The sequence below is a fragment of the Stenella coeruleoalba genome, assembly GCF_951394435.1.
Source record: "Stenella coeruleoalba genome assembly, chromosome: 4".
NCBI lineage: Eukaryota > Metazoa > Chordata > Mammalia > Artiodactyla > Delphinidae > Stenella > Stenella coeruleoalba.
The window spans coordinates 39990905-40135083 of record NC_137149.1 but is presented as its reverse complement, the minus strand read 5'-3'; positions in this window follow the sequence as shown (position 1 = coordinate 40135083).

Below are 144179 nucleotides of genomic sequence, written 5' to 3'. Positions count from 1 at the left end.
CCAGACATTGACAAATGGCTCCTATAGGCTTGAAATCCCTCCTGTTGAGAATCACTGATTTACATTTATATCAGGAATCAGACTAGCAAACATTTTTCTAAGGGCCATACAGTACATGTTTTAGGCTTTGAGAGTCATACGGCCTCTGTGACCACTACTCAACTCTCATTGTTGTCCAAAAGCAGATATAGACAATATGTAAATAAATGAGCATGGCTATGTTCCAATAAAACTTTATTTACAAAAACAGACCACCAGTTGTATTAGGACCATGGGCTGTGGTGTGTCTACCCCAGATTTATATCACTGTGAAATAACATGGCATAATAGGATACAATATGATGCTTAGTATTGAGTGAAAAAAGAACATTTCCATTCAAGAATACAAGGCATATCACTGATAGTACCACCCAGAGATATCTTCTGTCATCTTCTTAATACATGAATAGACACACATGTGCATACATATCATTTGTCAAGGACAAAATTTTGAAATCTTACTATGTGTATGTATAATTTTGTAAACTTATTTTTTCATATGACATTATTTATAACATAAGTAATTTTTTTGGTGTTGTATGCCCTTGAAAAACATAATTTTAATGGTTGTGTAATTATCCATTTTATTGAAGTATCAAAATTTATTCATTACTCCCTGCAATTGGATATTTTCATTTTTCCCATTTTTCCTATAATGTGAATAATGGTGCAATGAATATCTTTATACATGTATCTCTAATAACTTCTATAAGATAGATTTCTAACAGATTAGCTAATTTAAAGAATCAGAATACTTTTCGAGGTTCTTGGTCATGTGTACAAATTGGCCTTCAAAAATTTTCTGCTGGCTTCTATTCCTCTGAGAGACCTAGATATTTTTAATTGAATTGCTTGCTAGATAATAAGCTACCAGCAGGCAGGGTGCACAGCTTCTCCACTTTATTCATCCCCCAAAGTACCTTGCACGATGTCTGCTAGATAGACTCCCAGTTAACTGTCCTTACATAAAGTTGGACACAAAATTCTGAGACTCGGACACATGATATTGTAACATTTGAAATGTATATCCAAATCTTCGAAACATCTTTGACATGCAGTAATACATGGAATGACACCACAAGTTTAGGACAAGCAATAAAGGCAACATCTTCAGCCCCCAAATGCATAAGTTGACATGTCACAAGTTGTGTGTAAAAAAATGACATAGGACTCACATAGTTGAATTATTGGCATGAAAAGAAGACCAGAAGGGGTCCCGTTACTCTGCACAATTTTAGGGTTTGTGTCCTTTAAATGTGTGGAATATTACAATTAGGAAAATATCATTTATGTGGATCATTGGATTTCCTGTTTTTAATCTCTGTAAGCATTCTGGCAATCTTCAGAGCTAGCAGAAACCACAATCGTGCTGTACAGAAACCCCAGCTTGCACAGGCCACCCAACCCTAAAGGGAAATTTCTTATAATCGTTTTTTTTTCTCACAACTCCTCCAAGTCCAGGTGAGACATCTAAGCAGACTGCAGAGCTGGGTTCTGCCGAAGGAATGAAGAAACTGAAATCTATCATGTCTTGTGTTTTATTCTCCAGGGTTGAATCTAATATGGGATGGGAAGTTTAAGCCACACAAATTTTTCCAGAGAAAAACTGGAGAGAACTAGTGCTTATTTTCTGTGGCTCTTTGGCAGTGTACTCTGGGCGCATTTCACCAGAACAGATTGGCTATGTTAGAAAGGTCATCAAAAACCCTCTAGGTTCCCAATCTCAGCAAGTTTTATGCAGATGGGTTTGAAAACCCTAAGATTATGATGTTGTAAGGGATTAGCCTGATGTTTTCAACATTATCACTCTAATTGTGTGCTTTTAAGTACTTCAGGTACAGATCCTGCAGCCATGAAATGAATACAGTCTTCAAAGATTTTTATCACTAGTAGCTCTCAGTGATACTGGCCACTGGACGAACACAGAGCACAGGTTCTGAAAGGACCCTGACTGTTTTCTGGGTGCAAATGAATAGGTGTAACCTGGGCACTGTGAAGGGAACACCCCTCCTCCCCACGTCAGGATAGTTATGGCTCTAAACTCTTGGCAGCATCCTAAGGCACTTGCTGCTTGTCATAGCCTGTCACCAAGAAGGTAACATGCGACCAAAGACCTCACTTCCTTCATACATTTACATAAATGTCATTTTGCTGTTGAGGCACCTCTGGCTGCTTCAGTTAAAATTGCAACCCGTAATGCACACCCAGCACTCTGTTCACTTTCTTGTCTTTATCACCTTAGCTCTGATCACTATTAATATGTTATATATCACTTATTTACCCTGTGTATATCTGTCTTCCCCACTGAACTGTAAGCTTTGCAAAGGTAGACTGTGTGTATGTATGTGTGTGTGTGTTTATATTTTTATTTGCTTCTTGGACCCCATTTCCCAAAACAGTGGACACACCTTTGAAGACATCGCCCTGTACTTAAGCTTCCTCTTTGGCTAAGTTAACAGCTTCTGAGGACAGCCACTACCTATAGTACATAGTGAGTACTTAATATATATTTGGGAATTTAGTCATGTAGTCACCACTCTTGTATCTAGAAGAGATAATAATGATTAATAAATAACATCCTTAGCTTTTTGCTTAACAGTTCTTCTTTTAAATGGAGAGGGGGTGAAACATCCCAGTCTGCCATGTAAACCCCCCACTCAGTACCTGCCAGTTATTGTTTTATTCTCACAGTGGTCCTGTGAGGTGGATTTTAATAACATTTCCATCTTACCAATTTAGAAAATGGAAACTGAGGCTGAGAGATATAAAATAACACCTCAGAGTCACTTTAGTTGCCAAAACTGGCAAATAACTGATCTGGGATGTGGACCCAGAGCTCTTTAAGCACCAAACTCAAGACACTGTGTGAGGCGAGTCTATAGGATTCTTAAACATACTGGGGGAAACTGTGGGATAGGAGTTACTCTGCATTTGTGATCAAGTCCCAAAGGCATAAAAGTGCCTTCTAAAGGCACTTTTTAAAAATTGAATCAGGACATAGCAACAACATGAAATTTTTATGGGACTTTCATTTCAGAAATCTGTAGCACTTAAAACACATGAATTAATTCTTAAAACTCACAAAGTAGATAGTAAATTATTTTGATGAGAAATTAACTATAGCGAGAAAACAGCAACTCATACAGTGTCAGAGATTTGTCTTAAAAAAGGCGTAAGGACTCTCATACATTCTGTGAGAAGGAAGGATACTTATTAAAGCACAGTGGAGCAGGAACAAAATTTGAGAAGTTTTAGGATCACTTGCCATAGATGGATGATTTTAGGGTAGCAATGATTTTTATGCTGATTAGTGAGGTTGATTATTAATTCTCAACAAACATATTGTCGTGTCTCCAAAAATATTTTTTTCTGAAAATATAGCTCAAGAATTAGGTACGTTTTTCAGTTCAACATTTATTTTATATCAGCTTTGTAAAATATATAGAATGCAATTTAGCTATTCCTTAAAACATTATTTATTGTCTACTCTCATACAAGACATCTGAGTAGAAAACACCAAGACAAATCGTTCCTTCATTATGATTTTAGGACATCTCTTCTCTTCTGTAATAATAGTGATGTTCATTGAAATCCAAATTTGTCTTTTCACCTAACTCTGAATTGAAGTCTTGAGAATAACTCCAAATAGAGTTTCAAAGTTCTACACATCTGTGGAAAACTTACAATTTACATAAATCAGTAACAATGAAACCAGTCACTGGAGCTGAATGTTCAAGGTTTATTAACTTGGTTCAGGTTGTTAAGGATGGCCTGGTGTGGAAGATAGGTGAATTCACTGAGTAAAGTTGAAGCACATAAAGATAAATGACTATCAAAGTTCTCATAGCTAAATCCTGGTAAAGGTGGGGTTCACACGCTGACCCCTGACTCAAATTTGGCGATCTTTCTGATTCATCCCACTGATAGAGGAAATGGTTTGATTTTGCTTCCTCATGAAGGGGCTTATCCAACTAATTTCCAGAGTGCAATCATAGCTTCTGCTTGTTTGTATCCTCCTGAAACTTGGGACATTATTTACGCCACCTTTCAAAGGGATGAATCTCATGACCTGAGGTTTGGGACTTATTTTTGGCTGTTAACTCAAACTTGGGTGTATTAGTCTGCTAGGGCTGCCACGGACTGGGAGGTTTAAACTACATAAATTTATTGTCTCACAGTTCCGGAGGCTACAGGTCTGAGAAGGTGTTGGTAGGGTTGGTTTCTTCTGGGGGCTCTGTCCTTGGCTTGTAGATGGCCATCTTCTCTATGTGTCTTCACAGGGTCTTTCCTCTGTGTGCATCTGTTCTAATCTCTTCTAGCAAGAAAACCGGTCATACTGTATTAGGGTCGTGGTAATAACCTCATTTTAACTTAATTACTTCTTTAAAGATCCCCATCTCCAAATACAGTCACATTTTGAGGTACCAGGGGTTAGGACTTCAAAACATACATTTGGCGGGGGGTAGGGGATCATAACAGTCGATGTGCAGAAGATGTAAGCTTGGTAACCCAAGTAAGTAAAATGATGCTTATAAAATAAGAAATACTTTTAATTCAGTTTCCACCACATGCTTGGGAATTTACATGCTTTATTCTATGTTAGTGTCATAGCAGCCTAGCAAATTATGTCTTTAAGGGGCTTGTTTTCTAGGTCAAGTAGCTAAGAGAGGTCAAGTAATTTCCCTGTGGTGACCTAGCTAATAAGTGTCATAGGCTAGCATTCATCTTGACCTCCAAGCTCCTGCAGGCTGCTCCCCAGCTGGATGCAATACTGTAGGACACTCAAGGGGGCGCTTTTGTTGGAAGGTATCACAAAGCTGTTACTCAGAGTCTGACTGTTCTTAACCTACAAGGGTAGAAGACCCAGTGGTGACGAGAAACAGCTGAGACCAGAGCCACTGTGACTCCCATTGTGGCATCAGAAGTCCGTCATGAGGGGCCAGTTAGCCAGGCCCAAGAAGGCTGAAGGACATTTAAGTACTGCACATTCTAACATGCAGAAAGCAAGAAGTCTCCATCAGCCGGGCTTGAAATCAAAAGCCCAACCCCATTGCCTCTCTGAGGGGCAGCCTGTCTCCCAGGAATGTGGCCATGATAAACGAGAAATATGTATAAAGTGTGAGCCTTTGCCCCAAAGGGTGCTGAATAAATGCCGGGTATTATACTATTGTTTATTTGGGCTACCCAAGTGCACTGGACTGAACAAGAGTATTTCTTTCACTGACAACCGCGGTCATTGTGGTGAAAAGATTTATGTTACGACATATGAATGATGCCTCTGTGTACATGCGTGTGTTTATGTGTGTGTGTGTGTGTGTGTATGTGTGTATGTTAATATTTGGTGTGCTGTGTAGGGAGATGGGGGCTGCATTTATCCTGGAAAATGAGCTGGAAATTTCGGGAAAGTTTTGGTTACCCACAATTCCCCTTTGACAGACTTTCCTGAAGTTTCCAACTTAATCATGGAATTTTAATTTAAAAGGGAGCTCAGGGATTGTCCAATCCTAGTCTCTACTTGGTTTCAAGTGCTTCACGGTAACATTATGGAGATGTGGTTAACCAACTTCTGCTTGAACACTTCTGCTGATGGGGAACTCACCACCTATGGAGGGACATTTGTTCCTTTTATACACAGCTTAAGGAAAAGAAGGGAAATGGCTTTTATAGGGAACTTTAGATGTTTTAGGCACTATGCCCAAAACTTGATATGCATTGTTTTATGTTCACCTCATCATAACACTTGGAGGTGGGTTCTACTGCTGCTTTTGGTACCACTCTCAAGGCTTACAGTGGACCAGGCACTCTTTCAAGTGCTTTAAATATATTGTCATTTAATCTTTCCAAACACCATAAGAGATAGGTACTCTTATTTCTCCATTTCATAGATAATGAAAATGAGGTTCAGAGAGGTTGAACAACTCGCTCAAGTTCACACAGCTACAAAGTGGATTTGCATACAGGCAGTAGGATCCAGAATCCATACTTCTTACTGTTATGTTCTGCTGCCTCTAATCATCCTGAATTTAATGACAAGAAAATAAAGTCCTGGAGAGCTTTAGTGACTGGTTACAGGTTGCACCATGGTGATTTGAACCTGACTGTCTGACTCCAAACCCTTGCTATTTCCATAACTCTACATGTCCCCCGATTATGGCAAAGTGCTATCATTATCACCTGAGACAAAATTGACCTCCATTCAGTTGTCTGCTTGGAACCTGTCTCTGCTGTAGAGCCATTTGGCAATTACATTTTAGGTCTGTAAGCAGCTCTCCCTATCCTCATGCTCAAATATTAATATATGCAGTTCCTTTAGATAGTCTTTGCCCTTTGTAATTTCCACCTGTTCTACTCTTATTTAGATATTTTGTTCCCTTCCTTCTAAGGTATGTTAAAGTGGGATAGCCAAGCCTGAACTCCAATTATAAGGTCGGTCTAGATGAGCCACAATGAACAGAACTGTGATCATCCCATGTTAATTTATTCAGTTAGTCAGTCGGTTAATAAGTAAACAAAATTTGTTCAATGCTCTGTTAAATATCAATGATCAGCTGCTTGTTATTTGCCCAATTACACATACGCACATATACAACATAAGCACAAGCCTGTTACTGGACTGTGAAATATTGGTCTATTTAGCTATTTACTCTTACCTCATATTTTGACAGCTACATCTTTATAAAAATATTGATATCTAGTTGCTAAGTCTCCTTCCTTCTTTTTTAAAAAATCATCTTGGTTATCTTGACTATAAGTTTTCCTATTAATTTTAGGATTGATTTTTAAGTTTTGTGGAAGTTTCTGTTGATATTTTCATGTAATTACATTTAAAATAGCTTTATTTAAGGGGAGCTTACACATTCATTATATTTAATCTTTTAACCTTTGATCATGTTTTCGCTCTCCATTTAAGTTTTATTATTTTTATTTGCATAAAGTTAATAAATATTCTCTATAAGGATCTCAGGTATATATATATATATATATATATATATATATTTTTTTTTTTTTTGCGGTACACAGGCCTCTCACTGTTGTGGCCTCTCCCACTGCAGAGCACAGGCTACGGACGTACAGGCTCAGCGGCCATGGCTCACGGGCCCAGCCACTCCACAGCATGTGGGACCTTCCCGGACTGGGGCACGAACCCGTGTCCCCTGCATTGGCAGGCGGACTCTCAACCACTGCGCCACCAGGGAAGCCCTCAGGTACATTTTTAAAGGTTTATTCCAATGTATTTTACATTTTGATCTTGTGAATGTTATAGTATCATTCTTTACCATAATTTTTAGCATTTTAATAATTTTTACATTTTAGTTACATTTCGAAAAACAGGATTTTCACAGTACGTTCTGTGGAGTCTTGGGGATCTGGGAAGGTGCAGCAACTCTGGGCTCCTGGAGGTGGGATGGATACTGCTGCCAGGGGAACAGTCCTCTGGACCCTCTCCCTGACACTGCTCTCCTACACCTCTTGGACTTTGGAATTTGTGTTTTATCCTATGAAAATTAGGAAGCCTTTGAAATGTTTTAAGAAGGTTACATTGTCTGGCTGCTCAATGGAAAACATGGTGGCAGAGGAGTAAGAGTCAACACAGAGGGACCAGTTTGGAGTCTTTTTCAGTAACAAAGGAAAATTATTGTTTGAACCTCATGATTTTATGAAGTTTTAGTGGTTGTGGGAGATGAATCAATATGGGACATGTTTTGTAAATAAAACTGACAGGATTTACTGATAGATTAAATATTGGACATGAGTGGAAAAGAGGGATCTGAGATGATGCCTAGATTTTTGCTTAATCATCTTGGTGGATTGTGGTGACTTAGGCTGATTAGGGGAAGATTAGGAGAGAAATAGGTTTGTGTGTGTCTGTGTGTGTGTGTAGGAGAGAGAGAGAAAGTGAGAAAAAGAGCATAGGGTTAGCTGTTTGAGTGTAGGTAGATGTCAGAGGTAAAGGGAAAGTTCTGGGAGGTAGACACATACACACAGGCAAATATTTTAAAATTTCCTGAGTGCAAAGTCTTTGCATGGGCAATAGGTTGGAAGGTGTGGACTTGAAGAGGAGCATTTGATCTGTAGTAATAAGAGAAAAAAAACAAGATGTATCAACAAAGATTAGATGGACTTAGAGTCTTAGTGGTGAATTTTGTTGAGTAAATTAATTAACATATGTATGCAGTATTTACAAGGCTATGAACTAAATTATAGAACATAGTCATAATTGTCTCAGTATGAGTAGAAGCAAATAAAAAAGACATCAGAGAGGAATTAAAAATTGGGCAAAGAATTTAAGTGATAATAACTATAACAGTACTATTAATAATATAGGAGGAAGATGATGAATTAGAAGAAGAAGGAGGGAGAGTGGAAGAACTACATTTTGATGAGTATTTGTATTTATGTTCTCTATCTCATTTAATCCTTATGACAACACTAAGAGGTAAGTATTATCCACGTTTTACACATGAAGAAAGTAAGGCACAGAGAGCCAGGTAAGTTTCCCAAGGACACACATATTTTAAGTGGAGGAACTATAATTTGAACCCAAGACTGCCTAGCTTCAAAGACTACATTCTTAAATACTGTAATTACAGAGTATGCCTACAGGAATGGCGGAAAGTCTTCCTAGTTAGAGGAAACAGCATCAGCAAAGGCAAGGATACACAGGGACGCCTGAGCAATGGTGATTAGTACAGAATGACTGGCACATAGAAAATGTCTATGGCTTCCCTAAAAACAGAGTCTGAGATAAGTAATTGTGTTTAAGTGATTTTTCTTTAAAGGATAAACAAGACAAGGAAGGAAGGAAAGCCAAATAAAGATGGGATGTGATAAAATTCCCACTTACTGTGCTGATCCTGAAGTGGAATTCTGGACTAGAGCCTACACCTCAGATTTGCCCCAATATAAGACCATGGGATCTTGGCAGTCACCCTCTTGCACCCATTGGTTATCTGTTGGATGTGGAGTAAGTAGAAACACGGAAATGGATAAAAAAGACAACAAGATTTGGTTAGAGCATCAACATCATCAACCACCATGTGGTTGGGAAGGAGTGGGAAGAGTTGAGAATCAAGAGAAATGATGAGCAGTCTTCTGAGGGGGATCCAATGCCATACTAGAGAGTTTGGAATTTATCCTTGACTAATCAGTTACTACAGAAGGCACTATTATTATTATTTAAATGAGGGATCTCTGTGGTTATGGAAAAATAAATGTCAACACACTATAACATGTGGGCCATCATAAATGAGGGGTGCTTAGCATCCCTTTTCTGGGTCGAGCTAGACAAATTTAAGTTTGAGTCTTAGTTAAGGTTGGACAAATTAATAAAGGCACCATACTTTTTCTGTTAATCATTGTTATCTGTATAATTCTCCATAGACTAGTGCTTTAATTAGGATGTTTTGCTAGTAATAGGAAAGATGTAAGGCAGCTCCAATCTGGTAAAATTAAGCCATCAAACAACGTCATCAAGATCATCAATAACATAATTATCTTCTACATTTCCATTTTGACACTTTTAGTGTATTCTTTTAGCTCCTGTCATTAAGACTGGCTGCCCCATTTCTAAGCACCATATGCAGAAACAACAGTGTCTAGTGGAAGAAAGGGAATTGTTACATCTCAGTTGTCTCTTTTTAGTTCTAAAGAAAACTTTTTTCTGGAAGTCCCCCAGTTGACTACCTCTCACACTTATTGGCCAGAATTGCACACCCATCCCCTAAATAATTCAATCACTGGCAAAGGGAAGGGTCTACATTGTTTTGCTTAAATAAAATAAAATGTATCTTCTGGAGAGGGTGTGGAGAAAATGGAACATTCCTACACTGTTCGTGATAATGTAAATTGGTGCTGCCACATGGAAAATGGTATGAAGCTTCCTCAAAAAATTAAAAATAGAACTACCATATGATCCAGCACTCCCATTTTTGTGTATTTATCCAAAGGAAGTAAAAACAGGATCTCAAAGAGATCTCTGCACTCCCATGTTCATTGAGATATTATCCACAATAGCCAAGATAGAGAAACAACCTAAGTGTCTGTCAACTGATGAATGAATAAAGATGTGGTATATATATATACACAATGGACTATTACTCAGCCATAAAAAAGAATAATGTCACTTGCAGTGATGTGAATGGACATAGAGATTATGACATTAAGTGAAGTAAGTCAGACAAAGACAAATATCATATGATATCACTTATATGTGGAATAAAAAAAATGAACAATACAAATGAACTTATTTACAAAGCAGAAATAGACTCACAGACATAGAAAACAACCTTATTGTTACCAAAGGGGAAAAGTGGGAGAAGGATAAATTAGGAGTTTGAGATTAACAGATACACACTACTATATATAAAATAGATAACCAACAAGGACCTACTGTATAGAATAGGGAACTATATTCAATATCTTGTAATAACCTATATATATATATATATATATATATATATATATATATATATATATATATATATATATATATCACTTTGCTGTACACCTGAAAGTAACACAACATTGTAAATCAACTATACTTCAATAAAAAAATTATCCTCTGGGGCTGGTGATACTACTGATACTACTATGGGTCCCAAGAGTATCTAAGTTTAAGGATTTTTGTATGTATAGTTAGTTATTGGGAGCTGTAAATGGAAAGCATGTAAGAAATAGCCTCTCTCTTTCTCTCTCTCTCTCTATCTTCCTCTCTCTCCATCTCTCTCTGTCTTCTTTTTCTCTCTCTCATCATGGTCTCTCTCCCAAGATCCCAAAGCATCTTGTTTCTCTATGTGCATTCACTATCTCTTCCTTACAAACAAATTTCTTTTATTTGTATCAGGTAGGACAAAATCTTCTTGGCACCCTAGTCCCAACTGTATGTGGTCTTTTGGCTCCAGCTGGCTTCATTTTCTCCATTTTCTAATTTCAAAATTCCTGAAAGCTTATGATGATTGGCTTAGCTCATATTTTTCTTTCCAGCCATAGGATGTTAGTCAGCCTTTGGTTAAGCTGAATTTGAGCAAATGCCCACCCTGATCCAATTGTCTGTGACAGCATAGACTGTGGGTTAGGGCAATTCACCTTTAACAAGGTTTATGGATGGGAAGTGTGAAGGACAGTCACTTGCAAAGCATGTCTGATATAATCATGCTCTTTTAAGATTGTGCAGATTACAATAGAAAAAAATTTATAAAGTGAGCACTCAATAAATTTACATTCCTTTCTTTTTTTCTTCATTTATTCAACGACCTTTATGAAACATCATTTCCTTCCAGATACTGGAGATGCACAGATTTAACAAAAAACAACAGTCCTTAAAAGGAGTCACAGCTAGTTAGATAAGCATTCTTAAGCAGTCAGTACACAACACTGAGAGTGTAAACAGAAGATGAACACCTAACTCAACCTCAAGCCAACACTTGATCTGAATCTTTAAGTCTAAAGAGTTAACCAGACAAGCATGAATGAGGGAGGATGGGCATCAAAACCTGATGGAATTGTATGGCTTCTGTGTTTCACAATTTTAGGAAGTCCCATTAATGTTTTATTCTAAGTGTCTCTGGCTTTGTGCAATGTAGCAATAATGTAGGAAAAAGCAAGCTGTTTGATTTGATTGAAGTTTGGCAAAGATAAGAGCTGGAGAAGTAAGCAAAGGCTAGACATAGAAAGACATTCTGAAAGGCCTTAAAGGAAATACTTTTCTTAATTAAAAAAAAAAAACACAAACAAACAAACAAAAATGCAGGAATTTCAGATATGGGTAAGATGGAGTAAACATACCATACATACTCTTGGTATCACATGGAATGCAACTATAAACCGTGACAGAATGCATGGAGATGCTTTATTTTGCAGACTCTAAAAAATAAATAAAGTTTCAGGAGGGTTGAGGAAGAAAACTGGAATTCAAAGTACCACTGAACCATAATTGAGTTTTTCATCCTTTTCACTATAGTATCCCCCAGGCTGGATGTAACACAGCCCAGAACTTGGAAGTGGGGACTGATGTGGACAAAGAGAACTCAAGGAAAAGCACTCTACTTCTGGCTCAGGTAGTGGAAACTAACTTCTCAACGGCCAGAAAGAATGGAGTAAACACTATCAAAATATCAATTCTTTCATACTGCAGCAAACCTAAAATTCTGAAGAAATGGAATCTTCCTTTTTGATCAGAGAAGCTGTGCTTCTAAGATGGAGGAGAAACCCTCATTTTTATTGTCTCTTTCTGTCCTCCACATCTTGGCCCCAGACATGTGCGCTGCCACTAAGGACTGTAGGAGAGTGGAGTAAATAAAGCCTCAGCTTTCATGTTGAAGGACTGAAAGAGGAAGTTCTAGGAAATGAGGAAGTTCCGAGAAGATTTCAGAGAGGAGCACTTCCAGAAAATGACTCTGAAACTTGTTTGTGAATTCCTGGGCATGCCCCATGTTATGCATAGATATGCTAAAACAAAAATATTCAAAATTTCCATATGATTTAAATAAAGTCCAGCATCTCATAACATAATATTCAAAATATCCAGAATACAATCTAAAAATTACTCTGAATATGAAGAAGCAAGGTAATATGAACTCACAGGGGAACAGATGATCAACAGATGCTAAAGTAAACGTTGGAAGTATCTGACAGCTATTCTGAAAATGCTTCAATAAGTTAAGGTGAATACTGTTGGAACAAGTGGGAAGATGGAGAGTTTCAGCAAAGAAATAAAAGATATAAAGAAGAATCAAACAGAAATTTAAAACAGAAAAGCATAGTAACCAAAGTAAAAGTGTAGAATGGGCTCAAAGGCAGAATAGAGATGATAGAGGAGTCAATAAACTTGAAGTTGAATAGAAATTATTTAGTCTGAAGAACACAGAGAAGAAAGTTTTTTTTTTTTAATGTACAGTTTCTCAGGGACCTGTGGTACAATACCAAAATATCTAACATTTATGGGATAAAATCCTCAGAGGGAGATGAGAAAATTGTGCAGAAGAAATATTTGAAGAAACAATTGTAGAAAAACTGCTTGTATTTGGCAAAAACAATAAATGTACAGATTCAAAATTTAAGTAACTCCAAAATTAGAAATAAACTAACAACAACAAAAAAAAACACAAAAATCACACACCAGGCATATCATAATCAAACTGCTGGAAACTAAAAACAAGGAAAAAATCTTGGAGACAGAGGAAAATGATGCATTACTAAGGGAAATAACTATTTCAATAGCTATACATTTTTCATCAGAAAGCATGGAGGCCAGGAAGAAGTGAAATAACACTTTTAAAAGGCTGAAAGAAAAGAACAATTAATCCAGGATTCTCTATCTAGTGAAAAATTCCTGCAGAAATGTTGGTGAAATAAAGTCATCTTCAGATGAAGGAGAACCAAGAGAATTTATTGCCAACAGACCTACTCTAAAATAATCACTTAAAGTTTTTCAGACAACCCACAACAACTATATTCTGTTTATATAAAACTTACTTCAAATACAATGAAAATGGTAAGATAAAAGTGGAAAGAGGAGAAAAGATATATCATGCAAACATTAATCAAAAGTTAGAGTTAATATCTAGCTATATTAACATCAGACAAAATAGACTTCAGAGCAAAGAATATTGCCAGGGATTACATAATGGAAAGAAAGTCAATTCACCAAGAAGACATACAAATCTTGAATGTGTAAAAAAAAGGTCCTCACAATAGAACTTCAAATTTTAGGAAACAAGATTTGACAGCACTGAAAGAAGTGTACAAATCCACAATTATATTTGTATATATAAACTCTTCTCTCCATAATTCAACCTCTGCTTTCATTAATCAACAGAATTAGTGGACACAAAGTTAACAAGGATATAGAAGAACTGAATAAAAGCATCAATCTACTGTATTATTTATTTAGTTATTTTTACATTTATAGAACTCTCCATTCAATAAGAGAACACATATTCTTTTCAAGCGGACACAGCACATTCACTGAGATAGTGCATATCTTGGGTTACAAAACAGACTGAAAAATTTTAAATGCTTGAAATCATACAAAATTTGTTTCATAATAGATTAAACTAGAAATCAATATCAAAGATTATAAGAGAAAATCTAAACAGTTGAAAATTAAACAATGTGCTTCTAAATAATTCATGGTCAAAGAAGAAGTCTCAAAGAAATTAAGGCAATAGTTTGAACTGAGTAAAAATGAAAATACAATATGTAAAAATGAAAATACAATGTATAAAAATTTGTGGGATGTAGTTAAACTAGTTCATAGAGAAAAATACATAGCATTAGCTATTTAAAAATTAAGGAAGAAGGAAGACCTCAAATCAATAATCTAAGTTCCTACCTTAAGAAGCTAGAAAAGGAAAAGCAAAATGCAACCAAACAAGGAGAAGAGAGGACATAATAAAAATAAGGGAAGAAATCAATGAAATTTTAAACAGGAAAACAGTAGATAAAAATCAAACAAAAAGATGGGGTTTTTTTTGTTTTTTTTTTTTTTTTGCGGTACGCGGGCCTCTCACTGTTGTGGCCTTTCCCATTGCAGAGCACAGGCTCCGGACGTGCAGGCTCAGCGGCCATGGCTCACGGGCCTAGCTGCTCCACAGCATGTGGGATCTTCCCGGACCGGGGCACGAACCCGTGTCCCCTGCATCGGCAGGCGGACTCTCAAACCCTGTGCCACCAGGGAAGCCCAAGATGGGGTTTTTTTAAAGATCAATAAAGTTGATATATTTCTCTCAAGACCAGAAAAGGATAAATATAATTTACTAATCAAGAATAAAAATGAGATATAATTACAAAGCTCACAAATATTGCAATGGTAATAAAGGATTCTATTAACAATTCTATGAATATAAATTCTATAACCTAGGTGAAATTGACCAATTCCTCAGAAACCACAACTCTAAAACTGACCCAGGTGACATAGGTAACTCAAATTGTGTCATAATTATTAGTAAATTAAGTTTATAGTTTAAAACCTTACAAAAAAGAAATTTCCAGGTCCAGTTACATACACTGGAGAATTCTACTTAACATATAAGGAAGAAATAATACCAATTCTAGATAATCTCTTCTAGAAAATAGAGGAGTGAATATTTCTTATTTTATGAGGCAGGTATTACTCTGATACCAAAGGCAGACAAAAACGATAGAAAGAAAAAAGAAAAAATACTACAGAACAAATCCTTCATGTACATGGACACAAAAATCAACAAATATTAGCAAGTCAAATCTAACAATATATTAAAATAATACATGATGACCAAATGGGATTTTCTAGGGATTGCAAGCCTGATTCAACTTTTGGAAATCAATCAATGTCATCTACCATACTAAAACATAAAGAAGAAAAAATATATATGCTCATACCAATAGATGCAGAAAAAAATTTGATAAAGTATAGCATAATTCATGATAGAAATTCTCAGCCAACTAAGAATAGAAGGGAGTTTCCTTAAGCCTATAAAGAACATACACAAAAAATCTAGAGGTAGCATGATATTTAATGTTTCTAAAATTATTATAGAAAAACAAACTAGAATTGTCAAAATGGTAGAATAAAGTTGGAGTACTCATAATACCTGATTTTAAGACTTACTGTAAAGCTACACTGATCATGACCTTGTGGTATTGAAGGGGTTGACACATAAATCAATGGGACAGAAGAGAATCTATAAATAGACCCACACATAGTCAATTACATTTTGACAAAGATACAAAGGCAATTCAATAGAGAAAGGATAGTTTTCTTAATAATTTTTTTTTGGAAAAAATTGAAATCCACATGCTAAATAATAAACTTCAATCTAAATATCACACTTTATACAAATATTAACTCAAAAGAGATCATAGATCTAAATGTAAAACATTAAAAAATAAAACATTTTGAAAATCTCTGTGACCCAGGGTTAAGCAAGGAGTTATTAGACATTACCCCCAAAGCACAATCCATAAAATTTTTTAAAAAGATAAATTGAACTTTGTCAAAAGTATTTTTTAAATTAATTTTTGAAAGATACTGTTAAGAGAATGAAAAGACATGTCACATGTTAGGAGAAAATATTTAAAAATCACATGTCTGACAAATGACTTGTACAGAATATACATAATTTTTTTTTAAAACTCAACAACAAGAAAATAAAAACCTTTAAAAATGGGCAATATATTTGCATAGACACTTAGTCAAAGGGGGTATACAGAAGACAAGCACATTAAAAGATGCTCAATATCATAAGTCATGAGGGAAAAGTGAATTAACACCATCATGAGAAAACAGTACATAACTATTAGAATGCTTTAAAAAATACTGATAATACCAAGCTATGGAGAGGATGCAGAGCAACTGGAATTCTCATATATTGCTGATGAGAATGCAATATGATACAGCTACTCTGGAAAAAATTTTGGCAGTTTGTTATAAAGTTAAACATACACTTATCATATGATACAGCAATCCTATTCCTAGGCATTTATCCTCGAGTCATGAAACCTTATGTTCACACAAAAAACCTGCATATGAATTTTTATAGCTATGTTTATAGCTGTCCCAAACTGCAAACAAGTCAAATATGTTTCAATGGGTGAAAGGACAAATTGTGATACATCCAGACAATGGAATGTTTTTCAGTAATAAAAAAGAGAGTGAACAATAGATACACAAAACGATTTGAATGAATCTCAAAAACATTACACTGAGTGAAAGAAGCCAGTCTCAAAGTTTATGTGCTTTAGAATTACATTTATATGACTGTCTCAAAACAAAACAAATTATAGTGGTAGAGAACAAATCAAAGTTTGCCAGAGGTTAGGGAAGAGGAGAGGGTATGTCTATGAAGAAATAACAGCTTTGGGGGTGGTGGTGATGGAATTGTTCTACCTTGATTGTGGTGATGGTTACAAGAATCTATATGTGTGTTACAATTCACAGAACTGTATACCAAAATAAAGGCGATATTTAAAAAAATGTGGAAGATGGATTAAAGGGAGGCCAGACAGGGGTATTGCAACTGCCCAAACGTCTAGAATTGCATTGAATGACTTCAAATCTTCCAGCAGGGCGTTTGAAAATCTATAGGGATTCTTCATGGGACATGCTTTCATTCTGTGCAGAGAGACGTCCAATCCTTGGGGGGAAATTTCTCTAGCTGTAAACTCCATTAGGAAACCCATCTCTTTGAACGTGGTTTCCATCTTTGCGCAGGCGCTCCCCCTCCCTCAGTCCCAGTGTTCTGAGGAATGGTGAGCTAAACCAGCTTGAAGTTCTGTGAACAGGGAGGGTGAGGACTTGGCTGGCCCAGAGCAATAAATGATACAAACTCCAGGTGTTTTGTAAAGCGGTGACACATCAGCTCATGAAATGATACAATGCAGTGGGCTTAGGAGCCTGTCCATGTACACGGTGACATGATTGTGTTTTATGGACTGAAAAACGGTGTTACAAACTGGCAGGGATGTGGGGGGAGGGAATCAGGAAGAATTAGACATTTCGTTGGATCAACTCCACAGTCTTAAGAGAGACGAAGAGGACAATGATAGCTTTTGTGGAATTTTCTTAAACTCTGTGAATAATGAGATGTGATATGAATATGTTTTCTCCACAGCTGATTTGCTTGTGACATAATTAAGATTGTATTTATTCACTCATCTAACATTTAATGAACCAGTCCTCTGACATAGGCACTTTGGGAACAGAAGGAAATCAGACTCTGGAGCAGCTCTGCTTACCAGGCTAGAATCTTGAAGTATCTCTGGGGTCAATGGGACAAAACATCTCATCTAAGCAAAAAGTGAAGTGAGACCACTTCCCCAGAGAGAAAGAGGCAGCTTGTTCCATTTTAACCAATAAATGTGATGTCTTCCATGGATAGTCAGTAAACATTATGGTTATTATCATGAGCTCGCTGCTCTGCTAATTACTACCTCTGTGATTCTGGGCAGGTAACTTAACCTCTCTGTGCCTTAGTTTCCTCATCTAAAGAATGGGGATAATGATTGCTCCTACTTCACAGGATAAGAATGAAGGATAAAGAATCTAAAGTCACAACACATGGTAAGCATTCAACAGATAGTAATATTTATTATCATACCCCAGCTCAATAATCTTGCACTTAAAAAGCATTCTTTTGAGTTGCTCTCTTGTTTAATTCCAGATTTGCCCGTTTGTAGTAAAGGAAACTGGCTTTAGCACTGACTTTCTCACATCCTTATCCTATGATCTAAGAAAGCACCATTCATCTCTGGATCTCAGTTTCTTTAAGCGTAGAAAGGAAGAGGTCAGAAACTTGACCTAGATGGACACCAAGGGCCTCTCAAGCTCAGGTATTTTACACTCTTAAGAAGGGAAAAAATGACACAGGCTATGACTCTATAATAAGTATCCATTGCCTTAAGAAGCTGTTCCCCATTGGAGCGTATTTAGTAAAAAGACCAATATTTCCCTCTAGTGGTGAGCAGACAGCAGTGACTTGCCTTTCATGAGTGATTCTGTTGAAAGTGCTTTCAGTGTGGAGGGGACAGGTGGACAACTAAAATAGGCGATTCTAGGTGGTACATCGATGAACATTTCTTAATTTTATTATTGAGGATTTAAATTCAACATGTATTGGAAGAAACAGATGAAGCAGTGCATCAAACTTAGTGATTAGATGGATATTTTTGTTTGTTCTTGAAAAGAAAGGTGGCAATATACAAAAGGTAACTAATATATGACAGTTAATAGAGGTGGCAAAAATCTTGGAGAGGAAGTGAGAAAACAAATTTTAATATAATTTTTACTTTTATCCAAAGTAAATATGCATGTGTTTGGAAAGGATCAAATATTTATATGACTTATTAAGACAAATAGTGGTCCTGCCCCACCTTAGACACTATCTTCTTCTTAGAGGCAACCACTTATAATTTTTTTAGCTAATTATTTGCATCCACATTTTCAAACGGCATGATTATAATTTTAGGTCTTTCTGGTTTAGACATTATACATTGACTTCCCTGTATACGGAAATTTGCTTTCTTTTATCCACCACCCCATCACTATCCCCTTCTTTTTTTCTCTTCCTATTTTGCATATTTCCTATTGTTTACCTTCCCCACATACTTACCAAGCAACCTTGTTTAGTTCAACACTCAGGGTTACATTATTACTGTGTATATGCTATTTTTCGTTGACCCATATAATACAATGTGATTGTCTTTACTTTCCTAAAAAATATTTACCCATGAAGTTGATTTTTTGTTTTTGTTCCATTTGCTTATTTCTATGTACTTATGATTAATTCAGCTCTGGGCTCCTGCCAGTTGTGTAAATCTCCTTTGAATACACACAAATACTTTAAACATTTTAAAAAAATGTCATCTTGTTAGAGTATTCCCTTCTTGCCAGCCCCTCCCTAGCCTGCTCCCTTTCTGGTCTGCTGCACAGATAACCCTATTATCTCCTTTCACTCTGGGGATTGATTTTTCCTCTCTCTTGTGTTGGTGTCACTTACTTGGATCCTTGATCTCATGGTATCCTCTTTCATGGTTTATGTCCTTTTTCAGATAAAGCAAATCAAATCTGCCAGGTGATTTCTGGGAAAGAATACATGATTGGAAATTTTAAGACCTAGCCTGACTGAACATATCTTTGTTGTATCTTCATATGCATAAGAGTCTTAGGGGACAAACCATTTTCTCTTAGAATTTTTAATGTGTTTCTCCATTTTCTTCTAGTTTTCTGTGTTGCCGTTGAGAATTACAGTATTATATTAATTCTTGATGCTGTATCTAAAGTTTATCCCCTGCTCTGTAATATCTGGACCCTTGTCCGGAAGCTTGTGAAGCTTTTCTTTTTTTCTCCAATGTTCTGAAACTTCTTGGTGGTGTGTCTTGGTGTAGGTTTGTTTCTATGCACTACACCAAGCCCTTTGAAAGAGAAACTCATGGGCTTCAGATTTGTGAAGGTGTTTAATTATTTCTTTGGTTCATTCTTTATCTCCAAATTTTCTACTTTCCTTGACTGGAATTCCTAATATTTGCATTGAATAGCTTTGATTTGGAACAATTTTTTTTCATCCATTTTCTATTTATTATTCTGTTCTACTTTTTATGTGACATTGAATTTTATCTTCAAGGTCTTCTGTTTTTCTTCATTTCTCTCATATTTTCTCATATTTCTCTATATTCTTTCATATTTCTCATAATTGTAAGAACTTTTTGCTGCTCTTTGAGAGTTCCTGTTTCACAGCTTCCTGTTCTTGTTTTGTAGATTTCATATATTGTTTCATACCTTTGAAGATACCAATGATATTATTTTAAGTTTTTCATGTGTGATTTCTCTTTCTTCTAATTTCTTTTTTCTCTTTCTCTCTTTAGTCTCTGACTTTTATATTAGATACTTTTTCAATGTCAAGTGACCTTGGCTGATTTCCAATTTATAAGGATGTACACTAATATCTGATTAGAATTTCATGTGTGTCAGTAGGCTCTTTCACCATAGCAAGATTTAGCTGGCTGTTTTCATTGTCCAACCCCTGAAGCCAGTACTACTAGGTCTTTTCTCTTGAGCCTGTCCAATTGTCCAGAGAGGATTCTTTTGATCTCCAGAACATACATCCAGCTGCCAAGCACTCTGAAATCTTAGAACAAGGAGGAGGAAGGGAAGTCTCCATGTCTCAACACTGAGTATGCAAAGTTTTACTTGTTTTCCCTATTTTCACTATGGCACCCCGTCTTTGTACTCAGTGGTGCCTGGTGTTTGTCTTCTCAGAGACCCTTTGTTTAACCTTCTTTAGGGAGTAAGCCCCCCTTTTCTACCTGGATGAGTATAATTCTATTTGAACAAAGGAAAGAGATCTAGTAATCTGATGGCTTTTCAGTGGTGTTTCAATCATTCCTTTCACATTTTGTCTCACCTTCTCTCCCATCCTCAGAGATATATGATGCTGCCGGTTTCTGAGGCTTTGGGGAGTTCTGTAGTGTAAATCAAGTTGCTTCTTGGCTTCCTTCACTGCCAGGTTAAGAGTCTACTTTTGTGGGTCTGCTAAGTTAGTTACTACAACTCAGGCATCTGCTTTCCAGCTTCCAATATTCTCACTGTCCTTATGAACTTATACCTTTAAAAATAATTTACGTATGCTTTTAGTGTTTTGTTTCTTTTGAGGGGTAGGAGTGGTTTTGGAGAAGGGGATAAAAGTAAAAGTGTATGTACAGTGTGTGTTTGTGGGTATACATGTGTGTTCTATCTATTCCCTTTAGCTGGAAGTCTCATAATAATGATTTTTTAGAATTCATTTTTCATTTCCTGGCAAAGCGTTTTTAGCAGGAATCCTTCTACAATGTGACTGAAAAAAGAAATATTTGAAAAACAGCATTTGCATAAAATATCTCTGGGTGTTCTGTGAAAAACTCCTGAATATTGGGGATTGAGGTGTGATTATTATAACCTCAGTGGAGTCGTAGGAGGAGAAAAGGATTTTCCTAGAGTCCCCACTATTTGTCAGGCACTGTGCTCTACTTCTTAGGATATGTTAACACATTTCCTTTTAATGTAGCAACAATTCCATGAACTAGATATTATTACCCTTGCTGTACAAGGAAGGAAACAGAGGGAAACACATAAGCTAAAAGCAAACAAAAAAATCCCACACAGCTACTGAATAAAAAATAAAGGATTCAGCTAAGCTTTTCTTGAAAGTGAAGCCCATAATCTCTCCTCTCCAGCAAACTAAATTCGTTGTGTGGCTGAAGTACGGCAAGGTGACTGAATAGTGCTATTATTTACAATTATCGAAATTCTTCCTTGTCACAAACTCATACTTGACTTAAAAGAAGGAAAAGGATCTCTGAGAGTGGGGTCTCTGATTGGGAACAATACTAACTCATTCTGTGACCCTGAGCACATTACTTCACATTCAGGGCCCCAATTTCTACATCAGTAAAGCAAGGTCATCAGAATAAATGGTCTGTTACATTCTGATGATCTATCTTGCAGATGGTGAGCTGGAGGTGCTGAGAGCTTCAAGTCAGAGGGGAAGTCAAATACTCGGCCACCCTCTAACTCTCTGTTTATACTTTTTGCAAGAAACTTCCCAAATGATAGTTCGACGGTCTTCCAAATGCCAATGGGCATGAAATATGATTTTCTCCCAAGTCCCTCTTCAGAACTGAATCTCTCCACATTCCCTTCGGGGACTGCAAGGTCTTGTCTAAGCTCAAGGTAAATAAATACTACTCCAAAATGTGGAATAGAAATGGAAGTCAAAGGAGAGATTGGAGAAAGGAGGCAGCAAACCTTGGACCTTTTACCATATGGCCTCAACACTTTTGATTATTTTATGAATGCATGAGGTGACATGTTGGTTTCTTCAAAGCCATTCTTGTACATGCCTTTCAGGGTTATAATCCATGTGAATTTAGATAATGAGGTAATTGGGTTTAATGACTGAAGCAGTGATTCAGGAAGGAGTAGACCTCAAATTATTTATAATAATAATTGTTACTAGTACTTGTATGATATTACTATAGCAACATTAAAATGATAATAATTTCCATTTGAGAAATGGAAGCAACTATACATATAATTTTTCCCAAGCCACTTGTGTCCAAATGAGGAATCTAAGATTCAGAGAGACAATGTAACTTGAGTGAAAATTTGACCAAAATTATGCTAATTCTTAATTCAATGTTTTTCATGTAATCCTTCATTGCTCCATTGCTGGTGGCATCAACCTATCTCCCTCTTCAAATGTTCTAGGTACTGATTTATAACTATGATTGATGTCTATATGATTGGATATTTATAGGTTTACTGGTTACTTTGATTAATAATGATGTTCTAGGCAAAGTAAGTTTAGGTAATTAATAGGGAAAGTAGATCAAAGAAGGCAAGATGACATAATCATAATTTCAACATCAGAAGTCATCTACCACAATTATGATGGTATTAGTAAAATAAAATAAGAACATTTTATGTCATGGTATAAATATATTCTTTTTTTAAAAGTTTGTTTTCATTTAGTAATTTTATTCTCTCAGTTCATTCCAGGAATATTATACATCAGGTATTGTCTATGTTCTTTGGAAGGATTAGCTCATTAGATTGTCATACAGTAAATGAAGTAGGTATAATTATTAGCCCCATTCCCTGGAGCTCAGAGAGGCGGGTGAGTTTTTCAAAGTCTACACATGGTATTTGGCAGAGTTGGAATATAAACTTAGGTAGATCTTTTCTGTGATTTGGGGTCTTTACTGCTGAGCCACACTTTCAAAATGTTCCCTTAAACTGATAAACTTTACGTGAAGCACTCTGAAAAAAGATTTTACACATATTTAAGTGTGTCCTATTATTGCAATTTTTCCAATTTTATCACCACTATTTAATCCAAACCAAATGTTCCATTTATTTTGGTGGCTATTTGTTTAGCAGTATCTTCCTCAGCATCTTGATCTCTACTTTTATCTTTTTGTCAATGAGCAGTCTGTTGACACCACAGTGGTCTGTGATTTCTTAGGAGAGTCTTTTATAAATACTTTAAGAAACATCATTTTTTTGGTCCTGAACCAACTTATCTCAAATGGGGGTACATTGTAATATTTTACTGACACCTCATCCTCATCATATTAGTTTATATCTTAAAACCTGACTTCTCTCATCCTTCAATGTCTTTACATGAGAGAAAAGATCTAAACTCCATTTTTTGAGACTTGTGAAAATAAGTATGTTCTTCAACCTTTTTGTATTTCAGTTTCATTTGTTCAAAAATAGATAAGATCAAATAAGGTAACTCACTCATTCTTTTGTTCAAAGTTATTAACCATTAACATAGCTAATTACAATTAATTTTTCACTGAGTTAATAAATTAATTATTTAGAGTCAAAGAGACAGGGATTCGGGCTTCCCTGGTGGCGCAGTGGTTGGGAGTCCGCCTGCCGATGCAGGGGACGCGGGTTCGTGCCCCGGTCCGGGAGGATTCCACATGCCGCGGTAGCGGCTGGGCTCGTGAGCCATGGTCGCTGAGCCTGCACGTCCGGAGCCTGTGCTCCGCAGCGGGAGAGGCCACAACAGTGAGAGGCCCATATACCGCAAAAAAAAAAAAAAAGAGAGACAGGGATTCAAATGCTGACTTTGCACCTTATTAAATGATTTTGGGAGTATTTTCTCATCACAATTTATGGAAAGTAGCACCATTGTCACTTCCACCCAGGGTGGCTGGGAAAAATGGGATCACATGTGGGGAGGAATAAACCACAATGCCTTCTATGTAATTGGTGTTAAATAATTGTTTTTCATTCATTTATCCAAACCTATTCACCCCCAAGACTGCTTCTTTCCAGTATAAGACCTTGTTCGTGGAGCAAGCAGGTTGGTTATACAAGGTAAGCAGTTCCAACTGTATTGAAATCATTTGCCTGAAATGTTTTCTTTCCCATTCAACACTGCTTGTTTACATAGGGTTGGATCAAATGGAATAGAGAAGAACAAGGTGATTCATGATCTTCCTCCAAGGAGGCAGCTGCAACATAAACGATGTCTCAGGAAACAGAATAATCTGTTTGTGTGGCCACAACTCTGTGATCCCTGACCTGTCTTAATCTTCAGGGGTGGATATGTGTGGCACTTTTGTCCCTAGGTGGAACTGAATGTTGAAAAAAAATACCACTCATTTCTGTATTTTTCTTATATCATTGCAGATAGCTTGAAAACCCTTGGTATATGTTTCAAATTTTTCTTCATTGAGCTCGAGAGTTCATATCTCCTGCTTTGCAAAAGTAACAAGGATTTTCATGAAATCCCATCTCTCTTGAGGATTTGGGATGCTCTTGGGTATCTGCCACAGTAAGAAAACAAGCTGAAGGAATGTGGAAACATGAAGCCATCTGGCTGCTGGTCCACTTTCACACCGGCTCTAGGGGTCACTGAGAGCCCTCCAAGTGCTGTTGAGACCCAAATCCAACAGGAAACGTTTGATCTCATCTCAGCAGTGCCCGGACATGTGTACTCAGATAGGTGGATTGCCTCCAAACTGGGTGAAGTCTTAGAGAATATTTGAATTGGGAAACTTGAAGGAGGTGTTTGTAAACTGATTTCAGCCCCCTTAGAACTATCAAAATCCTAAGTCCTAAGCACTTTGAATAATATCACATTTTATTATATGCTAGTTTTCTTAATTGAAGTATAGTTGATTCACGATGTTGTGTTAGTTTCAGGTGTACTGCAAAGTTATTTATATATATATATATATATATATATATATATATATATATATATACATATATACATTCTTTTTTCAGATTCTTTGCCATTATAGGTTATTACAAGATACTGAATATAGCCAATTTTTTTTTTGAGTGTGTGCTATTGGAAATTGTGAGAATTCAGTGTGGGAGGGTCCTTGCTTAATGTTAGAGGCATGACAATGGGTGGATGACGTATAATCCTTGTCTTCCAGTATCCCTGTGGTAGGCAAACAACTGAGCAGGCATTGGCAATATAGGGTGATATGTTATGACAGGTTCCAGCAGAGACAGGTAAAGACAGATTCATTCTTAGAAGAGAAGGTGTTTTCATCATGAAATGGGAAGGTGTTTCTGTTTAGCTCAGAAAGATCCAAAATGACTAGACCTGTCATTCATTCAACAAGTAATGAACACATAACTATGTGTTTTACTCTGTGTATTAGTCCCAGGTGAGCTGCCTTAAAGGTTGTGTTAGTCTGTTAGGGCTGCATAACAAAATATCACAGACTAAGTGGCTTAAACAACAGAAATTTATTTTCTCACATTTCTGGAGGCTAGGAAGTTCAATAGCAAGGTGGTGACAAGGTAGGTTTCTTTCTGAGCCCTCTTCTTCTGGTTTCTTGGATTGTAGGCCATCTCTCTGTGTGTTTACATGACCACCATTCTGAGCGCAGGTGGAGAAACAAGGGGAAAGTGAACTTTCTGGAGTCTCTTCTTAAAAGGACACTATTGCTACCAGGGTAGGGCCCCACTCTTATGACCTTATTTAACCTTAATTACTTCCTTAGAGGCCTCACCTCTAAATACAGCCACCTTGGGTGTTAGGTCTTCAACATAAGAATTTAGGAGTGGGGTACAAACATTCATCCCATAATAAGAGGTGATGATAATTGGTCAATGCAAAGTGCATGGAAGTGATGTGTGAGAACCCTAAGCATAGTAGTATGTGTATATCAATGAGGAATTGGAGTAGCATTGCCAGATAAAATATAGGGCACTCAGTTAAGTTTGTATTTCAGATTAACAACAAATAATTTGTTTTAGTATGTCTCAAATATTGCATGTGACATAGTTATTCTAAAAAATCTATCTGAAATTCAAATGTAATTGGGTATAATGTATTTTGATTTGCTAAACTGTGCATGCCTTGATTGGAGAGCTGTTACATTCAGGACACTGTGTATGACATGGTAAAACTGGGCAGGAGATGTGAGGAGTTGAGAGGCAGCTGGAAGAGCCTTGTTACAGTTTAAGGAAACTTGGGCTCTGAGTCATCACAGCAACTAAGACCATTAACCTCTTCTATCAGAGGATATGGTGACATGGACCCATCTCTTTCAGCAGTTGCCTAGACAGTCACAAAGACCGTGCACAATCCAAAACAAAGTTGTATAGTCATTTTTATTGAATCCTACTGTTACAGGCTGAACCATGTCACCCCAAAAGTTCAGATGTGAAATCCTAACCCCCAGTACCACAGAATGAGACTGTATTTGGGGCTAAGGCCTTTAAAGAGGCACTTAAATGTGTTTATTAGTGTGGACCCTTGTCCAATATGACTGGTGCCCTTACAAGAAGAGGATATTGGGATACAGACAACAACAGAAGGAAAATGATGTAAAGACACAGAGAGGAGACAGCCATCTATTAGCCAATGAGAGAAGCCTAGAAGAGATCCTTCCCTCATGGCCCACAGAAGGATTCAATCCTGCTAACACCTTGATCTTGGACTTCTAGCCTCCAGAACTGTGAGAAAATAAATTTCTGTTGTTTAAGCCATCCAGGCTGTGGTATTTTGTTATGGCAGCCCTAACAACCTAATACACATACCTTTAAAAAAAAAAAAAGAAAGAAAAATTGAAGATCATTTAGTGTTTGTATAAAGTACTATGTGAACCCATAGTGGATCTAAAGTATCAGATCCCGGAGCTGAAAGGGCTTTTATAACCCATCCAGGCATGCCCTCTACTTGAGTTTCCATTTAATGACGAGAAATCTGAGGACCACAGTGTTAGAGATTAGCCTATGAGTGTGGTCTACATTCAAAAGAGAACCTGAAAAAAAGACACAATTATAGGTAGGGAATATTGGAATGAATGTGTAAATGATGGTGAAACTGTTTACTCATGGGTAGGGAAGTGAAGTAGATTAGACCTCTAAAGACAGGACTGAATTTGCATGTGTATAGACCAAGCAATTGCTATAGATTACCCATACTTTACAGAGTTGTAAAAGAGCTTAAACACTAGGACAAGCTAGAATCAAAGTCTGCGAAGGTATGCTGTAAGTAGACAATGCATTTTGGTTTTCCATTGAAATACCCATTTTTCTCTACACCAGAAGTCCTAGGTATCAAATAACGTTTGGAAGCCGAATCTCGTTACTTTGTGTTTCAGAGCTAAATATCAATGTGCATATTCAAGGGTTAGGAAACAGGCCATGCAGGAATCTAAAGAGACAAGGGTGTGCAGGAATCCAAAGGGACCAGGAAAGCCAGGGAGAAAGATATCTTCTCTCTGGCCAGTTTGTGTTGGAGAATTTACAGAATCAAACACTGTTAGGGCTGGCAGAGTCTGGAATATTATCCAACCCATTTGTTTTGTGGATTAGGAAACAAGAGGTGCCTATTGTTGAGGTGATGTGGTCCAGTCATGCAGCACTGGGCTGGGATACATGGGCTGCTGAAGCCAGTACAATGTTTCTACCATGACATTCTGCTGCTTTGGTGCCTTTGTTCTCTTCAAAGTGGTACTTTAACCTGGAAAGATCAAATGCAAAAATGGAGTGAAAGTTGAAATCAAGTGGCTTGGGTTCTGTTCACTGAACCCAGAAAGCTATTTCAGAAGCTCTACTCCCTGTGCTTATTGTTTTTTGGGCACTTTCTACTCTCCTGTACATTTGCTCATGCCCTTTTTCTACCTCGAATGTGGTGGTTTCCACTGTCCCAGCCATCTTCTTTCCAAACCTGCCATTCTGCCCCAAACTCCAGAGGCTGTTATCAGTAGTTTTATTTGTGCCCAAGCTTTCTCTTCCTCTGTTAGACTCAAGCAAATTCCTTAAGGGAAGGATCCATATCTGATTAATCTTTTCTTACTTTTTAAGCCTGAGGAAAACTGTCTCTTTATTTCATCTCTGTGTATGCTTTGGGGGACTGTGACTATGTCCTGAGCAGCTAACATGGAGCCTAGAATATCGGAGGTGCTTATTAAATGTTGCTAGAGTGAATGACACTGATGAGTATTTCACTACACATCTTTGTTTAAAATTTTTGAAGAATTTGGGATCCTGTTGGTGACTGGTGGTGGTCTTGAAGGTGGAGATGGGAGATAATAGTGAAAGAATTGGGACATAACTCAAGAGCTAGGTGAAACCTCTTCCTCCTCTGACAACCTCATCCTTTAGCTCTTCTTCTGTAGCAGGGCTCATCTAAGCATTTTAGTTTGTACTTAATATGAATCAGTTTACTTAAACCGAATCAGAAGCAGACTCACAGATATGGAGAGCAAACTAGTGGTTACTAGTGAGAAGAGGGAAGGGGAGAGGGACAATAGAAGGGTAGGGGAGTAAGTGGTACAAACTATTAGGTAAAAAAATAAGCTACAGGAATATATTGTATAACACAGGGAATATAGCCAATATTCTACAATAACTATAAATGGAGTATAACCTTTAAAATTGTGAATCACTATGTTGTATACCTGTAACTTGTATAATATTGTATAGCAGCTATACTTCAATAAAAACGAAAAAAAAAACTTATGCTGAATACTTAAATTTATACTCTACCTGAATGAAATCAGTATTTAACTTAGCACAGATCTCTACTTAAGCTGAATCAGTACTACAGTTCTAATATACTTAAATTATTATATATATATACACACATATATATATATACACATATATATATATGTATGTGTATATATATATATATATATATATATATATATATATATATATACACATTTCCTTTTTTCCAAATGGAAAAATCCAGGCCTAAAGCTCTTTAATACTGGGAAACTGTAGATTTGGTCTGACGCTCAGGATCTGGTAAATGAAACTGGATAGCTAACCATTCTCCTGTGTGCTTTGCAAATGTTACATTTAGGATGTGTCATGATAGCCCATGAGAATGGTGCCATCACTCTCATTTTAAAGATATTGGACCAGACTCTGAGGATGTGAGGGACATGCCCAAGGTCAGCCTGCTGATTGTAGGAGACAGACTGATTGTAGAAGTGAGGACCTTCAGATCCATGTGTCTGCTGCTTCTACTATCCCTCTTGTCTCCCCAGCTCTGAGAGATTGTCCGTATCTTTGTCCTGTGTGGAGAGGCTGTGGATGAGCCAAGTCAGCAAATGACCCAGAGCAAAAACAATCAGAAACAAAGCAGATACAGATCCTGGATGCTAGAACAATATTCCCATCCAACTTCTCTCTAAAAGTTACTTACGAGGTTCAGTGACTTCTTCTCCAAAATATCTACTGAAGCAGAAGGAGAGAAGGGCATGCTGTTGGATGATTTTGATTACATTAACTTATTTGTTCCCACCACACTCTGATGAGACCAATTTGATGTTCTTGTTTAACAGATGAGGGCACTGATTCTAATCTATAACAATAGTACTAGCTACTATTTGTTAACTATTTACTCTGGTCCAGGTACCGTTATAAAGATTTTACCTTTATCAGCATACTTAATCTTCTACAGAAATAAGATACCTTGCTGTTATCCTTGCTTTATAAGTGAGGAAACGGAAACACAGAATGGTTACATCAACTATCCAAGTTTTCACATATTGTGAAATGGAGCCAGCTCAGGTAGGTCAGCTCCCAAGCTCATACACATAACCACTATGCAAAGATGTTGAATGCTTGCTTGGGGTGGGGAGGTTGGTGCACAAGAAGTAGTAGATAGTGGTCTGAGTCAAAGCCCTGGCTTCAAAGTTCGCATACTTTTTAATATCCTACTACTCTAGGCCACATAAGAACATGAGTTTAGCGTTAGACTTTGGTTTCTTACTTGGCCCCTATGTGGTCCTAGACAAATCTCTTGATGCCTCTCTGCCTCAGTTTCCTCACCTGTTAAATGAAAAGACCATAACTCCTATTTCATTATGTTTTTTAAGTATTAGATATGATACTATCTGTGAATTGGTAAATTATCTGTCATATAGAAAACAGTAAATGTTGGTTGCAATTTTTGAAAAATTTCAATTCATGTTGTAACACTGGTGTCTATTAAGTCATAGTTATTTCCATTAAAATATGAGGATCAATGTAGTGGAAAGGGAACTAGCAGCCCTGGGTTTGTTCCTGGCTCTGAGAAGTGTATGTGAAAAAGCCACATTTTTTTAATCTAAAGAAATGGGAAACTTCAAGAAGCTATGTTTCTGGAGGAAGGTAAAACAAAAACTAGGCAGACTGTCCAAGGCACTTGCTAAATGGCAGAGGATAGATAGAGAGGGTGCATCCAGAGGCTAAGGCATGCTGTGAGGTATCCAGGTGAGAGTGGGATGCTCAGAGCAGAGGAGAGAGGAAGGGAAGTGAGAGGGAGAATCTGCTCTGCTCAATCTGCTCTGACTGAGGCAGATAGCCCTAGCTTCTTTGTCTGGGGCAGCTATGATGGCTGACATAGGTAGTGAAGTCAATGCTAAATAAACCTAACTTGAAGAGAAGTATTTCTTGAGAGTTATAAGTTTTCCACGAAAAAAAAAAAAAAAAAAAGAAACTGTGTAGACATGTGAGCAAAAATGTCTTCAGAAATAACAAATAGGCATTGGCTATCAATTCCCTTAAGTGTACATTTTTTGAGACACCAAGAAAGGTGCTTATATAAGTAGCTGCTTCTGATACAATATTCATTACTGTATTTATTAATACCCAAAACAACACATCTATGATGTGCCAATTTACTTAAGCACTAATTGAATCATTTGCAAAGCAGTAAAGGTAACACTTACTTGTGGATTGTCATTTGCGAGAATAAATAAAAAACAGTCTCAGGGCTCTAGTAGATGCTCAGAAATGTAGTATCTTTCTTATTATAATGATTGTTTCCTAAAAGTTAACCATCCCTAGTGTCCATCAAGTGGTTTGCCATGATGAAACCTGCTGCATCGTGGAGAGATGGAGAACCCAATCAACTCTTGTCAACAAGGCCCAGGATGATAAATTAAGATGAAGCCAGTGGGTCTGGTGTGATGGCTTCTTGGGGCTCATCTTGAAGTGCTTCGGTGAGGTCTGTTTTGTTTTGCTCTGTTTGGGATCATTTCTTTTGCCACTCCAGCTATGTAAAGATAATAATCGCACCAATAGAACTGGTGACCTTTCACCCTGTCTCCCTTTGATAAAGTCTCATTTTCTAGCAAAAGTATGACAAATGTCTCTTCCTTCACCTTCAGTAAACTAGCAGATAATCTGTCTATTATGCTTAATTCCTCTTACCCCCACAAGCCATTGGTATTTGGTTTGGATTCCTCTGAATGGGGTGAACATTATATCTCTAACCTATGAAAAAGCTTTGCTCCTTTGCAATGTTGGTGGAGCTAAATTTGTTTTCACAGCTGGTTGTACTTGGAGAAGGGTTAGCCGCCGTCTTGAAGGTTCTACCACACCAGTTCATCACTGAGCCTGCTGTGTGGTGGGGACTTTGAGCTGTTAATGGGAGGCGTGGAGGGAAGTCTAAATTAATCATTTATGATTTATTTATTCTTTTTCCATCATGGAGTAAAATGAGTAGATGCCAACTTTTCTAGGGCCAGGGCTGTCTAGATGGTGTGATGTTTGATAACCGACTGCTAATATTTATCTGCCAACAGGACCAATCTGTGGGACAAATAACAGAGCCATATACTTACAGACCACTTCACACTTTACAGCTAGGTTTTCCTATTCTTGGCCTCAGTTGATACCTATAAAAATCCACTGAGTTAGAGGCTACATTCTTTTATGTCATCATTTCACAGGTGAGGAAAAAAGAAACTCAGAGGTGGTTATGTGGCTTGCTGAGGTCACACAGCTTGTATAAATCAGGTGAGCATCTTGAATTTCTAAATTTCTAAAACCTGTACTATTTTCATGGCTACACTGAAGGAGAGACACCATATGGGGCTTTCTCTCCCACAGAGACATCACTTGGGTTCCCTGCCCCTTCTCTAGCAAGGCCTCAAATTCTCACTATCCTGCCTTTGACTCAAGAATTTTAACCAGGCTTAATGATCATCTGTGTTACATCAGAAACTTGCTTGGTACTCAGGATATGGAGAAGAGCTAAAACATAGAAACTGCCTTGAGCTTTCCCTCTACAGCAGCTCTATCTGATATGATAGCCACTAGCCACATGCGGCTTTTTAAATTTAAATTAAATAAATTTAAGTATTCAGCTACTCAGTTAAACTAGTCACATTTCAAGTACCCAATAGCTACATGTGACTAATAGTTACTATATTGAACATCACAGAAAGCTATTTGGGACAAAATTGGTATAGAGTGAAAACAAGTAAATGGGCCCAAGGAGGTGAATATATACTAGAGTAGACAGACTTGAAAACACAGCATTGAGTTTATTATGAAACCTGATATCTTTCCCCAATAGCACTGATTTCTCAGTTTCTTTGCCCTGTGCTGGTGAATAAGACAATGCAATTAAATATTTATCCAATCAACAAATATTTGAATGTCCAGTATGTGCACTGCTCTAGGCACTAGGCATATACTGGTGAATAAGAAAGACAAGATCCTGCCTTACACCAAGGAGAGTCAAATAGTTAAAGGAAAATGAACAAGAAAATATTATGTGGTAATGATTAGGGATAAGTAGAATTTAAAATATGCTGCTATTTTAAAGAGTGACCAGGTATGATTGAGATGGGGTGGTTCGGAAGATGTCTCTGGTCAGATGATATTTAAGTGGAGATGTAAGTGCAAGAAGGAACTAGCCATGAAAAGATTAGTGAAGAGCAATATAAACATTGGGAACAGCCAGAAAGAAAATTCTTGGTGTGTTCAAGGAACTTTCAGAAGGAAAGCTTGTTTGGATCACAGTTTAAAAGTTGGAAAATACCCTATGTTCATAGTAGCACTATTTACAATAGCCAAGACATGAACACAACTTAAATTTCCATTGACAGAGGAACAGACAAAGAAAATGTAGTACATATATACAATGGACTACTACTTAGCCATAAAAAGGAAAAAAAATCTCTAGGTCCATCCATGTTGCAGCAACATGGATGGACCTAGAGATTATCATACTAAGTAAAGTAAGCCAGACAGAGAAAGACAAATTCCATATGATATCACTTACATGTGGAATCTAAAATATGACACAAATGAACTTATCTACGAAACAGAAATAGACTCACAGACATAGAGAACAGACCTGAGGTAGGGGAGGGATGGATTGGGAGTTTGGGATTAGCAGATGGAAACTATTATATATAGAATGGATAAACAACAAGGTCCTACTGCATACCACAGAAACTATATTCAGTGTCTTGTGATAAACTATAATGAAAAAGAATGTGAAATATATATATATATAATTTTATAGAATTATAATATATATAATTTTATATATATATATATAAAACTGAATCACTTTGCTATGCAGCAGAAGTTAACACAACATTGTAAATCAACTATACTTCAATTAAATAATTTTTTTAAGTTGGAAAATAGCTCTAGATGTTGAAGAAGTAAGCAGGGACAAGCCAGAGTTAGGCGTTTGAATTTATCCTAAAGCAGTGGGAAAATTTTAAGGTAAAAACTTTAAAGTAGGAGTATGCTACGACCTAATTGATAACATAAGGGATGACTCTGCCCATGATACCTAGATTGGATCATAGTGGAGTAAGAGTGGTAACAGGAAAACTAGTTGGTAGACTATTAAAACAGTTCAGGTGATAGAAGATGGTAGCTTGGACCAGGGAGCAGCCAGGAAAGATAAGATGTACTTCAGAGGTAAAGTCAATCAGATACACTGATGCATCTACTCTAAGAGAAAGAGGGAATAGACCCTAGATATGAAGCTTAAGCAATGGGGCAGATGGTGATGCCATTTATCAAGAGTGAGAACTGTGGTAGGTGTACTAAAAGGAAGAGCCAAGGGAGAATGAGAGAGAACTGAGTTAAGTTTGAGGTGTGTAGTCGGCAACCAGGTAAAGATACCAAATGATAGTTGTAGTTGTTTATATGACTCTAGGACATAAGTCAGGGCTGGAGGAAATATTTTGGATTCTTTGATATGCCAGTGGTGTTTAAAACTAAAACACTGGGTGAGTGAGAGAGTGAATGTTGAGGATAGATGAAGTCCCAGAACTGAACTTAGGGTCACTCCAATATTTAGAGGTCAAAGAGAAGGAAAAGAGTCAATGAAGAAAAGCCCCATTAAGGTAAAAGGGAAAACCATAAGCATATATGGTCACTGAAGCCAAGAGAAGAGAGGGTTTCAAAGAGAATGGTGTCATCAACTGTGTCAGATAATGCTGAGATCAAATTCATTAAAAATGTGTTCTGACTATACAATTTTGTAATACAGAGGTCATTTGAAACCTTGGTAATTGAGGTCTTGGTGTATTTTTGTGAAATGATTGGAGCTTATAGAGGAGAGAGTGTAAGGTAAGTGGAGACAAAAATAGGCAATGTTTTCAAGACTTTTCTTATAAAAGAGAGCAGAAAAGAAATGGCAACTGATAATATATTTTATTATGACCCATGTATCCAAAATATCATTTTAGCACACAGTTGATTTTTAAAATTAATAATAAGATAATTTACATTTATATTAATTGAACCAAGTCTTCAAAATCTGGTGTGTATTTTACAGCATATCTCAATTCAGACCATCCACATTTCAAGCACTCAGTGATCGCATATGTCTACTGACTATTGTATTAGACATCACAGATATAGGGAGACCTGGAATCCCTGTTCCAGATGTTGTTGTGGTCAAGGGAAGAGCAGAAATCCCTCAGGAATCATCTCTTCCTGGGAATATTTTTCTCTTGTAGATGGGAATATGGTGTCTTATATAATTGCTTCAGAAATATTTTATTATTTAGTATCTTTATTTTATATAATATTCTTCTCTCAGATAGTTACACAGAAACCTCTGATAATAAAATTTTAAGAGATTTGGGGTCTGTGAGAATTTAATGCTAAAATTGACTTAAACAGTTAAAAGTGGTGTCTAGAACTTGGTTTATAGACGGGAAAAAAAGATCAACACCAAGGACTGCTTTTTCTGGTTCCCATAATTTAAAAAAATGTGGATTATCAGGATATGAGGGTGAATAGACTTTGGAGAACTCTGGAAAAGTCATTAATATGGTGGTTTTGTACAGTTTTTGTAAAAGTTGGCCTTTCTGAGTCCAACTCCAACCAGAATATTGGAGGTAGATAAAATCTCCATTTCTGAGTCAAGTGTCTGGGCTCTGCGAGTTTGAAGAGTCATCACAAATAGGAAAATGAGTTCAGGTAGCAGTTACAAACACAGAGGCTTATGCAGAGAAGATGTTCTTTAGAAGCTTATTGAAATGTATTGAAGAGCTGTAAAAAAGAGGAAAACAACCAAAACATTCTTGAAAATTAAAAAAAAATAGGCAAACATTTTAGAACATTCTTTCAATGTTTGTATTTGTTCATTTTGACTAATGGCATTATTTAGTCATTAAATAACTCAATGATTCTGCAAATATTTATCAAACACCAGTGTGTTGGCCCCTAGGCTAAGCTCTGGGGTTATGGAAATGAATGACAGTCCTTGCCTTCAAAGAGCTCCAAAGCTGATTGGAGAAACTGACAGACATTTAGGTAGAAGGTTACAAGTACCTGAACAAAAGTAGGCACCAGTGATAGTAACCTATAAAATGATGCAGGTTTTAAATATGGAAGGTTTGAGAAAATGTCCATGGTATAATGTTTAACAATGTTTCACTGGTGAAAAAAAATAGTAAGATTTGAACAAATATTTTGATAATTTGTGAGTGCTCTTATTTTTCTACCCATTAATCTATGTGCCATTCATCTGATGGGTCAATCAGTTTATTTCTGTAGATTTGTGCCAAAGTAGTTCTAAAAAACAAGCAAAAAGGTGACCAATACACTGGGGTAGGGGAAGGTCAACAAGAAGACTATGGTGTAGTCATGACTGAGCCAGAAGGTGATACTATAATCAAGGTCAAGAACTAGTCTTGCTGGGAAATTGGTTATATAAAAGAGACTAGAGTAAATAAATTAGTATGTCAAGGATAATGGGAGCCATGATTATTCTCACTGTTGAAGAAGGGAGTTAGAAATATGGAAAAGGGGGAAAGCTAGGCCACCTTAAAGTTTAGATTAGAATTGGAGGTACTAGAGTAAATTCATGGTTATATATATATATATATATATAAATATATATATATATATATATACACACACAAATATAAAAGTAAATTTATATATATAAATATATAGGTATATTCATACATATTTCTTTGCTCTGTCTACTAAGAAGGCTTGAAGGTGATGAGACCCAAGAAGCATTGAGTACATTCTGATGTAGAGACTTACTAAAAGGAATGAGGATCCCATAGAGAAATGGATGATTTTGAGATTGGTCTACAAAAATACATGTTAAACATGGAACAACTTATTTTGACAGATGGTAAAGAGGTGTTCAAGGAATCATAATGGCACATCAAAGGGATACAGAAGTCTGTTTGAAGGGGCTTCCATTAGCCAAATTTAGGAAAAAATGAGCATCAAATTAATACTATTGAATTTCAATCCACTGAATAAAGTAGGAATCCATGTCTCTACTGATAAAAGAAATTAATGCAAAAAAGAGAAAGCTTTTCCTGAAGAGTAGAATTCCAAGTAATAAATGGATAAAATCACCATTTGATAACCATTATAACAATAACTGTTTAAAGTAAAAATCATCAATGGATGCAAAAACTAAAAGATGAAAGTTTAATGAGAAATAGGATAATTTCATAGTCTCAAAGTATGCCCTAACAAAATACTTACTACTTACAAAGAAAGACATAATTACTTTACAGGGTAGAAACCTAGCAGACACCAATTTAACCATATATGGTCATAGTTTCCTTTGTCAACACTGGGACAAATCAATATTGTATACCACCCATCAGGATACGGAGAGCATAGCATTATTTCTGTGATATTGCAGCTCCAAACCTAATTATGAGGAATTATTGTGTTAATTTGAACTTTCCAATTTAGAGGGCAATAATGTGCTTATGTAAGAGATTTTGCTTGTTTGTTTTTAGAAAATATATACTGGAGTATTTGGTATAATAGGGAACCATGTCTACAAATTAATCTCAACTGTTTCATAAAAAATCAATATGTAGGGGCTTCCCTGGTGGTGCAGTTGTTGAGAGTCCACCTGCCAATGCAGGGGACGTGGGTTCTTGCCCCAGTCCGGGAGGAGCCCACATGCCGCGAAGCGGCTGGGCCCGTGAGCCATGGCCACTGAACCTGCACGTCCGGAACTTGTGCTCTGCAACGGGAGAGGCCACAACAGTGAGAGGCCCACGCACCACTAAAAATAATAATAATAATAAAATAAAATAAATAAATCAATATGTATGCATAGGTGATGAAATAGAGAGAGAAAATGAAAAAGTAAATGTGGTAAATATCAGCGGTTGGAGAATCTGAAAGACCTCTTGTATTATAGTTGAAATTATTCTATTGTTTTGAATTCTTCATTAAGTAAAACTAGAAAAAAATTACAAACAAAAAAACCAACATGGGCAACTCTGGTGCTTGCTTAACTCCAAATTAACACCAATTGTGATTTTATTCAGATATCAGAAAAGGTAACTCAACTACTTAATCTAGAAAGTAGTCAATATGTCACCCAGTTCTGGACAATGAGATGTAAGAGCAATGACTGGGAAGCCTTTGGGGAAGGATTCTCTTCCATGAAAACAGGAAAGATGTGAGCCATCTCTTTGGAAAAGCATAACCTAGGATAATATCATTTAAACACTGTGTTAGATTTCCTGTGGAAAATGATCAGTTTGCTTATTAATATGTGGCTTCATAACCACAAGGATTGGTTAGAATTTTTAAGAAAACAGAAAGACATTTTGTCTACTTAACATCTCCTTGTTTTAAGATATTGTGGGCATTCTGAGGACTTTCAAAGTGCTGAATCTTAAGAACCCACTAAGAACACTTGCACAAGGCCAAGCTCAGTTTTATGTCTGTACTGCATCTACCATGTGCAGAGATTTTCAAGAAACACTCCAGAATTTTTGTAAAAGGACCCCTGATGCCTGAATATTAGGAATGCATTTATGTACCAGGATGTGGTCATTTGTAAAGACAAAAATGTTTTTACTGAATTTTTGTGTATTCATTTATAAATTTTATTAAACTTTTCAGAGGACCAATTTTAGTTAGGGTGATAGTTCCTGTTGTATTTTTTTCAGCTCTTCTCTTTCTTTATTATTTCCTTCTCTTTTCTTTCTGTTTATTTTGCTGTTGTTTTACCAATATGTGCATTAGAAGCTATATGTTTCCCTATGAATACTGTTTTGCCTGAATCCCACAAGTCTTGATATGTATTATTATCACTGAGTCCAAAATATAATCTAAATTTCCTCATGATTTTGTTTTCATTTTTTTACTGATATATAATTGACATACAACATTATATTAGTTTCAGGTATACAACATAATGATTCAATATGTGTGTATATTGCAAAGTGATCACCACAATAAGTTTAGTTCACATGCAACACCACACCGAGTTACAATCTTTTGATAAGAACTTTAAGATTTACTCTCTTAGCAACTTTTAAATATACAATACAGGATTTTTAAATTGTTATTGTTTTATCCAGTTTGTTTTATTTTTTAATTGAAGTATAGTTGACTTACAATATTATATTAGTTTCAGGTATACAGCCTAGCAATTCAATATTTTTATCAATTATACCCCATTAAAAGTTATTACAAAATAATAGCTATAATTCCCTGTGCTGTATAATATATCCTTGTGGCTTATTTATTTTATACATAATAGTTTTTTACCTCTTAATCTCATAACCCTATCTTGCCCCTCCCCCCTCCTTCTCCTCCCTGGCAACCACTAGTTTGCTTTCTATATCTGTGAGCCTGTTTCTGTTTTGCTATATATAATACACTTGTTTGCTTTATTTTTTAGATTCCACATAGAAGTGATATCATACAGTATTTGTCTTTCTTTGTCTGACTTATTTCACTAAGAATAATATTCTCTGGATCCATCCACATTGCTGCAAATTGCATAGTCCCATTCTTTTTTAATGGCTGAGTAACCTTATGTTGTGTATATATACCACATGTTCTTTATCCATTTGTCTGTTGATGGACACATGGGTTGCTTCCATATCTTGGCTATTGTAAACAGTGCTCTATGAACACTGTTGGTGGGAATGTAAATTCGTGCACCCACTATGGAAAACAGTATGGTGGTTTCCCAAAACACTGAAAATAGAACTATTATATAATTGAAAATTCTACTCCTGGGTATATATCTGGAAAAAAGTGAAAACATGATTTCTATAAGATACATACAATTCCCTAATATTCATAGTTGTCACACTACACATTACACCCCTAGGACTTTTTTTAAAATTTTATAACTGGAAGTTTATACATTTTGACCACCTTCACCCATTTCACCCACTCTCCACCCCCACCCCTGGCAACCACCAATCTGTCCTCTGCATCTATGAGTTTGGTTTCTATTTGTTAGATTCCACATATAAGTAAGATCATCCAGCATTTGTCTTCCTCTGTGTGACTTATTTCACTTAGCATAATGCCCTCAAGTTGCATATTTGTTGCCACAAATGGCAAGACAGCCTTCTTTTTCATGACAGAATATTTCATTTTATATTATATATTATTATATAATATATATTATAATATATATATTCTTGGCTATTCTAAATAATGCTGTAATGAACATGGGAGTGCATATATCTTTTTGAGTTAGTGTTTTCATTTCCTTTGGATAAATATCCAAAAGTGGAATTGCTGGATCGTATGGTAGTTCTAATTTTAATTTTTTTAAAAAACTCCATTCCGTTTTCCATAGTGGCTGCACCACTCTTGGTGGGTTCACTGTTGGTGTACACACACAAATAGTGCATGAGCATTCCCAAGGTTCTTTTTTTAATCTAAAGATATTTCCTATCAATGCACCTGTCTTTTGTTCAGCACTTTGCAGTTTACAAAGATCTTTCAAACCTACTCTCTGATTTGACTTTCATAACACCCTCATGAAAGATGTGGGGCAGGAAGTTATCCATTCTGTGGATAGAGAATCAGATCCACCCAGAGGATGTGGTAAACCCTATACCATACAACAGGCATGTGGATGGGCTAACACTCAAATCCAGTGCTTTATGATGGTGATTCTGATAATTCTTCTACATGGAATTAATGAGCTTTTATCATTTATTCATGATCTTTTCCTTGTTTTTAAATAAAAATAGTAGTTACTATATGTCATATAATATACCATTTAATGTTCTATGTATTTATATATATCAATGTATCCGGTTCTCACAAAAAAACTTTGCGTGGTTGTTATCATCATCTACATTTTATTGATGAAGACACTGAGGCATAAAGAGTTTAAATGATGTAAACGAGTTAAATGAATTATTAAATGGCAAATTTCGAATTCAGACCCAGGATGTTTTGCTCTCTAGTCAATGCTTTTAGCCATTACACCACATAGTTTTCTTAACAACTAGATGCCAATTTTAGGCTTAAAGATGCCCTACTCTATATAAAGAATGCCATTCTCTGTTCTCTACACTCATACTCTCTTTATGTTCTAGAATACTAAAGCATAATACCTGCTAGGTCTATCTATGTTGTTGAAAATAATTCAAGTCCTGCTATTATTATTTTTTTAAAAAACACCCTGGGGGAATGAGCCAGCATTGCTGTCATTTTCTGACAAAGCAGAGAGCTTATGGCATGGCAATAAAGTGAAGTGCTCACAGGAATCCTTCTGCAGATCACTGGTAAAAAGTCTAGACACAGCATAAAAAAACAGATATTTAAAGGCACTGGAAAGTATCCAAAATCAGACAGAAGCCAGAAGATAGTTTGTTCTTAAGAAAAAACTTCAACAGGAAATGGAAATGATTGCAAGTTTGTGGCTTTGTTGTTGCAGGACACTCATCATGAGTTGGCAGCAGAAACTCACAACCTTATTACTCAAGGTGTAAAAAACAGAATCTAATTCCAGAAGAGAACTGCATCCAATATATGACTATACACTATGTGTAAATCCTTGTTTGATTATGCATGCTAGTGGATAGACTGAGGGGACTCAGTGAAAATGCAAGCAGAGACCTAATAGAACCTATCCTTAAAAGATAGAGCTTTACTGGGTGAGATCCATGAATGTCCTGTATTGTTTGTTTGTTTGTTTGTTTTAATGAATGCATTTTCCAAATCTGTAGGTCACATGACAAGAAGCTAAAGCCTTTTTGGCTTTAGAGATCAGAGGACAGAGACTGCGGCAAACAGAGCAACTAGAAGAGGAATTTCCAGAGTTAAGCAAACCAAGAGAGGATAAACCCAAAAACCAAAGTACAAGCACTGCCTAAATCTTTGAAAATTACCAAATATAAATATAAGTGGGAAACACAAGGAGATTGGGCTAAAACAGCAACAGTTTGAAGTTGTAAGAAGTATGCAGAGATTTGAGATGCCACATATCATGGAAGAGACAAACATCACAGTTTTGGTCCAAGCAAGTTAACTACCTTCTTACTAAAACAAAATATAAAAGTATAACAATAATCAGAACAATACAATGGAGTGCTAAGTGGCTATACTATAGTATCTGACTATCCAGTTTTAAATAAAAAACTCTAAGACATACACAGAGACAGTAAAGTGTGATCCATACTCAGGAAAAAGACAGTCAATAGAATGGACACTAAGCATGTCCTTATGTTATATTTGGCAGACAAAGACTTCAAAGTATATATTATGAATGCATTCAAAAAATAAAGAAAAAAATGTTCAAAGCATTAAAGGAAAGAGTATATTTATTCTCACAAATAAATGAGAAAACTGAACAGAGAAATATATAAATAAATGAATAAAAATCTACAGCTGAAAAGTAAAAAAACAGAATGAAAAATTCACTAGACAGGTTAAAGAAAAGAAAAGAACTTAAAGATAGATCAATAGAAATTACTTATTCCAAAGAACAGAGAGAAAAAAGGCTAAGGTAGTTGAGTGAGCCATGAAAAAAATGTCAAGCACTTAAAAAGAGAATAAGCTGAAAGGAAGGCACCTGAAAGTGAGGTAATGAGAGATGTGTTGTTGAATTTCCCATTTCTGATGGGTTGGAAAGAGCATAGCTTCACCAAGAAGTTCGATACTGTCTATACCACTCATGAAGCTTCAGATTACCTTAGTTAGATACAGTCTGAACAAGTACTCTGTGCAATTCAACAGTTTAGGAAGAAATAAGGCATTTTATGTGCAAAGATTTGAGAAGTAAATGATAGAACTAATATTACTCCGTGTTGTACAATCAAGTGTTTGTAAGACTGTGGTATCAGCTCCAACTTGTCTCTTTTCCCTGTATCCGTGCCCTTTGCTTTTTAACTTTGCAGCACACCCATACGAAGGGAAGCGGGCTGGAGGGATACTTTCTACTCCTTATCTTGTCATGAGACTTGATGTGGCCAAGCAGATGTTTGCAGAAATGAAGCAAGCAAAGTTGTGAAAGGTGTTTGCATGTTAGGCTTGCTTGCTCCTTGACTCCACCATTTCCTTGAGAAGAACATGCCTGGATTAACCAGGCTGGGTTAATATTGGGAGCAGGATGAAGGACCTGTGAGCAGAGCTGCGTCAATTAAATTGCCCCAGCCAAGTCTAAGCTTAGAGTAGAGTGCCACGTCCAACCTTCAGATGTATACATTAGCCCAGCCAAGATCAACAGTTACTGTGATGAGTCCAGGTCAGTCAACACTGTGCAATCCCACAGACCTGTAAACTGTAATAATAAATGCCTATTGTTTTAAGCCACTAAGTTTTAAGGTAATTTGTTCCACACAAGTAACTAACTGATAGAATATTTGAAAGTTTCAAGCACTGTGCTAGATGCTTTCCATATATTATCTTGTTTAACACTCAAATGATGAGATACTGTATTTTTAAAAAAATTCAACAGTACATTTTCAGATAAGAAACAAAGACCCCAAATGTTATTTCACTGTTCAAAGCCACACAGCTATGGAATGAAGCCAAGATTCAAATATAGGCAGCCCATATCTCATATTCTATGTACCTAAGAATTTGTGTCTGTTAGAGGTTTTTCTATCTCCAAATTGTCAGAATTGCATGCTGAGAAAGGGAACTAAAAATAAACCATGCTGTAGGAATATAGAACATTTCAAAATATGTAATAACAAGAAATTTCTTTTTAATCTTTCTGCCTACACACTACTGACATATACAAACGTCATTAATACAAATGCTTAAAGTAATGAAATACCAACTTCTGTGCTTGCTTACATTCAAAGTGTGCCAGGAAAAACATATGCTTGCTGCCATGCATGGATATTAGTTCCTGGACCTTCAGGATGCCTCCTTCTAATTTATTTTCATCACTGGCAGTTTGAATTGTATCCCCCTTTTCCCCCCACTTTTATTCATCATTCAGCACCACTTACAAAAAGTGAGAAAAAAAAAAAGCTCTCACTCCTAAAATTTCAGACATATGGTGGGAATTAAATAGATTCTATGGGGTTGAGGAGCAGGGGGCTTGAACTCTTGACTTGTTTCTACCTCCAAGTAGCTACAGGTTGTCAGGCAAAGTTTTTACATCTCAGAGCCTTGATTTTCTTCCCAGTATAATGGGGTCACTACCAGATCTGGAAACCTATGAAACCCATTTATTTATTCATTCTTCAAAACTTTATTATACACTACCTATGTGTCAGGTACAACACCACTCATGGGAGATAGAAAAAGAAACAAAATAAAATCCTTACAAGATTTCTCAGTCTGGGAAACAGGAAAGGAGCAAATAAGCAAATAGTTACAGAAAAAATGTAATAAGTGATCATTGTTCTTTTTGTTACAAAAACAGTATATTTACCACACATTTAAAATAATATGTTATTGGAGTTTCAGTTAAAGAATTTATTCTAAGATACAGTCTTTTTATATTAAGAGAATAGAACCAAAAATTTTTCACTAAAATAAAGTGTCTTTGACAATATTTTTAGCACAATCTATGACTTCTGCTTTTTTCTCTCCTTTTTTAAACTCTAAGTGTTGAAGGTCAAGTAATGCCTTGACAGTATCTACATGTATGTATACATGCATACATATACATTCTTGTAAGCATACATACATGTATGTGTGTACATAATGCACATAATAGGTGGAAAGTGACTTAGAAAAAGGCCAACAGCAGCTTTGGCTCTCAGGAGGAATGGAGAAATAAAACATGGCATGACAAAGTTATTGTTTATCTGATAGCAACACAAGTCTACAAATACTAAATACGCTAATTTCCTTTTCCTTTCTTTCTCAATATTTTCTTTCTGGTATCCTTGGAGAAGTTGGAAAGACTATGGACTTAGTCTTTGATGAAAACCTACATTTTATTATAACTGCAAGTGATGTCTGCATGATATTTTAGTTAAAAGTAAGTTTAGCTGTGACTAATAGAAAAAACTAAATGGCAATATTCTTAACAAGATAGAAGTTTGTTCTCTCAAGTGGGCAAGAATGGCTGATAGTTTTTAGTTTCAGCTATGTATCAGACATTATTCTGAGTACTTGCCATTTGCTGACTGTTTTAATTGTTAACAGACCTCTATGGGATCTTGCTATCTCCAGTTTGTAAATGAGGAAAATGAGCCACAAAGGAGTTAACTTTTCCAAAATTTTGCAGCTGGTGAGTGGAGGAGCCGGAACTTGAACATGGGCTATCCAGCTGCAGACCCTGTGTTTCCACTTGTTCTCACTCAATGCCTGGAGGTCAACCATCCCCAGTGAAGTTGGGAGTCCACAGATTCTTTCTAGAGCAGCCCTTATTTTCCTGAAGCAGCATGGTCTCCACATTCCAGAAGCAGTACAGAGCAAGAGGTGAAGAATATCTGTGCGAGTAGTTTTACTTGTAAAATGATTTACACTTCCTTTGTTACACTTCTGCTGACATGTCTCTTTCACACAGCCACATCCAGCTGCAGGATAGCTTGGAAATGTAGTCTCCATTCTGGATCCTGGCCCTCAGGCTACAAATGTCTCATGACCAGGGAAGGAATAGAAATGGATATTGGGCGACAATGTCTTTTTATTGTCTTTACTTCAGAAATACTTTTTATAAAGGTTATACATTTGTATTCATGACTCTAAATTGTTTCTAGGTGGTCTGTTTAAAAAAACATTATTTTTCTTGTATGCTGAAGGAGACAACCATTGTTTTAAGAACTGGCAAACACTGACTGTTCAACAGTAGGTGGGTCATCTAATTTATTTATGCTATTTTCTATCTTGTTAATGGGATAACTGAGCTGTGCCCAAACTCATATATAACCCTTGCTGTGAACCAAGAACTGAAGTGTCAGTGGGAACCAGTGAGTTGACCACCCTAGATCTCTGTGAAAACCATCATAAAATAGTCAAATTGACAACAAATTATTATGAGATGGGCATGATATAAAATTTCCATGAAAATGACTCTTTTAAGAGTGTCTGTCAGCATTTTCATGGGAAATTCTAATTATTTACCCTTCATCCACAACCGGCTAGCAGCTTGCAATAAATGTATTTGATGCATATCCTCAGTAGCCATTTCCACAGCCAGTAAAATTTTAGGAGATTATAAATTAAAAAAAAAATGAAACAACCCTTTTTGTTTGTCTTTTCTAAATTTGTTTCCACTTACACAATAGAGTAAAAATAAAATTTCAAGTCATGTGAAAATTTTAACTTCCATTCTTAAAATGCATGGTATAAAGGATTATCAGGGAAGCAAAAATAGCATAACATAGAATGACATTACAGGTAACAAATAAAAATCACAATAATAAACATTATTAATCAAAGTTATCCTGTCAATGGGCATTAATTTCTAGGATGGATTAAAATATAAAATCAAACAATATCTGCTTAGAAAAATAGACACTATCAAAGTGGTTCAGAAAAATATTTAAAAAATGAACAAAGTTCTATTTTCACTCAAGTTTAAAACAAAAGGAAAGTTAAATTAACAATATTAATAGATATTGTTATTAAGTCAAGATGAAAGATATTCAGTAATGAAGTTTTGACATCAGTTATAAGTTAAATAGCACATAATCTAAATACATGAGTAAACCATGTTAAACAACTGAGAAGAAATGGAGAGGGTAGAATTGCAAAAGGAGATTTTTGCTTTAATGTGATTGGATAAAAATGGCTAATAATACTGAATTTTTTCAACATGCCAGTCTTTTCTCCCCAAGCCACATATGAGCTAGTGCATATATCTTCCCAATAAACTTATGAATAGACAGTAAATATGATATGTGGGAGAAGAAATTATACTGTTAATAATACTGAGCTAATAGTTTTCTAAGAAACTCTGTGGCTCATTAAGAAGAATTACATTCACTTTTCCAATATGTAGATTGGATTATTTACCAAAATTAACCACAACAAAATCTCAATATATTCAAAGGGTAGATATTTTATGTCATTTTGACCATCGACTATTATGTTTAAGCCCCAAACAATGAACATTTAAAAAAGAAAAATTTCTCAAAAATGAAAGCTGGATCATAGTGGGTAACTAAAGACACAATAAAGAAAAAATTTGAAAATAATGAGTAGGATATTATATTTTTAAACCCATATCAGAGTAATTGAAGGTTTGTCAGAGTAATTGGAGGTCAGTTAATAAATTTATTTTGAAATAAGGATAGGTACGTTTTATTATTTAACTTATAATATTAGATTAAATAACAGGTCATACATTGCTGATGAGAATATAAAATAGTGTAATGTCTTTGAAACACAGTTCAGCAGTTCTTTAAAATGTTACCATATGATCCAACAATTCTACTCCTAGGTATATACCCAAGATAATAGAAAATATATCACCTAAACTTTGTACATGAATGCTTATAGCAACGTTATAGAGAATAGTGGAAACAACTCATATGTCCATTAAATGATGAGTTGAATAAACACAATGTTCTATATCCATACAGTGGAATACTATTTAGCGATAAAGAGGAATGAAGTACTAATGTATGCTACAACATGGATGAAGCTTGAAAACATGCTACATGAAAGAAGCCAGTCACAAAAGACCACATGTTGTAGCTTTTTAAGGAACCTCCATACTGTTCTCCACAGTGGCTGTATCAATTTACATTCCCACCAACAGTGTAAGAGGGTTCCCTTTTCTCCACACCCTCTCCAGCATTTATTGTTTCTAGATTTTTTGATGATGGCCATTCTGACCGGTGTGAGATGATATCTCATTGTAGTTTTGATTTGCATTTCTCTAATGATTAGTGATGTTGAGCATCCTTTCATGTGTTTGTTGGCACTCTGTATATCTTCTTTGGAGAAATGTCTATGTAGGTCTTCTGCCCATTTTTGGATTGGGTTGTTTGTTTTTTTGTTATTAAGCTGCATGAGCTGCTTATAAATTTTGGAGATTAATCCTTTGTCAGTTGCTTCATTTGCAAATATTTTCTCCCATTCTGAGGGTTGTCTTTTGGTCTTCTTTATGGTTTCCTTTGCTGTGCAAAAGCTTTTAAGTTTCATTAGGTCCCATTTGTTTACTTTTGTTTTTATTTCTATTTCTCTAGGAGGTGGGTCAAAAAGGACCTTGCTGTGATTTATGTCATAGAGTGTTCTGCCTATGTTTTCATCTAAGAGTTTGATAGTTTCTGGCCTTACATTTAGGTCTTTAATCCATTTTGAGCTTATTTCTGTCATACAGAGTGAAGTAAGTCAGAAAGAGAGAGACAAATACCGTATGCTAACACATATATATGGAATTTAAGAAAAAAAAATGTCATGAAAAACCTAGGGGTGAAACAGGAATAAAGACACAGACTTACTAGAGAATGGACTTGAGGCTATGGGGAGGGGGAAGGGTAAACGGTGACAAAGCGATAAAGAGGCATGGACATATATACACTACCAAACGTAAGGTAGATAGCTAGTGGGAAGCAGCCGCATAGCACAGGGAGATCAGCTCGGTGCTTTGTGACCACCTGGAGGGGTGGGATAGGGAGGGTGGGAGGGAGGGAGATGCAAGCGGGAAGAGATATGGGAATATATGTATATATATAACTGATTCATTTTGTTGTGAAGCTGAAACTAACATACCATTGTAAAGCAATTATACTCCAATAAAGATGTTAAAAAAAAAAACCCCACAGATCCAAGAAGCTAAAAACAAAACAAAACAAAACAAAACAAATGAAGGTACATAACAAAACAGAAACAGACTCACAGATATAGAGAACAACCCAATGGTTAGGGGGAGGGGGAGGGGAGAGGGACGGGGGAGGGATGTGATGGGGGTAGGGGATTAAAAGGTACAAACTATTATGTATAAAATAAGCTACAAGGATCTATTGCACAGCACAGGAAAATATGGCTGTGATTTGTAATTACTTTAAATGGAGTTTAATCTTTAAAAATTGTGAATCACTATGTTGTACACTTGAAACTAATATAATATTGTAAGTCAACTATACTTCAAAAAAAAGAAGTGCTCGGTACAAATTGACAATCTGTTTTCTAGTTAGCGATGCTGGTTTTATCTTATCCTTTTCTTCCATACGCATTCTGATTCATAAATAATAGGTAGTATCCTCTTTACCCTCCTCACCCCGTGTCATCTTGACGCCAATCTCAGATTAAAAATTGTTAAAAAAAAAAGATATGCATTTTTGCCTATTCCAAGTTGCTGAAGATATTTTCATAATCTACATTTACTTTTAGAAGCTTTCTATGTTTAGCATTTAATTTAATATCTGCATATGTTATGAAGAATAAAGTTTCAATTTTATCCAAAAAAAAAAAAAAAAAAGACCACATGTTGAATGGTTCCATTTATATGAAATGTCCAGAACTGGCAAATCCATGAGACAGAAAATAGATTGGTGTTTTCCCTGAGGTAGATGAGGAAGAGTAGAGAGAGAATGAGGAATGATTGCTAACAGGTAACAGGTAGGGTTTTTTTGGGGGGGTGAGGAAAATGTTCTAAAATTAGATTGTAGTAATGGTTGCACAACTCTGCAAATACACTGAAAAGCATTGAATTATACACGTTACATGGGTAAATTCTATGGTATGTGAATTATATCTCAGTAGAGCTGTCATAATAGAAAAAAATACAGGAAAATTAAAACAAGGAAGATTTGTATCTGTGATTTCCATTTTTGTTATAGAAATTGCCAAAATAAGCCTTAGTTCTTTTTTTGTGTGTTTTTTTTTCACTGTTGTTGTTTTTTGTTTTTTGGTCACGCTGCGCAGCTTGTGGGATCTTAGTTCCCCGACTAAAGATTGAACCCGGGCCCTTGGCACCATGGACCACCAGGGAATTCCCAGTCCTTAATTCTAATCCAGTTTATGCTTTGATCCACGTCTCTGAAAGGGCTTCATCCCAGGCCTTACCAAGAGTAGATGCTTGGTGAGTGTGTATTGTTGACATGTATTAACTGATAACAACTTACGTCAAAATGATTTGAGGATGCAAAATTACACACTGAAGGGCATTTTCTTTTGGTAAGCATTTAAAGACTTGGTGATAAGAGCTTGAAGTGGAAACTATGCCAGCCTCTGATGGCTTAAATTTCTGGCAAAGCTTTATTATATTCCTGAATCCATACTTTGTGTTCCAAGAAGTTTCAGGATTAAAAAAAAAAAAAAAAAAAAAAAAAAAAGGCTTCCCTGATGGCGCAGTGGTTGAGAGTCCGCCTGCCAATGCAGGGGACACGGGTTCATGCCCCGGTCTGGGAAGATCCCACATGCCCACGGAGCGGGTAGGCCCGTGAACCATAGCCACTGAGCCTGCGCGTCTGGAGCCTGTGCTCCTCAATGGGAGAGGCCACAACAGTGAGAGGCCCGCGTATTGAAAAAAAAAACCAAAAAAATAGAGCAGGAATTCACATTTTACATGATAGGAATCTTTTTGTGAAACAAGAACAAAACTGATTCTTTGGAAGCAACAGTTTTATAACCCTTTTCTTGTTTTGTGTAAACACTAAAAGGACTGCTTGATAATATCTGTGAAGGGGAAAACAACAGCAGAAAAGCAAACAAAAACAAACAGGTAATTAACAGAGTCCCAGATTGTTGGTAGATCAGAGGTGCTTTCAGCCTCAGGTCAACAATTAAATATTTCTTAACCAAATGCCATCCCAGCTAAACCCTGCTTATGGGATTCATATGATGATCAAATAATGTAACACACATGGAAATCTTTGGTGAGCTCTAAGGTGCACTAAAAATACAGTCTGTTGGCTGTTTTGTCTTCTTAGATGCTCTCCTTCAAAGTCATCAATTACAACTTATGATTAAGTGGTTCATGGACTGAAATTTATTTTCATATGGATTAGACCAACTGAAGTTCAGCTCTCCTAGTTTATGAGCATTTTTGTCCCAGTTTCTTAAGTATTTATATAGGTACTGATATATAGACACATACATGTGTGTGTAATATAGGGATATACACTTACTTAATCCTCCCAACAATTGCTTTCCTATACTGGGGCACAAATCTTGGATTTCTTACTTTTTTTTTTTTTTTTGCAGTACGCAGGCCTCTCACTGTTGTGGCCTCTCCCGTTGTGGAGCACAGGCTCCGGAGCACAGGCTCAGCAGCCATGGCTCACGGGCCCAGCCGCTCCGCGGCATGTGGGATCTTCCCGGACCGGGGCACGAACCCGTGTCCCCTGCATCGGCAGGCGGACTCTCAACCACTGTGCCACCAGGGAAGCCGGATTTCTTACTCTTATCTTAGCCTTTTACTCAATGTCACATTGCCTCCTTGTATCTATGGCACATCCCTATTTTCTCACTCCCTACCCCTCTGTCACCCTTCCTATTCCCTTCTATACATACCCATATACATAAGGAAATAAATAAAAATATTTAATGCTTTGCTTCCTGTGTCACCCTCCCACTGTACATCCAAGCACACACACAGGAAAATCACAGTTCAAAAAAGTTTAATACTCTGTTATGCAGAGATGCAAAGTTGAATAGGACAAACTCCTCGTCCTCCGTTAAGATGATGCCTCCCCTCTCACAGGGGAGAAGAGACAAGCCCATGAAAAAAGATAAACATAAGATTCTTTCTTCTTGGATTCTTTACTTTTGGACACACTTCTATGAAATCATGTTTTACTGTGTTTCAATGAGAGTGTGTCAACCTGTGTTGTTTGCAAGGCCATTATTTATCTTTCATATTGTTTATCTACAAATTCACCGAAGTGCCTGACACTTAGAAGCATTTTAGTAACATTGGTCTGATGGCATTTGTAGGTGTCTATTTTCTGAATCAATAGATGGATGAAGTCGTCATTTAACAAATAACACCAGTACAGGGACTTCCCTGGCGGATAAGACCCTGTGCTTCCACTGCAGGGGGCTTGGGTTCGATCCCTGGTTGGCTGCCTCACAGCGTGGCCAAAAAAATAAATAAATGAAAATAAACAAGCAAATAAATAAACAGCCATACCTTATTGTCTAATAGGGGAACTCTTTCAAGAGATATCTCATTATAAAACAACAACAACAAAAAACCCCAAAACAAATAACACGCGTACACTCTATTGCTTCCTCAACATCTCTTAATATACAGTCAAACTTAATTATAATGTAATCAATTTAGTAGATGTATATAGACATAAGTATGAAGAGTGTGGTAAATATTGCAGTGGAGACAGAAACTCAGATATAATCTGGAGCAATATACATACACAATGAATATATCTTTATAACTGAATATGAATATAACAATAACAGGGAGGAACTCTCATGCCCAGGACTGCAATGACTTTCACCTTTCTAAAACTTTCCTTGTGTAAGAGAGTTTTATAATGCACAAAACCAATATTGAAGTAGCATTTAAGTAATGTTTTCCTGTATACCACACCTGGATGGATGAAAGTCTGGCTATGAAAGAAGTCTACATGAGGTATTTCTTGACTCCCGGCTCCAAATTCTTGTCTGAAATCATTAGGTAGGGGCTAGCTAGTCTAAGATGACTTTCCAGAACATTTTTTTTAACTTGGGATTTATGTTAGCAATTACAAAAGGAAGTTTAAAGAATGTGTGAAGCTATAATACGAAGAAAGTATTATACATAGTTTTTTACACTTTAGCTAATAAGGATGACATCTGCATGAAATTATGAACATGACATCATGGGATTTTATCAACAGTACTGGGAGCTCGTGAAATGCAAATCAGGAGAATCCATAGAACATTTCTTTCTAGCTCTAAATCAAACAAGAATGCTATTTTTCTATCATCTGTTGATGCTTCTTTAGTTCTCACCTCTATTTTTCTAGGTCAGTCTGCATTAGTAGGTCACAAATTTTGTTTTTGTCATTTGTACAAAATCCACCCCAAACATCTACTTAACAAATTTAGTTCAACTAAAAATAATTATTTATCTCTGGTTGCAAATTATTTACCACATCATCCCTTTGTGTAAGATGCCTGAAACATGATGGATCTAGAGAGATGGGTACCAAACAATTGCAATCCAATCAAAGTGCCCTGGTGGAGATTGTATGGGGGTGAGAGAGTGCAGAAGAAAAGCAGCTAAGCCTGCAGTTATCCAACTGTTTGAACCTTAGCTCAGGTATACATAAAAAAACTTTTTTTTATCATGATGTGAAGATTAGAGACAATGTGTATAAAATACTTAGAAGAGTCCTGCTATATAAAAGGTACCCAATAAAGGCTTATTATTATTATTATTTGGAAAGCAGATTATGACCCCCTCCTCCTTCCCCTAGTACTTACATGTAACCACTCTTGCCAGGTATTGAAGATATTAATTAATCTCCCCTGATTCTGAACCAACTGTGACTGGACTCATGTACTTAGAACACAATATAATGTACACTATCAGCTTTCTTACTGGTGAAGCTTGATTAGGGACTGTGGGACTTTCTCTACTTTCTCCTACCCTTCAGTCAGGCACCTGGGATCTGCCTATAAGGGGAGCAGACCTCTGCCCATGCAGTATCATACAGCAACATGGGGAGTGGAGGTCTCCCCTGCCCCCATCAGTGTAGAAGAGATTAAGAGCTCTCCAGATCTGGACATTCACTCATGCTAACTATCCACTCAGATAATCATTGCTCCTCTTATACAGAGGAGTCAAAAGGGGGAAAGAATAGCATAGAATTCTTCTCCATATTTTCCAGAGAAGACTGAAATCTTGGCAGTTTTTGTCATTTTATGGTTTCATGTAAAAATACAGTGAGAGGAAAAGAAAAACAATCTATTGGGAAGCTTTCATCAGCAAGTAATAGAAATTTAAAGTTGAACAGACTTGAAAATTATGGAAACATAAATTCAGATGAGAAGGATTTCAGAGGTGGGTGAGCTTCAAGACTGGTTATCCAGCAGTCCTTAATGATATCATCAAGGTCACTCATTAGTCCTGTCCTAAGGTAAGTTCTCCCATGATTATAATATGCCTGTCAGTAGCCTAGAGTGCAGTTTTCTCATTCATAACTTGGAAAAGAGAATAAACTTGGTTTATATTCATAAAAGTCAGAAAACATTTCTCTTAGAAGCCCCAAACAAGACTGCTCATCTGCCCAAAATGGTTTAGGCATTCTTATCACAAAATGATTTATGAGTAAGAGACTTTAGACTAATCAGCTAGAGTGGAACAGATATTGGGAAAGTAGCACTTTGTTACAGAAGAATTCTTCCAAAGCTTGAAGCTTATTTGCTGGATTCTGGTATGTATGGCTTATCTCCCTGGCATAGCAATATTCAACTCAGGTGTGCCAACAATTTATGTAGCTGGATTATCTATATCCACCCCTATTGTATGTTATAATTGGTGTTCTAGAGAAGCAGATGAAAGCTAAAAGTGGACATGTTCTTGAGTCTTTATTTGAAAGGAAAATCTGCTTTCAAATATTGAAGCAACTGAAAAATAGACTGTCACTTATACAGTATATGATCTTTTTATTTATATCAAATAAACTCAAGTGTGCATTTTCTGAGGAAATTTTATTTTTCTACAACCTATGTAGTATTTTGAAAAAGACTTATTATATCCCTTTAAATCACCCTTGACCACACTCTTCCACTTGATGTTTTGGTTAACAGAGATGCTGATGTATTTTTGCAGGTTTATGGTACACTTGAACATTAGCCTCCTGGGGAGCTTAATGGTTGTGTTCCATTTCAGCAATGCTTAAGTGGGAATTTTTTGATCCCCAAAAAAAATGTTTTTGCTAAAGTGGGAAAGCTTTTTGGACATAAAACAATACTCACAAAATACATGAAAGACTATAGTGCAAATGATTCTGAAAAACAGAGATTGGGTTTTCTTGGAAATTCACATGGCTTCAAAGTTAAGAAACATATTGCACACAATGTACTTGGTCAGCTCTAAATTGTTCCTTAGGGAATAAAGGGTTATATATTTTTAAATACACTGTTTCAAAAACAATTTACCAAATTGTATTAATATTTTCTTTCTGAAGTTGAGCCATTTGTTAAGCAAAGAATGTGGTTGGCAATAATTTTATTTGTAAACCATTGGGAACTGCAGTTTCCAAAACATATTAATTTTGAGTCGATTAAAGGGAAAGTTGTTCTGGATGAACTTCTGAGTCAGTTCTTGATGAAAATTACATTATTTTGTGAGACATCTAAAAGGAAACACAATGCTATCCTCCATCACACCTAGGAAGATATTACTGAGCTCTCCAAGAACCCTTAAGCAGGATTTAAGGACTTGATGCCTCCAACGAGCTTAGCTTGCAGGCCTCACAGGTTGGTTTGTTTGGTTTTAGAGCATTTTGTCCTTTGTGCTGAGAGAGTGATACTCTGACCACAGCTGATGCACTGTGTTCAGCATGAGAACTGAAGGTAGTACCAGTGGAAAAGCAGGGCATCTGTATGATCTGAGCTGGCTTGTTAAGGATGCTATGTATTAAGAGTTTAGGTTTATAAGATGATAAGGAATGAGACCTTCCTCTGGAGTGATCAAAGGGAAGGCTGTTCCCTTGAGATCAGGTGGTTGTTGTTTCCAACAATGCTAAATTGTTCCATTCTCTGTGAAGAATTCCTATATGTGCCAGTTTTGCTAAGACTGAAATCCAAGTTACTGTTACCAGTGGAATGATGTATCTAACCACCAGTCTTTCCATGTATTCCTGATACAAATTTTTATGCACATTTTTGAAAATCTAATAAAGCTGATCATTTCCTATTTTGTAAGAATTTTTACTAATGTAGGAATAGTTTTATGTTACTAATGTATTATAAAATAATATGTTAAAAAAAATAAAAACAAGGCTAGTTCATCTCTAAGAATGCCATAATGGACATGTGGTAAGTTTTAAAATGCTGGTTAATACTGCAGGATTTTTTTTTTTCAATGTTCTTTTAAAAAATCATATGATTAATTTAGAGTGATAATAGAGGTTTTTGTTTGTTTGTTTGTTTTTATTGAATCTAAACTCCTAATGCATGGAAATCTTCTATAACAGCCTTTTCCACTTTTGAATGTATTCAGGTCTGAGATGCACTTCAAGTTGTTGCTCAATTCCAGATCTTCCATAACACTTTTCCAAGCCTATTCCAGAGCAAATAACTTTTCTAGAAGAGAAGGCTAGAATGGACGATGACTAAAGTCATGGCCAGCTAAAAGACCACGTGATATTATGATCTTCTATGACACTCTTATCTAACATAGGCAAATGCAAGCATTGAATATTCTATCCCTAGGACACACACACAGATCTTTGCACTTGTTTATATTTTGCTCCTCATGGCTCCCTTTTCTGTGTTCCTACTTTATATAACACTACACTGCACTGATATTTCTTCATGAGTTGGTTTCCCCCAACCAACTCACGTACAATGCCACATGGTAGTTAATGCATTTATATTCCAGAAACTTAATAGTGCCCAAAACAGAGCTCAAACTTTTTGGGATAAATAGTACTATAGGCTGAATGTCTCCCCCACCCCCAAGCCAAATTCATATGTTGAAATTCTAACCATCAATATGTTGATTTGAGGAGTTGGAGCCTCTGGAAGGTAATTAGGGCATGAAAGCATAGCCTTCAAGAATAAGATTAGTGCCCTTAAAAAATGGACTCCAGAAAGATCCCTTGCCCCTTTGGCCATGTGAAGACATAGCAAAAAGACTGCCATCTGAACAAACGCAAGCTGGCTCTCACCAGACATCTAATCTACAGGTGCCTTGGTCTCAGACTTCCCAGCCTCCAGAACTGTGAGTAATAAATTTCTGTTCTTTAAGCTACTTAGTCAATGGTATTCTTTTATAGCAGCCTGAATAGGTTGAAAGAGAAATTGATATCAAGAAGTGAGGTGCTGCTATAACGAATACCTAAAAATGTGGAAGTGGCTTTGGAACTGAGTGATGGGTAGAAATTGAAAGAATCTTGGGGTGCATTCTAGAAAAATCATTCATTGCTGTCAATGCACCATTAAGGACGGTTCTGACAAAGGTCCAGAAAGAAAAGAGGAGAGCTGTAGAGAAAGCCTCAGTCTTTTCATAGAATACCTAAGTAATCTTGAACAGACAGTTGTAAACTGTACAATCAAGGCCATTCTGATGAGGACTCAGACAGAAATAAGGAACATGCTGTTGAATAAGGAGGAAAGACCATGTTTGTTATAAAATGGCCGAGAACTTGTCTGAATTGTGCTCATGTGCTTTTGTTTTGTGCAAGGTAGAACAACAAAATTGGATATTGGCTGAGGAACTATCTAAGCAAAGTATTGAAGGAGCAGCCTGGTTCCTTCTGACTGCTTATGGTAAAATGTAGGAAGATATAAATGATTTAAAGTTCAAATTGTTCATCAAAAGGGAAGCAGAACTTAAAGCTTTGGAACATTCTCAGCTTATCCATATTGAAAAGAATGAGAAAGCCTGTTCAGGAAAGACCTTTAAGGGTGTGGCCAAATGACCACTTGATAAAGAGATTAGTCAACAAATAGATGGTCATTGAAGAAATCCCACAGATGAAATTGATTAAGAAAAGTATGTAGAGCAGAATTTGAAGAGGACAGAGGTCAGAACTCTCTGTCCTTTGAACAGATAAAGGTAGGGTAGAAGAAACAGAGTCCACAAAGGGACTGAAGAAGAAATGAGCATAGAGGCAGATGGAGTAAAAGTGGTGTCACAGAAGCCAAGGGAATGTCAATCCCAATATACACTAATATGTATAAAATGGATAACTAATAAGAACCCCCTGTATAAAAAATAAATAAAAATAAAAAAAAAAGAAGCCAAGGGAAAGTGCTATGGTCTGAGTGTTTTTGTCTCCCCAAATTCATATGTTGAAATCCTAACCTTCAATAATGATGGCATTAATATGTGGGGTCTTTGGGAGGTAATTAGGTCATGAGGATGGAGCCCTCATGAAAGGGATTAGAGCTTTTATAAAAAAGACCCCACAGAGCTCCCTCATCCCTTCCACCATGTGAGCATACAAGAAGTCTACAACTGGAAAGAGGGTCCTCATATGACCATGCTGGTTCTCTGCTCTCAGAATTTCAGCCTCTAGAACTGTGAGAAATAAATTTCTGTTGTTTATAACCTACTCACTCTTTAGTGTTATAGCAGTCCAAATGGACTAAGACAGTAAGAGAGATGGGTAGATTTTACCCAAAGCAGCAAAGTAAGGTAAAGGTTAAAAAGAAACTATAGACCTAGAGGCATGGACATATATACACTACCAAACGTAGAATAGATAGCTAGTGGGAAGCAGCCTCATAGCACAGGGAGATCAGCTTGGTGCTTTGTGACCACCTAGAGGGGTGGGATAAGCAGGGTGGGAGGAAGGGAGACACAAGAGGGAAGAGATATGGGAACATATGTATATATATAACTGATTCACTTTGTTATACAACAGAAACTAATACATCATTGTAAAGCAATTATATTCCAATAAAGATGTTTAAAAAAACTATAGAGTTTTGTAATTCATGACTTTAGCGGAGTGATTTTAACGTAGAAGTGGGGACAAATTTTGATTTTAGTAGGATAAAGAGTGTATGGGATTTGAGGACTGGAGACAGAAAGAGCAGTCTCATACTGAGGAATTTAGCTGTGAGGAAAGGAGGGACTTAGAGGCCCAGAAAGGCACTGCTGCTGTTATTTTAAATGTGGGAGCCTGGAGCATTTACATTAGCTACAGAGTAGGAACTCGTAGAAAAGGAAATGTTAAGCCCAAAGGAAAGATAAGAAGGATCAAATAAAAAGGAACGAAGAGGGATTTACATTTTCATTAGTTTCCTAGATTGCCGTAAACTGGGGGGCTTAAAACAACAGAAACTGATTCTTTCATAGTTTTGGAGGCTAGGAGTCTGAAATCAAGGTATTGGCAAGACCATGATCTTCTGAAGGCTCTAGAAAATAATCCTTCCTTACCTCTTCTTACCTTCTGGTGGTTGCTAGCAATCCTTGGGAATGCTTGGCTTGTAGCTACATCACTCCAATTTCTACCACTAACTAGACATGTCTTTTTTCCTTCTGTGTATGTCTCTGTCTTGGTCAGCCCAGGCTGCTTTAACAAAATACCATATGCTGGGTGGTTTCAACAATAGAAATTAGTTCTTATAGTTCTGAAGTCTGGGAATTTCAAGATCAAGGTGCCAGCAAGGAAGGTTTCATTTTAAGGACTCTTCTCTTGGCTTGTAGGTGGCCACCATTTGGCTGTGTGCTCAGATGACCTCTTCTTTGTGTTTACAGGGAGAAAGAGAGAGAAAGCTCTCTGGTACCTCTTCTTAGAAGGAAACTAATCCCATCATGAGGGCACCCTAATTACCTTCCAAAGTCCCCATCTTCAAATAGCATCCCATCTGAAATTAGGATTTCAACATATGAATTGGGGGAGGACAAATTTCAGTCCATAGCAGTCTCCAAATCTCCTTCTCCTTATAAGAATACAATTCACTGGATTTAGTGCCCATCCTAGCCTTGTATCACCTCCTCACAACTAGATTGCTTCTGCAAAGACTCAATATCTGAACAAAGTCATGTTCATAGGTACCAGGGGTTAAGACTCCAACATATCTTTTGGGGGGACAGAATTCAACCTACAACAGTGGCAGACACAATGAGTGTTTGTGTAGAGCTACTTTTGCAGAGATTAAGGTGAGAAACTAGGGAATTCATATCCCATAGTCTACATTATCTCAGAAAATTGAAATACATGGTCATCTACTGAGAGGCAGAGGGGAAATGCAGGCATATACATTCCAACACACCATGAAAAGCCCTTTAATAAAAGTGTGATTATGCCATGCTGTGGGTACACAGAAGGGGCGGGGTAGATAACTCAGCATAGGCTGAGAGAATAAAAGGGCTTCTCTGAGGACAGGGTATAGGACTAGAAAGATAAGTAAGAATATCCCCAGAGAAAACATGTGTGGTTGGAAGAGAACATCCCAGGCAGACAGAGCAATGGGCAAAGGAGGAGAGTTTCACAAAAGCCAAAAACCTTTCTCATCCTCCCACAGTGCCACCACCGTCTATGCTAGGACCCTGTGTTGGAGCCCACTATCCTGTACTCTAACTTCCTTTTGTTCCCCTCTGTCAGCTTGGAGAAGAAAAGAGTGATGTTCATTCCTTGGTCCAAGAGTGTTTATTTTCTGTTGGGCTATCCTCTTACCTGTGGTCCCATCATCAATCCCAAAAGGCCTTGAGGTGTATTGAAATGCACAACGTGGGAGTAACGATTAATGCATCCTGGGACAAGGAGCTGCAGGACCGGGATGCCTGCCTCCTCACAGAGATGCCATTGTTCTTCCCTGAGACATCGTCCCTCCCATTTCACACCCTGACCACTGCTTCCCCAAGCAGAGTGTTTATGTGTTGAGTGCAACACTCCATGGACTTCAGGGCCTAATGGGGTGTGAGAGGGGCCTGGGGTTTTTCATCTTGTTTTCAGCTGTACAAACAGCACACACTTTCCCCTTCCACTCAGGGTCTAAGTTCAGGTCTTCTTAAATACTGGGGGCTACAAGGTGGCGGCAGTGACTCCACAAGTCAAAAGAGAGGGACCTGGTGCCTCCCATCCTAACCCCAAACACATTCAAAGTGTTTGTTTTCTCAGCCCCCCGCTGCCTAAACTCTCAGATAAACATCTCGCTGGTGGTGGATATTTTAGGATTCCTCAGAAGCTTTGTTTAAAGGCAGCAGGATGAGCTCTCCATTATCCAAAGCAAGTAAACCTGCTTTCCAAAAAGGCAACCACAACGAGTGAATGAAGAGATTTTTCTCTCCCACCTAATGTGGGCTTTCTTTCTTTCTTTCCTCCTTCCTTCTTCCCTTATTGCCTTCTTCCCTTCCTTCCTTCCTTCCTTCTTTCTCTTTCTTTCTTTCTTTCTTTCCTTCTTCCCTCCCTTCCTTCCTTCCATCTTTCTTTCCTTCCTTCCTTTCTCCTCTCTCTCTTAAGCTTTTTAACATTTACTTAAACACGTTTTCTCCACAGGTAGAAACTTTCAGAAATTCTTTGCACTGACAGTTTAAGAAGTCCATCCTCCCTGGAACAAAAGTAGATTCAAAGGAAAAGAAGTGCAGGAGAAACAAACAAACATATGCTGAACTCCTGTTATGCATCTATTACTGTGACATACACTTACCGTGTTATCCCACTTAATTTCCACAGTGACAAGGGAGGAAAATTCTATTATCCCCTACTGAGATTGAGAAAACTGAAGAAGACAACCTAAGATTTCAAACAGTCTGTCTAGCTCCAAGGCCCATGTTATTTTCTCCCTCTACCCTGCTCTTTTAGCACCTGCTTCATACATTTTTTCTGAAAGAAAGGGAATGTGTGTATCATCATGAAATAGCTATGGTTTTGATCAAACACCACTATTTCCTATTCAGGTATAAAATATAACATGTTTTAGTGGAAATAGCCAAGAGTTGGTTACAGAAGAGATAGCTTTAAGTCACATTGTTGTTACTCAATATTGAAATTAATTATGGATTAAGCTATATTGACTTGGGTGCAATTAGAAATCAATATTATCTTGCATCTACTAAACATTAAGAAAATAGGAAGATGAACAATTATCTGTTGACTTTGGGCAGCAGACATAGAACATTTGGATAATTATCATAATATATTGAGCATTAGTGTGTGCCAAGCACTTGGCTAAAGGCTAGTGCATTCTCAGTACATCCTTTAAGATACAAATGTGATTATTTTCCTCCACCTATTTTTTTGGGGTGTGTTTTACAGTTTAAGAAACTGAGGCTCAAGGAGATTAAATAATTTGCCCAAGGTCACATCACTGGAATACAACAGAGCTAGGCTCTTTACCCAGATTTTCTGACTCTGTCTGTTTGTTTAATCACCACTGGGCAAACTGCCCAATTCAATTCTCTCCTCCATCCCTGAACTTTTAACTTAGATATTTATTTATGGGGAAAAACTGTAAGCTCCAAAGCAAGAGCTGCCCTGAATTATCTTAGTCACTGTTGAATTTTCTTCTTTCTTAACCCATATAGACATGAACTGTGAAGATTTTTTCAGATTTGGGTTCAAATTCTGGTTCAGACACTGACTAGATGGAATGACTTTGTTCACCTTAGTGAACCTCCAATACCTAGATTCTCCATTTGATAAAAAGAGTTGATAGGACCCAAAGAGCAGAGTGGTTGCATATAATGTGAAATCATGTCATGGGAACCTCCTAACATAGAACCTGGTAGACCAAAATCAATATATACCAAATGCATATAAATACATAAACACCCAATACATATCAAATCATCCCTGTCCCTTCCTCTAAGTTCTAGCTTTAAGAATAAGAATCAATTATAGACCAAATCAGAGAGAGAAAAAGAAATCAATATCATCTTTTCTCATTTGTTTCATAAACTCTTCTGCAATGATTTCTTCCACTCTGTAGTGCAAAATCCCAGGAAGATCTCAGGGTATTTAGGCATAATAGTGGTCAACTATTGCTAAAATAATGCTGCATAACAAATTGTCCCAAGAGTCAGTAGCTTAACACTACATTTATTACTGCTTATAATTCTGTGGGTCCAATGGAAGGTGGCTGATCTAGGCTGTACTTGGCTCTAAGATGCAGTTTGTGTCCAAGTCTGCTCCACGTGTTTCTCAATTTCTTTGGACAAGTGGCTGCTCAGGAAGCCACTTTGCATGCTGATGGTAGACATACAGGTGAGGGCAGTGAGCACACAAGATATCTCTTAGTAGCTAGGCTTGGAGCTGACATTCTAATACTTCTGTCCACCTCCCATTGACCAAAGTAAGTCATAGGGCAAAACTCAAAGATAATAGGTCCTGTGGCAGACAGACCTAAAAGTGGCGCCAAGGATGAACTACTTCTGGTGTTCACACCTTTATATAAGCCTCTCCTCTTGAGTGTCAGAAGTATCCAAGATTTGTTTATAACTAACATACTATACTGAAGGTGATAGGATGTGACTTCTGTGATTATATTACATCATATGGACTTTGTACAGCTAGTAGACTTGCTTTTGAGAGTTTCACTCTAGCCAACCTTGAAGAAGCAAGTAGCCAAGGTGGGAGTTCCATGTCACAAGGATGAGGGTGGCTTTCAACCGACAAGGAACAAGAAGTGGGAGCCCTCAGTACTACAATTGCAAGGAACTAAATTCTGACAATTCTGCACAACAGAAAAACACACCTGGAAAATTATCCAAAATCTGGATGTGTAGACATTCTCAATGGAGCCCTCTCTCTTTGTTCTGCGGTTATAAGGTATATCCAGTCAGATTCTTCTCTTTTAGAGTGTTATTTTGTTTTTCTTTAGGCATGATTAAGTTATGGGTTCCTTTGTCACTCAAGACATGTGTTGAGCTGTCCAACTGGTCTTCTGAAGCCTTCCTAACTTTACTCAACTTTTAGGCTGGACATGTGAGAAGGAGAACACACCCTACTCCTTAGAAAAAGGAAAGGAAATGCATTATACTCCAAAAATAGCACTCTCCTAGAAGTTCCCATCACCAAGCTTCCTCCTAATGAATTCTTCTCTATCTGGCCTTATATATCCTGGAGGTAGGTAATGAGCTAAGGTTGGGAAGACCAGTTTAGTGACACCATTTTTGCAAGTTCTGCATACATGTTTTCCTGAAACTCAGGAATACAGCAAAACCATTTTACTGTTTTCTTTCTCTAATATGCATTTTAGGACAAGTTGCTCTTCCTCTCGTCATCAGTTGCATCATCCACACAATGGGAGTGATAATAATACGAGCCTGTCAGTGTTGCTATGAGAGTTACTGAGATAGTGAACCTGGAAATGAACAAGTGTACGATAATTCCTTTATTCTCAGACTTGGTCAGACTTGCCCTTGGGTTGCTCTAGCAAAGAAGATAAAAGGTTAGATTAAAAAGGCAAACAACCCTGAGTTCAAATCTCAACTCTGCTACTTACCAGCTTATTAACTTTGTACAATTTATAACTTCTCCATTTTCTCACCTGTAAGATGGAGATAAAAATAATATTTCCCTCATAGGGTTATTGTAATGCTTAAATGAGAAAGTGTATGTTAAGTGCTTAGTCAGTGGCTGCCAAATATAAAATGTTCAGCAATATTAGCTGCTATATGAATATAATAATAGTTATTATTATGTAAATATTAACAAGTTACATTCTGGGATATTTTATACAGAATGACCATTCGCTTTCTCAGTGATATAATGTATGATAATACATTTTTTATGCAGAAACTATTTGTTTTAAAATACCATAGACTGGGTGGCTTATAAATAAAAGAAATTTATTTCTAACAGTTCTGTAGGCTGGGAAGTCTAAGACTGAGGCACTGGCAGATTACATGTCTGGTGAAGACCAGCTTCCTTGTTCATAGATGGCTGTCTTTTGCTGTGTCCTCACGTGGCAGAAGGGGCAAGAGACCTTTCTGAGGTTTCTTTTATAAGGATACTAATCTCATTCATAATGGCTATGCCCTTATGAGCTAATCACCTCCCAAAGGTCCCACATCCTAATAGCATCACATTTGGTGGTTAGCATTTCAACATATAAATATGGAGGGGGGATGCAGACATTTAGTCTATAGCATTCCTCCCCAGCTTCCCAAAATTAATGTCCTTCTTACATGCAAAATACATTAATTCTATCCCAACAGCCCTAACACAATTATTTCAGCATCAACTCTGAAGTCTACGAACCACAGTCTTATTGGTGAACCACCAAGATAACTTTTTAATCCTTAACTGTCCCCAAATATGGACCACCTCATTAAATAGTGAGTGCAAATTTCCATGGACAATTTAAGCTCAAGATGTCTACATTTTATGTTACTCTCTTTGCTGCAGGCTGTTTTTCATCTTAAAGTCACAATATAAGGCAATGATAACACCACACACTCAGCCATCCAAGCCATAGACATAGAGTTATCCTGGCTTCTCCTTCGGCTCATCCTCCACATGTCATCAGTGACTGAGCACAAGAATTCCATCCCTTTAGTATATCTAGCATCCCTTCCTCCCCATCCTATTTGCACTTCCTTAATTTCTGCCTTCATAATATCTCTCCTGCATAACTATGATGCTTGCCTCCAGTCTTTCTCATGAGTTCATCTTTCCTTCTACAGCCACAGTGAACTTTGTAAAATGAAGATCAGAATGTGACATTTTCCTGCTTTGTACATGTTATAGTCCCTCTTTAATCAGTTATAGAATAACCACTATAAGCTGTTCTTATTTACATCTTCAGTCTATTCTCTACCACTTTTTTTTTATCTACTCCTTTCCTTGCACAGGATGAATCAGGCATATGCTAGTACTTTGGGTTCCCGAATAATGAATTTTCCATCTCTCTATGCTTTTGTTCATGTTCTTCTCTTGGTCAAGAATGCCCTAGTGAAAAACTCTCACCTCCCAGGACTGAGCAAGCATCATTCTTCTATGAAGGTTTTCCTGCCCACACTATCCTCATGTAGAATTACCTGATTCTTTGTATGCTGGAGACATCTCATAGCTGTTTTGGCCATAGCATCTGTGTTGCACTTTATCTCTTTGCATGCCCATTTTTTCCCATTAGACTGGGAAGACTTTCAGTGCAAGGGCTATGACTGGCTCATCCATATATCTTCCTCATTGTCCATCAAAATTTTAGATACATAGTGGACACACAGTGAGTTAATAGACAAGTGAATGAATAAATAAATTTAGTGTATCAGTGGATAAATCTACTAAATGAAGATAGAAACCCTCATCATGTGTTCCTCTCAGGGTTTATGCGCTGATGAAATAAGATGATGGATATGAAAAATGCCTTGTAAGCCATAAAGAATTTCAGACTGTATAGGATAAATGACTTTATGTCTAGTCTTGAAAGGAAGAGAGAAATTATTCATATTGCCATTGTGACCCTAGAATTTTGCACTTTAAGATATTCTTTGGGGATTCCCTAACAAAATACAGATTGACCAGATATTCCTAGATGACTCTTCATCTCTTCTCTTTGGTGTCTGTCAGGCTGGAGCAAAAACATGATTGAATTGGGAGTCAGGAGATCTGAGATCTTGTGGGACGTGGAACAATTCACTCTCACTTCCTTTGCCTCAGTTAAAAGGTGAGCCTTAAAATTGATTGAAATATAATATATTTTTTTGTTTGTTTTTCCATTTCACAGATGAAGAAACTGAAATTTAGAGAGGTTAAATAAGCTTAAGGGGTAGAGCCAAGATTAGAACAGGCTGCTTAGATTTGGGGGCCATGGTCTCAACTGTATACTACACTGCCTTTCATGGAGGGTATATTTGTTTCAAAAAGAATAGTAAGATTCTTATTATTAGAATAGTAACATTCTTACTAACAGTGAGATGATAATCTAATTTTTGAATAAAAATTGAATTATGTAGAAAACTAGCATTTTAAACCAGGTTATTTTCTGGGAAATAGATTTATTATGTTTCTATAGGTCCCGATCTTAGGCTGGATTACTTACTCCACAAGGAGCCTGGGATAAGAACTTGAGATAGGGGGGTTATTTCAGGAAGTGGGGACTGGGAAGTGTGAAACAGAGAAGGAAGAAAGCACACTCAAGGATGAATCACTGGCAACTAGGATTCAGCCCCACTGGGTACCTTCTGATTAGCCTTATCCTCAGCTCTCAGGCCCTTTTACGAAGAATTTCCCCAGGGAATGGTAGCTTCTCCAGCACTTCTAGGGTGATGGCTGAGTGTGTTTTGGGGACTTCCCCAGCTGCAGAGGCTTAGAAGTCCCAGGGAAAGACTTACACATCACAACAGAAGTAAGGTGCAGTCAGGTCACACCTGTCCACAGCTGATTGCTAATACATCTAGTGTAAAAAGGTAGGCAAAAGAGGATGTGAGATGGAACACACAGATATGTGCTGCACTCCATTTTAACATAGTAACAGTGGAGTCTGGAGGATTCCAAAGGGATGCCCCATTTGCCTGTGAAGTGTGGATTGTTCCATACAGTGTAGGTACAAGAAGTAACAGGAAAGTTTGACTCTAAGTGATACAATCAGACTGTGTCTACTCATTTACCATGCCCAGGCTTTAGCCCGGAGACTGTAAAATGTATTCAAACAATTGAGAGCCTCTGGTGAAGTTGTTTAAAGAGGACTAAATCAGCTGAGAAGTGAGCTCTGTCCACTACACATTTTCTCCTTCCTGCTGCCTGGCATGCAGATGCAACAGGTGGGGCTGCAGCTGTCATTTTGCGACCATGAAGAAACATTGAAGGTGATACTCGCTTGCTAAGGATAGTATAGCAGAATGATAGAAGTTGCTTTGGTTTCTGATGCTATCTCTGATGTGCCATGGTACAAGCCTGGTCTAACTATTCATGGACTTATTTTACCCAAGAGAAAAACTGAACTCTTATCTTAATTAAGACCCTCTTATAGGTACAGAGTTACAAAAGAGATATTACCCACATGAAGGGAAAATTTGTCAGCTGCAATGGGCAAGATATATCCAGAGTCTCCCCAACAGGGCACTTTCTTGTCATATGTGTCCAGTTATGCTGAGCCTGACTGTGACTTGTGAAAAGATGGGAATTCAGAACTAGCTCTCAGGATGGGAAATGAGAGTGACCTAAGGCCTCTGACCCCGAAGAAAAATCTGATTTCTTTGCTTGGCTCAGTTACTGTAGTGCTGGAAATAACTGAGAAGCTCAAAGTGACTTCCGGCTAGAAGTCTTTTAACAGAAAGTAAATAAGAAAGAGGTGGAGATATAATTCCGTGGCCAGACTGAAGTGGAAATTCTGGGATGGCCACTGGCTTTGCAAATCTATTTGCCATCATAAGAGGTCAAACGTTCACTAAAACTGCCTTTATGTTCCAGGAATAGAGGGATCAAGGGGGACTATATACTGCCAATATTGGGGTGCAAGGGGTCTGAGAATCAAATTATCTCTGGCTATGAAATCTTTAGGAATATAATTTTCAAAATGACAAATAGCAAGTAGGCATATGTGTGTTTACATGAGAGTGCTAACAATTAGAAAGAGCTTCATGGAACACTGCAAACATAAAGTGGATTGGTATGTAGAATTAATTTTATAAGTTAGGAAATGCATCCCAGTGACATTTTATAAGCTACAGCATAAAATCACTATTTTATAAAAAAAATCAGTTGACATAAAACAAAATTTAAAATAGGTAATATTTATTACATGTTGAAGTTATGCCAGGACCTGGGGTATTTTATATTTATTATTTCATTTAAGCTTCACCCTAACCCTGTGAGATAGGCTCTATAATCATCCCAGTTTTACAGATTAGGGGGTAAAGAGAGACTTGACTAGTTTCCACAAAGTCATACAGCTAGGAATCTGGGAGCCCGGTTTTGAACTTGGGTAGTAGGGAGTTTGACAAACAGTATGCATGGCCACCACTGTGAGCACAAACTTATGGAGAGTGCTACCACCGTCACATCTTAAGATGCCTTCCCAGGTGCAGTACCTTGGAATGAGACCTGTGCAGTAAATATAAGGTGGGTGGTGTGTTATGATGCTTCTGACACTTCGACCCTTCTCTGTTCTCACAAAGCTTGTCCTGCTTGGTACTAGCAGACTTCTTCCCATACTTCCTCCCTCTCTCTCTTTCTTCTTTTTCCCTTCCTTCATTTTCCTTCTTTGTCCCCTCCCTCCCTTCTTTCCTCCCTTCCTTCCTTTCTTCCTTCCTTCTTCCCTCCCTCCCTTCTATATTTATTGAACCTATAAGTTGATTTTCAATATTTACTGTAGTTATGTTCTATAAAGGCACCACAAATACTGAATTAACAAATACTGAGCCATTGCTCCCAGAGGAAATACAGAATTAGGTTCCTGCAAGCTTCTGGTCACAACATTTTCACCAATCAACACATAATCTTGTTTTCTGTGCCATTCCGTTTAAGGACATCTTATTTAACATACATTGTTGATTCATTTCATTGAACTCACAATCAACAGCACTATAACTCATGCCTGAATGAAGCTTAACTAATACATGGGTTTTGTCTGTAAAGCCCATCACAGCCTTCTTACACTTAGGAAGACTAGACAGCACTTCAGCGCTACACTAGAAGGCCATTTAAACAGCAAAATAACCAATAAAACATGCAAAATTGTGAAATCTGGGGCATTAACTAGACTGTGAAGGGGCTTCCCTGGTGGCGCAGTGGTTGAGAGTCCGCTTGCCGATGCAGGGGACACGGGTTCGTGCCCCAGTACGGGAAGATCTCACATGCCGCAGAGTGACTGGACCCGTAAGCCATGGTCACTGAGCCTGCGCGTCCGGAGCCTGTGCTCCGCAATGGGAGAGACCACAACAGTGAGAGGCCCATGTACCGCAAAAAAAAAAAAAAAAAAAAGGAAGCAGTATGACTACAAATAAAATTGCCATTAAAAAAAAAAGTAGACTGTGAAAAGGATACTTGTTTACAGGATGAAAGTTGAAACAAGAAGGCAAGGTATCACCTTGTCTGACCTCAACTGGGAACTTGTGTGTCAAGCAGCTCAATTTTTTTTGCTATTTTGTGTATGTCTGTGATTGACCAAAGTGCCATGAATATTGGTTTCTGGATTACAAATAAATTTTATTGAGTTGGTAAATTTGCAAGTACAGAATCTATTAATAATGAACATCAACTGTTCTGTGTTCCATGTACTGTATGAAATATTGGGATCCAATAGTAAGCAAATAACAGAAACTATATCTTCTTCTCATCAACTTAATATCTAGATGAGGGAAGCAGTTATTAATCATAGTCACATAAAGATAAAGAAAAACTTATAAGTACTGTATTATATTGCATTCTTTAACTGATTGATTAGCTAATTTATTCATCTATCATTCATTTATTTGAGGACATTATTGTGTGCTTACTATATACCAAGTACCATGTTAGGCAGTCAAAATATGTTATTACTGCCCATTTACTTGCTTGACTTCCTTCTCCCCTAAAGATGTTAGCCTGTTGAAGACAGGGAGAGCATATTACACATTTTTATATTCATGCATAGAAAATTATTTAATGGATTTGAGATCAGGAGTCTACCAAGTTTCTGAGATTTTCTTGGTAAAATAAGGTGGTTTGACTAGACAGTCTCTCTAGGCCCATTAAGTTTGAGACTGTATGAGTCACTTAATAAATATTTGCTGAATTGATTTATGGGAAATTGTTTCCCAGTGGTTTCAGATAAGAAATATAGTGGCAAAGGTCTCTGATACTTCAAGTAGAAAAAGGCATGTTTAAGCAGCAATAGGGTCAAATATCGGCTCTGAAGAGCAAACCTCCAGCTTTTCCTGACATGGGGCTCCATGACTCCACATATATAATAAAGATGCTATGTAAGCAGAGCAGGCAGTTCTCATGGTGAACATGAAAGCCCGGGAGCCACATTCTAGCACATTATGGGTAGTTTATGGAGCACATCAGTTCATAATGCGAGACAAATTGGCACCGGGACTTCCAATGGCTGGGGTCCAAGTGGACCACCAGGAAAGAAAAATGAAGAGAATGCCAGCAAGAGAAGACCTAGTCTCTTCTCCTTAGAACTTGAGTTTCTAATTCCTCAAAGTGTTCCTTTAGCAAAAGGTTTATACAGTAATCATTTTATAGTTTATGACCCTTGAAATAAGACTTGTAGGCATTCATTTGTTCATTCAGTCATTTATTCATTCATGCAGTTAACAAGCAAGGATTTGAGTCCTTACAAAATGCCACGCAATGTGGCAGGCATGGGAATTACAGGGGTGAGGAAAACTCTATATGGTCATTGCAAAAATGGAGTTTAAAGTCCAGTCAGAATGATACACAGTGAGTCAGAGCATGATGCAGTGGGAGCTCAAACTGCGGGAACTAACCTTCTCCTAGGGGGCCTCCCTCGTGATGTTATGTTAGTCAAAACTGGCATGATGGGTAGACTATATCAAGGTGGAGAGGGCTGGTTGGGTAGAAAAGACCCTAGGCACAGAATACATCTCTAAAAAGAGAGCACTTGACCCTGCAGTGTATTAAAAGGCTAAAAGTCAGAGAGGTAGTAGGAGTCTGTGATGATGCTGAGGAAGGAGATGGAGTCTAGGTCCTCAAAAGTCTTATAAGCAATAGCAGTAGGAAATATACATCTTTCAGTTACCATACAATAAGAAGCTACTGGGAGATTTTAAGCCAGGAAGGGTCATGAACAGATTTACATCCTAAGATTAGCCTCGCTACTTACTAGGTGAAAATAGATTGTGACCAAATCAGAGCATAGGAGTAAATCATCATAATCTGGGTAAGAGATGTCCCTGGCTGGTGCTTAGATGGTGGTAGAGAAACTGGAGAAATGTGCATAGGTCTATAACAAGAGGTAAAATTGGTAGAATTTGACAATGATTAGTTATAGGAGCAAGAAAGAAGAAAAAAAAAAAAAAGACAGGTACCTCCTAAGTATCTATGTAGAGCAACTGTATGGATGGGATGATTATTTTTAGGTGGAATGATTACTTACTATGCCATGGAACACTATGACAAAGTCCCTTAGAAGGGAAATCAGTATTTCAGTTTTGAAATGACTTTGAGGTGACTGTGAGAAATCAATACAGAAATGCCACAGAATACTGCTGGTGAAAGGATTTTGGAATTCAGGCAAGAGGTATGGGCTGGAGATGGAGACTAGGGTTAATAATGAAGCCTTTGGAAAGCCTGTGATCTTTCAGGGAAAGTGCGTGAAGAGCAAAGGAAATGAGACCAATAGAGAACTCCCAATTTTTAACGGCCAGGTAAGGGAAGAAGAAATGTTAAGAAGCTATGGAGGAATATCTCAAGAGAGTGTTGGAAAATCAGAATTATATCTTCTGTTTGCATGGATACCTGTGACAAGAAATCGCTACACAAATCTATTCTTATTGGGACAATGTCATTCATGTCATAGTTTTACCCACCACATTACCCCAAATTTCCAAATTAGAAATGCTCTGCCTTGGTAACTAGAAAAACTGTACTTCTAAGCAACTGGTTTATTTCTATTTTACAGAGAATATGCATATTATAGCACATGTATTGCCTTTTTTCTATGGATGTCAGGAGGCTTTGAGATACAATTTCTGTCAATGTTTTATTTTTATGAAGAACTGTAAGACCTTCGGGCATGTATTTCTGTTCATAGCTCTCTATTGCTTCATTTTTCCATTCAACTCATTTTTTTTTCACTTACATTTATTTTAAACTGTTTTTCCTCCTACTCCTACAAAATACATTATATTTTTGTAACCCACCTAATGCCATTTTGAAAAGGAGTAGGATATATATTCATTATATTAAAATATTCTCACTTAATAACAATGTTTTTGACTGTCATCGGATTTATATTATGTTCAATTGAGAGAAAAAGAACAGAAAAAAAACCCATAAAACCTAATTTTATTGGACAATTAAAAAAATATATTCAAGTTGTCCCATAAAACCCTTCTTTATTCTGTCACCATTGGAAAATGGAATCAAATGACTAATAACTCATTCTACATAGAAACTTGTAATAAGATTTTACTAGAGGTGCATATTTATATCAGTATTTATTACTTGCTCCTTAAGTGTCATTTGGGCCATAGACAAGACTCACATATTCATTTGCTATATGAAACTCATGGAATATAGTGATTGAAAATTCAAAAGGAGAAAAAGATAGGTAACAGAGGGCTGTATTGAAGGACACTATTCTCTTGGCCCAAAACACCTATGGTAGAAGAGTCAAGGGGATTGAAAGTGATGTCACAGGACCCTTGGCATAGAGATCTATGTCTAAAGCCCACCATATTTAAACAGGAATCCCTGTTTCTTCTTTTTGTCTCATGGTGAAGTGGCAGGAGGGATGGAAGTAGTGGGAGTTGGGTAGGGAGTGCAGCAGTGGCTCAGAAGCTTTCCTTACTGCAGCTTTTCTTCCTGTAAAACACTCTTATACCAGCCAGTGTTCCTCTATGCACTGAGCAGCTCTGCCCCAGGTTTAGTGACAGCAGTGAGTAACAGTTCTGAGAGCTGTAGTCAACAGATAATAGATATGAAAGATTTCTTGACTCATCCTATGTGAAATTATAGGAGACTTATCAGCACAAAGAGGTAAGTCATGTGTGTGGTAGCTTTAGACCAGAGTATGTGGCACTAAGCCACTGGAGAGATCATCCCAACAAGCTTCTATTCAAATGTCAACACCCAGATATGCCCTTCCTCTCTGAAGACTTTCCCAACTTTCCCCAAACTCACAGTACTTATTCATCCTAGAAGCTAATACGAGGTAGGGTTAAAGGGTTGACTAAGGGATCATTTGTCCATGGACTTAAGTTTAAACTTTTTACATAATCTCCAAGTGAATTTCTTTATATTTTCATAGGAATACACTAACAAGGTTGAATAAAAAAAAAAGTCAAAAGTTTAAATTTTCACTGTATTCAAGTTCAAACTGTTTATCATTAGCTTTAAATTTAATATTCTTAATAAATCCTGAATAAATCTTAGATTTATTTTGTGAATGTACAATTATGTGACATTATACTTTTTGTAATTTAGATTTAGCATATTTTTAATATGTAGTATACTGAGAACCCCAAATACACAGAGAGATATGACCTTGGACCCCTCTAGATTTTTGATAGATCTTGATTCATTCTTCTATTATAGGCTTTATTACCATAGTATAATGATGTCTGTTCTTATTTTCTCCTTCAATACCCTATAAGTTTCTATATGGCAGGGTCTATGTCTTATATTCACTTGACAATGGTGCATAAACCATAATGTGAATAATAATAACCTTGGAAAATTGTCAAAAATCCACATTTCTGAGTCTTAACCCCAGAAACTTAGGTTCACAAAGATTGAACTGGAATTCAAGAATTTAATTTTTAGTAAGGTCTACAGGTTACCCTAATGCAGTGATCTATGGACTGCACTTACATAATTTGGACATAGGTATTAGACACACTTGACACATTTTGCCAATGCTGATCAATTGGTCATGGCTATCCAGGGAATTTTTGAGAAGAATTGTAGGGCTTCATTAGATTTCAATAGGATAGAATTCTAAACCATTGGAATAGGTTGGAGTCAGAATGAATATTTGCTATGTATTGTCAGCATTGGTTTAAACAAAGAAGTAAGAAGGGAACTAACACTTATGCTTCTCAATGACAACCTTATTACAAATTATTTCTGGACTAAGAATTCTGATATGCAAAGTCAGGTTGACAAGATGTAATACTAGGTATTTTATGGATTTCTTAATGAATTTGTCAAGAACTCTCAATGTTTTTGTTCTGGTTAAATGATGAACTACCTGCCTGGGTCTGGAAGTCTGAACTGATAGATGGTTTTGCTGGGAACCTCTGCACTGGTAGGGCTCAGAAGCACTTTTATTTTATTTTGGATATCAGTGTCAATGCAAAAACTTAACATATTTTCAAGTATCCTGTGTCAGCCTGTGTAATGTAACTTTAGAAAATTTGATGTTGAATTTAGCTATTTTGTTTTTTAATTCATACAATTAAAAATGTTTCAAAATATAAAATATATATATATATAAATGTGGCCTTTATGACCAGCTGCATGAACTCTATGAACATGCTTGACATTATTTACTTCTGTTGGCTATTTGTTGGGTAAAGAAAACAAGTATAACGTATACTTGAGAAATCATTTTCACATTTGTTAGACCTATCTGATGGTTAAGATAAAAACGAAATAATGCAATAACAATGAGAAATACACACATGCATTCATACAAATAAACACAAAACAGACTAGCTTATAAATATGGCAAGAAATGGGGATAAATTTCAATCGTTCTCTGAAATTCAGAAGATAGACATAGAAAGTTATTCATTCAACTGAGTGTACTGCGTGCCAAGAATGGTGCCAGGCATTGTGAGTAATCAATTATATAAGACACCATCCTCTGCCTTCACAGAAAGTCTTGTATAGAAAATAAGTTAACGTATGGGTCACACTCCATACTTTGGGAGTACAGAGGCTGAGAGATGAAGAATCTAAATCAGATTTAGATGTGTGGGAATAACTTCCAGTAGAGGTGATACTTGACGAAGAAAGGAGAAAGGAGAGTGCATCTCAGATAAAAGTACCAGACTGTGGGAAAATGAAAGTCATGGTATAGAGGACACATTCGCAAAGCTGTGAACCATTCAATATTGCTTGGATGAGAGGCAGTAGGGTTGAAAGTGAGGCTCAGGGATTGAGTAGGGACCCCCTGATTACATAGCTGGGTGAGCACTGACTTTATATTTCTGCCTCTATTTCTTTATTTATTAGTACATGGAGATTGGATGAAGTGGACTCTAAGATATTTTTCAGCCTTTAAAAGGTCTGATTCTATATTCACTCATTCAACAAATAGATATGTAAAACTTATGTACTAAACTGTGTTTTAAACACTTGGAATCTATCAGTAATTAGAATATCAATAAAATGTAAAAAGTCCCTGCCTTCATTGAGCTGACATTCTGGTAGGAGCTTTACATATTAAATACATAAATCACATAATACATTAAAAGGTATTATGGGGGGCTTCCCTGGTGGCGCAGTGGTTGAGAGCGGAGCGTCTGGGCCCGTGAGCCGTGGCCGCTGAGCTTGCGCGTCCGGAGCCTGTGCTCTGCAACGGGAGAGGCCAAACAGTGAGAGGCCCGTGTACTGCAAAAAAAAAAAAAAAAAAGTATTATGTGCAGCATATAAAAGAAACAAATAGAGCAGGAGGGAGGGTAGTGCAGATCTTAATTTTAAAACGGTGGTCATGAAGTATAAGTTGAACAAACACCACCTAATTTCAAGACTTAGAAAGCTATTGTCATCATGTAAATGTGGCATTGACGCAAAAACAGAAAATATGTAATGGAATGGAGTCCAGAAATAGACCCACATGAAAATGGACAAGTGATTCTTGACATAGACACAAAAGAACTTTATGGGGAAAATATTTCCTTTTCAGCAAATTGTGCTGAAAACAAATAGTTATCCATGTACAAAAAAGTAAAATTTAATCCATACTAGTATCATATTAAAAAATAAAAGCTCAAAATGGATCATATACTTAAGTCTAAAACCTAAAACTATGAAACAGGAGAAAATTGTTGTTACTTTGAAGTTAGGAAATATTTCTTAGATATGATATTGAAAGCATGATCCATAAAATAACTAACTGATAAATTGGATTTATTAAAATTGGAAAAAAAACAACAACTCACTTCTCTTTCAAAAGGCACTTTAAAGAGAATGAAAACCAGGGACTGGGAGAAATTTTTGCAAATCATATATCTAGTAAAGGACTTGTGGTCAGAATATATAAAGAACTCTCAAAACACAATAACAAGAAATGACACAATTTAATAACACAATTTAAAAAAACCAACTGGGCTTCCCTTGTGGCGCAGTGATTGAGAGTCCGCCTGCCGATGCAGGGGACATGGGTTTGTGTCCTGGTCTGGGAAGATCCCACATGCCGCAGAGCGGCTAGGCCTGTGAGCCATGGCCGCTTAGCCTGCGCGTCCGGAGCCTGTGCTCCGCAATGAGAGAGGCCACAACAGTGAGAGGCCCGCGTACCGCAAAAAAAAATAAAAAAATAAAAAACCCAACTATCCCAATTAAAAAAAAAAGCTCTGAACAAAAATATTACCGAGTAGATATGCAGATGGCAAATAAGCACATGAACAAATACTCAGTATCATTAGTTATTAGGGAAATGTAAATTAAAACCACAATGAGGTAATAGTACACCTCTATTAGAATGGCTAAAATTAAAAAGACTAAATAAACATACCAAATGTTGGCAAGGAAGTAGTAAAACTGGAACTCATACACTACTGGTAATACTGGACTGTGAAATAGTATAATCACTTTGGAAGACAATTTAACAGTTTCTTAAAATGTTAAACATCCATATATCATATGATTCATCCATTCTACTCCTACGTATTTGCCCAAAAGAAAAGAAAACATATGTACATACAAGACTTGCACACAAATGTTTGTAGCAGCTTTTGTTTTCTTTCTTTTTTGGTAATAGGCAAAAACTGACAAGACCTTAAATGTTCATCAACAGGTCAATGGCATATCAATACAATGGGATATTACACAGCACAGAAAAGAGATTTATACACACAATAACATGGATGAGTCTCAAAATAATTAAGCTTAGTAAAAGCAGTCAGGCATTAAACAGTACATACTGTATGATTCATTTATGTACAATTCCAGAAAATGCAAACTAATTTATTGTTAGAGAAAGCAGAGCAATACTTTCCTGGGGATGGAAAGAGCAATCAGAATGGGGTGAGAGGAGTGGAAAAGACAGATTAGAAAGGGGCATGAGGAAACTTTGTGGTGTGATGAATGTGTTCCCTATTTTGTTTGTGGTGATAATTTCCCAGGTCTATTCATGTCAAAACTTATAGAGTTATACACTTTAAATATGTACAGTTTATTATACGTCAATTATATTTCAATGAAACAAAAAAAAAAAGAAAAAAACCTGATCAGGCTAGATTTCATTAAGAAGCTGACATCTAAGCTAAATCTTGGTGCAATGAGAGCACTAATTATGTGGATATTTGGGGGGAAGGACATTCTAGTCAGAGAGAAAGTGCAAAACACCACAACAGGAATATGCCTGGCAAGCTTGAAGACTAGAAAAGAATCACTAATGCTGAGCAGAGTGAGCAGAAGGAAAAAAATGGCATGAGGTCAAAAAAGTCATGGGGCTCAGATATTGGAGGACTTGGGGGTCATTTTAATGATGTCAGCTCTTATTCTGAATGAAATGGGGTCCATTGCACGTTTTCAGTAGATATGCTTGTTTGTTTGTTAAGAGGACAGCTTTCATTGTAAAAGGACAGCTCTAGCTGCTGTGCTGAAAATAGAATGTGAGGGGCAAGAGTTGAACTTGGAGGCCAGAAAGGAGACTATTTTAATAATCTAGGAGGGAGATGACAGTGGCTAGAACCAGAGGGTAGTCATGAATGTGGGAAGAAGTGTCCAGATTATGGACATCTTTTGAAGATGGAGTTTATAGATTTTCTGATGGATTTAGCTGATGAATGAAGGAAAAATAAATGGTTAAAAATGACTTCATGTTTTTATATCTGAACAACTGAAAATATGGTGTGGCCATAACTACGATGAGCACAGCTCTAGGTAGAGCAGGTATGGGGATGAGGTAGATGGGATACAGCAGTAAATCCAATCAACCAAGCCTCTGCCTTCATGGGGCTTACATAGTTAGGTGAGAAATCAAATAATAAACGTAAATATGTGCTTGTTTCTAGATCCCAGGTTGATGTGAGACAAAGTGACTGGGAAAGAAGCAATTCATTTCTGGAATCACCTTCTTTATAATGCAAGCTTTTGGTGAACTCTGGGAAGATGATGAACTGAATGCATTTTCATCTTCTCTACTCCCAACCTGATCCATGTGCCTGCCCTGAGTCAGAGAGTCTAGGTGCAACCGGGCACGAGAAAATTCTTACATTTGCTGACAACCTGTGGGGATTGCTGGAGCAAAATATTTTAAACTAGATCAGATAAAGCCTGAGGACCAGTGGGAAGCCTTAGAGCAAGGATTGAAATGCTGAAAATCCTGGGGAAAGCCTGGACCATAGCGATCCAAGGAATGCTGTGGAGAAAATAAACATCTGCCCCATGGTAGTGTGCTTTGTCTTTCCCTTACCATGACATGGGAAAGAAGCTCATTAGGTGGGCTGAGCCTTCTGATCCTGAGGCCGGGAGTGTTCAAGAAGACCAGGGAGCAGGAAGATTTCCTTCTGGGGTCCCAGCAGGAGACTGGTTGCAGGCTTGCTGCTACCCACTCCAGCCATGGAGGTGGGGAATATTTACCTCTCCTTGATGCTACTTAGGACCAGTAGCAAGCTCCAATAAATGCCACACAAACAAAAATACACTTTTAAGGAGGTCCAACTACCAGAGAAGAGGAACCTCTGATCCACCAAATCAGGATGTCATGCTTTTGAACAACAAAAGTTAATAGGCAAATTGAAAAATAGAACAGATGCTGTCAAAATCTGAACTTGTGACCTAGATAATCTGATGAAAGAACCACCTGAAAGCACATAAGAAAACTCAAAGATATGGAAATCATAAGGGAAATGATAAGAGATATGAAGAACCTAAGATGCAGATAATAGGATTTCCACAATGTATCAAATAAACATGTGGAGGATAGGGAATAATCACACACACAACATAAAGGAATTTTCTTGAGGTGATAAAACAACTGAATCTTTAGAATAGAAGGGAGGTTTGATGATAAAAACATACCTCGACATAGCCTGATAAAATATACGAATTTCAAAGATAAAGATGAGAAGATTCTCCAGACACAAAGAGCAATTTAGCTTCAAAGAAAAACACATCTGTTTGATAATTGGACAACTTATGTGAAAGAGTGGAAAATAGTAGCTGATGAGATAACATCTACATATACTGATGAGAAAAGAACTGATATCGTCAGTCATATACCCAAAACTTCCTGACGAGATAAAGGTGAGATATTTGAAGCTATTGAAAGATTCGGAGCCTACCGCCCATTCATACCATGGAAGAAATTACTAAAAGAAGGATTCTGACCAAATAACAGAGTTAGAACAAAGATCTCAAAATTATAGTAGATGAAGAGGACAGGGAAAAAGGGTGAGTTAATCTTATATTCTCTCTACTTCTATTCTTATCTTTGATAATTTGTAGGAAACTTCAACTGAATGCCCATATTCCCTAAACATCTAAGATAATATGGATCATGGACAAATCCCTAGGTAATTTTATGAAGTTAGCAACCTAATAGCAAAATCTGATAAACATAATTCAAAAAAAAAAGGGAAAATAATAATTTCACAAAATTCAAACACAGACAATGTAACTCAGAGCCTGCATTCTTAAATACTTTGTTAAACCAATTAATATACAAAAGCAATAGCAAGTCCAAATGATCAACAGACAGATATTAAGATGCTCAAATTCCCTTATTGTTGAGTAAATGCAGACTAGAGTACACAGATATTACTTTCCATTCGTTAGTCCAATATATATGATAATGTTTATTTTTTCAAGGATACAGAGAAAAAGTATATTCACAGATAATTGATGGATGTGCATTATTATGCTTTTGGGGAAATGATTTAGGCAACATTTATTAAAAATAAATATACATATAACTTTTAACCCAACAATGTCACTTCTTGGAATACACCCTATAAAAATTAAATATCAATGCATATAAAGATGTGCATGTAAAGAAATCTATTGCAGACTCTTCAGAGTAGGAAAAATAGAACCACTGAATGTTTATTAAAGCTTGACTAAGTTATCTATACCATAGGACACAATACTCCAACAAAAGGAGTAAATGAAGGCTATCCTGGTTTACTAGGAGGCTTTTCACAATATTTTTTTGAATTAAAAGCAAAAGTCTGTGTAACATGCATAATATGGTCCTGTTTTTATAAAACAGTGACAACATTGCCCTATATGTTTGTAAATGCATGCATATATACGTATTTATATGTGCATGACTATATCTGTCTCCATATGATTACATGATCCTGGAGACAATACAGAAGGATATATAAATTATTTATATGAGACAACTGAAGAAATGAAAGCTGTAGAAGAAGAAGGATGATGCAGAGCATCATATGTGGCTAATCCAACCATCTGCATGCACCCTGTCAGCAGTGTTCCAGTTTAGATTCTGAAAATGAGAGACATTTGCACACTATTTGTAAAAAAAAGAGAAAAGCCATTATTCTCCTCTGGGAGGACCTGTTAAGTATGTGGACAGATTGCATTGTAAATTTTGCTGTGGCTTCTTATAAAGTTCCTGAATATCATTTACTTTGGAGAGCAAGCAGCTAAGATGATTAACAAATTATTCCTATGATTCCTGCATTTGCTTATTTCCTAAAAACCGTCATGGTTCTACCCAGCTTTCACTCTCCAATGGTTTTGGAAACATCTAACTCCTTGTGATAAATCTCCTCCTGGTAAGATACCTAGAGTGGTTTCCCTTTACCTGAGTGAATCAGTTTTCTATCGCCACAATAATAGTGTATTATAAATGATCTCAAAAACTAATGCCTTAAAAAAATAAATATTTACTATTGCTCATGAGTTCATAGATTAGCTGGTTCTTCAGGCATATCCTGGGCTAGGCTGATCTCAAGTGAGCTCATTCATGTATCTGAGGTCAACAGGTGTGTCAGCTGGTTCTAGATGGTCCAGGATAACTGGTCTAGGGTGATTCTTTTCCATGTGGTCTCTCTCTGTCCATTAGATTACCTCAGGCTTTTCATATGGCAGCCACATGAGACCAAGAGAGCAAAAGGAAGTACAGCCTCTTGAGACATAAGTAGAATTTGTATACCATCACTTCTGCCATATGCTGTTAGTCAAAGTAAGTCACAAGGCCAACCCAAATTCAAAGCATAGGAAACAAATTCCATCTAGTGAAGAGAGATGCTGCAAAGACATACTGAAAAAAGTGTGGATACAGAGAAGAATGAAGAATTGTGCTACTTTTGTTATCAATTAATCACATTGCCCAAACTTTCTGATAGGGCAGTAAGATGCAAGAAAACAAACATCTAGAAAGAACTCGACACCTATGATATAATCTCATTTATTTATTTATATTAAATTATACATGCTTGTATGTGTATGCATAAAAAACTTTAAACTTAAATGTTTTAAGAGGAAAGAAAATGTAAAATCTTTCAATCCATATCATTTCTGTACAGGGGTGTGAATGCGATCATAAGGTAAAGGTTCTAAGGAATGAGTGAGTTTAGAATTCCAGATAAAACAGAGAGAAGACAATTTAGTTCACACTGGAGTATTAGAGAATAATGTTATGAAATAAGATGAAGTAGGCAGAACTCAGATAATACAAGGTGTTGTGAGTTAGAATAAAGTAGGGATTCATGGGAAAGTTTTAGTAGGGGAATATTAAATTTACCTTTAAATATGTAAAGTATAATTTTGCTCACTGTCTCAGGAATAAAATGTAAGGGGGTGTGAGAAAAGATAAGACATGAGTTAGAACATTATTTTAGTAGTCAGGTAAGAGATAATGATGGACAGAAAATTACTGTTATTAGTAGAGATAGTGATGACTTCATGGACTGGGATATGTTTTGAAGTAGTAAATTTGACAAGACTTGCTGATATTGTACTTGGAAAGAGAGGAATCAAATCTAACTCCCAGACTTTTGGCTTGAAAAATATGGAGCTCCTGCAGCCATTGAATCAGATGAGAAAGTTTGAGGAATCAGCAGATTTAAAGGAAAAAAAAATATCATGTTTTCCCTTTGATCATGGTGAGTTTGAAATTATTAGGCATCTAAATGGAAATTAAAAAAAGGAAGTAAAGCTTATAAGGGTGAAGTTTACAGAAGAGGTAGGGATAGGTATTTATCCTATAGATGCTATTTAATGGCACAGGAGTGGTTGAGATAACTTATGTAGAATACAGGCCAGAGAAAAGAGAAGGCAACATGTAGAGTTCCATCAAATGAAGCTTAAAAGAGGAAAGTGAATTAGTAAAACTAGGATAGTGAAGTGTCATAAAATCCAAGAGAAGTAAAATGAAGATGGTATCATCAAATATATTAACAATTGATGAGGCATCAAATTCAATAATAATGAAGTGGAGACCATTGGACTTGACACTGGGGGTCACCTAGGCAAGAATAATTTGTTCAACTGGTGAAAATAGAAGTGGAGATTGTGGAAATATTGTATGTTGTGGTTATGGAAACAGCTACCAGAGACTGATTTGCAGAAGTTTGGGGATGAAATTTTACAGAAATATGGGGTCATATTGGGAGGAGGATGTGTATGTTAGCATACAACATACTAAATCATGTTTACTTGCTCATAGAGATGAACCAAAAGAAATGACAAAACATGATGCAGGAGATAAAGAGAGAATAAGAAAAAGAGAAGGAGAAGGAGAAAAGAGATGAGATCCAGAGGAAAAATGGGTCCATTGGCCTTTGATAGAAACAGGGACTCTTTCTATAGCAAGGGAGGACAGAAATAATGACTTTGCTGGAGACTAAATGAAGGAGTTCCTCCTTGTATCAATAAGGAAGAGGCAAGATTATCAGGTAAGAATGAGGACAGAAATACATGCAGGAGTTTTGAGAAAAGAAAAGAACTATGAAATAATAATTTCTTGAAGACTGAGAAAGCAAATATACTTGGGATATTTTAGGTTTTTGGAGCAATATTGAGAATTTCATAATTTTGATTATTAATGGAATATAAGACCAATCAGCATGATTTTGTCATTTTCTTCAGCAATCATCCACTACTTAGGTGCATGAAGAAGAATAAACATTTTTTTCTTTACCCAGAATTCAAATTTTTTTCAGGAGGAAAGGAAAAGCAAGAGGGAAAAGCAATATGTTTATACCTAAAATTATAAATAATAATTATAAGACAGACAATGGAATCCAGGGGCAAAGAGGGAAGTGAAAGAGAGGTGGAGATAGAAGATGGATCATAGGAGAAGCAAATCGGGAATGATGGTAAGTGGTAGTCATGGGGTAGTGTGCTTGGATTTTATATTTCAGAGATGGTGTGATTATTGTAACCATGAAAATGAGTGGTAGTGGCATGGGGAGACATTGGTGTGGGGTCATCTATGTAAATGAAGAAGTCACTAAGAAAAGAGTGAAAAAGAGTACAGTGAGTCGTGTGCTACAATAAACAATAAACATGAGGAGTAGATGGGGATCCTTAGAGGGTAACAATGGTAAAAGGAAGTGAATGTTAAAATCTGGTGTCACAGCACTCAGAATGGGAGAAAACATTTGCAAGTGAAGCAACTGACAAAGGATTAATCTGCAAAATGTACAAGCAGCTCATGCAGCTCAATATCAAAAAAAACAACCCAAATGAAAAATGGGCAGAAGACCCAAATAGACATTTCTCCAAAGAAGACATACAGATTGTCAACAAACACATGAAAGGATGCTCAACATCACTAATCATTAGAGAAATGAAAATCAAAACCACAGTGAGGTATCACCTCACACTGGTCAGAATAGCCATCATCAAAAAATCTACAAACAATAAATGCTAGAGAGGATGTGGAGAAAAGGGAACCATCTTGCATTGTTGGTGGGAATGTAAATTGCTACAGCCACTATGGAGAACAGTATGGATGTTCCTTCTTTAAAAAACTAAAAATAGAACTACCATATGACCCAGCAATTTCACTACTGGGCATATACCTTGAGAAAACCATTATTCAAAAAGAGTCATATATCACAATGTTCATTGCAGCACTATTTACAATTGCCAGGACATGGAAGCAACCTAAGTGTCCACTGACAGATGAATTGAATGGGTAAAGAAGATGTGGCACATATATACAGTGGACTATTATTCAGACATAAAAGGAAACGAAATTGAGTTATTTATGGTGAGGTGGATGGACCTAGAGTCTGTCATACAGAATGAAGTAAGTCAGAAAGAGAAAAATAAATACTGTATGCTAATACATATATATGGAATTTAAAAAAAATGGTTCTGATGAACCTAGGCGCAGGACAGGAATAAAGATGCAGACACAGACATAGAGAATGGACTTGAGGACATGGTGAGGGGGAATGGGAAGCTGGGAGGAAGTGAGAGAGTAGCACTGACATATATACACTACCAAATGTAAAATAGATAGTTAGTGGTAAGCAGCTGCATAGCATAGGGAGATCAGCTCAGTGCTTTGTGACCACCTAGAGGGGTGGGATAGGGAGGGTGGGAGGGAGAAGAAAGAGGGAAGGCATATGGGGATATATGCATACATACAACTAATTTACTTTGTTGTACAGTAGAAACTAAAAGAATAATGTAAAGCAATTATATTCCAATAAAGATGTAAAAAAAAGTCAAATGTATCTCTACATACAAAAAACAAACCATGTAAATGCTATCTTTTAAAAATTTCATTGGAGTTTGGATTGACATATACACACTGCTATATTTAAAATAGATAACCAACAAGAGCCTAGGATATAGCACAGGGAATGCTGCTCAATATTCTGTAATAATCTAAATGGGAAAACAATTTGAAAAAGAATAGATACATGTATACGTATAACTGAATCACTTTGCTGTACACCTGAAACTAACACAACATTGTTAATCAACTATGCTCCAATATAAAATAAAAATTTAAAAAAAAACTGGTGTCACAAGCATCCAAAAGTCTTGGGGTTTTTTAAAGGAACATGGAGGAGATATAATTTGAAAGGAAAAGGGAGAGCAAGGAGATCACCTGTGTTTCTTGAAGTGTTTCCTGGGGTGTTAGAGAATAAGTAGATTTTACTGAAGGGAGAGGACTTCATCCTGGTGGTTAGAGATATTCCATTTTCCTTATGGAACTTCTTCTTGGGGCAGCTGGAATAAGGGAACTTGTTATGACCATAGTGGTGATGTCAGGGGGCACTCAAGTTCAGTGAATGTTTGAGAGATGATTGAAGATATTGGAGAGTTTGCTGGTCATTGGTCGTGAGTTCAAAGGAGCACCAAGGACTTTGACCAGGCTGAGGGTTCTACAGGCATCATGTGGATGAGGTCAGATGCTGGAAAACCTAGGAGGAGTAGATGTCTGCTATTACTGGAATGTGAGCCGTGGATGTTAGTTCTACATTGAGGAAGCTGGGTAACCAGTTCTAACTGCATAGTAGGGAGCTCCACAATCTGTTCTTTCCAGTAGCCCCTGAACACATGCGGTGGCCAAGAGTGGAGCAAATGTGTTTGAAAGAAATCACTTTCTTTGGGTAGCTAAGAGTATGAGCATTTGTCTACTACTGAAAAGTTTTGTAATTTTTAAATATAATAAATTCCTTTAAGTGCAGAGTTTCTACCATGTTCTTTTGTGTGTCTTTGGCAGCACTTAGCCCAATGTTAGTCTCCTTTTGATGCTTAATAAACAGCTTATCAAATCAAAATGCATGTAGTATTTACAATATATTAAGCACAGTCCTAAGTACATTAAAGTATTAGCTTATTTAATTCTTACAACAATTGTCAGATATAAATATTGTCTCAAAGTTACCTGTGAAGTAATAAACTACATAGAAGTTTTAAAAGTTATCAAAATCATAGCTTTAAGTAAATGGCAGAGGCAGGATTCAGACCCACTCTGTCTGGCTCTGAAATTCATGCTCTTAAACAGTATCCTATGCTAGCGTAAGAGAAAGAATAAAGAAATGAATGAATGTTAAAAAACTTTTAAAAATTTTGTTAAAAGTTCAAATGCCATCAAGAGTAAAATGCACAGGAAAAGTAAACTGGGGAATAGTCACACAATGGAATGCTATACAGTGATGAAAATGAACATAAAAAATTACACTGGACAATATGAATGAATCTCACAAACATGATGAAAGAAGCCAGACCCAACAGAGTATATACTATATGAGTCCATGCTCTTTCAAGCCCTTATTGAAAACCAGTCCAAACTAATCTACAGTATTAGAAGTCAGGTTAATGGGTACTCTGGGGTCTGCAGTGACTGAAAGAGAAGGCAGGGAGCTTGTTTTACATGGGTGTGTTCCGTTTTTGAAAATTAATTGAGTTTATGAGTAATTGAGTATTGAGTTTATTGAGTATTGAGTTTATGAGTAATTCAATTTTCTTTTTGCAATACTTCAATAAAATCTTCAAAAACAAAACAAACAAAACAAAAAGTCCTCTTGGTTGAAAGGGATGGGCCACACATACCTAGTTTCTCATTCTAAAATCACCAGTTAAGTAGTCACTTCTTCTTAGAGGTTTAGAGAAGAGAGGAGGGTTGTATTAAGGTAACTCCTTCCACATGAAGGGAACATCAGAAGAGGGGTAGACTCTGCCCGACTTGACACAGGGAAACAACCGGGCATAGCCGTTTTCAGTGAAAGCCAGCTTCAATGGCTAATTGAGACTTCTACATTACATTGTGACTTCTGTGGAGTTTAAATGGTCTACTTAATTGAAACATAAGAAGGAACTTCCGGTTTTGGTAATTAGAGTTGTCATGACCTTTCTCCCTTGTTCACTTGACAAATTACTGTTCATACTTACAACTTCTGCACTATTCCTGCATTTACTACAAGAGAACTCTGATCACTGTGTGCTGTCTATGATCTGTCCTCCATCCTTCCCTGGACCCATTACACTTCATCTCTCACTGCTCTGTATTACCTCTGAACCAAATGTATGCTCTGCACCCTGCATGTGCACACACAACTCTGCATTCTAAATTATTTCTTTGACTTTCTGGCTCTGAGATCCCTGATGATATTGATAAGAGATAAGAGCCTATTTGTGTCCATATGTCAGGCATCTAGCAGAGTTCCCAGCATATATTAGGCTCCTACACTGGGACTCTTGATCAAATGATTGAATTATGAAGATTACCTCAAGTTCAAGTCTCTGAGGAAACACACAATTATCCAATTCTTTCAAACTAAAGGGAGAGAATAGTGATAAATTATAAGCAAATGAATGAAACAATTAGCAACACCTCTTCAAAGAGCAGCCACATTTCTCCTTTAAAGGAAAAAAAATCATTTATATGAAATGAAATCTTAGATTTCACACTTTCACATTTGAGAATTTAGTGGCACCAGGTAAGGAGTACAGTGGATATACACAGAATGATTGATCAATTTGTTGGAATGTCTAATGTGTTCAGTTATCTGTAAAATGTCAAGAAATGAGTGATGTCTGTTGATTTAAAAGACAACATTCTGTAACTCTTCCCTCATCTTTTTTTCTTCACCCATATTCACATTAAGGAAAAACTTCTCTCTTTTTCCAGATGGTAGCATAAATTTTCAGGTCAAGTGATATTAAAAATAGATAATAGCCCGGACCCCATGAGTCTCTACAGAAAGACTAAACAGTCACAATGGGGAATATCATTGTTTTGGTTTTCTTTATGAGCTTTTATGTACTCAGCTGCTTCTCAGGCAGACTTTTATTGCAGTGGGACCTGGATCATTCTGAATTCCGGTTCCACATCACTTCCCATCCTTTACACTCAGCTCCATGCCACACAAGTCAAGGGAAAAAACCTTACAGCTGCACTCAGGTTCTGAATGTGCTCACCCCCAAGGAGCTAGCTTGGTTTGGCTTCTGGAGTCAGAATTCTATACATTTTGTCTCTCGGTGCTGGTGTTTATAAGTACTCTGCTGTCTTGTGGAAATTGGGCTAATAGAAAAAATGTAAAGGGAAAACCAAATTATTTCAAATCAAGTTAAAATGTTCAGCTAGTCTTGTTTAAAGATTAGAGTGAATACTTTTGATTCAGATTAATAATTATTCTTGGTTATTGTGCTCAGTACATATCTCAAATGCTCTTTTTTTTTCAGGAAGATTTCCCAAATCCTCTAACTCTTAAGTGATCTCATTGTTTCAACTTTCTAGAGTGGCATCTTTTCAAATGTTTTTTACCTAGAAGTCCATGAAACACTTGCTCAATAAAGCATTTTACACCTAATTCTTCTTAGTGTCCCTTTCAGTTGCTGACCATGAAAAATGGAGGCACTCTTTATGTTTGCTAAATTTTATTGAAGTAATCTGTGATATGTTCTAGCTATGATGTCATATATCTAAAAACCTTGAGAGATTAATGTTGAATTCAGAACTGCCTTTTAATCATTTTAATTAAGATCACCTTTCCTTTTATTATCAATATTTATTTGTTATGCTTATACTCAGAATTACTACTAAAATCAAAGGATGTCAACAAAGATTATAAATAGAATAAAACCAAATAATAAGTAAAATATTATCAAAACTTAATAAAAGTCAAAACTGAGAGAGACCCTAGAGATATCATGAAGAATATTCTTACTTCATACATAAGAAATATGAGGCCTGACGAGTGTGACTTATGCCAGATCCTACAGTGAATCACTGGTCGACTCTAGGCTAAACTGAGGTTTTAAGAGAAGCATTACCTAATGCAGTTAGACAGGTGTGGGTTTTCTTGAAACTTCATTCCAATTGTGTATCCTTGGGCAAATTACTCAAAATCCCAAAGATTAACTGTGGTAGTGTGGTTTATAGTAAGAAATATATGTTTGGTCTTTTGTTCTCCTCTCTGGTTCAGAGCTCCTAAAACCCTTGAAATTTAAGGCATGAGAGCAATAAAGGTGTCTTTTGTTATGTTAATGAAATGACTTTTTGGAAAGCAACTGAAGTTGGGAGCTGGTTGCCAGGGGAAACAACCATATCAGAAGATCAGAACTTTCAGTCCCACACCCCTGATCTCTAGGGAGATGTGAGGAGATGAAGGTTGAATTGATGGCCAATGGCCAATGACTTAATCAATCCTGCCTATGTAATGATACTTCCATAAAAAACCCAAAAGACAGTGTTCAGAGAGCTTCTGGGTTGGCCAATGCATGAAGATTTAGGGAGATTGGCCAGCTTGAAGAGAGCTGTGCCCTTTTTCCATACACTGCCCTATGTATCTCTTCCATCTGACTGTTCCTGAGTTTTATCTTTCATAATAAACCAGTAATCTAGTAAGTAAAATGTTTCTTTGAGTTCCGTGAGCCACTCTAGAAAATTAATTGAACCCAAGGAGGGGGGTCATTGGAACCTCTAATCTATTGCATGTCTGCCAGAAGCAGAGGTGACAACCTGCTCTTGCAAATGCATCTGAAGTATGTGTAAGAAACAGTCTTGTGGGATTTAGCCCTTAATCTGTGTGATCTGACCCTCCCTTTCCAGGTATATAGTGTTAGAATTGAGTTGGATTGTAAGGCACCCAGCTGGTGTCAGAGAATTGCCCAGTGGTGTGGGAAACACCCTCACCACCACCCCCCAATCAGAATTGGTGAACAGAATCCTTGTTAACTTTCCTCATTTGTAACATGTCGGTAATGCTAACTCTGCAACATTTGTATGGGGATGAAAAGACACAACATATAGGAAAGCATCTGGTTCTCAGTAGTAAGTGCTCAATAATTACTAACTGCTGTTAGAAGAAGAATATCTCACGTAATTAAGTGGGCTGCCATATGTATATGTTCTGATGCTTAATAAATATTTCCCTTTCTAATCCTTTCTTAGTGTTTGATACCTTATGGTCAAACACCAGTGTTTAGTAAAGCAATCATGGCTTTTTTTTCCCTAAGAAGTGCATGCAGCAGTCATGTAAATTGCTAATTCTAGTACTGAGACAACTTCACCCACATCTCTCAGGAGGGATCACCCTAAATACACATACAGCTTATATTGCTGTTAACTGTAACATGGTCTTCATTGGCTCAACCTGGCCAATTCAATTTTCTCCAAAGAATTAAGAATGATGACACAAAGAGAGCGAGTTAATGAGAATTGTGGACTCGAACTAAGAAGTCATATAGAGTTGGGTCAAGTGCCAGTGATATGGCAAGTTGAAGGCTCAGAGAGGACTTTGGGAGAAAAACTGTGAGTGAAACAGAGAAAGCCAGTTGCAGACCAAGGCAGGAAAATAGAGGACTAGAAGGTGAGACACAAGTAACAACTTAGCCCTTGGAAAACTGAGGTTGGCTTTGACTTGTGAGATGCATCAGTAGCACCCTTACAATAAAGCATGCTTCACTTATGCAGCCTGAGCAGATTCTCTTTCTGGTGATCAAAATTTTATGCCAAGAACTGTGTATTAGTGGTACACATAACTTGTCAATGGCAAAGGAGAAAATAAATCACTCATTCCAAATACCAGAAATATATTGGCACTGCTCACTGTAACTCAGGAATGTTTACTTCAGTCTCTTTCAAATGTGACATCACGTAACTTCTTTATGTGCTTACAGGGTTTTGGCACAGGAAACAGCTCTTCCACCCCTCCCCCACCCCAATTCCGGCCCCTTCTTGTTCCTCCTCTGAATTCTTGAATGGTGACCATGTGAGCTGCAACCCAAATGTGTGGTCTGAGCTGGCCTTTGAAGATTGCTATAATGATCTTTGCTGACTTCTGCCCTGTGCTTTTATTTGGAACCCCTGGTTGGCTGTTTGCTTTCCTAAATGTTAGCAGACTCTGAGCTGATGAGTTTTAAGTGCCTGCAGTGATCAACACCAGATCCTTCTTGATCAGTGACTTTCAGTTTTGCATTTACTTTATATATCGAAAAATGAAATGAAAAATTCCAAGATAGAGAGCCTTTCATGTTCCTTCCTCCCTCCCTGCCTTCTTTCTCCTTTTCCTCCTTCCCTTTCATTCTCCCTCTCCTAACTCTATCATTTCTCAGTTTTGAACATAGCTATCTGATGATAATAGACATTTACCTTTCTCCATAATTCAGTGTTATATTCATTATAGAAAATACGAAAAATAAAGGGAATACAAAGAAAAATACTGGAATTATACCATGTAGAACAATTAGAATTAACTTTTTGGTTTATCTCTTTTTCTTCCTGGTTTTGTCTCAGATATATAGATAAATCAATAGATTAGATGAATAGATAGATAGACAGATACAGAGAATGAACTGGTATAGTAGTCTACAAGTCTATATATTTTTTTGTTTTCTGTGTTTATCACTTTACATATCATAAGCATTTTTTCAAAGTTAAATATTCTTGGACATCATCTTTAATGCCTGAATATTTTATCATACAGATATACCATAATTTATTTTTAATAATAATTACACAATTAATTCTGTACTTCAGCCAGTAATGTTGTCTTATTTTTTTCATATATATAAAATGTTATAATGAATAGTCTTCATATCTTTGTAAACAAAAATTCAATTCACGATAGTTCTCTGGGATAAAATAATATAAGCAAATTCATAGGGTTGTATAGTATAAATTTTTTAAGAGATCTTAATGTACATTTCCAGACTACCTTTGAGAAAGTTTATTCCAAGGTAAATTTAAGGATACCATTTAAAATTTACATAGCTCAAATGTAAGATAATTAAGTGTGAACATTATTTACTAATTTTTCTGATAAATTATAAAGGAGCATTAAAAATTTGTGATCCTATGTAACGCAATTGAAATATGCCTTGAAGACATTTATAGAAAATAATAGAGAGCTTTGCTAGAAAGAATTTTATTCTTGAAAAATAATTTCAAGATACAAGAGGTGATCAGTGCTATGGACTTAATGACCTATACCAAATCATGAAATATTAAATTTTAAAACAATTTTATCAGTAAAAGATGTGGAACAATAATATTCATACCTTTGTGTGGTAAGAGTGAGTAAGCACAGACTTTAAAGTCAGATAGACAGGAAGAGATCAACAGTGTTTGAGGATAAAGAAAGAATATTGCCTTCCAGTTAACAATGACAGCATAAGCATATGAATGACTTACTTTTCAAAAGCGCTCACTAATGTTTTATTACTATATTAAACATATACATCGCCATTTGTACAAATGAGAGCAAAATCCATAGTGGTGTGTAAGAGCTAAAAACCACACCTGTACAGAGCCTGCAAGAGCCCTGAACTCCTTACAGATAGCTTGATACAGACTGAACACAAGAAAACAAGGTTGAGACAATTGCTGAAAGAGAGAGGCATGAGTAGAGAAAAAATTCCACAGAGGCTGAGCTATCAGCCTAAATCAAAAAGTATATGAGCACGTTCATCACCACACATGGAAAGTTTGAATGAGAAATTTGCCTTATTTAATACCCTGTAAATTAATGACTACAAGATAGATAACTCTTGGGTTAAGGGTGAGAATTCATGCTATCTACATATCTAAACTTCAAATGGAGAATTTAAAGTGTAATGACATGATCATGTTCAGAAGTTTCTGGGAGAAGCAAAAAAAAATTATCTCTAGAGACATATGATTTCAATTCCAGCCTCAAATTGTACCCCAGGTAAAGATCAAAGTAAAATTGGCAACTTCCAAAAAAATTTTTAAAAATCACAAAACATGCAAATAAGCGAGCCAAGCTAAATCGCAGCCAGGGGTCAGGGGAGGGGTCTCAGAAAACAGAATTTCACTTACAAATACTTCAGATACTTCAATTATTAAAACAACATATAAATTAACCTTGCTTAATATGTTTAAAGAAATAAAAGAGAAGCTTGACAACATAGACAAGGCAGGTTTATTGTTATTATAATAAAGAAGTTTTAAAATTGAGTGAAATAAAATGTATAAATGAAAATGTAATAATTGAAATTGAAAGCTCAATGTATAGATTAAGAAGAGATTACAACATACTGTACATCTGAAACTAATGTAACGTTATATGTCAATTATGCCTCAATTTTTTATTTTTTTATTTTTTAAAACAAATCCATTTATTGTAACATCCAAAAGGATAAAATACTTAGGAAAAAATTAACAAAAGACATGAAAAACTTCTCTCAAAAACTACAAAATATTGTTGAAAGAAATTAAAGAAAATTAAATAAATGGAAAGACATTCCATGTTCATGTGATCAGAGGACTTAATATTGCTAAGATGGCACCACTACAGCAATCTTTTTTTTTTTAACATCTTTATTGGAGTATAATTGCTTTACAATGGTGTGTTAGTTTCTGCTTTATAACAAAGTGAATCAGTTATATATATATACATATGTTCCCATCTCTCTTCCCTCTTGCATCTCCCTCCCTCCCACCCTCCCTATCCCACCCCTCCAGGTGGTCACAAAGCACGGAGCTGATCTCCCTCTGCTATGCGGCTGCTTCCCACTAGCTATCTATTTTACGTTTGGTAGTGTATATATGTCCATGCCACTCTCTTGCTTTGTCACAGCTTACCCTTCCCCCTCCCCATATCCTCAAGTCCATTCTCTAGTAGGTCTGTGTCTTTATTCCTGTCTTACCTCTAGGTTCTTCATGACATTTTTTTTTCTTAAATTCCATATATATGTGTTAGCATACGATATTTGTCTTTCTCTTTCTGACTTACTTCACTCTGTATGACAGACTCTAGGTCCATCCACCTCATCACAAATAGCTCAATTTTGTTCCTTTTTATGGCTGAGTAATATTCCATTGTATATATGTGCCACATCTTCTTTATCCTTTCATCCGATGACGGACACTTAGGTTGTTTCTATCTCATGGTTATTGTAAATAGAGCTGCAATGAACATTTTTGTACATGACTCTTTTTGAATTATGGCTTTCTCAGGGTATATGCCCAGTAGTGGGATTGCTGGGTCATATGGTAGTTCTATTTGTAGTTTTTTAAGGAACCTCCATACTGTTCTCCATAGTGGCTGTACCAATTCACATTCCGACCAACAGTGCAAGAGTGTTCCCTTTTCTCCACACCCTCTCCAGCATTTATTGTTTCTAGATTTTTTGATGATGGTCATTCTGACCCATGTGAGATGATATCTCATTGGAGTTTTGATTTGCATTTCTCTAAGTGATTAATGATGTTGAGCATTCTTTCATGTGTTTGTTGGCAGTCTATATATCTTCTTTGGAGAAATGTCTATTTAGGTCTTCTGCCCATTTTTGGATTGGGTTGTTTGTGTTTTTGTTATTGAGCTGCATGAGTTGCTTGTAAATTTTGGAGATTAATCCTTTGTCAGTTGCTTCATTTGCAAATATTTTCTCCCATTCTGAGGGTTGTCTTTTGGTCTTGTTTATTCCTCAATTTTTAAAAGTCACAGTTCAAATTTTTTTTTTAAATGGAGTAAATACCTGCTCCCTCCAGAAAACACAGATTACAGAAGAGATAAATTGCACACCACTTTCACAGCAGCATTATTCACAAGAGCTAAAACATAGAAGCAACCCAAGAGTCCACTGATGAATGAATTGATAAACAAAACATGTTCTGTCCATACAATGGCATATTATTCAGCCTTAAAAAGGAAGGACATTCTGACACATTATACAATATGGTTGAATCTGGAGGACATTATACTAAGTGAAAGAAGACAGTCACAAGAAGACAAATACTATATGATTCCACTTACAGGGGTTACTAAGAGTTGTCAAGTTCATAGAGATAGAAAGTAGAATGATTGTTGCTAGGAATAGGGGGAGGGAGGAATGGGGAGTTGTTTAATGTGTACAAGGTTTCAGTTTTGCAAGGAAAACAGTTCTGCAGAGTAGTTGTGCAACAATGTGAATGCATTTAACATTAGTGAACTGTGCACTTAAAAATGGTTAAGATGGTAAGTTTTATGTTATATATTTTTACCACGATTAAAAATAATAAAAAGAAAATATTACATACAGTTGAAGAGAGAAATATTAAAGTGGAATATGGAGGTAAAGAAATTACCTACAATGTCTCTCAGAGAACAAAGAGAGAGAGAAAGAGAGAGATGAAAATTAAGAAGAGAAGATGAGACTAAGAGGAATAACATAAGAAGTTTTAACTTGTTCTTATCAAGGTTATTGAAGGACATGATGACGAGAACAGGAAAGAGGTAACAGTCAAAATGGTAGAGGCTGAAAACATCATAAAATTATTTAAAAACACCAGTCTTTAGATCCCCAAAAGTACAATTAACACCAAGCAGGAAAAATGGAAGGGAATCCTCACCTAGAAACCTTTAAACACCATGAAAAAGAGATCTTAAAGCAGCCAGAGGAAAAGAGACTACAAAAGGATGACTGGGAGAGAGTTGATAGACTTGTTAACAGCAATAATTAAAGACAGAAGACTAGAATAGTTTTTGAAAATGCAGAAAAAAATAATACTTGTCAACCCAGAATTGTATACAATTGCATACCTGGTCAAATAATTCCACTAACCACTAAAATACCATACATAGAGTATACTATTTCCAAACAAGTAGAGGGGAAGAATGGAGGGAGAAAAAGGAAGAAAAAAAATGTCAATCAATCCAGAAGATGGCAAGAAAAAAATGAGAATAAGAAAAAATGGGACAGAAAGAAAATACATAATGAAATAATCAATATAAATCCAGGTAAAAGAGTGACCACAAAAAATGTGCAAGGTCTCGACTATCTAGTTAAGGGTGAAATTCTCATTGTAGATTAAAAACAAAATCCACTTTTATGTTATTTAGGGGCGACATGCAGAATATGCAGAAATAAAAAGGTTTGAATTCAAAATATGAAAAAAACATTTGCCATGTAAATATGAAACAAAAAAGTTGATTGAACCTCTTATATCAAAGAAAATATATTTAGACACAAAGGATGAGAGATTACAAAACATATAAAGTTTAATAATTCTAGATAATATAACAATATATTATTTAAGATATTGTATATTACATAGATTTTATATCTATCTATCTATCTATCTATCTATCTATCTATCTATCTATATATATTCCACAAAGGAAAAGCAAGAATTTATTAGAATGAAATTTACATTAGGTGTTAAATCAACAGGGGGAAAATCCAACTGGGAAGGGATGAGAAAAAGACTTCTAGGGGGGTTTCTCTGGTGGCGCAGTGGTTGAGAGTCCTCCTGCCAATGCAGGGGACACGGGTTCGTGCCCCGGTCCGGGAGGATCCCGCATGCCGCGGAGCGGCTGGGCCCGTGAGCCGTGGCCGCTGAGCCTGCGCGTCTGGAGCCTGTGCTCTGCAACGGGAGAGGCCACAGCGGTGAGAGAACTGCGTACCGCAAGAAAAAAAAAAAAAAAAAAAGACTTCTGGGTATTGGTAATCTACTTTTTGATCAACATAGTGTGTGTAAATGATAATTTATCATTTTTATTCAAATTTGTGTTACATTTTATTCATGTTTATGTGTGTTTAAGCATAAAACATTAATTTGCTAAAGGATAAGAAAGTTTTCTTTAGAATGATTCAAGGAAACTGTCAAGTATATATTGGTACATTTGGGAAAAAGGCAATTGACAGCCTTGTAAATGGGAAACATACCTAGTGCAATATTAAAAAGAGGGTTAGATAAACCTGAGAAAGACATAGCTGATGGTAGAATGAATGTATTTCACACTAGATCTGAACACATAAATGTAACACAGATCATAAGAAGATGAAAAATAGTAAAAAGAATTCAAGAACATGTGATATACTTTGAGAAGCTCTATCACACATCTACTAGATGGTTTGAAAAGAGACAAATTTTAAGTCCATGCAGTGAAAAGTTTTGTCACGTATGAAAAGAAATAATTTTTTAGAAATATATATTTGAATGCATCGTATTAGACTGTAGAACAACAAAAATAGCGGGGGAATATGGAACATAACCTAAGAGAATAGACTCATAAATTGTCTACAGAGGAGTAAATTCAGATTGACAATAGACTGCCCAGGAGCAGCGATAGTTACCTGAAGATGTGAATTAATATGAACCAAGTAATCAGGGTAAATAACTACCGAGCTATGATTCTAAATTCCTTCAAGAATGAAGGTAAAATAAAATCATGTTTAGATGTACAAATAACAGAGAATAATTATCCACAGATCTTTGTTGAAAAAATTGCTCAAGGATGGTCTTTAGCAAGAAAAAAGTGGGGCATTTTATATTTAAGAGATTAATCCATCAGAAAGTCATAGTTCTAAATTTGTATGCTAATAGCATAGCTTCATAATGTGTAAAGCAAAAATTAGCAAAACAAAAAGGAGAAATAGATAAATCATGATCAAATTTGCTAGTTGTGTCATGTAAATCTTCAGTATGCTTATTGGATTTGACTGCTTTCCCTATCATGTACTAAAAGAAATGGATTAAAATCTCTCTTTATAATGGGAATTTGTGTTCCACGTATATGAATTCCACGTCTTTTAATTCCCACTATAGGCACACCCTATGACCCCACAATTTCAATTGCCAACAGAAATACTTGCTTATATACACAAAAAAAAAAAACATGTTCAAGACTGTTCATAGCAGTGTTATTTATACAGTCTCCAGACTGGACACAACCCTAGTGTCTAACCACAGTAGATTGGATGAATTAATTTTGGCATATTCATGTAATGAAATTCTATACACCAGTAAAAATAAATGAAGCTCACATACATAATGTTGAATAAAAAAGCTAAATAGTGTATGATTTCATTTATATTTAGACACCAGGTCAACTAATCTCTGGTATTAAAAGTCAGAAATTGTATTTTGGAAGGAAGAATTAGTAACTAACTGAGAGAAAGAAGGGGGTCTTTGGGTGTCAGTAAGTATTTCTTCATCTGACTAGTGGTTATTTTGTCATGCTTGCTTTGTGAAAATTCAAGTTGTAACTGGGGTTTGAGTCATTTCCTACATGTTTGATATACTCAAAATAAAATCTTTAATTAAAAAAAATATGTGTACATGGTTTAAGCAAATAATTTTGTAAGTTTATTCTTCTTATTTATTTACAAATGATAGCCTAAATTCCCTCGCTTCTAGTTTCATCCTCTCACCCACTCTGCCTCTGTAATACCTACGTGCCTCTAAATAACATATCTTTATTTCTACTTCTCATTTTTGTATTAAGTACTTTATTTGTTTTTCCAAAAATATTTGTTCATTGAATGAAATCCAGGTTTCATTTATTGCTTTCTCTTTTTTACTTTGTTGTTTGTAATTGAAACATATAGGGAAAGATTTGTAAGCATATTATCACAATATATGTATTGGTCGTGGAACAGCTTATTAAAAGATTTAGTTATATTTTAAACTATTCAGTATTGAAGACATACACATATAACCACATCCTCATATTTTGAGGATGTCACCGTAACACATACACGCTCACACGAACAGACACTACATGGAACCAACTACACTGTGATTTTGTAGAAGTATCTCCATTGGGCATATTTAAATACATTTTCCCAAACATTTCTTGAGTAACGGATGCATGATAGCAACCCGAGAGGTACTAAAGGATATCCCAGAGGTGAAGACAAAGCCCTGCCCTTGTGAAATAACAGGAAAGGATGGGGCAAGGAACAGACAACTAAGCAATCAGTGGAAATGCAGTGCTTTACGAATTGAAGTGACAGAACCACAGTGAGCCTGCTGAAAGTACAGAAGTAGGGCTTCTTAATGGGTAGGGTGAGCTGTGCTCTGGTCCAGGAAAGATGCATTCAGTATCTGCGGGTTCCGCATTCGCTGATACAGAGGGCTGTCTGTACGCGTAAGGGAGGAGCATCCGCGGATTTTGGTATCCGAGGGGATTCTGGAACCAACCCCCACAATTCAGCTAGGACAGAAAAAAAGAAGGGATTTCGGGTTGATGAAGCCTACGCAGATATCGCTTGGAGATCCGAGTGGAGAGAGGAGAGCCTTCTGGAGGTAGATGAGAGGCGGGAGCCACGCCCCAGGTGCTTGCAGCGCTCCCACGAGACTCCCTTTTAACCCATCTTGCCTCTCCAATGAGGCTCACTTCTCCTTGTTGGCTTGGTCTGGTTCCAGGTTGTGCAGAATAGGAAACAAGTCTTACAGTAATATTGGCAGGTTCTGAGCAGCATGCCGTGCTGGGAAACTAGTTTTGCTCTCTGAGACTGAGGTACTTCGAACGCAGTTTTCAGGCTGTGCAAGGTAAGAAATATAAAACAGAAACCAGAAGGGAGAACTCCACTTCACTGCTCCTCTGCTGTATGCAAGACACCAGGACGAAATCTTGTGCGTATATTGTCTCCTTTCCTCTTTGCACAAACACGCAGGTACGCTCAAGTCTCCCCATTTTACAGACGGGGACACTGAGGCTAACAAAAGTTGATCAAGATCACACAGCTAATTAGATGGGGTGGCGCCGATGTCTGGGGGTGTTCCAAGCTGAAACTTCTTTGGCTTAATTAGTTCTGGGGTTCTGGGGATGAACATCTGTTGCTGCTGGTAGCGCAGCAAGATTTAGTACTTTCCCAACATCTTAACTGGAGTCTATGCACGGGGGCGGGGAGGGGGGATGGCTAAACATTTAAGTCGTCGTCCGCTATTAACTCTCTGGGCAAGGAAACACGCGTCTCCATTTATACTGCGAGCCTTGGCGGTCATGCCGAGGCGGCACTGGAGTATGTGTTTCTCCGTGTCCATGGCAGGAGGCCACACGCCATGCCTAGGTGCGCGTTAACATGACATAAATGTTAATGTCCTGTTCGAAAACCAAAGCCTGCGGGAGAGAGGAAATACCACCCCCGCCGTACCCAGGGCCCGTGTTTGGATACTGCAGTCTATATTTTGACTCCAGAGTGTGATGACTATGTAACTTTTCACAAGGATTTCATTTTTTCCCTGTCAAGCCACATTATTTTAAGGGTGACAATAACTTGGCTGCAAATGAGCTGAAACCATCAAGGTGATAAATGAGTTTCTGGGGCAGGGAGGCATCAGCTTGGCCTATGCTTTGCAGGACCACACACCTCTGTCCTCTTCCACCTTCTTAGCAGAACAATGTGTCACAGATCTGCCGTCTCTGCAGCCCCCAAGGCCCCTGCCCTCCCAGCCTCCTGCTTCTTAAGGCGATAGAGAACCGTGAACACTTGACTTTGGAAAATATACCGTATTTCCCAGAGTTTGGGAAGGAGGGAGAAAGATCTGTATTTTCCTCTGGATGCAAGGATCTGATTTATAAAACTGCCTCTGAGACGACCCCTCACTCCGTTTATTTTCTCTGTCAGCCAGGTCCGTCTCTGAAGTGGGGTCGCCCATGGTCAGCTCAGTGGTCAGCCTGCTTTTTGGAATTGAAACTTAAGAGTTATGTCCGGAAGGGCCTGGTGAGCTGGTGTGCTGGATTTCTGGTCAAGAAAGATGACTTTCATTATTATTTTACTAGGGAAAGTAGGGGGTAGGGGACAGGTTATGGCCAGGTTTTACATACATAATCTTATTTAAGTTATTCTCTTTTAAATTATTGAAATCATAGCTGGATTAAGTGATTTACTAAAGGCTTCTCCCTGAGACTTAGCTGCCAGGCTTTGAGCCACAAGCTGTTATACTCTGAAGCTTCTTTCCTTGCCTCCTACTTTATTTTTGTCCAGTCCTCTGTGGGAGAAAACACCCATATCATCAGGAAGTACAGCAAAAGTACACTCACTGTCTTGCATATTCAATAGCAAGGAAACACTCAGGAGCAAAGCTTTGTGGTGATAAGTGAGTGTAAAGCCTTTTAACAGTGCCTGGCTTGGAGCTATACACTTTCTCTTTGCTATTATTATATTGTTCATGTTATGTAAACTGTGGACTTTGGGTGATAATGATGTGTCAGTGTAGGTCCATCAGTTGTAAAAAATGTACCACTCTGGTTGGGGTGTTGATAGTTCGGAGGCTATGCATGTGTGGGGGGCAGGGGACATAAGGTTACTCAGTTTTCCTGTGAACCTACAATTGCTCTAAAAAATAGTCTGTTAAAAATTTAGATAGTATTCAAAAGCAATATTTAACCTTATTACACAGAGATAACATACATATATAAATCCATGAATGCATACATTCAACAAGCATTTGCTGATTCCCTTCTATGTTTTATCCACAATTGCACACACTAGGGTAATTCACTCTGAGAGATGCTAACATTTTAGTGACAATAGCAGAGGTAAATTAATAGTTATAGCACACCCTGATAAGCACTATGAGAGAAGTAAGCATTCTCTCCTCTTTTAACCTTTCTGTTCCTGGCTTTCTGTAAATTCACACAATAAAGGCTTAGAAGACAAAAGCTGACGTGTTAGTTATTTGTTTTGATTTCTCTTCAGTGCTGCACCTGTGACCTTAAAGCTCTAGATGACTAACTTCGGCCACTGGGGAAGCTGAAATGACTTGCCCTGACCTTTCATGACCTACCTTGAGGCTAAATCCAAGCCTGGAGGAACAGACACTGGTGTGGACAGAGCCCTCGTTCAGCTGTGTTTATCAAGAGAGGATCACAGGGGTGTGTTTCTGCAATGCAACCTTCTTTCTGTGCACTTCATTTTTCAAGATGCTTGGAATCATTGGTGCATTTATTGCTTTTACCTTAATCCATCATTTAAAATAATACATGCCTTAGTGTTGAATGGTATGAAGTGCCTCAGCTCTAATAATTTTCTTACAGTAAATGAGAGTGGGAAACAGAATATAATTAGTCACCAATATTTACCAAACTCACTTGGTGAGGGGAGCAGGCTGGATCAAAATGGACAGGCCACCAGTTCTGATCCCAGGTTTCTGGAAAGGAAAGGAGCAGAAGATTTGAAAGTCTACTTTTTTTTCTTTTAATATTAGCAATTTAAAACCTTTATTTAGTTTTTACTCTTTCTTTAATAAAGGTTATATATAAGATGTGAATTTATGTTTTTTAAAAATTAATTTTATTGGAGTATAGTTGCTTTATAATGTTGTGTTAGTTTCTGCTGTACAGCAAAGTGAATCAGCTATATGTATAAATATACCCCCTCTTTTTTGGATTTCCTTCCCATTTAGGTCACCACAGAACACTGAGTAGAGATCCCTGTGCGATACAGTAAGTTCTCTTTAGTTATGAGATTAGGATTGACAAACATACATGAAAGTCTACTTTCTGATTCAGCACTGACTCATAGGCCACAGTTTATAATTACTATTGATCTGTCCGTGGTGCTTAGTATTGCCTTGGATACACCAGTTCCTTTGGAAAATCCTTATTTCCTTGATTGTAAAATGAAAATATTAGCCTATATCAATTGTCTTCAACTCTAGTTCACATTAGAACCCCCTAAAGGGCTTTTAAAAAACTGAGGCCCTGGAGCCACACCAACTACATAAGTTGTAGGGCTCAGTGCAAAATGAACATGGGGTCCCCTGGCTAAAATTATTAAGAAGTTTGAGATGGTGGCAGCAGAACATTAAACCAAATGCAGGCCCCTTCTGAGCATGGGTCTCTGTGAGACTACATGGATTAAACACCCATGAAGGTGATCTTGCAGAGGAGTTTGCTGCTAAAAAATTCCCCACGTCATTCTGATAGGTCTCCAGAGGTTTGGAAAACTCTGTGGTAAGGAATTAAATCGTAGTAAATCCTAATGCAGTGGGGAGAACGGGACAACACAAGTCAATGGGCTAATCAGGCACCCTTGCAGATAAGGATCAGAGGCTTACTCAAGATTTCTTAAATTTCATTTTATTTAAAATGTTCAAGAGGAAATTGGATAGAAGTAATTCCTAGAGGGATAAGAAAACTCTACTGTGAAAGTCCAATACTCCCTAAAACCGGCCATGGGAAACCATTTGGGATCCAAAGAGCTCTGCAAACTGGCTGCATTGGTTAGAACTCTGCTGCTTGCAAGAGACAGAAAACCCAACCCACTCACCTATAAGGAAAATTACATTGGCTCCCATATCAGAAAAGTCTGCACGGAGCGCTGATTCCAAACACACTTCGCATAGGACTTGGTTCTCTCCGTTCTTGACTTGGCTTTGGTCTCCTTTTATTGCCTTCTTTCTGAGACAGATTCTCTCTTTGGTATTAAAATGCTCTTGCTGCCACTTGAGACTTTTTGACTGGTGGTGAGGAGGGCAGCTTCCTTCCCCTAGAGTCAAACTGTCTTCTCCTAGTTAGCAGTGACCCAAATTGTTCCCCATGCTAATTCCTCACCCAGTTAAGCTGGACTGGGAATGGGATGTATTGACTAGTATATCCCAGTAAGAACCTGATGAAGGGAAGCTATTCTCTCCATTTTCTAGACAAGGGAATTGAAGTAGAGAGGCTTATACTTTGCCGAGGTCGTAAAGCTGGTAAGAGTGAGGCCTGGACTTTAAACCTAAGTATCTAACTTCAGGACCCACATTATTATCCACTTAGCCATCTTAAAATTTCTTATTTAACAGACATTTTGTTTTTCACGGTTTCTTCTTATTCATATATTTAGCGATCTCATAATTTTAGCACATCTGTCGCCTTACATGACTTATTCTCTACCCTCTGATATTTTGGTGGAAATACCACTGATGCCAACTCCGTAAGTTTTTGTTTTTCCTCTTTCAAATTCCTGATTGAAATAATATAACTGACCTTGTTTGACCGAGTAGAGCTTTAAATGTCAGTCCTCTTCATCAGCCACTGGTCAGCTTATTACGGTAAGTCGGGGTCTTCTCCTGGGCTCATGCCCTTTGCCAGATGAAGCCGGTCATGATGACATAATATATAGGCTGTGTCTCCTTCCTTTCCTCCTCGCCTACCATTTCTCCACTCCAAGCTGGAGCTCGGGGCATGGTTATTTCCCTTAGAAGTACATACTAATGTATGATGCATATACGCGTGTGCTGAAAATTATGCTAGGGGACAAAGTAAAATGCATTGCCTAAAGCTGGCCCAAACACAACACTGTGAGGATTAAAGAAGGGAGAGGTCTCATTTGGCATGCCCTTTAGAGTTGTGGCCATAGTGTGGGTCTTGAAAATGAGTAGGGAAGGTGAATCAGGTAAAGGGGACTTCAGGAACAGGGCTGGAGTCTGAATAGCTTGACATGTGATTGTTATAGACATTGGGATTTGTCACTTCACTAAAGAAACATATATTGAGCAACCACTATATGCCCAAGGATATAGATGATAGATAGATAGATAGATAGATAGATAGATAGATAGATAGATAGATAGCCTCAGACTTCTAGAAGCTGACAGTTTAGTTAGAAAAGGAGGGAGAGTTATTGTGTACAGACTGTTTACTGCTCTGGGTGGGGCAGAAGGGGCTTTACATTAGTTCTGAAGTCCTACAATTTAAGCTCAAGCACTCCTTGTAAGAATTTCTTTGTCTTTCCCCAAAGACATTTGGCCAGCCCCACTCCGTGTCAGTTCAGGCCCTCTGAGAAGCAGATACCATGATTGAATTCAAGATATTTATTGAGGAAATGTTGATGAGGAATAAGGTAAGAGGGCACAGGAGAAATTTGAGGACCTTAAGATCATGGTGCACGTCTGACATTTGTAAAAGGAGAGAGAGAAGAATGAATTGGGAAGAAAGAGCTTCAGGCCAAGGGGAGTAGGGAGCAGACACTGCCCACCAGAGCAGTCCTGCCCTTGGCAGGAATGCCTGGTCCAGAGCAGCCTGAGGAGAGTGTAACTTTGCTCAGAACATCATGGGTGATCCTGAAGTTGCGGTAGCTGGAGCAAACTATATTCCTCATGGCAGCTTCTCTCTTAGAAAAAGAAATCTCCATGGCCCAGCCCCATTGCTGTCCTATACCTCTAGAACAATAACTCATATTTTCTTTTATACTGTATAGCATAATATTTTAATTATTAATACATTTTGTCCTTTTTGCATGCCTGCCTAACTATTGTTTATATTTTTCACCTTACTAAATTTAGCTCCTGGAGCACAAATACCATGTATTCATTTCTCATATTTCGACATCTAGCAAAAATACAGTAGATTTAAATTAGATATTCAGTAAATATTCAGAAATGAATGAATGAGTGATCCAGTCAACTAATCGATGAAGGACTTTGAGTAATGAAATTAAATGATTGAAGTCAATCTTTTGAAAGGTTATTCTGCTGTTGCCATAGTTTGAGTGGTGCATGGAAAGACCATGGACTCTCACATCTAACAATCTTAGATTTGAATCATATTTCAAACTGCGTATTAAGTTTGTATCTTTAGCCAAGTAGCCTGGCTTTTCTGAGTCTCAGTTTTCTCATGTATAAAATGAAAATAGCACTTAACCTCATGGCTTTTTTGGGGGGATTAAAAGAGATGATGCCCATAAATGGCTGGTACAGAGCCTGGCACCCAGAAGAACATCTATCAGTGTTGCTTGCTTACTTCCTTTCTTTCTAAGATCGAATCACTCAATCGCCTACTAAAGAGAGTGAATGTATTTGCCTGCTCTTCATTACGAGGAGAAAGGCAGCAAGGGGTAATCCCAAAAGTGACTTCCATAGTCCAGTATTTGACATAATAATAATCTGATGGAGTATTTACTGGATATATTATCTTTTAATCCTCTTAATAGCCTCCGAATAACTGATGTAACAAACTATGCAGTAGTGCTATACCCATTTTGCAGAGGGGGAAGCTGAAGTTTAGGAGGTTAAATAGCCTTAAGCTACATTTCAGTAAGTGGAAATTTTAGGATTCTGATCCAAGTCTGTGCTGAATCTGAGTCCCTAACCAGGATACTGGCTCTCTAGTGATGGACAAGCAGTTAGAAGACCCCCATGGATGACCCCTGATCCGGAGTTCTCTAGAGGTGCTCCTAAGATCCCAAGAAGCTGCTTGAGGGCGCTCTAACACTGCTAGCACAATACCAGGCAATACCATCCAAAGAGAGAGGAGGGATAGGAATGTGGGATATGTTCCCCTTTTGTTAGGGTGCTCTGCCCTCTGCTGGTTGCTTTTAATCCTTTTATATACTTGGGTCATTTAAAATGCCAAGTAATCGCTTTTGTATTTAGGTCCCCTTGGTGGTGATCAAATTCTTTTAAATAAGAACACTGCATCATATGTGTTTATGGTTTATAAACATATGACTATTTTCAGGTATATGTGTGTGCTCACTCACAAAACTATGAAGCATAAACACAATGCCTGTCCCACAACAGATGATAAGTAAATATTGCATGAATGAATGACTGAAAACTCACATGCAGGAAAAACACAAAGCAATTAAAGAGTTGGATTGAGTATGGAATTAAGGTGATAGGAAAAAATAATAGCATAGCTACAAAGGAAACTTAATAGTGTGGTGCAGTGAAAAATAACTATTAATACCACCACTTTGCAGTTAAGGGAATAAAGGCACAGCAAGGTTCCATACTTTGATCAAGGTCTCAGCCAAATGAGTAGCCAGATACCTGAATTCAACTTGGCTTCCAGGGAAAATCAACACAGCCCTGCCCTCAGGCTCTAGGCTGGTAAAGACCTTGACCCCAAAGTCTAGAATGAGTAGTGGGTTCGTTGAAGGTCCAGAAAGTATGAAAAGGAAGTGAGGGTGTGTGTTCCCTAAAGAGTTACCATGTGCAAGTGTAGATGGGGGTGAGGCGCTTCAGTAAGGAGAGCTACAGATATGTGGCTTGTAAATATTGTTCATGTAAGTCTCAGAAATACCAGAAGGGATAGAGTTTTCTGCAATGTCTTCAGATGAAGACACCAAGGCTCAAAAAGCGCTCATAGGTTGAAACTTGATGGTCACTTTTGTCTCAGAAACTGAGAAGTGGTTGTCCCTATGTGCCAGATGTGGGAGCCAATAACAGAAGCATCTGAAAAACAGGCAGGAACCACAACACTGAGATGGTGAGCTTGCTGGATGCTAGGACCCGATCTAGCTCAGCATTCCTCAAAGTTTGAGGTGTGCACAAAAACCTGGCCGTTTGGATAAAATGCAGGCTTGGATGCATTAGGTCTGGATTGGGGCTTGCGATTGTGCTATTCTAACAAACTCCCAGGTGACACCCATTCTGCTGGCTCATGGACCACACTCTAGTAGTGAGACTCTAAGCCCTCAGTCTGACATCTGGCAAAAAGTTGATGCTCCCCGTTTCTTGAACGAACGGACAAATTAATTAATTGATTGATCAATCAGCCAAAGTTGATATTTCTGCAATTATAATAAAAATCAGGAGTCAACAATCTGTGTCTTCTTTCAAGCCTAAATCTCTTTTGTTAACAAATTATTGCTTTCTCTTATTTTGGTCTCTGGATGGTCACACTGAGATCTTTTCATCTCTTTTCTAGTTAATAAAAGTCATTGGCACGGTGACAGGAAGCACTGCTTCTCAGGCTGGGATATTTTAGAGACAACACTTGTAAGTAAGGATATCTTGAAATATTGCTGAAAAATTCTGACACTCGGGCATTAGGAATTTTCTCACTCATTTTTCTCCTTTCCTCACTTCCTCTTCACTTTCTTTCTTTCTAACAAAAATGAACGTGAAGCACCTGGATTTCTGTGATTTCTATTGTCTCTTGTTTCCAATCTCCATATGTGGCACTCCAGAGGACAGGATTGCTCCTCTGAATGCAGCAGACCTCTTCCCCCCACCTCATTCCACCCAAAACCCAAACAGAGAAATCACTCTAAAAGCAATTCTGGCAATTTCCCCACTCAGTGTCAACTAACCCACTATTTCTGAATTAGGTATGCAAATTCATTACCCAGATCAGCAAAAGCAGGAGGCCATCCGTGGGTGCGGGGACTTAATGAGCATTTTATTACTTTCAACACAGTGCTTCCTGGCCTGCCCAGTTAGCATTTCGTGAACACTGCTTGGAACTAATGAGATCATCCCAAACCTCTTTGCTCTCCAGGTCCTCTGGGGAAAACAAAAAAGTGCTGGAGGAAAGGGAAATGAGGGCCCTGTCAGGACGGATGGTATCTGCTTTTCTGAGTTTTCTTATTTGTGCCGTATCTTTTGAATTCTAAGTAAAAGGCTCGGAGAAGCTAGGAAAATGTCTCAATGCCATCCTGAGGATGTTTTTCTCTAAATTCAAATAATAAAGTGAAAAATAGGTATATAATAGGTACATATATATATGCATATAAATTCCATATGTATACAATGAGTTTAATAAAACCAATGACCTGATTGAGTGCATTGAAGCACAGTCAACAATAACAGTGAAATTAGCTGCCCTTCCATACTTCTAATCAGTCACAAAGGGGAATTGGGTGCTTCCCACTATAATAACAATAATAATTTCTATATCATAGTATTTATTAATATAAAATACTATAGAATTATATATTATTATTTATTAATAATAATGATTATATTATTCTAAAAGTTATTTTAAAGGTTATAAAGCCATGGAATTACATCAATTCAGAAAAGGAAAGGAAAAAGAAAAATCATTCCCACTCCCATCATTTTAACACAATTGTAGTGAGTGTTAAATTTTATTTTCTTCCTACCATTTCATTATGCGCATCCTATTTCACAGGTATGTACATAGTAACCTTGTAATTTTGTGTCCAGATTTTTTTCACTTGCTGTTTCCACATACTTTTATAAGCATTTTTCTATACTATGATCTGATATTTATGCTGATTAATTTTAATAGCTTTGTGATTTTTTTTAATCAAGTAAATATAAACAGTTTTTACTAGTAAATCTACTCTAGTGTCTCCCATTAATAATCAAAAGTTTTCAAAGGTAGAGAAATACGTTTGAAATAGTGCCTAGACTTCGACTCCAAGATTTAAAAGTTGGTGTTCTCTTGTACGCATTTTAAAATCGCAGGTAAGCCAGAGTGAAAAGAGGGTGTCAGTTGACTCGGATTCTTTGACTGGCTCAACCAGTCATACTGCTTTCAACACCCTGCTTCTTGTTAATCTTCAGTGCCTATGAAATCAGTGACAACTATTTCTCTTACCTTAAAGTGCTCTGGGGAGGACTCCATGTGGAGAAGCACATTTACATCTTGAAAGCACATATGCAACATATTGCAATGTCATCTGGTTATTGTCATTTTATGCTATTCTGTAAGGCTCTTGCAATGCCCTTCATCTTGAAAAGGCCGGGAAGCCTAGGCAGATACTGGAAAGTACCATTATCAACAATAAAATTCAAAAGCAAGCAAACAAACAACTTGGCTAGCTGATTTCCAGAAGAATGTCAGCATAAGCCGTGGTGGGCTTTGACTGCAACTTCTGGGGCTGCACAGAAGGTCACCTTCTCTTGGACCCTCAGATACTCTCTGCCCCAGAGTCCATCTTTCCCTCTCAGTCACGTTGTCAACTTGGACTCCATGATCTTTTTCTAGCTGGGGTCCTGTGTCTCTCTTTATCATAGGCTTGACTGTCATTTAATTTCATCTGTTTTTCTTCTGGTTTAGACTAGACAGGATTTCAGATTCATAAGCGCTGTGTAGAAAGCGAAGGCAAGCCAAGCTACATGACTTTAGAAGCAATTGCTTGTAAAATTAAAGAATCAGATTTTACACTGCTGATAAATTTTGACATTATTATTTTGACATTATTATGTACAAAATATCTCTCTGTCTCTCTCTGATCTCAGCAAGTATGTGAGAGTCAGAAATAAAATCTCTCTTACCACTTACACATAACCACAAACCACCAGACTCAATTAAGTGTGACATACCGGTGAATACTGTTATAACAAGAGCCACAAAGGGATAAAACATAGAGAAGAAATCATCGATGAGAGTAATATACATGACAATTTTATCTCAAAAGTAACAGCAAGGTGGTTACTATCTAACAGCACTTTGTGTTACATCTTTCTTCTGCTAATGGACACAGCACAATCTGGAGCATCAAAGGAAGAATTAATACAAGTGGAAAACTGCCACTCATAACTAGTTTTTCCCAGTAAGACATTATTCCTTTTTTTCCATTTGTTGACTTTCAAAATTATTTTGCCAATGTTTTCAGAGAATTACTTGTCTCACAAATGCCTTCCAGTAAGTCAAGTTTCTTTTCTTGAAACTTGAAACTTCTTCCCCATTCACACAAATTAATAGGCCAACTGTCACTTGTGTTGCTTTTGGCCCTAGGTGCCTGCCTGGGCTCCCTGCATCTCTATGTTCTCCTCTTATTCCCAGTCTGCCTTGCAGTTAGTTTGGGCCATGTGACCATTTTTGGTCAATGGACTGAGAATAGAAGTGACTGTTAAACCCGGCGTGCCTCATCCATCCTTTTTCTCCCACTGCTGCAGCACCTTGTTGGGGGTGGGGGGGCATTCTTTCCTGTTGGAGATTCCGTATTGAAAGAGGTATAAGATAAGAGATAGCTGTTGAACCCACATGCAACTATGATACAAGTGAAAAATAAACTTTTTTTTTTTGCGGTACACGGGCCTCTCACTGTTGTGGCCTCTCCCGTTGCGGAGCACAGGCTCCGGACGTGCAGGCTCAGCAGCCATGGCTCACAGGCCCAGCTGCTCCGTGGCATGTGGGATCCTCCCGGACCGGGGCACGAACCCGTGTCCCCTGCATCGGCAGGTAGACTCTCAACCACTGTGCCACCAGGGAAGCCCAAAAATAAACTTTTAGTGTATCAAGCCACTGAGATTTCAGAGCTTCTCTGTTGCACACATTAGTATTCAGTAACCTGACTAATACAGCTTTGCAACAAAGCAGGTTCAAATGCCCAAATGATTTGGGTAAAGGACACATCTGCATATCTTGCCAGTATTTCACACAGACAACTGTGTCTGCTGCATAGATAATTTAAATTCACTGCTCAATTATTTTCAAGAGATTGTTTTTGTAACATGAATTTTCCTCAGTTGCCAAAATTATCTCTTTGCCTCATCTTAGAATGTTTTAGTTCTGTATGTGGTCATCTTTACTAGGCTGTTAGATGCTGACTAACTGACACTCTGTGATTAGTTTTTATCTCTGATGTGACATGACCTATTAAAGTGTTCTTGCAATGTGTGGTTGGTACCAAATATATGGCTTATAAATGAATGAATGAATACACTCATTTTCAATATCTATCTCATTTTCAGAAATGAGAGTTTAATGATTTAATTCATTGTAAGATACATAGTGGAGTATTATTGAGGCTATGATGTATAATTGGAAGAGAGGAGGCAGCAGAATCTTAAGTTCTGAGTCTAAATCTCACCTCCACAAACCAGCTGCAAGACTTTCTGCAGGATATCTGTGTTCTCTCAGCCTGTAACTCCACTCCCCCTAAAAGAGAAAATGCGGGGATATTTCATTGGGTTTTTATGAAAATTAAATGTATGAAAGTACCTGAGATCTCATAAGACACACAGTAAAGGAATTTCTCAATAAACACTAGTTATTCTCGATAAGCATATTCTTTAGCGGAATCACAGCCTCACCTAAGAGATTAAAAAAAAAAACAAAAAACCTCCAGTTCAGACGTTTCATGGCATATGACCACCAGATGGCACCGTTGAGTCAATAGCAAAGACTTTCCTGGAAGAAAGGGGAGAAAATGTCAATTCTGAAAGTCTAAAAATGTATATCCACTGTGATCACAACACAGATAGATGCTAAATATTATGAGATCCGTGCTGTATGTTTTCATTTTTATTGACTTCTAATACTTAGAAAATACTTAGAACATAATTCACCATTGGCAGATTGTTATTATTATCATCATCATCATTATTATGAGCAATGGAAATGGAGACATACTTTATTTTTTTTAGCCCAGGGTTGTTTATCAGAGAATTATCAGGCTTTCACAAAAAGAAAAGTTTCAAATTCCTTTTCTGGAGGACACATAGATATGGCCAGGACAGAAGAAAGGTCCTTCTCATAAAGATTGGTCCCTGAATGACAGGAAGGAGAGTGAACCCCGTTCCTCTGGGCAGCCGTGCAATATGAAATGAGCTGATATAGTCCTAAGGCATGCCTGTCATTTGTCCTCAACTCTGGGTTTTCCCAAGAAGGGACCTTCTCTTAGTCCCTTGGAAACTCCCCTGAAAGCCCTGGCTTCTGAACTCCTGTGCTCCACAGACACTGTTCTATCTCCTCCATCTCCTGGCCCTTTGATTCAGGTTGACAGTCACTTAGCTCCATCTGCCTCTCTGCCCTGTGAGCTAGTGAGGGCTTCACATACCTGTGGGCTGAGGAGGAAAAGGAGGAGAGTGTCACTTCATTAAAAAAAAAAAAATTGAAATATTTTAAACATTTAGAAAAGCATGGCACAAAACAACATCTCTGTACTCACCACCTTCATGTAGCAAATGTTATCATTCCATCATATTTATTTCAGCTGTTTAAAAAAACTGTAGACAGCTAAAATCTTCACCCACCATTCTATTTTCTTCTTTCTCTCTACACAGAGAACTATTACCAGGGAATTGGTAAGTGTCTTATAATGCATTTATTGATTCTTTGGCTATGTATTTATATAATGGTTCTGAAGGTAATTCTGTGAGGTGTACCTGCTTTTTCTGCTTTGGAAAACTAGAGAATGAGACAGGCAGAGGTAGAATCATTCAGTGTTCACTTACCCTTCCTCCCTCCCTGCACCCAGAGGCCTATGCTGTGTCTGTCTGACCCCATCTTTCTTTCATGTTCTCATTCCTCAGGATGCTGCATTGAAAGGTGCATGCTATTTAATCTCAAAGGGCATAGATTTAGTTCCAACTTGTCTATGAAAACACTGGAAGACCTTGGGCAAATCGCATCATTTCTCTGAGCTGCATCAAGTTATCAATATACAGTGTCTGAAATATAACACTGTTTTTATGGGGATCATTAATTTAGTCTACAATTATGTATTATAGATTTTTATGGCAATGGAAAATTATGCATTTCTAGTGCTTGGCATTAGAAATGCAAACTCAAATAATACAGTATCTGTAGGAAAATAAATCCCCTTCTTGAGTGGAAAATAGGAGTATTAAAAACAATTACCATCTGATGTGATCAGTATTATAATTTAGGTATTTATTAATTGCTGTGGGAACCCTGGAGAGGAAAATATTAGTTGTGCCCTTAGGCATCAAATGGAGCTTTATTGTTGTTGTTGTTTGGTTTTGATTTTGATTATTTTAAGGTGACAATCTGAGTTGTGCGACACAGATGTGTTGGGGAAAAAAGAGAGTGAAATCAACATAGATATGACACTTACTAATGCCTGGCACCAAACATATCCAGTCTCACTTCCTTTCTCATCTATCCATTTGTATTCTGTTTTTCCTTTCTTTATCCAGTGCTTATACTGTGCTTGGTATTAAGAAAATGACATTTTGTTCCTGTTTTCCAGATAATGAAGCTGAGACTCAGAGAGGAAAAACAAAGCATCCAAGATCACAGGACATATAAGGACTGCAAGCACGTCCCCACACCCTCTCATGGCACCGCCTGGGTCAGGAGGGGTGAGTGGGTATGGGGGCTTGGAGGTATAGGCTCAACCTCCACTCAGTCCCCTCTGAATCAAAGTCATTTGGGGATAACTCTTCAAGTCAAAACTGGCCTTATGCTAGTGGTATTCTTTGCCAGCATCTCACGGTGTACCTCCTCCCTCCTTCTAGAAGCTCTCAGCTACCCTGGCTTCTAAAAGCCCACCTCTCTTGACATTTCTGTACCTCCTCCCACATGCTCTCAGCCTCCCCAAAGGCCCACACCTTGCAGGTGGCTACATCCAGGTCCCGTCTGAAGTCCATGTTTCTTTTACTTTACCCCTTGCACGGTTGCTCTCACGGTTTCAACCCCAACCTCTACACCAAGCCCTGGAGCCAGCTCTGTGTCTCATCGTCGGGTCACAATTTGAGCTTCTTAATTAGAGAAACTTTCCTGACTCTCAGAGAGTCAGGTCTCAATCTCATATCCTTCATAACACTAATTATAATGTTAAATTATCTAACTTAATGTGGTTATTTGTTTAAGAGCTTTCTCCTCTTCCAAACTCTAAGTTCTATGAAAATAGACTGTATCTGTTTAGCTTGAAACTGCATATCCATTGCCCAGCATGACAACTGTACATAGTAAGTGCTAAATAAGTACTTGTTGAAACACTCGCAGTGAAAGAAAAGCAAGTTCTCAGATATTCATCTTTAGTTTATACCATAGCATTTTTGTGAACTCTTAACCCACGCATCTCACTTACCCCTTAATGCCAGACAGACACGTCACACACACACAGGAGGAAGGTCTACATTTAAATCTGCCTTCCTGTATATTCTCTCAATGGCTAAATGGCTTTGGACCCCATGGTCCACTTGGACAACCACCAGCCTAGGTTTCTACTTCATCAGAGACTTCTCTGTATCCCTCTTCTCCTCCATTCAAATAATCATCCATTCACACTGACTGTCCTACTAAATATTTTGCAAATCTCTCCCCTTCCTTTCGTCACATCCATATGATTATGAACCTACTTCAAACCCCCATGTTCTCCCATCAGTAGCAATAGCCTTTATTTAAAGCTACCCTTTTGAGTCTGGTTTTCCAAACTTCATACTTCTGTGTACCACCTTCAGAATACATTTTGCTGTACTCATCACATCTCCGTAGCAACTCTATTGTTATTTAGGTTATTAAAAATAGAGTTGGGGGCTTCCCTGGTGGCGCAGTGGTTGAGAGTCCGCCTGCCGATGCAGGGGACACGGGTTCGTGCCCCGGTCTGGGAAGATTCCCACATGCCGTGGAGCAGCTGGGCCTGTGAGCCATGGCCGCTGAGCCTGCGCGTCCAGAGCCTGTGCTCCGCAACGGGAGAGACCACGCAGTGAGAGGCCCGCGTACCACCAAAAAAAAAAAAAAAAAAAAATTGAGTTGGATCTTCTTTTTAAATTTAGCTAAATGTTTGCTAAGCCATAATATAAATGAATACAATTTTCATATACTAGTCATCATTTTTCTGATTAAAATGATGATTAGTATATTTCTAAACATTTCATATATGTTTAGAAATTTCTAAACATTTCATATACATTTATGTGATAAACATATAATCATTAACATTAAAAATATTAATTCAAAGGCTACCTAAAATCATGTCACTTCACACATCCCTTGTGGAGCATGTGACACATTCCCCAAATGCTGACTTGGTTTACTATGTACGGTTCATGTTATAAGGGCCTCTCCCTTGTATCTAGTTGAACATTCTATGTCCTATCTAATTGAGTCATTATAGAAACATCTGTCATAAGTATGGTTATCTTTATTTTACAAAAGACAAAATGAGAGGTTAGGGATGTTAAGTAGTGAGCCCAGTGATAAGTAAGGGACCCGGATAAGAAGCTAGTTCTGAATGATGGATCCCTATTTGGCTCAGGACACTGCTGTCCCTACTTTAGCTGTTGGTCATGTTCCCTTCAGTCCTGAACACTTGGATTCCTTGTGTCACACCCTTCAATGTCACCCTATTGTTTGCAGAAAAAAGCCTGTATACCTTAGCACAATAGATCAGACCCCATAGGCACAGTGCTTTACTACCTGTCCTGTCTCATCTTTCACTTTGCCCTGCCTTGTGCTCTGTGCTACAGGAACTCTGACCTGCTGGCCGGAGGTCACACTTCTGTGTGATTTTTGGTTTCCAGCTGCTCTTAATTCTGTCCCCTATGGATGGAAGGCTCCTCTCTCCACTGCTCTGCTCATCCTTCTGTGCCCTCTCTTCCCTCTTCTCCTCTGTTAACACGTATATGTAGCCTCACCTCATTTATTATTTTTATATTTTTTACATCTTTATTGGAGTATAATTGCTTTACAATGGTGTGTTAGTTTCTGCTTTATAACAAAGTGAATCAGCTATACATATACACATATCCCCATATCTCTTCCCTCTTGCGTCTCCCTCCCCCCTCCCTATCCCACCCCTCTAGATGGTCACAAAGCACCGAGCTGATCTCCCTGTGCTACACGGCTGCTTCTCACTAGCTATGTATTTTACGTTTAATAGTGTATATATGTCCATGCCACTCTCACTTTGTCACAGCTTACCCTTCCCCCTCCCTGTGTCCTCATGTCCATTCTCTATGTCTGCATCTTTATTCCTGTCCTGCCCCTAGGTTCTTCATGATCTTTTTTTTTTAATTCCATATATATGTGTTAGCATATGGTATTTGTTTTTCTCTTTCTGACTTACTTCACTCTGTAAGACAGTCTCTACGTCCATCTACCTCATTACAAATAACATAATTTTGTTTCTTTTTTTTGTGTGTGTGGTACACGGGCTTCTCAGTGTTGTGGCCTCTCCCGTTGCGGAGCACAGGCTCCAGACGCGCAGGCTCAGCGGCCATGGCTCACGGGCCCAGCCACTCCACGGCATGTGGGATCTTCCCAGATCGGGGCATGAACCCATGTGCCCTGCATCTGCAGGCGGACTCTCAACCACTGTGCCACCAGGGAAGCCCTCGGTTCTTTTTATGGCTGAGTAATATTCCATTGTATATATGTGCCACATCTTCTTTACCCATTCATCTGTCAATGGACACTTAGGTTGCTTCCATGTCCTGGCTATTGTACATAGAGCTGCAATGAACATTGTGGTGCATGACTATTTTTGAATTAAGGTTTTCTCAGGGTATATGCCCAGTAGTGGGATTGCTGAGTCGTATGGTAGTTCTATTTTTAATTTTCTGAGGAACCTCCATACTGTTCTCCAGAGTGGCTGTATCAATTTACATTCTCACCAACAGTGCAAGAGGGTTCCCTTTTCTCCATACACTCTCCAGCATTTATTTATTTATTTATTATTATTATTATTTTTGTGGTACGCAGGCCTCTCACTGTTGTGACCTCTCCCGTTGCGGAGCGCAGGCTCAGTGGCCATGGCTCACGGGCCCAGCCACTCCACGACATGTGGGATCTTCCTGGACTGGGGCATGAACCCGTGTCCCCTGCATTGGCAGGCGGGCTCTCAACCACTGCACCACCAGGGAAGCCCCAGCATTTATTGTTTGTAGATTTTTTGATGATGGCCATTCTGACTGGTGTGAGATGATACCTCATTATAGTTTTGATTTGTATTTCTCTAATGATTAGTGATGTTGAGCATCATTTCATGTGTTTGTTGGCAATCTGTATGTCTTCTTTGGAGAAACATCTATTTAGGTCTTCTGCCCTTTTTGGATCTGGTTGTTTGTTTTTTTGATATTGAGCTGCATGAGCTGCTTGTAAATTTCAGAGATTAACCCTTTGTCTGTTGCTTCATTTGCAAATATTTTCTCCCATTTGGAGGGTTGTTTTTTCATCTTGTTTATGTTTTCCTTTGCTGTGCAAAAGCTTTTAAGTTTCACTAAGTCCAATTGTTTATTTTTGTTTTTATTTCCATTTCTCTAAGAGGAGCCTCACCTCATTTATGATGCCCTCTGAGAGCTCCTTCTCCAGTTCCCAGGGTGGGTTGCTGTGTTTCTCCTAACACTGCCTGCATCTGTATCTCACCTTACCACATTATATTACAACTACCTGCTGTGTTTCCAATTTCCTCCCAAAGACGATGTCCCCTGCAGAGAAGACCTGTGTTTGTTGTTTACTTACTTCTGTGTCCAGCAAACCTAACCTAACATTTCTAGGTTCAATAAATCAGAAGTAAGTACATGAACCAATTCTCTCTATTTAATGAAAATTTTCATGAGAATAGGTACTCAGCTCCATTTTTGTATTAGTTGCCCACGTAAGTATTTGTTGAAATAGAATACAGAAACATCTATTGCACTTAGGACATTCCTGTTATTCTGATCTAATTTAAAACCAGATTCTTTTTTGAAGAATTTTAGTTGGCTTTCAGAAACAATATTAAACCATGTGGCCATCTTGTTGTCCTTTTTTGTAGAAAGGGGGCACTCTTTAGGCCTCTGTGGTTTGTTCCTTTAAGAACCTGACTGTTCAGCCTTCCAAGAAGCAGGGCTTCTGTTTCTGTTGATGAAGAGATTGCCCTGGGAAGCACCTTCCCAAATTCTGCCTGCTCAACTTTTGGATTCTCGCCCGGTGCTTGATAACTCTTTTTAATTAGCCCCTTGGTGATCTTCCTTCTCTCCAAAACTACTATTTTGTTGCAGAGAGACAAGGACAATCTCTTTTCCCCGAGAGATAATCCTGGATCCCCACTGCGGAATCAGATGACTGTTGTAATGGGTTTCAGAGGCTCTTGTTATCAGTGACTGCTGTTCATTGTCTGGTGACACGTGTGGGTCACGAGTTCTTTATTTTGAATCAGACTATTTTTGCAATCGTTTTCATCATCAGTTCATCCCCTGCTCTTTTTTTTCCCAGTAGATTTGTGTTTCCTCTGCTGGATGAAATGTTACCCAGACCTGGGGATTTAGCAAATGTCGATTCCAGTTTAGCTTCACTCAAAGCATCAAACTACCTCAGACAGAACTAGTTCCTTCTCCCAAATGGGGCAAAGAGGGCATCATTTCATTCCTATTTCTATGAAAAGAAATAAAGATTGAGATAGAATTGAGCTTGCTGTAAGTTTCTCTCCTGCTAAGAAGCTTGTTCAGGAGGACACAGGACATGGCTCCCTTACCTTTGCATTTTCTGGGCTTGCACTCAGTGGGCTGTTTAAGTATCTGTTGAGATGAATGAAAACAAAGTGATTGATCTCTCTGTCTCCAGATTTTCCCGTCTTTGGCAGAGGGACCTTCATAAAACAAAGATCTGACCCATCTGCTGGGCCTGACAGTGGAAATCCCCTGGGATCTGGCATTGTGTGCTGCTCCATTTTCATCTTTTCTTGCTCCTTACTTGACATCTGAACCCTTTGGAGCCCATATGGGGCTGCTTGAGCCCGATCTCCAAGCCCATCATGCCCACCTTCTGACTCTGCTCTGTGTTCTGAGCATGACTTGTGTTTATCATATCCTAAGACGTCAAAGATCTTACTGCCAAGTGGTCAAGTGTTAGGACCACTTCGAAGGGTGGGAAGGACATAATACCACATCCAGTGGTATTATAAATGGACATTTATGATACCACTGGATCACTTCGAAGGGTGGGAAGGATCCGGTTTCTCTTATTCAAAGTCGTATTCTGGGGAATTCCCTGGTGATCCAGTGGTTAAGACTCCCAGCTTCCACTGCAGGGGGTGTGTGTTCCATCCCTGGTTGGGGCACTAAGATCCCACAAGCCACATGGTGCAGCCAAAAATTAAAACAAAACAAAAAAAACCCAGAAAGTTGTATTCTGGGGAGGCTTCCCTGGTGGCGCAGTGGTTGAGAGTCTGCCTGCAGATGCAGGGGACACGGGTTCGTGCCCTGGTCCGGGAGGATCCCACATGCCACAAAGCGGCTGGGCCCGTGAGCCATGGCCTCTGAGCCTGCGCGTCTGGAGCCTGTGCTCCGCAACGGGAGAGGCCACAACAGTGAGAGGCCCGCGTACTGGAAAAAAAAAAAAAGTCGTATTCTGGGTGTCTGGTATAGTGTATGGCACAGAGTAGGTGTCGAGCCAGCCAATTATCTATTAAATGCATGAGGGGTGAATGAAGGAGTCCACAGTATTTTTACAATGCCCTCCCTTGCCCTTCTACCTGCTCCTCTCCTTCATCTGCTGTCTCAAACTCGTGGTCTGCTTTTCAGTTCAGACACATATTGCTATGGCAGCCTTCTCAGATCAAGCCCCTGACACTTGGATGAAATCTTCCTTCTCTGTGACCCCATAATGCCTTTGCAGACATTTCTCATTGTCTTTCACACCACATTGTAAATCTCTCTTTATTGGTCTCTCTCCCTATCCTATAGGATTACGGGTGTCTAAAGGTGGAAGTTTTAATTGAGTCATGCTAGTTTTCCTGACTTTAGGGGCTCTACTGTAGGAGGCACTGAAGATATTTTGATGAAGAGATGACCAAGAAAATATGTAATGTTTTACAGCAATACTATATCCTGTGAAAGTGGGAAGTCAGCCCAAACAACAGGGATCAATTGAAATACCACTATCTGTCTGGTGATATGAAGCTCGGAAGAAAAGAAGCAACACAACTAAAGGAACAGATCATAGATCTGCTGGTCCTTGGGGTCTAGGAAATGCTTTTGCAACTCCTCCATTGATTCCCAGAGACCTGCTGGGACTCAGGTGATAATTAACAATGTGCAGACAAAGACAACAAGGGAAATGAAGCATCTTTTAAATATATTCAAAGCCAAATGTCTTCAGCAGGGATATCAGCAAGTAATTTCCCAGAAGAGATGACAGCTACTGCTAAAGGGTGCTGGGACGAGGAAGTGAACAAAAGGATATGTTTTAGTTACAGAAGGCTGCACAATATCTGACTGCAAGCTATTGTTCCTGAGAAAAAGTGGACATTTATAATACCTGATTATTTTGGTGTTCTGGAGACCAATTTCAATGTGTGTGTGTGGTGATTCCCACACCAACAATCAATTCTCCAGACACCAGCTAGTGTCCTACAATTCAACTCAAATTTTGACAGTATCTACCTGAAAATAGCATCAGATCCCACAGGTTAAGGGCTCAGTCCTACAAGACTGCCCCCACTCCCCACTTCAGATGCTAGTTGCTAGCCCAGGTTGTTACCTGTGCTTCTGTTCCACTGGCTATGAATCATGGGTTCCCACAATTTCCTCCTCAGGTTTGATTAATTTGCTAGAAAGGCTCACAGGACTCAAAGAAATATTTTACATACTAGATCACCAGTTTATTATAAAAGGATATAATTCAAGAACAGCCAGATGGAGGAGATGCATAGGGCAAGGTAGGATCCAAGAGCATGAAGCTCCCTTGTCCTCTCCAGGTGCATCAGTGTCCCAGCACCGGCATACATTCACCAACCCAGAAGCTTTCCAAACCCCGGTCCTTTTAGGTTTTGATGGTGCATTCATTACATAGCCATGATTGATTAAATCATTGGCCATTAACAATTGATTCAACTTCCAGCTTCTCTCCTTTCCCTGGAAGTTGGGGGAGGAAGCTACAGAAAGTTCCAACCCTTTAATCATGTGGTTGGTTCCCCTGGCAAGCAACCCCCGTTCTTAAGTTACCTAAAGGCTTTCCAAAAATCACCTCATTAACAAAAGATACCTTTATATCTCTTATAAGAAATTCCAAGCATTTTAGGATCTCTGGGGGAGGAACAGGGTCAAAGAACAAATATTGTTCTTATTATAAATCACAGTATGTTTTTTTCTTTTTTTGTTTTTGCAGTACGCGGGACTCTCACTGTTGTGGTCTCTCCCGTTGCGGAGCACAGGCTCCGGACGCGCAGGCTCAGCGGCCATGACTCACGGGCCTAGCTGCTCCGTGGCACGTGGGATCTTCCCAGACCGGGGCACGAACCCGTGTCCCCTGCATCGACAGGTGGACTCTCAACCACTACGCCACCAAGGAAGCCCCTATCATTGTTTTATAGATGAGGAAAATGAGACTTAATGGCTGAAATTGTTAATTTTGCCTATTTTGCGGTAGAAACATGGAATCCATGGCAATATAAGGTAGTGGTTAAGGGTATGCACTTGAAGTCAGGTTAACCTCAACTGCAATCGATTTTCTGCCCACAATTGACTGTGTCACTTTAGTCAAGTTATTTCATGTCTCTAATCCTCATTTTTCCCCCCTGCAAAACAGGACAAGTTATGGTATCTTCCTCATGGAGCTGTTGAAAGAATGAAACGAGCCAATGCAAGTAAAGCACAATAGAGTTAGTTATTATTTTGATGGAAAAAATGATAGATAAGAGCTCTTCAAACTTGTTTTGACAGAGCTAATGGGAAATCTTCAAACCCTTATTGGGGTATTTGTCCAAATTGTTTGCCTGTGCAGGAGTGTGCATGCCCGTCCTCTGTGCCAGCCTGATGGTGAGTTTGTGGTTTTTCTGCTCCCACAGTCCTGACCCTTACTGGTCATCTGACCCCCAGCCCACCTTACTTAACATTCACACAATTCCAGAGCAATCACACCTCATCAAGGGGTTTAAGGAAAGGACAGGAAGGCAGGAGAGGGAGAATTTATTTTCCCACTTTTTCAACGTGGCTAGAGAAAAATCCCAAGTCTGTTTTCTTCAGCCATTTCCCTGGCTTTGTGCCATTGTCTTAATACCTTCTATACACACAATTCATATGCTGTTAAACTTGGTACAGTGATCACTGAAACAGAGCCTTGCTTCAATATCTGTAACTTGATAAATGTTACCTGGTAATAAATGTTAGATTTAGGAATCATCCAGGAATGTCATTATGTGTCTCAGGTTATCAAATTAATTAATTCATTCTAAATCAGTTAAGAAACACCTACCATATGCCAGGTATTTTACAAGGTGCTTGGGGACAGGATGTCACTCCTGATCTTAAATATTTATAGTCCAGTAAGTCATATCAATGGAGTTATAATGTATATACATAAAACGTAATAGGAGCTCAAAATGCGGGCACTTCCAGATGTGGGATCCAGCTGTCTTTCCATCCTTACCACCCAATACATAGCCGTGAAATTGAACTGAAATAGTGTTCCTAATTATGTAATATTGCATTATCTTATATTGAGTTTCATCCAATAGACATGGTATAGGCAAATGAGTCAAATGAAGCTCAAATAACCAAACTTACAGGTTTAGCTCTACTTACAAACAGGTTAAGTTATAGGAAGCTAAAAATTTTAAGTTTTAAAAACAAAGTTCTCAGTTCATAAGTTCAAAAGTGACCCTTACATAAGACTTCACTAAATCCTAGTGTTGGTGAAGTGTTGTCGGCAAGCTTCAACTCTGCTGTTTGCAGACCCCAAACGGAAAGAGACATATCTTGAATCTCCAACAAGGAAAAGGACAAATGGGTAAACTTTTGGATAATTTGAAATTGCAACGGCCATTCTGGAGAAACTTTGTTTTACATAAGTCGACCTTAAGGGCCACCCTTAGAAACAGAGGATCTCAAACATCTCAGAGAGAATGAATTGCATTCTTTGGTATGCAGAAACTTCTAAAAGACAAAATGACTCCAATAAATAGCTCTAAAAGGATTCTTATAGCAGGCAAAAAAAAAAAAAAAAAAGGCTTTAGCCATCTCAGTAAGTAGTAGGTAACCTTAATTTATTCTGATTATATATGATTTGAATCCAACTATTCTTTTATAAATTGGTGCGTTGTGCATTATTGCACCTATCTCATGGCTAAAAGATCTCTGTTTGCATCTGTCTATATGTTTGTTTTTGTATCTACACATGTATGTAATAGATGTGAGATATTTTTCCACGTCTGGATGGCAAAATTAATTTACAAAGCACTCTATTTTGGTGGTTTAAAAGCAAGTACTTGTAAAGACTGGTTATTCTAAAACTCTCAGAAATATAGATACAAACCCAAATGTTTTTCAAGTTCACATGATCTGGGACAATCTTTGGTAAATAAAAACTAGTTGAATTTGTTGGTTTAATTAAAATAGGCATGGCTTTAGAGTTATCAGCATTAAATATAATGTAAATAAACAACTTGTATTCTACCTGTACCTATTAGTCAAATGAGTTCATGTTAACTCTTACAGAATTTGTCAGCAGGAAAAATAGCTTGGGATGATGGCTGACCTTACCTAATGTCTCATGAAGTTTTCATGAGTAATATAAACATAATTGTTGGGAGCAAGTGATAGATACAAATGAAATAAGAGTTTTTAGGTGAACCCTTTAACAAATTATGTTTTATGGTGTGTGTAGTTAAAATGTTTCTCATATCTCTTTGTTAACTTGAAACTTAGAGTTTTTCTAAGTTTAATTAAATGATGGGAAACTCTTGAATATATAGATAATTTTCAAATATGATAAAATACTAAAATATTCATTACTGAACATAGGTTATCTACTTTGGATTTCGTATTACTAAGGAAATAGATATTTGGGTCTATTAGTAAATATGTCTTAATATATTGAGAAATTACACTATGAGGAAGCACAAGCTTCTGGAAAGTATGGAAGGCATTTTTAATTTTACACAGAATGCTAGTGTAAGACATTCTACTATTGTTTACTTCCTAAACTTTAACTGGAAATTAAAGTTTTGAGATTTAAAGATTCTAATATATATAATTAAAATACAGAAATAATAAGGAAAATATCTCCATATGCAAGGAAAATAGAATGTGGTTTTGGTTAAGAAAAGTTATGAGGAATGAAGATGCATTTTTCATAAGGGAAATGAGAGTAACTTTGTCTAAACTAGAACTTCTGATTATTTCAGAATGAGAAGGAAGGAAATGAAGGACAAACTTAATATATACAGAAAGAAAGAGAGAAAAAGGGAAAGAGAATTAATCAAGCTGGCTAAAACTGAATTGTTATTATAAATGTTTTTAAGAATTAAGCTTTAACATAAATGGTGTACTTATGTAAAACTAAAACTCAACTTTCCTTCACTTGCTAGAAGAACAAAGCTTTATTGAACCGTTGGTCTGTTCCTGATAAGAAATTGTAAATGTTTTTCTTTTTATGTAATTTGCCTAGAAAGCAAAGATTCTGTGCTTTAGAAAAATAATTTCCTGTTTTAATGTTGTATCAATCAGGTCTTTGATTATTTTAAGAAAACTGAATTTTTTCAATAGTAAGAACTGAGTATTGCTAACAACTATGTAACCTTCTGTATTTGTCTTTGATATCTTTTATTAACACTTTGGTCAGACAGGTAACTAAATCTTGTGTTATAATAAATCTGTGATTGTATTTAGTCAAGTGTTTTGAAATCTTTTGATATTTTTGACAAACTCCTCAAATTCTAAATAAATTCTTTTTGACCTTGAAATAACTTTGAAATCTTATAGAGGACCCCTGCAACATTTCAAAAGATGTGTTCTCTTGCCTTATGAAAAGAGAGATGTTGGGCTTCCCTGGTGGCGCAGTGGTTGAGAGTCCGCCTGCCGATGCAGGGGACACGGGTTCGTGCCCCGGTCTGGGAAGATCCCACGTGCCGCAGAGCGGCTGGGCCCGTGAGCCGTGGCCGCTGAGCCTGCGCGTCCGGAGAGGCCACAGCAGTGAGAGGCCCGTGTACTGCAAAAAAAAAAAAGAAAGAGTTTTTTTTTTTTTAAAATAGAGAGATGTTATACTAATTAGGCTTCTTTGGACTAAATTACATGGGAAGTGTTGCCAAATAAGTGACAATAAAACTTCTTAGGTTATATTGTATAGGTGAATGTTATTAATATAAGTTGTTTTAGAAATTGCATAAAATTCCTAAAAGTCTGATACATCCCAGTATAATGTTATCACTTGTAATTCTAGTTAGAATGCTGTGTGTTACAGAAAAAAAAAATTTCTTTGTCAGTTCCATTGTAGTGAATTCTCATTTGATCTTTGACAATGGGCAACTAGTAAATGGGCAACTAATAAATGACCTTCTTACTACTAAATCTCTTACCTTCTGAAATTGCTGTCTTCAAAATTGAGGCTTTCATTAAACAGACTGAATGTGAGTATCAAGGGAATGCCCTAGCTTACTATCACACAAGGACAGAAGCAACAGAATCTATAAAGATTGTGACACATGTGGATGAAGTCCATTCTGCTTCTGCAAAAGAAAAAAAAAATACCCCCTTACTGTCAGACTTTTGTCACCCTGATGTTCTTGTAACATGGCAACAGTCTACTCCTGAACTAGAGAAATTAAGACAGGTAAATAATGGCTGTTAATTAAATAGCCAAGGCTATGGGAGGCCCAAAACAGCTGCTTGGTTCTTCCCAGCTCCCTGGAAAACTCCATTTTTTCACAATCTCTAGTGATTGAGACACTCATTTCACTCGGCAAATTATATAAGTCTTAATGAAAACCTTGCAAATTTCTTGGAATTATCACTGTCCCTCTCACCTCTAATCATCAGTCAAGTCTATTGGTATACATCTTTCTGCTGATACCTTGTCTCTTGTTAGTATGACCAGCTACTCTAAGTCTGTAATTTCTTATTCTTAAGTCTATCATCAACACGTTAAAGAGGCTTCCCTCAATCCCAATTCAGAAGATCCTATTGGTCACAATCTATAGCCTGCTGACTGGTATTCTGACAATGTCATAAGAGGAAGCCCTCAAGCTCCATTGGGAGGGACCTTACCAAATGGTCCTGACCACTGACACTGCTGCAGAACTGGAAGGCATTGAACCTTCAGTGTACATCTCACAGCTAAAGAAAGCTTCACCTGATATCTGGTCCTGTACAAATGCTGGAGACCTCCGAATCAAATTGAAGAGGAAGAGAAGCAGCTGACATTGATGTAAACTGTTTCTGTCCAACATACCAGATCAAGACTTCCAACTTTAGCTAAGCATGAAACCCTTTCTTTTTTACTTTCTTTCCTTTACTTCAGCATTGGCCTGGAGAGATAACACCCTCATTTGTATCTTCCAGGCCATTGCTAAGGGGAATAACTTCTAGAATTTTGGATGACTACTTAGGCTAGGAGGTTCTCTTCCCACATGTGCTAAAAATCTGATGGACCCCTGTCTTGAATAGGCAATTGTGCCCCAACAGGATTTATCTTTGTCTGTGATGGTTATCATTCTCCTTGGGTCTATGAATGCCTAGATGGCTGGTGCACAACTGGGCAATGCCTCTTAGGTTATTTAATTTTGCCCCTAACTGTTCTAGAAAGAAACTTTGAGGAGGCATTTATGATTCAGGAATCACTTCCTTTGGCAAGGTCATGTTTCCTTGATTGGGAGTAAATGCAAACGAGAATGTTATTAGAAGCCTCTTCTTAACTCTTAAAAGTATTGCAGAATCTGGTGCTAAAGCAATAGATGCCCAAGAAATTCCTTAGACTCTCTGGACAAGGTTGTTTTTGATAATCTCTTAGCCCTTTCTGAACAGGAACAAACACCACCTGTTGCATGTGGATAAACTCCTCTAGGGAAGTAGAAACCCAATTGCATAAAAGTAAGGAACAAGTACATTGGCTATAAGAAATTTCACCAAACAATTTATGATCTTTTGATCTATTTAGCTGGTTACCTTCAGGTCTGGGCTCCTGATTTGGAATCATCATATAATTTGGAATTGTCATGTTACTTTTAGTTCTGTTTTGTATGATTATTTTTAAGTTTTTAACTTGTTGCTTGTTAAACTTTTAAAACAAACTAACAAAAACCTATACCCTATAAGGTGATGCTGGCACAAAGAGTGAAGTTGATTGCCAATGCTTATGACCTTGCTAAGATGTAGACTTCTTACATCTCATTATTATTTAAAGGTGATCTCAGTAGTTTCCCAATCCATGCACTTTTCCTCTGATGTGTACATGACACCCAGGAAAGGTCCTTGTTAGCACTGAGGAACAAAAGACACTGAATTTAGAAAACCTGATTTTGATCACTCATTCTTTTAAGAAAAGATCTTGATCAAACAGGAAATGTGAAAATAAATAAAGGAAACCTCATTTAAATTGGAGTTGGGAAGTGGAAGGTGGAGCTGTCAAGCCCAACCACTTATGCTGTCTGCAGACCTCAAACAGGAAGAGATGTATCTGACATCTCTGACAAGAAAAAAGTTACTACTTTACTACCTCAGCAAGAGAAAGGATAGATTTCCTCCTCGCCTGGCAACAGCCGAGCCAATGAGAGACTGTCACAACTCAACCAATGAAAAGTCACTACACTTCGAACTCCCAGCTTCCACCAATGGACTCTTGGTTTATAACACCTCTCCTAACTTCCCTTTTTCCTCTATGAACAAAAGTTCCTCTCCCTTGTTTTTCCAGACTTGCCAGTAGTTTTTTGCTATAAAATGCTTGTCCTGAATTTCAATTATCTGCTATTCTTGAATAAACTCATATTGCTGGTAAAATAACTGGTTGTTTTACTTTTAAGGTCAACAAAGTTCATGAGTAAAAAGACCATAACTAGCAAATTTATAAATGAAGGGCTTTTTGTATTTAATCTTACAGTTACAAAGAGTGGTAAAATCCTGAAACCCAAGCTTCAGATTTCCCATTTCACAATGCATGTATCTACGGTCTTTGTGCCTTAAATCAAAACAATTACTTTAAATCAACAATTATCCATAATAATTACTGAGTGAAATGAGTCATAGATTTTCAGAGCTATAAGGTAATATTGATGGTGATGATGATAATGATGATGAAATTGATTATAGTAGGAGCTAATAATTATTGAGTGCATGTTAAATCAAGGCATCAGGCTACAGTACATATATGATTTCATATAATCCTTACAAAAATCCAAATAGCATTCTGGGTTTCAGATGAGGAAACCAAAGCTTTGAGACTTTCCAATCATCAAAAAATAGCAAGCAGCACATCTGGGACTTGACCCCAAGTGCATTTGGGTTCAAAGTCAAGCCCCTAATAGCACACATTCTCAGCTTCATTAACTAAATCTCTTTCACTTCACAGTTGTTGTAGTTAAAAACTAAGAGGTTATACCTTATGCCTGAGGTCAGTCAGTGAGTGACAAAAGATAACAGGAACATAAATGTTCCAACTCTAAGGTCCTCCTTGGGGGAACTTTTTTTAAACAGTTTATCAGATACAATTTCAGTGCAGTTCTCAGGCAAAATGCTTTCCCCCTTACCACCATTAAGTTAATAAAATCCATCACATGGCTCATTCTCATTCTTCAAGTCTCATTTAAATATTTCTCTATCAGTCATGACAGGCTAGGTTACACTATGGTCAAAGAGTCTTAGTGGCTTAAAGCTACAAAGCCTTACTTCTTGCTCATGCACCATGCCCATTAAGGGAGAGCTCAGGACTGTGCTCTGAACACCCTTGCTCCAGGACCCAGGCTGATAAATAAACTGTGATCTTGGAGGTGCCTGGTCTCTATGCAGAAGGAAAGAGATCACTGAGCCCTGGGACCAGCATTCAGTCCTGTGTCCATTTAGAACCCTTTAGCTGGAAATAATGGCAGAGTCCCAGCCAACCACAAGGGGGTCGGGAAGAGGGGTCCCACTATTTATTTGGAAGGCAGAGAGCCAGAAATATTCTCTGAATATCCTTGAGGACCTCCACAGTGACTTCCTCAGACCCCCCTCCTCCTTATTCTCAGCAGTGGCTGCATTCCTCTACTTAAGGCCACAGCTCCTTGATTATACTTTTGTCAGGTTCTGGCAATAGTTCTTCCTTTCCTTACTGTGGCTTGTCTTTGAGTACTTCCTAATCCTGTGCTGGTTTCCTTAACCCCAACAGCAACCTTGTAGATAGTCCCTTTGAAAGGCTTTACTTACCACTTTGAGTGACATCGCTTTCTTCCTGCATCCTGAGTGTCCCCAAACCAGTAAGCTCAGGTCTAAGCTTAGATCCATCCTACTACTCCTTCCCAAAAGGAATTGATCTCCATCGTGAAACTTTCACTCTCTCCTTAATGCACTGCAGCAGGTTTTCTGCCTATTCTGCTCTCTCATGATGGTTCTCTCTAAAGTTACAAGTACTCTTCAGATGACAAAGTAAACAGATGATATAATTTTCTTATCTCACCCCAATTCTCTTTCTACATGCAGAGGTAGGGGCAGGGCAGAGCAGATCAACAAGCCTGCTGCCTAAAAGCAAAAACCCAACTAACGACATAGATACTAGGGTTCACTTGACCTTTGGACCATTAGGATTAGGGTAGAGGTTGGATCTAGCACCGTGGAGGGAACACCACACTCACAAAACTTTCCCTGACCCTTTTTCTCCCCTTGGTCATCTTCTTATATTGATGGGGATACAAGGAGCTGGATGCTGACTAAGAAGCTGGGTTTTCACTGCCTTGAAGAATGATTCTCCCCCAAATGTTCACAGCTGTTCTTAGAATCTGTAAGCACTTTACACATCTTTGTCCTCAGGGTTGGCTCCCAATCCCTGACTTGGGGACGATAGGGTAGTCTCATTCAATGTACTGTCATACCTTTTATTTCAGTTATCTATCACTATATAAAAATGACTCAAAACTTAGTGCCTTAAAACAGCAAACATTTTATTATATCTTATGATGTTGTGGCTCAGGAATTCAAACAAGGCTCAGCTAAGAATTCTTCTCTGATGTGCCAGGGCTGGCTTGCATCGGTTCACTAGAGCCAATTGCTAAATATTCAGGAATTTTGTAAACTCTATGGCTAAACCTTTAATATCTTGGAACCAGCCATGGTGAAGATATTTACATCACAGAAATCAGGAAACACTAAAATCTTTTTTATTTTTTCCCCAGAGGGCCAGTTAACCCATATCCCACTGCTTCCTTGACAGTGGTTAGTATTCAGCTGGTGATGGACTGGTCTGGAGGATATAAGTAGACTGGCATATGTCTGACACTTTAGTGGAGATGGCTAGAAGGTTCAGTTGAGACTGTCAATCAGAGCACCTACCTGTGGCTACTTCAGCATGATAGTCTCAGGGTATTTAGTCATTTTATATAACCACTCAGAGCTCTTGGAGCCAGTGTTGCAAGATCCCAGACAGAAGCTGCAACACTTTTTATGACTTAGCTCACATGCCACATTAATTTATCAATCAAGTTACTATGTCCCATCCAAACCCAAAGGGATTAGACTTCATCTCTCAATGGAGAAAGTAGTAATGAGAGTTAGTAGTCACCTTAGACATCTTTCCTAGGTGGTAAACACACTCCCAAATATATATAATTGCCTTATTAATATCTCAGTCTCAATGTTTTATAGGCATCTGTAACTCACGTTCAAAACTGAATTCATATCATTTCCCCTTATATTAGTCAGAATAAATCCTGATAGTTGCTATAACATACAAATGCTGGAAAGTTAATTGGTCACCCTGTGCAATGTGGTTATGAGTGGGCCAGTTCTCCATGCCGGCATTCAGGGACCCAGGCTCTTTGAATTCTATGGCTCTGCTATCTTTCACAGGTGGCTTCAAGTTTTCCAGTTCCCACTTAATCCATGTTGGTTGCAGAAAGGAAAGGAGCATGAAGATCACTTGGGAGTTTTCAGGGACTTGGCCCTTTCTTCCACACTTCGGACCAAATTTCTCTTCTTCCTAAGGGAGATGACTCAGAGCCTCATTTAGAAATTGCATCAATTTCAAAGCCCAGATCTATGGTTAATGTATAGTCCTCTTTATCAGACTAGATAGTACTGATGTAGTACAATTGCAATAATAATTCCATTAGGGCAGGGAAAAGGAGCTCCTGGATCATAGTAATTCATGTCCAATTCTTGCTGAATATAAATTTTGAAAGTTTTCTACCTTGAGGGAGGGGAGAAGTTCTGACTTGGGCTTCCATTCTGCCCTCATGTAGGAGATTTCCTACCCATTATACTCTAAGATCACTCTAAGATCCCACCTTTTAGGGGATTCCTTCACATGTATAATCTCTGTTGGCCACAACTGAAAGGGTAAGGAGAGTATTTCCTTCCTGTACTGTATCTTCAGCTTCATTCCTGCTCATGAAAGATTGGTGATTGTACAGTTATTCTGAGTCTTGAACAAAGTCTTTCTTCCCCTTCTATTATTATTTTTATTCCAGTTTCTTTGGAAAAACACTTTCCTCACAAATTGTGCAAGCTTCTGATTTATTTCTTGTTAGTCTCATGCGTCCGTTACCATCCCCAAAGTTCTTTCCTAAGCCGTGATTCTCAAGTCTGATTTATTTCTTTGCTTCTTCGCTGTGAGGCCTCCTTCTTTCTCTAGTGGAGGGTAATGCCTACCTTGAGGTATTCTGAAACAATATCTGGGAAGGCTACCTCCTTATTCTGGCCTTTGCCATAGGGCTGAGTCCTTTTATTCAAATGAGAAGATGTACTGGGTCTTTCACACAAAGCTTTTGAAAATTACATCTTTTACATTTGGAACCTAGGAATAGTTAGTTTTTCCAACCTGAACAACTCTGAATTTCTGGACTTCGGCATTCTAATTATTTTCTTCTTTCCAACCAGCCAATTCTTTCTTGAGGTATTTTTTCCTTTTATTTAATCCTTGCCAAATGCACCCAATACCAATTAATACATACTAGTAAAATCTTTTTACAGTCTCTTTTTCAGCTCATGAGGAACATGATCTGCTGTCCCAGTTATCACAACAATTTGACCAAGTGATTTGCTACTGAATAGCCTGGATCTCTAGCCATCCAGTGACCACTCTGTCACCTAATCAACTGCTTCCTTATCACCTGCCAATCAACTAAGGAAATGACACCCAAGTTAAGTTTACTTTGTTTTGTTTAGTTTCTGTTGTTTGTTTGGTTTTGTTTTTACAGCAACTCCCTACTTCGAGGTACCAATTTCTGATTTAGTCAGGGTAGGCTAACTTCTGTGAGACACAACAACAGATATCACTGGCTTAACATTACAGAGGACCATTCCTTACCCACATGATGGTGTAATGTGTGCATGGTGTTTTTTCTTTCAGCAGTGTCTCACAAGCCCAGTCTACTTCTATTCTGTGGTTCCAAAATCACCCTGGAGACCCCAATTGGCAGACAGAGGAAGGAACATGGAAGTTCATATGGGAGACTTTAATGGCTGGGACTAGAAGTGCCCATCTTTCATATATGCCCACATTTCATTGGCTACAACTCAACCATATAGGTCTACAATGCAACCTTCCTATTGGACTGGCAGAAAAAGTAAATAGATTTGCTGAATATATAACATTGTCTCAATCACAGCCCCAAATGACTCCCTTTCTACATTGTGTATTTAGTTGAAAAATAACATCATCATACTTGGCCCCAAGACAAAGGCCAAGGAGTAAGTCTTCCATATGCAATCTTTCACTAAGTTTTCACTAATGATAGTTTTCACTATATTAGTTTTCACTAATGATAGTTTTCAATGATAGTTCCTTGCTATCATTCTCCATCATGTCCTTTTTTCTACTGTGACAAACACTGTTTTAGTGTAGACATTCATTTTTTGCCCTGTGGGAATTTTTTTAGTCACCACCTACCTGGTCTGCCTACATTCCATCAAGTCTTTGCCAGCCTAAGGCCCACTCTGTTTCTAGACTTGTTTTAATGAAGGAAAAATCTGACCATCTTTCCCCAGAGCTTTAAATTGTTCAGTCACTCCCAGTGTCTTTTAGGATAAGCGTTAAATTTCTTAAAAACACAAAGCCCCCCTAATGACCCATCTCTGTCTGGACATCTTGTTTTAGTTTTACCTTTAGCCTCTTTTCTCACTCTTTGCTCCAGCCAACACCGACCACTTATTTATTTTTTTTAAAGCTTTTTTAAAATAAATTTATTTATTTTATTTTATTTATTTTTGGCTGCGTTGGGTCATCGTTGCTGTGCACGGGCTTTCTCTAGTTGCGGTGCGTGGGCTTCTCATTACGGTAGCTTCTTTTGTTGAGGAGCACAGGCTCTAGGCACGCGGGTTTCAGTAGTTGTGGCCTGGGGCTCTAGAGCACAGTCTCAGTAGTTGTGGCTCATGGGCTTATTTGCTATGCAGCATGTGGGATCTTGCCAGACAAGGGCTTGAACCTGTGTCCCCTGCATTGGCAGTCGGATTCTTAACCACTGCTCCACCAGGGAAGCCCACCAACCACTTTTTTAAATTAATTTTTTTATTTTGAGATAATTGTAGATTCACATGCAGTTGTCAGAAATAAATACCCCAATCACTTTTCACTCCTGGGATCTATCACACCTCTACATCCCCCACAAGCCTCCAGAGAAACTTTTCTGACTCTTACCAACAATTTAATTTGTTTCAACTCTCTACTTCAAATGTAATTCTTATTCTTTCACCTGTCAGTGTTACCCTCTTACCTCACTGTGTACATATGCTCACATTTGCACACAACTTTCAAAGTGTGTGTGTTGGACAGTCCACTTACCATAGGCAGGGACCATTTATTTTTCAACTTCATAACCCTTAGTTATGGTTCAGGTCTTGGCCCACAGAAGGTACTCAGGAAAAGACTGTGGATTATTGCTAAGAAAACTTCATAATGGCTAAGTGTTCAGGCTCTGGATTCTGTCTAATTGGTATTTGCACAGTGAAGTGTTAACTCAGCATCTGGGATGTTCAAACTCTGCAAATTCCAAAGAAAAGATTGGCCTTTAACAGACTTCTTGAAGATAACTTCTAAACCCTTGGAAAATCCTGCCTGATAAGAGTGTCTTCTTATTCCTGGAGGCTTGAGCTACTCCAGATAGTTTATGCTAACAATGTTATTTATGATAGGGGCCTTGGGCCAAGCTGTATCACTTTCATATCTGGAGGAATTAGAGACTGAGACACTAAGATCAAATGGAGGTCCATGCCTACGTGACTGACCCCACCAGAAACCCTGGACACCAGGGCTCAGGTGAGCCTCCTTGGTTGCCAATACTCTATACATGGCACACATGGTTGCAGGGAGGATTAAACGCTGTCTGTACTATGCCACTGGGAGAGGACAGCTGGAAGACTGATTATACCTGGACTCTCTTGAACTCTGCTCTATTTGCCTTTTTTTTTAAATTGGGATATAGTTGCTTTACAATAATATGTTAGTTTCTGCTGCGCAAAGAAGTGAATCAGCTATATGTATACATATATCCCCTCCCTCTCTGACCTCCCTCCCCCTTCCTTCCCACCCATCTTGGTGACCACAGAGCACTGAGCTGAGCTCCCTGAACTATACAGCAGGTTCCCACTAGATACCTGTTTTACACATGGTAGCTTTGATGACTTTAATCTCTATCTTTTTGCTGTAGTAAACTATAACTATGATCATAACAGCTTTTCAGAGCTCTGTGAATCCCACTAGCAAATTGTTGACTTAAGAATGGTCTTGGGAACTTGGCATGGCACAGACTCCAGTTTCAAAACTAATTAGTTGTGTGACCATAGACAGATAGCTCAAACTGTATAGGCTTAATTTTATGATGCGATAAGTGGGACAATAATAATAGTGCTTTTCTCATTGGGATCTTGTGAGGATTCAGTACTGCATGTAAAGCACTGGACTTATACATAGTGATCAATAAATATTAGCTGTCCTCACTGTCATAATTATCATACCATGAGAATTTCCATGTTTCACAAATTTTATAGTGTCTATAAATATCATCTTAAAATATCTGTACACTCTTCCATTAAAAGTAAAAACCCTTGGTTTATTTAGCTACTCCTTTTTTATAGAACATCTAAGTGTTTTCTAATTTTTTTATTATTATAATAACATGGTACTGATTCTACAGAGTATGATTTCTAAATTTAGGATTATGTCCTTCAGACACATTCCAGAGATGAAATTCCTGGGTCAAAAGATTAAACATATTAACACTCCTTGATGCATGCTGACTGCCTGCTTTCCAAAATATTTGTACTATTTTGCACTTTTAAAAGCAAAGTAAAATTTTGCCAATCTTTTTAGACCCATGAAGGCATAAGAAATAAATGATTTCTTTGGATCAAGCATCTCAGAGAAACCAGTCATCCTAACATGACCATAAATTTCCTGAGAATAAACTGAAAAAAATAATTTTTGCTCTTTCTGGTTCTGAAAATGGAAGGTTCATATTTGCACAGACTGCAATTAAGTATATTCGCTATTCACTCATCTATGCATAAGGTGAGAATGCATCATAATGTAGACAAAAATAACTTCTATTAGCAAATCTGCATCTATTAGAGAGGATTAAGGGGGAAGAAACACATTTTTACCTTTATTTTCACAGAAGGAATTAATTCATTAGGCAGAGTTATGCTAATCATATTCATGTGTAATGTGATAGTCTTGTCATTAATGTTTGCACAAATCTAAAGCAAGAATGAATATTTTTCCAGAGGTGAATTTTAATTTTGGCTTCTCCAAGTGTATCACTGACATTATTGCCTTTTCACCTTTCCTATACAGCTCTTATAATAAAATGAGGGTGACAGGCCAAATAAAACTTGTAGCAACATACTAAACTTTTATCCTTGTGTCTTTATATTGCAACTTTCTAATGATTCAGCTCTCACTGATTATTGGCATGTAAGAATACAGCACAGACATCTTGAGAACTCCCAACTGGAAGGGGAAACCAGATGTTTCGCTGAATGTCTTGAGATTACAGGATGGTACCCTGGCCACCTATGAATGCTCTTAAAGAGTGAACACTTTGAAAGTTCATTTTGCCCTCCCCCTTAACACTTAGCTACAGAGGATACCTGTTGTAAGCTTACTGCGGGCCTCTCTAAGGTGAGGGCTTCTAGGGGTGCTGTACAGAGGCTGTGGCCCCCAAATGGATGCAGAACCCTGTGAGTTTATCCTATTCACCTCACCAAACTTTAAACTACCCACTGATCCTTTACCATGTCCCCTGAACTTGCATTAAATGCTGCCCGTGTTCAGATTGTTCCTCCCTCCCAGTGGTCCTCTTCCCATCCCTGACCAGCCAAGTTCTAAACATCCCTGCAGACTCAGCTGAAATGTGTCTACCCAAAATTCTTTTTCTCTCTCCCTTCTAGAATACTCCATTTGCTCAGCGTATTCAGACTTGTGTCATAGTAACTTCTGTAATTGTCCACTCTCTTCTATTAACTATCAAACTCTCAAGGAAAGACATTTTATCTGATTTACCTTTATATTTCCAACAAAGACTTGGGTATAGAAGTTATTAAAGGGGATCTTGGTGAATGAATAAATGAGCACTAATAGATAAAATTAAGGGCTATTTTGTAAATGTGCACTGTAGTAAGAAAAAAATTTTGGTTTTAGGGACATTTATTCCTTTTTTAATTAAAGGTATATATATTTGATGAATACCTGCTATGTGCCAGGTACTGCTCAAATCCTGACTCTTCTTCTAATAAGCTGTGTAATTTTTAGACAAAGTCTTTAACATTTCTGAGTCTCATTTTCTTCATCAGTAAAGTGGAAATGATAGTCTTCAACTTGCAAGTGTTTTGTGAACACTGAATGTGAAAAATTATATAAAACTCTAAGCATAGTATTTGCATAATAATTTATATTTGCCCTCTTCCTCGCCAATCTCTCTGAAAATAAATATAAATCAGTCAAAAAATAAAATCTTTCCTAGTTCGCACTATGTGGTTTCCCATGTTTCAGATGAAAACAACAACAGCAACAACAACAACAAAACAAGTAAGGAAATTATTTCTCAACAATAGTCTAGTATTAACTTCTGGAATGTATGAAGAATTTTTCTAATGCTAGAACATGTAACAATATATCCTTATAGTTCTACCAGGTGACATGTCCCAATGATCCTGTGAGTTTGAAAAGGACTTAACCCTATTTATTCTAGTGTGGAAACTGAGGCTCAGAGGAGTCAAGTGACTTCCTCATAGCTATACAGGCAGGAAACACCAGAGTGAGAAGGTTACCCCCTCCCCTGACCCCCAGAGGGTCAGGATCTCTGAAATCCCTGCCCTTCAGAAGTGCTACTGCCTGAAAATGAATGTCAGCAGAGACTTCTCTCATCAGTGGCCTTCTACCTATCATTTTTCCCAGCCGGCTCAATTTCCAGCAGGTCTCTCCTTTTCGAGTTCCCAGCCTCTTGCCCCTGGAATCCTGCAAGCCAGGCTTGGTAAATGTGTCATCAAGGCAGTGTGTCATAAATCCATCAGCCTTCCCCAGCTCTGTCATGACACTGCCAGAACCCTGCAAACACAGCCCAGGTAGATGCTGGTGAGCTGTAATGGGGGAAAAAAAAATGAGCCTGCTTTAAATGAGCTGGAACCTTTTGCCTTAGTTAATGTTTCAGTGGGTTTGTTTGCTTCCTGCAGCTGGCTAAGCAGTTTTGGTGACTGTGACAACAGTTTCCACAGATTTGTTTTTACCCCTCATGAGGCTTGACACGCAGCCATTCTGTTCTACAATTTCCATGCTGGAAGTGCTTTGTGATGTGTTTTAAACAGTGTGCCCTGACCACAGCTCTGAGAATGAGCTGAGGACACCTGAAATAGCTGCAGAAATAAGCTCCACATACCCTTTACCCTTTTCCAAATTGGAGTAGTACAATAACCTAGGCTGATTCCACCAAAATTTTTTTCAAGGAGAAAGTGCATTGAAAGACCTCTGTCCTGGGAGCCTGGGGAGCTGGGCTTCCATTCTCCTTCTGATAGGATGTTACTAAGTAACCACAGACAATTCACTTAAGCTACTACAAAATTTCCTGACCATAAGAATCACTTGGGACAACAATTGCTTGTAAAAAAAAATACAGATTTTGAGTTTGTCCTCAGATTATTGCATCAAAACCTCCAAGGGATAAGTCCAGGGTCCTATATTATTTACAAATGTTTCAAGTGGTGCTGGCAGTCAAATTTTTTTTTCTTTTTTTTTTTTTTACTGGGGGATACTGGCCTCCAAGATCTCTATGTCCCCTGGTATCTCATATTTAATAATATATGGAAGTGCTTCTGTGTTTAATCCACCTGCTTCAGATTACCTGGAGACTTTGCTACAAATGCAAATTCCCAAACTCTACTGAAGATATGTTGAATCAGGATCCTTGGGAGTATGACTTATATATTTTTTAACAGTTCTCTAAGTGATTTTATCCATACCAAAATTTGGGAACCACTAATAAAATTTCTTTATACAGTTGATTATGTTTGGAGATATTATCACCATCCTTAAGGCAGCTGTGAGGATTTCAGGAGGTAAAGTATTTAGCATAGTTTCAGTCATGGGTTAGTCCTTGATAAATGTTAGCTACAAATGCAATAAAGTGTATAGTGCTTTTCGTGGGCAGAAATTGCACCCTCTTCTCCTCTTGATTTCCACAACATACTAGGAGGGGGCGTGGTGGCTGGTCAATATGTTCTTATTGATCTAAACTGCTTTAGTATTTCAAATTTTATGCTTTCTATTTTCTATTCCTTCTCACATCTATTCTTGTACTGGAAGAAGCTCAGGGGAGTGAGAACTGCACCTTGACTAGAGCTATTCTGGTCACCATAAAATGTTACATGTGGAAGGTTCCTATGGGGTTGCTTACGCAGCATCTTTAGAGATGAGCAAGGTGGTTATTATTATTCTCATTCCATGTATGAAAAAAAAAAAAAAAACAGAAAAAGTGACCTTGTACAATGTTACTCTGTTGGTGAAAAAGCCGAAACCAGAGCTTGCGAATTACAGGACCATCACTAACATCACCTCTGTTTCCTAAAACTTCATTTTTCCTGCCTTTGTCTTCATTCTCCACACTCACCCCTCTCCCCTTTTGTGATCCCAACTTTCCATATCTATCCTATCTTCAGCTAATGTGTGATAAATAAATCATGATGCCAGGCACAAAGGAAGTTGATTCCTTTGGTTGTGATTGTTTCTGACCAAAGAGCAATATGCCCAGGAGTTGCCTGACCCCAGCCTGTAACATGATGGTGGAAATTCAGATACCATGGTACTGAACAGGTGAAAGAGATTCAGGTAGGAAGTTCTTCCTGTGTTCCCTCAAATCTTAATTCTGAAGGCAGCTTCCTCCTCCCATGTCTAAGACTGCTACTGACATCAGGATTATAGCATTATCTTTTTCTGTGATAAGATAAGAGATTCCCCAACCTCTGGGATGTTAATATTATTCAGAAAAAAGCATGGATCATTGAATATCTTGATATTCACTTGAGATGAATATTCCTTTCTAGGTACCAATGTGGGGATGATACTGGACTCTACCAGGATAAAGATCACATGGGGAGATCCAATCCAGCTCAGATTCCAGTATTTTGAGATCAGGCCTGCCAACTTGACCATGGGCCTCTAGATAGAAAGGTCCACTCATTGGCTGAAATGATACAACTTTATTCCAATGTTTCATGAGAGCGGAATGCGATATTTTAACATATGCTTCTGTGGGACATTATTGAAACAACACATAAGACACTTACCAGCTTAAACTGGTTTTGCTTCTTACTTAAAACAGGTTTTTGATTAATCAAACATGGATTTATTTTACAGAGACAGCACTGCACATGTGCAATATGGGAACCCATGTCTCCAGAGTGACCCCAGAACCAAGAATCGTCAGTCTATAGAACTCAAAGAATAGAAATGTTGTTACTGGAGCCCCTTAAAAAGCAAGGAAGTCCTTCAGTAAGGAAAATCTGGCTTCCCGAAGTTGATTACCATATATGGACTGATTTGAGACTAGCCAATCACCTTATTCTTCCAAACCCTTAAATTTCACTTGAACCTGGGATCAGGAAGACATATTTGAGAACCTAGCCTCCTTTCTCCTTACTGATAAACCTCAAAATAAAGCTGTTTCTTTTCTCAAAAGCAAGTGCCATAGCATTGGCTTCTATGTGTGTCTAGTAACAAAACCTCAGCTTGGTGACATTATTTCCACTTGGAACTTTGCAATATTATTTAGTTTATCCTTTACATTTACCTATATAAATGAATTGCTATTCAGCTGCACTTAGCGTTCAGATTAATTAAAACGTATTTCTTTATTACACCGTATAAACTAGTCTCAATTTTTTTCTCCCTAGTACTAATAATCCCTTGAGGGAAGTATCCCTCCCCACCAACACACACGCTGACTCTATTATTTTTGTTTCAATTGTTTTCTGGAAGTTATCATCACTGTTGTACAGAGTGATGTACTGAAAACAAACCAGGTATTGAACATGGGAATTCAACTATTTTTAACATATAAGAATATGGAGACTGCAGATGGCCATTGGTTCTTGATTTAACCTCCTCAACTTCCAAACTTATATATTCATATGTAACCCATGCTGTGCTATCTGAGGCAACTAATGTTATTTTATCTCCCACACTATCTGCTCTTTCACACCTCTCATTCTACATGCAGACCAGGACTATAGTTAGCAGATAAATTATACTTTAAAAAAAAAAAACCCGAAGTATGCCATAGTTCCATGAGCCCAGACTGCTGTTTGCAGATGCAGTTAGAATCTTTGCATATTCTAAACTAATGTTCTAAGGAATGTTGTAATGCTGTCTCTTCATTCTGTGGTAGAGGATTCTGCAAATTTAGATAGACTAGGTTTGGAGGGCCAGTGGGATTTCCCCAAGAAACCTCCAGGGAAAGCAGCTACTTAGGAGATGAGATATTCCAGGCGCAAATGCTGTGTCTGCAGACTAATCAGTGTCAGAGAGGAGATTATTTTTCATGTAGCAAGGATTATGCTGGCCATTGTGCTAGCTTTGGTACTTCTTGGTTATTGGCACATACTGGCTCTGGTTGTAACTCTCATTAATATTTGTGTAATTCCTCAGAATATTCCAACAGTGATCTCAAAACACATATTGAAAGACAAAAGGAAGATGTTATTGTATTCATGATGCAGGAGAAGTACAATTTAAAGAAAACTGTACATGAAAGAAAAGAAAAGTTTAAAAGCATCTGATTTGTGCTCTGAATGAAGAGCAAGAGAATATTAACTCTGAAAGAAACTTTAAAAAATGTAAGAGAAAGAACACACTGCATTAAAAAGAAAGGTGGCTCATAAGCAGGCTGAGTAGAAAAGAGAGCTGAGTAAGCAAAAGAAAGCTTGAACATAAATACTGAGTAGTTAAATTTGAATTGGCATTGGGAACAGCAAGGATAAAAACTGATAATGCAGAAAACAAAATAATCATTTTTGGATAATAAAGTTGCCTAGAGGAAAATGGATAAGACGATGAAACTCATGACTGAGAAAGTGATAAGTGCAGAAGACAATAATCAAGGTGCAATCTACAAATAATCAAAGATATGACCAGAACAAATGCAGGAGAGTAAGCGTTAAGGAATAAGTGAAGAAAACTTTCCTGTGCACAGAGTGCTTGCAATTATTGATCAAAGCCTTTGCTGAATATCAGAAAATAAATAAGCAAACACTGAAAAAAACTTGGACTTTTCTTCAACATTTTGTTATAAAAATTTTTAACATAAAAAAAATGATCAAGCTACAGTGAACACAAAATGTCATCTTGATTCTGTCACTAGAATTTTACTATACTTGTTTACCACATTTCTATGCATTTATCTCTCCATTCAAACATCAATCTTTCTTATTTTTGATGCATATCAATGTAAATTGCAAACATTTGTATAATACTCCCCTAAATACTTCAGAATGAATATTATTAACTAGTGTTTAATATATTTGCTTAGGGTGTTTTTGTCTTTAGATATATGATTTATCTTCAATAAAATGAACAAATGTTACTATACTTTCATTGATTTTTGACAAGGGACATTCTGGTTTTTTCCATATAAATATTTAGGTATTCCAGTACTATTTGCTAGAATGTTTTTCTTTTACCCATTTGATTGCTTTAGCACTTTTTCCAGAAACCAAAATGATTCATACATGTGGCTCTATTTCTGGGTTTCCTGTAATGTAACATTGATATGTTTTTCAATTTATATGCCAATATCACACTGTTTTTTATTGATATAGAATTGACATATAACATTATATTAGTTTCAAGTGTAAATATAATGATTCAATATTTGTATATATTGCAAAATGATCATCATCGTAAATCTTGTTGACATCCATCACCACACATAGCTACAATTTTTTTTCTTGTGATGAGAACTTTTAAGCTGTACTTTCTTAGCAACTTTTGGATATATAGTACAATATTACTAACTATAGCCATTATGTTTGTACATTAAATTTGTAGACTTATTCATCTTGTGTAACTACAACTTTGTAACCTTTGACCAGACCAACTTCTCTCTATTTACCCAACTCTAACTCTAACCCCTGGTAACCACTGTTCTACTCTCAGTTTTTATGAGTTCAACTTTTTGTTTTTATATAGATTTTACATATAAGTGAAGCCACACAGTATTTGGCTTTCTCTGTCTGGCTTATTTTACTTAGCAAAATGTCCTCCAGTTTCATCTATGTTGTCACAAAGGGCAGGAGTTCCTTCTTCTTCACAGGTGAATAATATATATCATATCTTCTTTATCCATTCATCTGTCAATGGACATTTGGCTGTTTCCATATCTTGGCTATTGTGAATAATATTGTAATGAACGTGAGAGTGCAGATAGCAGATACGTCTTAGAGATAATGATTTCATTTCCTTTGAGTGTGTACACAGAAATGAGTTGTTGAATCATACGGTAGTTCTAGTTTTAATTTTCTAAGAAGCTTCCATACTGTTTTCCATAATGGCTGTGCGAATTTACATTCCCACTAACAGAGCACAAGGGTTTCCTTTCTCCACATCCTCCCTAACAATTATCTTTTTTTTTTGATATAACCATTCGAACAGTTGTGAGGTGATATTTCATTATGTTTTTGATTTGCATTTTCTTGAACATCTTTCCATGTACCTCTTGGCCATTTGTATGTCTTCTTTTGAGAAATGTCTATCACATCTTTTTCCCATTTTAAATCAGGTTATTTGTTTTCTTGCTGAGTTGTTTGTGTTCCTCCTATATTTTGGATATTAACCCCGTATCAGATGTTTCTTTTGCAAAAATTTTCTCATTCCATTGGTTGTTTTTTCACTCTGCTGAATATTTCCTTTGAAGTGAAGAAGCTTTTTATTTTGGTGCAATTCCATTTTTCTACTTTTGTTTTTGTTGCGTGTGCTTTTGGGGTCATATCAAAAAAAATCATTGCACAAATCAATGTCGATAGACTTTTTCACTACGTCTTCTTCTAATAGTTTTATGGTTCCAGGTCTTGGATTTAAGTCTTTAGTTTATTTTCATTTGTTTTTTGTATGTGGGTTGAAATAAGGTTCCAATTTCATTCTTTTGCATGTGGAAAGCCTGTTTTATCAGTACCATTTATTGAAGCTACTATCCTTTCCACATTGTGTATTGTTGGCCCTTTTGTCAAGGATCAATTGACTATAAATTTATGGATTTATTGCTGGTAGGAAATCATGAAAAATAGTCAAAATTACAAAATCAAAAATAGTTTGAAGGAACTGATGTTATATATTGAAATGTTTATTGATTAGATCCTACATGTAAATGCAAATTATAGCAATGTAATATAAAAAAAGATTAAAATAAATATATTAAAACATAGATTTATTAGTTTCTAAAATAATTTTTTAATTCATAATTTAAAATGAAATTAATTAAGTCAAAATTATTTTCAGCTCCTTACCTCCACATTATATTAACAATGACTAGATTAGGTA